This window comes from Emys orbicularis, chromosome 4 (genome assembly GCF_028017835.1).
Source record: "Emys orbicularis isolate rEmyOrb1 chromosome 4, rEmyOrb1.hap1, whole genome shotgun sequence".
NCBI classification, from domain to species: domain Eukaryota; kingdom Metazoa; phylum Chordata; order Testudines; family Emydidae; genus Emys; species Emys orbicularis.
Window position 1 is genome coordinate 152,735,518 of NC_088686.1, and position 140,768 is coordinate 152,876,285.

Below are 140,768 nucleotides of genomic sequence, written 5' to 3' on the forward strand. Positions count from 1 at the left end.
CCCAGGAGATGCTTTTTAACCTTTTGGCACCCACTGGGCAGACATGCAAAGTACAGAAGGAAACTGAGGCATACAGGCATCAAAACTAATACAGAAAATTCTCTCTTTGTCCCACCCCCCGAGAGGAAGGGGATGCGTGTCCGTGGGGCCTGGAAGGAGCCGGAGTGCCCCACCCCCTCTCCACACGGCTACTGACCTACCAGCAAGGGGGAGGAGAACCTTCCATGTCTGCTGTGGGGGGGGGGGTCCCCTACCCCCAACCCCACAGCTCACTGGGGCTGCAGCTGGGCCCAGCTACATAGGGAGGAGCAGCCTGTGCACTGGGGCTGGCAGGGGGCAGGTCAGTCCCAAGTCGCCTGCCCAGGGCCGAGGACGTCCATTCTGGGGGGCAGGGAGAAGAGTGGATGCTCCTCCCTGTGTTCGGGCCCAGCAGGGCTCTATGATGGGGTCCTATGGCCGCTCCCCTCCCGCGTGTAGTGCACCATCATCAACACAAGCCCTGGCCTGGCTTTCCAGCTGGCTGCTGACCCTGGAGCAACCGTGCAAGGCCAGCACCTGCCCCCTATCACCACAGGGGAGGTAAGGGGTGGGCCACAGCTGGGACCTGTGGTCGGAGCCCAAAGGAGCTTGCACCAAAGCTCTGGCAAGACCAGGCGCAGCTCCTGGAAAGGGGACCCCCCACCACCACAGCCCCAGCCGAGCAACAAACTGCCTGGGGAAGGGAGTGGGAGAGCACCCCCTGCTGAGCCCGCAGCACAGGGCACGGGGGCAGCACTGTGAGTGGGGAGCGCCCCCTGCTGAGCCCTCACCCTGCTCTCTTTGGGGCCAGCACTGACTGCCGGGGGAGAGCATCCCCTACTGAGCCTCTGCCCTGCTCCAGGGGATAATGGAGCATGAGCTAGTCTCCTCTACCAGGCCCTGGCTTCCCAAGGGCTGACAGCTGAGCTCCCTGGTGGCTGGTCAATGTGTCCCCTTCTCTGGGGTGGAAGGTCCCTGGGCATGGCTGGGCTGTGTCCCTGTCTCCTCCCCTCCCCGAGGGATACGTGCTGGCAGACCGTGGCTGTCCCCAAGAGCTGTGCACAGGGCCCTAGGCCATGTCCCCTTCTCCTCCTCTCCCCTCCCCCCGTGCTATGTGCTATGTGTGTGTGGCCGTTCCCCAGAGCTTGGCGCAGGATCCTGGGCCGAGGCCAGGGCACTGGCTGACTGGGACTGGGTGAACCCAGGCCTCACCATCAGCTGGTAGAGCACCCCAGGCAGGATGCGGAAGCCGAGGCATTGCAGGGTGTGCAGCGAAGACTCGTTGTGGGGCAGCACCCCAGTGTATACAGGGAAGCCGCGGGCATGCAACTGTGCCGCCAGCGTCCCCACCACGGGCCTCATGTGGTGCTGGCCGCGATGCTCCGGGAGGGTGTAACCGTGCGTCAGGGCAGCCAGCGGGTTGGTGAGGGACCAGGAGATGGGGGTCCCCTCAGGGGCCAGCAGGCAGGCGTTGGGGAAGTGGCGGATCAGGAGGCACAGGTACCTCAGGCTCCGGCTGTTCCCCCCAAAGTTCCAGGTGTCTCTGAGCAGCATGGCGTGGGCGGGGGACACGGGGGCCAGCCTGAGCCCCTTGTCAGGCCTGCAAGACAGGGCAGGGGGGAGAGAGACACAGGACGGGGTGGGGTGAGCACAGAGGGGGTTGACCTGGCAAGGGGAGGATGTCAGCATGTGGGGGGCAGGGGGACTAGAACCAGCACGAGAAGGGGTAAGTCTAGGGGAGGGGAGCGGGGAGCAACCAAACATGGGAGGTGTGAACATAGGGGGATATTGACCCAGCTTCGGGCTTGGGGTGCAGTGAGCCCGGGGCTGGGAGGGTCGAACTGGTATAAGGGAATGAGCCCGGGGAGCAGAAATTGAGCTGGTATAACATGGCATAGGAGAGGAGCAGTGTCCGGCGGCGCCATCCTCTTCCCAGTTGTGGGGCTGAGATGGGCTGGACAGAAAAATGGAGGGGATGGGGGGTTGCCGAATCTCAAACTGGGGGGCATGGAATGTATCCTGTGGGGGAGGGGTGTGCCACCCAGCTCGGAAGGCAGCGCCATCGCCAGCAGCAGCCGAGACCGACTGGTGGCGTGGTATGGCATTGCCATCCTTACTGCTGCGTAACGTTGGGCCTTACCACTGGGAGGGGAGGCTATGGCAAATTCTGGGGTGCCTATAGCCCCCATATCGCTCCTCCCAGTGTCCCCCATGGAGGGGAGGGAGGCTGGAGGGGGAGTGACCTGGCACAGGGAGAATGGGGGGAGGCTGAGAGAGGATAGACCTGGTGTGGGGGAGAAGGGGGAGCCCTGGGGGGACGGGATTAAGTCAGGCCCTGGCACCTGCGGGGAGGGGATCGACACACTCCCGCAGCCTCAGCACAGGGGCTGTCTGACAAGGCCCAGTCTAGCCCCAGCAGAGTCATCGGTGCCAATGGGCCTTGGCTAAGCTCAGCTCCCTGAGATGAAAGCACCAGGGCTCAGTGGGCAGCGAACACCCTTCCCGGAGACCTACCCGCTGACAGGAAAGGAGGGACCAGGGGACTCTGTGCTTGGAGCCCCCTCCCCTCAGAGGGGACGGCTCTGGGGTCAAGGACCCCTGGCTGTCCATCCCAGGATATTGAAGGGTTACAGACTGCCCCTCCCCCTGCTCTCCCCATCCTGGGACCAAAGAGGTTCCTTGGCCAGGCTGGGCTGCCCCTGCCCCCTGGCGAAGCTCTAGGGCTGACTCAGCCCTGCCCCGGAGCAGGATGGGAAATCCTTGGCAGCATGTGCCCAAGGCCTGGGGCTATGTGTGGGGCTGTGGTGATGCCCTCACTCTGCCAGCACCGTTAGCCTGTGGAACTCATTGCCACCAGATCTAGGGCGCAATGGAGGCCTCTGGCCTGGCACCCCGGGGTCCTTCCCTTCCCCCAACCCCGCTCCCCCCTCCAGCTAGCACAGGCTGGTTGTGTACATTGCCCCATTCTCTCACACACACCGCATATCTGGGGGGCACCTACCGGTACTGGGGCATGGCAGGTGGGTCTGGGTGCAGCAGCGGCCGGTACGGATACGTCTCCATCTCAAGCCCTCTGGCCCTGGCGATGTCCCTGATGGTCTCGTATACCCCGTCCTGCAGCCCTGCAGGGACAGCCGTGCGCTGTCAGCAGGGGCCCCTGAAAGGTGCCCATGGACGTGGGGGGCCCAGCCCGGTGCGGGAGAGCAGCAGGGAGGGGCCAAGGGCCACTGTGAGCCAGCATGCCCAACTGGGGGTTCCCAAGCTTGGCTCATTCAGGATTCCGGGTCTGGATGGAGAAGGGGCTCAGGTGAGCTCCTCGGGGCTATTGGCCCGTGGGGGGGAGGGGCCCAGGCAGGCTCCTCGGTTCTATTGGCTTGTGGGGGGGGTAAGGGGCCCAGGCAGGCTCCTCAGGACTATTGGCCTGTGGGAGGGGGAGCGGTCCTGCCTCCCATGTGGCAGGTGCTGGACAGAGCGGGGCTGGAGGGAGTCACCCTGTATCTGGAAGGTCTGGCCCCAGTCCACGGTGCAGCTGTTCTCCAGCAGGGCCCGGCAGGCGCCCTCGTCCCGGTAGAAGGTCGTGTACAAGTTGGTGAAATAATCGCTTGGGTCTCGCGCCACCTGCAGGGGGGACACTGTCTGTGGGCGAGTGCAGCCTCTGCCCTCCCCCCATGACCCTCAGGGACGGCATCGGGGAAGCAGGGCACAGCGAGCCCCAAGTAAGAGTTTGCGGAGGGGGAAGGGATCCTGTGAACGGCGCAGGGAGGGGAACAGGGCAGAGATGGCATCAGGCGGGGGAGGGGAGCGGGGCAGAGATGGCATCAGGCGGGGGAGGGGAGTGGGGGAGTGATGGCGTTGGGGGGGGAGGGGAGCGGGGCAGAGATGGGGTCAGGCGGGGGAGTGATGGCGTCAGTCGGGGGAGGGGAGCGGGGCAGCGATGGGGTCAGGCGGGGGAGGGGAGCGCGGCCGATGGGAGGGGCCCAGCAAAGGCCGCACTTCTCTGCGTGGCCGGGTCAGGACCATTTTGAACTCTGGCCATGAATCCACCAGCACCTCCTGGCCAGCCGGGTTCCCGCGGTTCACATGCATCACAGCGCCGTAGACCTGCCAAGACACAGGGGTCAGAGTCCGGGGATGTCCCGGATACCCAGGATCGGTGGTGGGCCCCAGCTTTTACTCTGCCCCTTGGAGGAGCCCTCAAAGTGCCACCCCCCAGGGGCCCCACTCTTCCTGCAGGGCAAGCCACCGCCTCTGAGATGGAGCCTCTGGGCTTCAGCCCTCCTGTTCCACCCCGCAAGCTCTGCCCGGTGCCTCCCACTGAGCCAGACCCCGGGAGAGACCTGGCCGCTCTTGGGGGCTCCCACACCCCAGCCTGTGTTTGCAGTGACACCCGGCAGCATTGTCAAGCCAGGCTGGTTTATGAGTCACGGAGCAGTCTTAGGTCAGCAGAGAGAACTGGGGGTAAAGCAGTGTCCATTGCGGTCAGCCAGGGCCCAGCCAAGCTGGAGTGAAAGTCCCTTTCCAGGCTGTCTCTGTCTCCGTCTGACCTCCTTGGCCAGCTCCAGGTGAGAGCCTCCATCTTTGTCCAGCACCCCCCACCTCCCAGTCCTGTGCTCTCGAGCTGGGGTCTCTGCTCAGCCTCCCGGCTGAGAGGCGGGGAAATCCAGGAGTCAGCAGCGCTTGCCTTGTCTCTCTGGCCCCCTTGGGGATCTGGGTTGAGTTCAACAAGTTCCTTAAGGACCCTTTATTCCACCCTCACAGGGAGGTGACACCCACCCCATGTCTCTTAGCCTGCCCTGAGCGTAAACTTAATCCTCACCCTCACCCCCGCAACTGGGTAGCCATGCAACACATAGGGGGAAACTGAGGCACACATAGTGTTGTAAAAATATTACAGAAAAATCCTACTTTATTTCATCTCTTCACTGGGCAGGGTCACTGTAACCAGTGACCGTCCTGGTGAAGTTTGAACCCACAAATGCTATCCATAGAAGCCACAGCATCTTCCCCATCCCTGTCCTACCAGGCACGGTCAGCATGCTCACAGCTGGCTCGAATCAAACTCACCCTTTCCAATACCCAGCTCAGAGCAGTCTCACATCCACCGTTAGGGCAGGTCTGTTCACTGATACTAGCAGGGGGCAGGGGGGAGTTTTCATGCAGCCTCAGCACCCTTTTGCTCCCCCCCCCCGAAACCTTTGGGTTTGAAACTGGGATGGGATCCAGCCACTGCATTTCCCCACCCCCATCTGCCAGGGAGGGAGGAGGGTCGTGACCCCCTCTTCCTCCATGTGTCGGCCATCTTGGCTGCACCCTGGGGTGTCCTGACCCCTCGGCTGGGGTAGGAAGTGACCCCTTGAGCATTTCGGGGATCAGTGTAGGTGTGTCCCCCTGCGAGGCTGGTCTTAGCCCAGCCATGTCTCTGGGGTGCTGGTGTCCCAGGGTCTGGTGATGCAGGGGGCTCCCCTACGCTGGTTGTCCCAACCCCAGAGCTGTGTGTATGCCAGGAATCCATTTCCCCTCCTGGGGTTAACCTGTTGCCCTCACCCCAGGCCAGGACCCCTCTGCTGGCGATTCCGGGTCTTAACCTTGGCCATGCCCTGCCCGTGTCTGCCCATGCTCAGCTGGGGGCTCAGCTCCCACCAGGTTCAGCTCTGACTCTGTTTCCCCAGGGAGAGCAGGCTGTGAGCTGGCTCCCTTGGCCACAGCCTCAGGGAACTTCTGCCGGAGCCCGTGTGACTCACATGTTCCGTGTGGAGATTGGGGGGGGGCGGTTCCCCTGCCCCACTCAAATACAGGGGTCAACTTCCAGCCAGATAGGTGTCCTGAGCTCAACAGCCTTTCCTTAGTGTTACAGGCAAGGGGGGAAAACCCTGCTCCCTGACGGCCGAGCTATTCGCCTTTTCACTGACACCTCCAGTCTGAACCTCTGGCTCCTGGGGTTCAAACCCTTGCCTGGGGCAGGATCAGGGACTGGATTTTTTCTTAATGTAAGGGGACTGTTGCCCCCTTACTAACATTCAGTGCGGGTGTTTTGATTCACTAGCTCCCAGCACTAAAAGGGGAAGGGTCGATGGGAAATCAGGAGCCTGAGACTGACAGTCCCCAGGAACAATGGGGAGAGGCCAATGCTCCAGATCAGCCTGATTGACAGGGCGGGCAGGCTTATCAGGGAGTCAGGAGGCCAGGGGAGTCCCGTCCTCCGTATGTGAGCTGGAATGGCCTGAGTCAGACAGAGTGGGGCAGAGCTAAGGAGAGAGCAGGGGCCCAAGCTAAGCTGCTGGAAGCAGAGCTGCAGCCGTCAGAGTAATGAACCACTCCTGTGTTTTGCAAAGGCTGCCGGGGTCTCTGCCAACACACACCGCAGGGGCCCGGTCCAAGCCTCCCGCAGGCATCTCACTCGGCTGCATTCGCTGCAGGGAGCCACGGAGAGAGATGGGAGGGCTGGTGTCAAAGGCCCAGTGGTGGAGGTCACGGGCCTGCCCCTGTGGAGCTGTGTGCAGCCTCGGGCCCCGGCCCACTACAGGGGTCACTCCCAGGGGACTGGTGACAGGCTGGGGTACAGCACATCCCCTGTGGATCTATAAGAGCCTGCCCGGCCCCTGAACTGCTGCCCCCCGACCTGGAGAAAGGGTCTGCCCCCCAAACTGCTACCCCCTGACCAGGTGGAGGGGCCAGCCCTCCATGTAAGCCCAACCCAGGGGATTGCACCCCAGCCCAATATGTGCCCCATCACCCAGGGGGCTCTGAGGGACTTTCCCCTGCTCTCTGCCCAGCCCGAGGGTGGGAGCGTTTGGCCCTGCGGGGGCGGGCGAGTCCTGATCACCGGCAGCGTGTCAGGCAGGCCCCTCCGTAGCATCCCCTCCAGCAGCCGCAGCTTGGAGGAACAGCTCAGGATCAGCATCGCTGACCGGGATGGGCCTTCACAGCTTCCAGCGGGACCATGTGAGGGATGCCTGCGGGGACAGGAGACCCATCAGTTCCCTGTGACTGTCTCCCAAGCCCAGAGACAAGCTGCCAGCTCCCAGCCCTGCCAAAATAGCAAACACTGTGTAGACCCCACAAGAGTTCACCAGTCTATGCACAGCCCCCTGTGTGTTCACCAGAGACCTTACATTAACTAACCAGTCTATATGCAGTGCCCTGTGCTCCCCAGACACCCTACAGTATCTCACCAGTCTGTGCACGGCCCCCGTGCTCACCAGAGACACTACCATAACTCATCAGTCTGTCAGCAGCCCCTGTGCTCCCCAGAGACCCTACAATAACTCACCAATCTGTGCATGGTTCCCACGCTCATCAGAGACCGTACAATAACTCACCCGTCTGTGTACAGCCCCTGTGCTCACCAGATACCCCACAAGAAGAAGGCTGCTGTAAGGCCAAGTGATGCCAGGGCTGTCCGTACAGGGCTGGGGCTCCCACTCACCTGGGGTCACTCTATGCCAGGGGAAGGAGCAGTTCCTGGGTGTCTGTGGAGCTGCAAGGTCCCTGTCTGTCTCTCCTTCAGGGGCTGCTCCAGCCTCTTATCCCCCAGCGAATGAACCATTAACAGAGTCTGCCAGTCCTGGAGCCCAGAGGCGGTGACATCCCTGCAGCCGCATGGCACAGTTGATTGGGATTTTGCTCTGGGCAGAGGTCGAGGGGCCTCCAGAGAAATGCAAGTGCACCCAGAATGGACCAGGGCCAGGGGCAGAGTGAGAGCAGGGGCTGCCTTCCCCCCTTCCCCACCGATGCGCCTCAATCCCTACCTGCAGCCCCCTGCTATGCCGGCCTGGTCTTGGTCACTGTGTGTCTGTGCCGTACCCAGCACAATGGGGTGCCAATGACCCTGAGTGTGAGCGCCCCACAGCAGGAAATGTATTTCCTATAACATACCAGGATTCATCTTGGGCCTTCTCAGCACATTTGAAAGCCCCAGCGTCCTGGAAACAGTACCATGGTGAATAGAGCCACTTTGGGTCAGATCAGCCAGGTGGGGCGAAAAAACCAACAATACCAGGGGATTGGTCCCTGTGACAAAGTGGGAATTTGTTGTAGTATTTTATGACCCCCATATGTGCCTCAGTTTCCCCTCTGTGTTGCAGTGTTACCCTGGGGGGAGAAAAGGGAGCAAGTTTGCTCTCAGGGCAGGCTACGAAGCATAGGTGGGTGTCACCTCCCTGCCTGGGTGGAGGAGGGAGTCATTAAGGAACTAGTTGAAATTGACCCACATCAACAAAGGGGCCAGAGAGACAAAGCAAGTCCCCATGTTTTATGGACTTCAGGGAAGCTGAGCAAAGACCCCATCACGAGAACAAAGGACTGAAGGGGGAAGGTAGGGGAGTGTGACAGAATGTACCCTTGTGTCCACAGCGTACCCACTGTTGTAATAATCTTTGTACAACCTTGCAAGGTATTATTTGTAAATGTATAATTTGCCGATCAGTATTGCCCTGATAAAATATGTGTGTGGCAACATTGTACGTGAAGTGATAAGATTCCCCTTTATGGTGTTAACACGTGCTCTAACCTGAGGTTGGCAAACAAGCCTGTCTCAACAAAGGAATGGGTGCTCTACTTAATTTGCATTTAAGCAACAAGCAGAGTCATCAAGCAGGAAGGGAAACAAAAGAAACTCCAACAGGGGAGGAAAAAGCAGCAGGAAGCATCCTTCCCTACAGATTCCCTCTCCTGAATCTCAGCTGCAAATCTTTTCCAAGTGTTTCCACCCTCTGTGGAGAAAGAAGTGGTTCAGAACTGTTCAGAAAAGCTGGACGAGCACAAGTCCATGGGGCCGCATGCACTGCAGCTGAGATTGCTAAAGGAGTTGGGAGATGTGCTTGCAGAGCCAGCGGCCATTATGGGGGGAGGGATAGCTCAGAGGTTTGAGCATTGGCGTGCTAAACCCAGGGTTGTGAGTTCAATGCTTGAGGGGGCCACTTAGGGATCTGGGGCAAAAATCACTACTTGGTTCTACTAGTGAAGGCAGGGGGCTAGATTCAATGACCTTTCAAGGTCCCTTCCAGCTCTAGGAGATACAATATCTCCATTAATTTATCTTTGAAAACTCATGGCGATTGGGGGGAGGTCCCGGATGACTGGAAAAAGGCTAATGTAGTGCCCATCTTTAAAAAAGGGAAGAAGGAGGATTCAGGGAATTACAGGCCATCAGCCTTACCTCAGTCCCTGGAAAAATCATGGAGCAGGTCCTTAAGGAATCAATTTTGAAGCACTTTGAGGAGAAGAAAGTGATCAGGAACAGTCAGCATGGATTCACCAAGGGCAAGTCATGCCTGACTAACCTAATTGCCTTCTATGACGAGATAACCAGCTCTGCAGATGAGGGGAAAGCAGTGGACAGTCTCCCACAGTATTCTTGCCAGCAAGTTAAAGTAGTATGGGCTGGATGAATGGACTATAAGGTGGATAGAAATCTGTCTAGATCATCAGGCTCAACGGGTAGTGATCAATGGCTCCATGTCTAGTTGGCAGACAGTATCAAGCGGAGTGCCCCAAGGGTTGGTCCTGGGGATGGTTTTGTTCAATATCTTCATTAATGATCTGGAGGATGGCGTGGATTGTACTCTCAGCAAGTTTGCAGATGACACTAAACTGGGAGGAATGGTAGATACGCTGGAAGGTAGGGATAGGTTACAGAGGGACCTACACAAATTAGAGGATTGGGCCAAAAGAAATCTAATGAGGTTCAACAAGGACAAGTACAGAGTCCTGCACTTAGGATGGAAGAATCCCATACACTGCTACAGACTAGGGACCGAGTGGCTAGGCAGCAGTTCTGCAGAAAAGGACCTAGGGGCTACAGTGGATGGGAAGCTGGATATGAGTCAACAGTGTGCCCTTGTTGCCAAGAAGGCTAACGGCATTTTGGGCTGTATAAGTAGGAGCATGGCCAGCATATTGAGGGATGTGATCGTTGCTGTAGGAAGCACGTGAGGCAGATTTGGTAAACATAGTGTGAAGGGGCTATTCAAGTAATTGGGAGTACTTAACTAAAAATGGACTTTGAGAGACGCCAATCCTCATCTGACCTTTCCTGGGAATGTTCAAACTAACATGTAAACAATGGTGTCGGCCTGCAAAAAGCTGAATCATTCATAGACAGGTGACTTGCCCAGGTGGCTAGAGACCCCATTCTGTGGCTGTGATGTGGCACAAGAGAAAGACTATATAAGGCCCTGGAAGCCCCTCCATTTTGTCTTCAGCTGGCTCAAGAGGTAGCCTCTCCACCCCAAAGAGATGCCTGAAAGAAACTGGGAAAAAATGACAGTAACTATGGGGCTGGGAGTGATTGTTGGACCCAGACTAGGAAGGAGTCTAGTCTGTCAAAGAAGCTTATTGGAACATCTCTGAGGGTGAGATTTACCTGCATTTAGTTTCCTACTGCATTAGGCTTGGATCTCTGTGCTTTGTTTTATTTTGCTAGGTAACTTACTTCGTTCTGTCTGTTATTGCTTGGAACCACTTAAATCCTACTTTCTGTATTTAATAAAATCACTTTTTACTTATTAAGTAATCCAGAGCAAGTAATTAATTCCTGGGGAGCAAACAGCTGTGCATATCTTTCTATCAGTGTTATAGAGGGCAGACAATTTATGAGTTTACCCTATATAAGCTTTATACAGAGTAAAACGGATTCATTTGGAGTTTGGATCCCATGGGGAACTGGGTGTCTGGGTGCTAGAGACAGGAACACTTCTTAAGCTCTTTTCAGTTAAGTCTGCAGCTTTGGGGCATGTGGTTCAGACCCTGGGTTTGTGTTGGAGCAGACTGGCATGTCTGGCTCAACAAGACAGGATTCTGGAGTCCCAAGCTGGCAGGGAAAACGGGCTCAGAGGTAGTCTCAGCACATCAGGTGGCAGTCCCAAGGGCGTCTCTGTGACTGAACCCGTCACAGTTCATCTAGGATTGCCAACCCTCCAGGAATTAAAGATTAATCTTTTATGTCATGTGATGAAACTTCCAGGAATACGTCCAACCACAACTGGCAAATCTAGGCCCAGCTCTGAAAGATTGCTCAAGTTTCTAGTCCAAGTTTAATATTAAATTCTTGTTTCAGTGTTGTTTGCGCTCCCAATCTCCATTTTGAATTCCAGGTGGTGCCAGCAACCTGCCATTACTGGCTACATGCGGCTGCCTGCAGCTTGCAATACATTCTGCTTTGGGTAATAAATTGGAAATCCCTCCCATTCCTAGATTAATAACAGATGTGCCGCCAGAAACTGACCAGGCTCAGGGGCGACCTCTGCCTCTTGTGTTTCTGATGCTGGTTCTGCGGTGGGCAGCCCCTGGGGGGGGGGCATCAGAAAACCCCTCCGAGTAGAGACCCAGGATGTGCTGCAGCTGCTCCGGCAGCAAAGCTGCCTTGGAGACCACAGTGAGCCCGAGAATCACTTTGGCCGCCTCATCCAGCGCTTGCTGTCTCCCCACTGGCCCTGTGCTTGGTTCAGGGGTGAGAAGGTCGCTGTCCAGGCTGGCGCAGCTGTTGTGAAGCGCTGGGGGTGCAGCACAGCCAGTAGTGTAGCTAGTGGGGTGCAGGGGAAGCAGCCGCTTCCCCTCAGCACATTTCCCAAAAGCGGCGCCTGCTGGGCCGACGCTGGGGGCAGCACGGCCGGAGGAGCCATGGGGCGGGGGGCGGCAGGCGCGGCCGGAGGAGCGAGGGGGATGGCTCCTCGGCCATCGCGCCCCACACGGCCCCAACATCGCCGCAGGCACAGCCACCTCCTGCGGCAGCTCAGGGCTCGGCAGCCAAGCGCTCCCCGCCCCAAGCCGGAGCCGGAGCCGGAGCCGGGATCCGCCCGCGGCGTGGGGCCGGGATCGGCCAGGGACAGGCGGCGGCGCAGGACAGCCGGGCCGGCGCTGGGGGCAGCACGGCTGGAGGAGCCATGGTGGGTGGCGGCAGACGCGGCCGGAGGAGCGAGGGGGCCGGCTCGGCCATCACGCCCCACGCGGCCCCAACATCGCCGCAGGTGCAGCCACCTCTTGCGGCGGCTCAGGGCTCGGCAGCCAAGCGCTCCCCGCCCCAAGCCGGAGCCGGAGCCGGGATCCGCCCGCAGCGCGGGGCCGGGATCGGCCGGGGACAGGCGGCGGCGCAGGACAGAAGGTGAGCGGCGGGGGTCTGGTGCCTTGCACTAGGGGGTCCCTTCCGGGCAAGGGGCTCCCCGGGGCCGGGGCCGGGCCCGCAGCGCAGGGGCGCAGGCCGCACTGTCTGGACGGGGGGCTCTGGCGCGGCGCAGGAGCCTGGAGCCCAGGCCGGGGGGACAGGACCCCGCAGGTGGGGCCGGGGGCGCAGCTCGGCGGGGGACACCTGCAGAGCGGGCTGGGCAGGAGAGACTCTCCCGGGACCGCGGGAGGATGGGGGTATCCACACCCCCGGGAAGCCCGCAGGAGTCCTGAGCCGAGCCCCGGGGTTAATCTGGGGGGGAAATGGGAGGAGCCAAGGGGGGGGCATGGCCAGAGGTGGAGCCAAGGGGGGGGTTGCCTTTTTTATGTTTGCTCCCCCTACACTTAGACCCTGGCTACTCCACTGAGCACAGCACCCAGCACCTGGTCAAACTCCTCGTAAAAAGGGGCAAGCTCCGAGCGGGGTGGTTCCCATCCCTGGCTTTCTGGCATCTGCTCCCTGCGATGATCACCGGTCTCCACTTGGCCCAGACAGTAAACAAAGTGCTGCCTCCAGGGATGTTCAGGATTTTCAATATTGATTGAGTTAGCTCTGAGACCCACCTCGCCTCAAGTGGCATGTCTCCCTTCAACAGTTGTTCAACCCAGTATTCTACATAGCTTGTAAACTGTTTCCCGTACAAACATCTTGCAATAACCATAATGGTCAGCGAGCTTGAAATCTAGTTCTTAGCTCTTGGCAGACCATTGTGACACACTGTACCCCAATGTTCACCACTTTTACAAGACTATGATAAATTTTGTACAAAGTATGCGTTGTGAGGTATCATAGGAAAACTCATAATTTGCTGATAATTATTGTCACGGTAAAATATGTGTGGCAACATTGTAGGTAAAGTTATAAGATTCTGCTGTATGATGTTTGTGATGTTATCTGATTAAAATATGACCATATAGATCATTGTTGCAACCACTGTTACATATTTGCAACAAATCTTGTACAAAATGTGGCATGTAAGATGTCTATGAAAAGGTTATGATTTGCTGAATATGATTATGCTATCTGTATGCACGTATCATTTTGTATTTGAAGTTATGAGTATTGGCTCTATACCTGGATTTCAACTGTTTGCTCCTGGGGTAACACCCACATGGTATTTAGCCTGCACATCCTGGAGGGACTATTCAAATTAAGGTTTCAGAGTAGCAGCCGTGTTAGTCTGTATCCGCAAAAAGAACAGGAGTCCTTGTGGCACCTTAGAGACTAACAAATTTATTTGAGCATAAGCTTTCGTGGGCTACAGTCCACGTCATCAGATGCATAGAATGGAACATATAGTAAGAAAATATATATACATACAGAGAACATGAAAAAGTGGAAGTAGCCATACCAACTGTAAGAGGCTAATTAATTAAGATGAGCTATTTGTAATGATTATCAAGATGGCCCATTTTAGACAGTTGACAAGACGGTGTGAGGATACTTAACATGGGGAAATAGATTCAGTATGTGTAATGACCCATATTAAGTGGCTCATCAAGAAACACTTAAATGACAATGGACCATGGGAGACCATGTACACTGAATGGACTGTCCTGCAAAGGTGCTGTCTGGGGTATAGGTAATGATTTCCTGCTGTGACTAAGCAAAATTATGCCTGGACACGTGACTTGCCCATGTGATCCCAAACCCCATCTTTTACCTGTAATTTTCTACTAGCTGTGCTGAGGGCTTTGTTTGAAACAATGGGTTTCCCTCCACATGGCAGAAGCTATAAAAGGCCCTGGAAACACCTCCATTTTGCCTCTTTCCAGCTCAAACCTCTGGACTAAGGACTTGTACTAATGGAACATTCTAACCAAGGGACTGAGGTCCTTCCAATGATTTGGAAGTAACCAGAGACTTATCTAGCCAGCAGTTTATTCCATCACTGCTACAAGCCTGAACCAAGAACTTTGCAGTTATTGTACTTATTTGATTCCTTGAACCAATTTTAACTCTCACCTTTTTCTTTCTTTCTTTCTTTCAATATACCTTTAGATTTCAGATACTAAAGGACTGGCAACACTGTGATTTTTGAGTAAGATCTGAGTTGTATATTGACCTGGGCATGGTCCTTTGGATCAGAAGAACCTGTTATTAGATTAAATTGGCCTTAAAGAACCACTCATCTATAAGTCTAGTGTTTTTGGTGGCGATACAAGGACTGGAATGCTTAAGGAAACTGCTGTTCTGACTGCTTGTTAGCCAGTGTGGTGAAATAGCAATTTACTTTTGTTGCTGGTTTGGTATATCTCATGAGAGAATAGCCACCAGCTTTGGGGCATATCAGCTCTATTTTTCAGCAGTTGGTCCTGAATTTGGTATTCTCAGTTGTGACCCACGAAGGCTCAGTTACCATGTTGCTAAGGCATATTTCAAATCTGGGGAAGCAGCCCAAATCAACTCCTCAGAGCAAACAGGGAAATTGACATGTCAGTCAGGTGTCAACAAAATCAACTGGACTATATCACTTAGTTAAGCGGCCATTCTTTGACAGGAAGAAGGATGTGAGCGAGAAATTTACATCTTGGCAAACAGACTCGCTGTTGCCTGAACCCCAGCTAGAGGTGATTCTCAAAGAGGAGCTAAAGGTGTAAAAATGAGGAACAGATGCCCCAAATCACCTCTCTCTCTCTCCTCATCTCTACTCACGGCATCAATAACGTTTGAAAGACAAAGGAAGCATCACTGAACTGGGGGAGTCGTCCTGGCTGAAAGAATCCAGCCAGACAGTCGTGAATACACGGCGAGAGAAATCCATTTGCTTTAAGTTCACTTAGCTTGTAAAGTTAGGTATTAGTTTGCATTGTATCTTTTATTTCTTTGTAACCGATTCTGACTTTTATGCCTCATTACTTGTAATCACTTAAAATCTCTCTCTCTCTCTGTGTAGTTAATAAACTTGTTTTGTTGTTTTATCTAAGCCAGTGTGTTTGGATTGAAGTGTTTGGGACCCTCCACTTGAGATAACAAGATTTGTGCATGTCATTTTCTAGTAATGAAATGATGGACTTTCTATGAGCTTGTATTGTCCAGAAGGAGAGAGCTGGGCAATACAAAATGCATATTTCTGGAGACAAGTCTAGGACTGGGAATTTGCTAGTGTCACTCTGCAATATAATTCAGGAGTGGCTGGCTAGAAGCACTCATATATTCAGCTGGGAGTGATTTTGCATGCGAGAAGCCGTGTGTGAACAGGCCAGGAGTGGCTGCTCTCACAATGAAGCAATGTAAAAGGCTCCCCAAATTGGAGAGCTGAGGGGACACAGCTGTCCATCGGTCCAGATTGTACCCTGAGGAATGTACCAATCACACACGACCCCATCAGTGTAATAGTGAGAAAATGGTTGTTGGACATGTAACGTACCTGCCTGGGCGTGTTTGGGCACATCTGTGTCCTGTCGCCTCCTGACATTGACGCCCTAGGCCTAGCCACTGGCTATTACGAATGCATCTGCTCTGGGCCCTCTTGCCTGGGTAGCGCGTCTGCCCCCGTGACATGTTGAGTCTCCATCTCATGCCTTTGGAGGGCTGTACTCCAGCGTACCAACCAAGAGTTGGTGCCTTTGGTTCTGTGTAGCCACGCTAAAGGGGGGCTGTCAGTCAGTACCCAGCGCCTCCGGTTGAACAGGTAGGATCTTAGCTGTCGGACAACCCACAGTTGCCGAGCATTCATGTTCTATAACGACGTCATTCCATTCACTTGGAGTCCATTTTCTGCTCAGAAAGGGATGGGATGCTGCTCGGTGCCCTCCCCTGCTGGCATCATCAGCGCTCCCAAGCCTGTGTTGGATGCGTCAGTGCACAATTCACTGGCCAGAGTCCGGCTTCGCCTTTCCTGACAGAATTTGTTTTACATCTTCAATGCCCCATCCTGCACTTTGACACCTTTACACTTAGACCTGCACCTTTGAGTCTCTTCAGCACCATTCCCATGTGATCCTTATGCTCTGGCAAGGAATTGCTGAAGACTGCAATATCCTCAATGTAGACACGAGCAAAGTCCTGTCACCCAGCCACTTGATTCGCAAGCCTTTGAAAGGTGGATCCTGCACTCATTAACCCAAATGGTAACACTTTAAGCTCAGAAAGTCCCAAATTGGTTAGGAAGGCAGATTTTTTTCTGTTTATCACTATCCTAAGGCGATGTGCCCGTATCTCTTTGCTAAATCCAGGCTGTTCGGGTCTCTGTCAGAGCCCCACCTCCTCCTGCACTGTGATTCAAGGTCTCTTGATTGAGATAACCCACCACATCTGTAGCCACCCTCTGGCAAGGGTATTCTTTGTTACGTACCTACAGGGTCTGGTCTATGCTCCAGCCTGTAACCAGTCCCCTGGGAGCAACCCCTTTGGCATATGTGCTGAGCCACAGGGACCCACACAGTTCCACAGGGGCAGGCCTGTGGCTTCCGCAACTCTGAAACTGGGCCTTCAGCACCAGCGACCCCGTCTCCCTGCAGCAAATCCAGCCAAAGCCAGACTCCTGCAGGAGACTTGTACTGGGCCCCTTCACCTGGCTGCAGGAGGTGAGCATCCTTACGTCAGTGCAGAGAGACAGGGGCTCGGCCAGCATTCAGTCCCCCCGGTGTGAGGGGTCCACCCAGCCGAGCTGCTGTGTCCATCTGTCAGTCCCAGAGCAGAGCTGCTGTGTCTCTGTGAGCCACGGTCTTATCACTCCTCTTGTCTCCTCTCGGTCCGTTGTCCTCCCCCAGCAAATACATGCTGGGTTCACATGGTCAGCCTGCTGGTGCTTCCGCTTCGTCTTGATTGGTCAGTCCTTGGGGTTCCCATTGTCCTCTCGGCTCCTCCATTGATGTGGGTCAGTTTCCGCCAGTCTGGTAACGCCCATGCACACCTCCCCAGACCGGTCCGTGACACACACAGCTCATGTCTCCTGCTCTGCCCCAGGAGCAGCATTTGAACCCTTCTGCAGCCACTGGGGAGCGGCACCAAAGTGGTAAGTACCGAGTCATGCACACAGTTCATTAAATTATTACAGTTTCCACTTGTCAGCCCCCGATACATGACCAAGGAGTGGGAGACCCGGGGCCATGGGTGCTGCAGCATTTGGCTGCTCAGGGAACTAGGATGTGGCTTTGCTTATTAGGGGCTGGGCTTGTACCACCCCTCCCAACCTTGGGCCATAGAGGAGCTGTCACCAGGCAGGGACGGGCACCATGCAGGATTCTGCTGCCTCTCTGAACTGTACAAACAAGGTTGTTAGAGGGCTTCTTTTTTTACTCACTTACTTCCCTGGTTCTTCTCGCATGAACAGAGAGCAATAATACCCGAAGTTTGAAGGTGCAAACAATTCAGTGTTTATTGGGGTGAACTTTTAGCTAGAAATGATTTTAATTTTTTTCTCAGTGTCCCCCTTCCCAGCTCTGACGCCACAGAGCCTTGCCTGTGGCCCTGTTCCCATTCCCTATTCCCATTCCCTCCCTTAGCAAAACATTATTCCAATTCCCCCCCATTCTCTGTTTCTATCCCCCCCCTTACTTCCTGATTGACTGCAGAATATAAAAACTTGAGTTCTGCTTAGCCATACCGTAACCAATTATTTTAATGAAATTTAACTGACCAATTTTAACATATTGTAACATGATTATTTAACCAATGTGACAAAGTTCGTCCTCTATCTTGGTGGGTCCTGCGCTTATTGGCAGATTTTCTTGCCTCAGAGATTCACCATGTGGGTTGGGGAACAGCCTAGAGACCTTCCCCTCTGGAAGAACCCACAGTCCAGGTCAATTGGGAGGTTTCGGGGGGAACCCGGGCCCACCCTCTACTCCGGGTTCCAGCCCAGGGCCCTGTGGACTGCAGCTGTCTAAAGTGCTTCCTGTAACAGCTGCATGACAGCTACAACTCCCTGGGCTACTTCCCCATGGCCTCCTCCAAACACCTTCCTTAGTCTTACCACAGGACCTTCCTCCTGGTGTCTGATAACGCTTGTGCTCCTCAGACCTCCAGCAGCACACCCTCTCACTCTCAGCTCCTTGCACCTCTTGCTCCCAGCTCCTCACACTCACACCACAAACTGAAGTGAGCTCCTTTTAAAACCCAGGTGCCCTGATTAGCCTGCCTTAATTGATTCTAGAAGCTTCTTCTTAATTGGCTCCAGGTGTCCTAATTAGCCTGCCTGCCTTAACTGGTTCTAGCAGGTTCCTGATTACTCTAGTGCAGCCCCTTCTCTGGTCACTCAGGGAACAGAAAACTACTCATCCAGTGACCAGTATATTTGCCCTCTACCAGACTCCTGTACCCCACTGGTCTGGGTCTGTCACACCAGTTATATCCCACCACCTTAATTGGTTTACACCCAACAAAATTAATTATACAGAAGACAGAAACAATCACAGAACCAAACAGAGATTACACAGACAAATAATAGGGAAGTGATAGAACAACACAGAAATGAGGATTTCACACCCCAGCTATTGATGAGTTCTTGTCAGACAGGACGCTATCAAACTAAGTGTTTTTTAAATCTTCTAGGCTCTTCCCTTTCTCTGGAGGTGAAAAATTGGATCACCTTTTTAACAGCCCAAAACTGCCTTATTTCAGTGTGACTGGTGAGGACGTGACCGTTTGCTTCCCAGCTTATGGCTGCCTTTGCTGTTTAGCCAAAGGCCTTAGCCTAAGAACAGGGCCTCAGACTGTCATGGTGAGAGAAGGCCCAGACACAGGCAGACTGTGATTTTGATTCTTGTTTTGTTCCTCTATAACTAGCTAAGTGATAAGAATACACCTACATTCTTAAAGTCTAGGCCTTTGCTTACAGGCCTGAATATCTATATCCTAATACTCCACCCCTTTTTTCTTTTTTTTCTTTTTCTTTTTCTTTTGGGATCCTTCTGCCCAGGTATCCCTGGAAAAGCATAGGACATATGGCAACACATTTTTTGTTAGGGCCAGGCATTAAGGTGGAAGGTGTTGATATTTTATTTGTTTTACTGCCTCTTTGTGTAGTATAGTGCCCTGCACCTTCTGTCCTACGGGCGTACCACATCTGTTTTAATTAGTGTTTCAGACTTCCCATTATAGCGGGCCCGAGAAGGTTGGATTCCGATTGCTTGTCCCGGCCGGGGAGCCTGTCCTAGCAGCGGCCGCAACCCGCGTGGGGACAGTTTGGGTTTCAGGCCCTGGCAGAGCCCAGCGTGCAGACCCGGTGCGGGGAATCGGGGCAGAGGCAGCCCCCTGTGTCTGGGGATGGAGGGGCCGGGCTGTGGCAGGGTGCGGGGTCTCCTTGTTCAATGCGTTTCCCTCCCTCTCTAGGTCTCCACCATGAGCGAGATGAAGAGCTACTCACAGGCTGTCACTGGAGTGCGTGTGTAACCCCTACTCTCCTCTCAGGTCTGGGGGGGGGGTAGCCCCACAGAACTGCTCTGGGATGGGAGTGGCCAGTTTGAGGGAACCATGGGGTGTGAGGTTGGTGCGCTTACATGAGTCTAAATCACTAGCTGGTGCTGCATGGTGGGTGAGCTCTCCACCCTCTCGTGCACCTTGGCCTGGCCCCGCCCCGCCCCTGGTGCTCTGCCCAGCTGGCCCCCTCCCCTTGGGCATGTTGTGCCCACTGCCCTACCCATCCAGCCCGTATCTGTCCTGAGCCTGGTCTCTCTGGTGACCTGGGAAGGGAAGGACAAAGACCTCCTTGCCCAGGAGAAAGTCAGTGAGTGCCAGTGAGATCCCTCTCTGGGCAGGGCCTCGCTGAGACACCCTCCCTCTCCATTCCTTGTGCTCCTGCGGCTGGGGGGCTCCGTGCGGGGCTGCGGAGCCAGCGCCCCGCCCTGCTAACTGTGGCCCATCTCTCGTGCCTGCAGTTCTTTGCCAGTATGCTGACGTACCTCTTTGTGTTCGTCTCCAACTGTGGGTGAGTGCCCCGCACGCCGTCCCGAGCCAGCTGCAGCCTCCCCCTGCAACGCAAGGGCGTCTGCCTCACCTCTGAGGAGCAGGGGATGCAGCGGCTCCTGTTCAGGAAGCAGGGAGATGCAGCATCTCCCCCCCACATCCTATAGGGTTTGCTCTGGGATGACGATGTTCCGGCCTCTAAGGGGTTAGGTAGAAACCCTTCAGAGGGGGAGCGGACCTGCTGTCATTGGCTGCTGATGTGGAATGTGAACAGCTGGCACCGGCAGGCGAGAGCGCTCTGCCCTGCCCAGACATGGCACCGGGTGGGCGGCCGGGGACGCTGAAGGCTGGCACATTCAGATAAAAGGAGGTGGCTTTTCCCCCAATGTGTGAGGGGCCTGTGGAACTCACTGCCACAGGAGGGAGCTGAGGGGGGTTCAAAGAGGGACTGGACCGTTTGAGGGAGAGCACGGTTAGCCAGAGTTGAGGGGTGCTGAACCTGCTTTGGGCTAGAGCCCGTCCCCCAGGGCTCGTCTACACAGGGAAGCTAAGCTGGAGCGGTGAGTGAAAGTGGCAAAAGCCCCCATGTGGCCACGGTCAGACTGGGATATCGCCGCATACACGGGTCTGGGAAGGGAAAGGAGCCGAGCCAGGGAGAGGCACCGTCCCCCAGGGTAGCTGCAGCCCTGCTGGGGCTGGCGCTGGGAACAAATCACCCCCCACCCGCAGTCACCCCCGGTGAAACACCTCTGGGGCTAGCGACTGGGCGGCAGGGTGGGATGGGGGGGACAGATCATCCCCTCCCTGCTGCAGCTGGCAGAGCCGCGATCCTGGGCTCCGGCCCCATCTGTCCCCCCTCCCAGCCTGACATGGAGCTAGTCCTGGCTGTGCTCGCAGCTCGCCCCCTGCCCCTCGCGCAGGCTCCTGTGGCTCCCCTCTTCCCCAGACGCTTGGCAGCCTCTTGGGCTCCCTGGCCCTGCAGTGCCTCCCGTCCCATGTCACGCTTGGCAGGAGCAAAATCACAGGTTGCAGCCTCCCAGAATAGACCCGGGCCTGTTCGGGTGTGACAGCCGGTCCCTGCCCGCCCTGCAGTACAGCTGGGACTTAGTGGGGTGGGGGGGGGGAGTTCTGCCCTCCTTAATCAGCCCTCCCCACCCCCTCGGGAGTATTGCCCTTGGCCATCTTACTAGGGAGCATCAGCTCTGTCCCCAGGAGAAAGGCTGCTCCCCTGGTGCCCGACTGCCCCGCTGTAGTGTTGGGGGTAGGGGCAGGAAGCTCTTGCCATGGGGGAAAGGACAGGGGGCAGCTGGGGATCCTGGGACCTGACTGAGCTGCCTGGCTCAGGCCCGTTAAAGCGACGTAGCCCAGAAGGGCTCAGACAGGAAGTGGTGCTGGGGAGGCCAGGGAGGTTCTGGGAACAGGCTACGGTGGCCGGCTCACTGCTACTTCCTCCCCCCTCTCCTCTCTTGCAGGCTGGCTGGTGGCCTCCCCCCCTACGCACCCAACTACTCCTCTTGGTTAGACTGCTGGAGCCAGCTGCTCAAGGAGGTGGTCAAAAAAGCAAACAGGATGTTAGGAATCATTAAAAAGAGAATAAGACGGAGAATATATTATTGCCCTTATATAAATCGATGGTACGTCCACATCTTGAATACTGCGTACAGATGTGGTCTCCCCATCTCAAAAAAGATATACAGGCACTAGAAAAGGGTTTAAAAGAGAACTGGATAAGTTCATGGAGGTTAAGTCCATTAATGGCTATTGGCCAGGATGGGTAAGGAATGGTGTGCCTAGACTCTGTTTGTCAGAGGGTGGAGATGGATGGCAGGAGAGAGATCACTTGATCATTACCTGTTAGGTTCACTCCCTCTGGGGCACCTGGCATTGGCCACTGTCGGTAGACAGGATACTGGGCTAGATGGACCTTTGGTCTGACCCAGTACGGCCATTCTTATGTTCTTATGAGTAACATGCCAGCCTCGCCCCAGCCCCATAGCTCAGCGACGCCGTGTGTGGGGCAGTCGTGCCTGGCACTCATCTCAGGGTGGGGGTTATAAAAGGGCTGGGAAGCGCTGGCCCTGTGTGTGGGTAGGAGGCTGGTGGTGCGGAAGGGCTAGGCAGACTGGGGCCTGGGTGACAGGCAGAGGGAAGCTGCCCAGGGCAGGGTAGGGCAGGGCAGGGCACCCTGAAAGCCGTCTCCTCTCCTCTCCGTGCAGGGGAACATGAGCCGAGGCAAGAGCCTGTTTTTCCGGAAGGTGCCTGCGGGGAAGCTGTACGTGTGGGAGGAGAAGCGGTTCCGCTGAGGCCGGAGCTGGGCGAGGGGCCCGGGGCCGGGCCAGAGGCTGGGCCAGATGCACGGAATGATGGGAGAGTGGTGATTTCTATACAGTTTTTAAAATAATGATTCAATCTTGGGAAACGGAGACTGTGTGCAAGTCTGAGAGTCAAAGTTATGGGGCAACGCAGGCCGGCCGGCTGGGGGTGGGGGCACTGCTCTGGGGGGCCAGTTCTCTGGCCGGCGGGGAGGGTGCTGTGCCCTGGTGGGACTGTGCCCTGGCTGGGGGCAGGGCTGGCTCTACCCCGGGTCTGCCTGCAGATGTGCCCCCCCTTCTCTGCTGTCGGTTCTGGCTGTGAAGGAGACACCCCACACTGGCTGGTTGCCCCCGGCTGGGACCCACAGCGCTGCTCCCGGTCGTGGCTCCCCAGGATCAGTGCTAAGCCCCAGCTTTTAAACCACTCCTTCGAGGAACCCTGTGACGTGCCAGCCCCCCAAGGGGTCTCTCTTCCTCCAGGGCCGAGCACACGGCTCCAGCCCTCCTGCTTCACCACGTCCCACTGAGCCAGACCCCTGGAGAGACCTGGCTGCTCTTTGGGGACCAGTGTCCCCAGCCAGTGTTTGCAGTGACATCCCAAAGCCTTTTCCACACAGCACACGGTTTATTGGTCCCCGGGAACCCGGCCTGGGAGGTCCCTGGGGCAGCAGAGAGAAGTGAAGGTGAAGACACAGGCCAGGGCCCCACCCAGTCAAGCTGCTGAAGAGCCAAACATGGATCCTGTCTCTCCATCTCTTTCAGTCCTAGCTGGGAGCTCCTGAGTCCCACCAAACGCCAGCTCCTCTTCTTTGTGGAGCCTCCGTTGATCTGGGTTGGTTTTGATCCTGAACGCCCAATTCCTGACCCCCAGCCATGTGACACTCCCCCTCCTGTCCCTGCTCTGCCCCAGGAGAGGCTTTTTAACTCTTTGGCACCCACTGGGCAGACATGAATAGTACAGTGGGAAACTGAGGCACACAGGCATCAAAACTATTACAGAAAATTCACTCTTTGTCCCACCCCCTGATGCATGTCCCTGGGGCCTGCAAGGAGCCAGAGTGCCCCACCCCCTCTCCACACTGCTACTGACCTACCAGCAAGGGGGAGGAGAACCTGCCATGTCTGCTGCGTGTGGGGGGTCCTCTCCCCCAACCCAATGGCTCACTGGCTCTGCACCTGGGCCCAGCTACACGGGGAGGAGCAGCCTGTGCACTGAGCCTGGCAGGGGGCAAGTCAGTCCCAAGTCACCTGCCCAGGGCCGAGGACGTCCATTCTGGGGGGAAGGGAGAAGAGCGCATGCTCCTTTCTGTGTTCCGGCACAGCAGGGCTCTACGATGGTGTCCTATGGCCACTCCCCTCCCACGTGTAGTGCACCATCATCAACACAAGCCCTGGACTGGCTTTCCAGCTGCCTGCTGACCCTGGAGCAGCCGTGCAAGGCCAGCACCTGTCCCCTATCACCACAGGGGAGGTAAGGGGTGGGCCACAGCTGGGACATGTGGTTGGAGCCCAAGGGAGCTTGCACCAAAGCTCTGGCAAGACCAGGTGCAGCTCCTGGAAAGGGGACCCCCCACCACCACAGCCCCAGCCGAGCAACAAACTGCCTGGGGAAGGGAGCGGGAGAGCGCCCCCTGCTGAGCCCACAGCACAGGGCACGGGGGCAGGACTGTGAGCAGAGAGCGCCCCCTGTTGAGCCCTCACCCTGCTCTCTTTGGGGCCAGCACTGACTGCCGGGGAGAGCGCCCCCTACTGAGCCTCTGCCCTGCTCCAGGGGATAATGGAGCATGAGATAATCTCCTCTACTAGGCCCCGGCTTCCCAAGGGCTGACAGCTGAGCTCCCTTGGTGGCTGGTCAATGTGTATCCTTTTCGGGGGGGGCAGGTCCCTGGTCATGGCTGGGCTGTGTCCCCATCTCCTCCCCTCCCCCAGGGCTATGTACTGCTGGAGCGTGGCTGTCCCCCAGAGCTGGGTGCAGGGCCCTAGGCCGTGTCCCCTTCTCCTCCTCTCCTCTTCCCCCATGCTATGTGCTATTGGGCGTGTCGCCGTTCCCCAGAGCTTGGCGCAGGGTCCTGGGCCGAGTCCCGGGCACTGGCTGGCTGGGACTGGGTGAACCCAGGCCTCACCACCAGCCGGGAGAACACCCCAGGCAGGATGTGGAAGCCGAGGCGTTGCAGGGTGTGCAGTGAAGGCTCGTTGTGGGGCAGCACTCGGGTGTATACAGGGAAGCCGCGGGCATGCAACTGTGCCGCCAGCATCCCCACCACGAGCTTCATGTGGTGCTGGCCGCGATGCTCCGGGAGGGTGTAACCGTGTGTCAGGGCAGCCAGCTGGTCAGTGAGGGACCAGGAGATGGGGGTCCCCTCAGGGGCCAGCAGGCAGGCGTTGGGGAAGTGGCGGATCAGGAGGCACAGGTAGCGCAGGCTCCGGCTGTTCCCCCCAAAGTTCCAGGTGTCTCTGAGCAGCATGGCGTGGGCGGGGGACACGGGGGCCAGCCTGAGCCCCTTGTCAGGCCTGCAAGACAGGGCAGGGGGGAGAGAGACACAGGACGGGGTGGGGTGAGCACAGAGGGGGTTCACCTGGCAAGGGGAGGATGTCAGCATGTGGGGGGCAGGGGGAATAGAACCAGCAGGAGAAGGGGTAAGTCTAGGGGAGGGGAGCGGGGAGCAACCAAACATGGGAGGTGTGAACATAGGGGGATATTGACCCAGCTTGGGGCGTGGGGTGCAGTGAGCTGGGGGTACAAGGGAATGAGCCCGGGGAGCAGAATTTGAGCTGGTATGACATGGCATAAGAGAGGAGCAGTGTCCAGTGATGCCATCCTCTTCCCAGTTGTGGGGCTGAGATGGGCTGGACAGAAAAATGGAGGGGATGGGGGGTTGCCGAATCTCAAACTGGGGGGCATGGAATGTATCCTGAGGGGGAGGGGTGTGCCACCCAGCTCGGAAGGTAGCGCCATCGTCAGAAGCAGCCGAGACCGACGGGTGGCATGGTATGGCATTGCCATCCTTACTGCTGCGTAACGTTGGGCCTTTGCACTGGGAGGGGAGGCTATGGCAAATTCTGGGGTGGCTATAGCCCCCATATCGCTCCTCCCAGTGTCCCCCATGGAGGGGAGGGAGGCTGGAGGGGGAGTGACCTGGCACAGGGAGAATGGGGGGAGGCTGAGAGAGGATAGACCTGGCGTGGGGGAGAAGGGGGAGCCCTGGGGGAACGGGATCAAGTCAGGCCCTGGCACATGCGGGGAGGGGATCGACACACTCCCGTGGCCTCAGCACAGGGGCTGTCTGACAAGGCCCAGTCCAGCCCCAGCAGAGTCATCGGTGCCAATGGGCCTTGGCTAAGCTCAGCTCCCTGAGATGAAAGCACCAGGGCTCAGTGGGCAGCAAACCCCCTGCCTGGAGACCTACCCACTGACAGGAAAGGAGGGACCAGGGGACTCTGTGCTTGGAGCCCCCTCCCCTCAGAGGGGACGGCTCTGGGGTCAAGGACCCCTGGCTGCCCGTCCCAGGATACTGAAGGGTTACAGGCTGCCCCTCCCCCTGCTCTCCCCATCCTGGGACCAAGGAGGTTCCTTGGCCAGGCTGGGCTGCCCCTGCCCCCTGGCGAAGCTCTAGGGCTGACTCAGCCCTGCCCCGGAGCAGGATGGGAAATCCTTGGCAGCATGTGCCCAAGGCCTGGGGCTGTGTGTGGGGCCGTGGTGATGCCCTCACTCTGCCAGCACCGTTAGCCTGGGGAACTCATTGCCACCAGATCTAGGGCACAATGGAGGGCTCTGGCCTGGCACCCCGGGGTCCTTCCCTTCCCCCAGCCCCGCTCCCCCCTCCAGCTAGCAGAGGCTGGTTGTGTACATTGCCCCATTCTCTCTCACACATCCCATATCTCGGGGGCACCTACCGGTACTGGGGCATGGCAGGTGGGTCTGGGTGCAACAGCAGCCGGTGCGGATACGTCTCCATCTCAAGCCCCCTGGCCCTGGTGATGTCCCTGATGGTCTCGTATACCCCATCCTGCAGCCCTGCAGGGACAGCCATGCGCTGTCAGCAGGGGCCCCTGAAAGGTGCCCATGGACGTGGGGGGCCCAGCCCGGTAGGGGAGAGCAGCAGGGAGGGGCCAAGGGCTACTGTGAGCCGGCATGACCCAACCGGGGGTTCCCAAGCTTGGCGGATTCAGGATCCCAGGTCTGGATGGAGAAGGGGCCCAGGTGAGCTCCTCGGGGCTATTGCCGCGTGGGGGGGAGGGGCCCAGGCAGGCTCCTCGGGGCTATTGGCCTGTGGGGGGGGGGTAAGGGGCCCAGGCAGGCTCCTCAGGACTATTGGCCTGTGGGATGGGGAGCGGTCCTGCCCCCCATGTGGCAGGTGCTGGACAGAGTGGGGCTGGAGGGGGTCACCCTGTATCTGGAAGGCCTGGCCCCAGTCCACAGCGCGGCTGTTCTCCAGCAGGGCCCGGCAGGCGCCCTCGTCCCGGTAGAAGGTCGTGTACAAGTTGGTGAAATAATCGCTTGGGTCTCGCGCCACCTGCAGGGGGGACACTGTCTGTGGGTGAGCGCAGCCTCTGCCCTCCCCCCATGACCCTCAGGGAAGGCATCGGGGAAGCAGGGCACAGCGAGCCCCAAGTAAGAGTTTGAGGAGGGGGGAAGGGGCCCTGTGAACGGAGCCAGGGGGCTTAGGGGAGAATGGGAAAGGGGCTCTGGGAAGCAGAAAGGGGAAAGAGGCTGTGGGGAGGTGGGGCAGACAGAAGGGGGAGGGGTAGAGATGACACCAAGCAGGGAAAGGGGCAAGGAAGTCGGGGAGGGGCAGTGATGGCATGAGGTGGGGGAGGGGAGCAGGGCAGTGATGGCGTCGGGGGGAGGAGGGGAGCATCCAGCAGCATGATGTCGTTATTATGGGACTTCTTGTCATAATCCTGGTGGGGGTACTGGCATCTCACAGGGATCACTTGTCGGCTCTGTTCCTGTTTGGTAATATCATGGACTCCCAGGACGACAATGATCTTGCTGCAAAAGCCGAGATCCACATGTGGGTTGTAGGGGCTAGAACATGTATATGGTATGGGATGCGCACATGTGGGTCTGACACAGGAATATGGCTACTTATGGGGACAGGGAAGCCTGGGGTTTAAAGAAGTGATTTCGGACTCAGCTCCCAGCCAGTAAAAATGTAAAATATCCATTGACACATTGCTGTGTCTGATCCAGACCCAGGACTGGAGACTGGCTGTCTGGGGGGCTGGGGAATGGGAGATGAGGCCTTTTCCCTCTAGCAGAGCTGGCTCCGTTACATCAGAGGGAGTGGTGATGAAATGGCTAGGTTCATGGGGTGGTTTAACTTCCCATACCTGCCGGTGGATAACCCAGTCCCAGAGACAATTCGCCCAGGGTTTTGGCACAAGTAAGTGCACTGGAGCCCAGGTGCCATTTACCGGTTCCGAAGCTTGGAAGGTACATGCAACAGAGTCACAGTTTTATTTTGACAATGTTCACGTATTTCTCCACTTCCACAGCTTGGGTGGCACTCCCACAGTAGTGGTAAGGGTTTTAGGCCACCGCTGATTTAAAACATTGGTTTGCATTTTTTTTCTAAGGGACCGTTAAAGAAATCCTGCATTTGACTACAAGCTGAATCCCAGACAGTGTTCTTTCCTGCTAAGGCAAGGGTGTTTAGTTAACCCTGCCTCAGTAAGGAGGCCTGATGCTTTTTCCAAATTTTCCAGGCGTTTTTTATGGTTTTGGGCTTTGTCTATTGTTCAAATAGCGGCTACTGTAGTTAGGTCATGTAAGATTCCTTCTACTACACCTCCCTTTCCCCAATAAAAACTTTCCCACTGCACAAGCTGGGCCAGTTGAATGGCCGCTTTCTGAAAACAATTAGGGTACTAGGTAGTTATTTGGAAAGCAGAGAGGGAAATGAGAAAGTGGTGGTTCTTATAGTAGCATTTAGCACAATTCACCACTGTAAACAACAATTCCATCGGTAGGATGTGCTATACCACATTTGTTGTTCCGAGACTTGAATTTCCCTGAGGCTACGGCCAGACAGATTTGTATGGGAATTGGAGAAGATATGAGGGGGAGTAGCTGGGGAGCGGGGACTACAACAATGGGCAACCATATAGAGCCGGAATACACTGCAATACGACACAGGCCAAACTGGAGGCTACTGATTGGCCAAGATTACTTTTTCCCTCCCCACCCCAAGTTCGTTAAGGAGGAGAGGCTGAGAAATATTAAAAGTTTCATCTTCAGGTAGTTTTGGCTAGCTTCCGCAAGCTATTCTTTAAGATTTCGTAGTCTTAGTTCACTTAGCTGTCCGGCAATGAGGCTGCAAGGGAGGGGTTACCAGCACAATCACCTTGCTTGGTTGGAGGCTTTATTGTGGCCTCAGGTGGAGAAGTTGTTTTCTTAGCAAGGTCCGAAGGCTTAATGGATTTGTCAGCGGACAAGAGTCCCTCAGCATGGGGCGAGGGCAGTTCTTTGCTGATGGACCCTTATGCAAACCCAGTGCCAGGTTTCAGCGAGTGGCAGGACTGCTGTATATAAAAAGACCTAACACATTTCGTTAGTATCTGACTATTGTGTAATTTATTAAATGACTGTTTATTTGAGCTAGGCCAGCAGGGCACTGTTGGTAGCTGCATTGGGTGCCCTGGTAAAAAATTTTTATGAGGGCTGAATCTGGTCCTCTGATTGGGAGTGGCCTTTAAAGGGCATTTGGCCATACTGGATCTGTGAAGCTGCACACATACTGGATCTGTGAAGCTGCACACATACTGGATCTGTGAAGCTGCACACATACTGGATCTGTGAAGCCGCACACATACTGGATCTGTGAAGCTGCACACATACTGGATCTGTGAAGCCGCACACATACTGGATCTGTGAAGCTGCACATAGCTCTTTTATAATTAGTTCAGATATGCCAGATTGTGATACAAACTCCTTAAGCAAAAACCCCATAACAGCCCCCGCATGACATATTTTACCAATGCAAAACTGTTGCAAAACCTCCGTCCAAGATCCTGCATTTGCCCTTCCTCCATAAGAAAACACACCACCAAAACTAACACATAGTAATGTATCTTCCCGTAAAAAAGGCAAATGCCTGCAACACTCAAACACCTGAACAAATTAATCCAAATATTTAGAAAGAGTTCTTAAAGAGGGACTAACACATACTTACAATTATAACATGTAAACATTTGAATAAAATTAATTCAAATATCTAGAAAAAGTTTTTAAAGAGGGAAAAGTGCTGTCTGCCCAATCATCACGTCACTGGCAGTAGTGCTGGGCCACAGAGGAAAAGTTTTACTTAACTGCAGCAATCAACGGTGCACAGTCATCCGGTGATGCACGCGAGCAAATAGGGCCAGAGCACCTGAGGCGCAACCGTCCAGGGAGTGCCAAAGGTGTACAGGGTACAAGGTGTACCCAGCAACACTTCCAGATTTCTATTTGTGGCTTTTTAGTTGATATTAGCCTTTACTTGCTATTTGTTACCAAAACAGATTTAAAATTTTCCATTCTTTTGGCTTTGACTATTTTGCTGCAGCCACAACTTTGGTCTTTATTTTAAACACTTTAAATTTTGTAAAGCATTAAGTTACTTTAAGGATCAAATGCTAAATACCAAAATCAAACAACACTAGAAAACATCTTAAACTTATAAACAAAAAATTATACACACCAGGAGCGTTTCTTAACAAATTTAACTAACTTTTTTTATATAGTCAAATGATTTTACCTTAATCATTTGATTAATATCCTTTTGCCTGGATTACCTTACAGACACTCCCAAAGGAATGGCTGCAAAGAAACCAAGAATTTCTTTTTTTAACATTTATTCATAGTTTTACCGCTTATGCCATTTGTGATGGGTTGGATTACAGAAACCCCCCTTGGGAGCTGCCACCCAATGTACCAAGACTACTTCTGCTCCTGTTTTCCCTGCCAGCTCAGGACTCCAGCACCCCGTCTTGCTGAGCCAGACACTCCAGTCTGCTCTAACACAGACCCAGGGTCTGAATCACTTGTCCCAAAGCTGCAAGTTTACCTGAAAACAGCTCACAGTAGTGTGCTTGTCTCTAGCACTCAGATGCCCAAATCCCAATGGGGCCTAAACCCAAATAAATCCGTTTTACCCTGCACAAGCCCATGCAGGGCAAACTCATAAATTGTCTGCCCTCTATAACACTGATAGAGAGATACATTTTATATTTCTAGTTTTAGATACAAGAGTGGTACAAATCAGATGACTATACTCAGTAGATTATAAACTCTGTAATGATACCTTACAAGAGACCTTTTGCATAAAGCATATCCCAGTCACGTTATATTCACTTATTACCATATTTTTTCCCTAAAACTATTCCAGTTACATTATATTGACTTATTATTAAGTTTTTATAAAATCATATAGACTGCACAACGTCACATCATTATTTAAGCAATTACTATTATGAAAGGAAAAAAGCAAGAAGCCAACCCTGCAATTACTTAATTTCCACCAGCAACTACAGAGTTAACCCCTCAACCCCCCCCCCCTTAACTTCCTCAAACTGCGGTTGCCTGCCGGTTTGGGCCCAATCCTTTTTTCTTATGGGCACAGGCATTGTTTTACTATCAATTCAGCAGGGAGGGTGGGCTGTTTTTACCAACCCTCCTTGTAGAAGAGGATAAAATATTTAACAAAGCAATTACTATTATACTTAAAGAGTGGTTAAACAACACAACAACACTAAAACACTTGCTATCATGCTGGAAGAATAGTTAAACAACACTAAAATCTATATTACACAAATTAGAACACTGCAATAAGCTCTGCTCTCTCTTCCGGGGGAGAGCAATCCTTCCCTCTTGCTCCTTTTTAAACCTGGGTGTAGCCTCACCCCTTTCAACATTCACACCACTGGGGAGGATTTATAAGGAAGGTCCTCGCATGCACCCTGTCCGGCAATGAGTTACCAATTCGCCCTTTAGGGGAACGGGGTAGGATGCCCGATTGCCCCAGGTTTTGGCAAACGATTTCCAGGGGCTCCCCTTCAAACACAGCAAGGGGAGGGAGCTCACTCCATACGCGAGTCCTTGCTCCAGAGGAAGATTTGGGGAAGGGTTTTGGTCGTAGGCCAATCACACAAAAGTTTAGGAAAGCTTTGGTCCCCGTACACCCCTCCCCCAGCAGAGAGCACCGGCCCACCTTCAAGAGAACGGGATGGGATACTCTGCTACCTAGGAGTACGCGGACGGATTCCTTGGGGCCTCCCCACTCTCCGAGTGAGAAGGGACACAATTGTCACTTAACGGGTAAGAAAAGGGTGGGGACCTACTAGAGCGGGGGTCTCCGATTCACGGTCCCTTACCCCGCCCGCAGCTGGTCCCGGAGTCACCTTGCGACCTACAATCACACCACACCTAAACCGGGATCTTTGCTATAACAGTCCTTTCCAGCCCCCAGCCTATTGCTAGTGGGAGTCCTGTCAATCCCCGGGCCGCAGGTCTCATCAGTTCACACAGCCTATTGCTAGTGTGGTCCACCAGCCTCTTGCTAGTGGGAGCTACTCCGGCCCCTTCGGCTGCACCGGGACTTCCTGGATTACGCCCTAACTCCTGTTAGAGTCCAGGCAGTGGATTCCGCCCCCCTTCTACTCGACTCAGGGGATTATATCCCACCTCGCTTAAGGGGTCCACCCGCGTCCTACAGGTTCGGTGGATTACGCCCCTACTCACTATGGGGTCCACTTTCCCGGGGTGCTCCTGCAGCCGGTCCCTCACCTCCCTCTGAGATCACCACTGCCCAGAGGGATATGGCCACAAAGCTAAGCAAGCAACAATATAGAAAGCTTAAAAAGGCAAAGCATAGGAGTTTGGCGTACTTCTTGTTCTTATTAAGATTAGAAACCCTCTCAGTTGTTTACCTCTAGTCCTCGGGCCACTCAGTTCTTGAGTCAGTGGTGGTTTCCTTTATATCCCAGAGAGATCACCTAGCCTATTCAGCCTCTGTTCCTGCCTGAAGAATCTCCTGTCATCCGAAACTTGTTTTTATTCTGGGCTGGCACTCTAAAAGTGTTTAAAAACTGCCAGACGGATGTCCCAGTAATTTCACCGAGGCTGTTCCAAGGAAACCGTTGGGTCTAAGACCTCATGTACACACCACAAAACAGACAGTCCCCTACGCCCCCCCCAGCTTATAGCCTAAGGAAACAATGATAGAGAGAGCGCAGCATGATGCAAGAATTTAAACAGACAAGTTACAGAACGGACACACACAAAACAAACAGGCGTCAGGCAAATGAGTCTAACCTTAAAAGGTTCGGATCACAGCGCGTTCTCACCTGAACCTAGAGCCTATGGGCAGCTCCTTACCGAATCCCAAATAGAGACAAGGGTCTCTTACTTGGCGCCTGGGATCAGTGTGGGAGCGGTCCACGGTCCTCCGGTCCGGTGGGACGTCGAGTGATCCCGGACGAGCCCCCAAATTGTCGTGGAAAGAATCACCCACGCAGTGATTTTAGTTCACAGACTCAGAGCCTGAGGCCTTTATTGCAATACATACCAACGCGTTGGGGTGCAGTTTTTCAAACTGGCACCCCTAGTAAGAGCTCACAGGCTACTTTTATTCCATTAAACCACAAGCAGGGTACAAACAATATGTCATGAATTAAATCATTGGGGGCAAATCACAAGCTGAGCAAGGGTTGAGCACGAGCTTTGGGGACAAATCACAAGCTGGGCAAGGGTTGAGCATGAGCTGATCACGAGCTAGGAAGCAGGGGTTGGGGTCAATCTTCTCACCCCCCTCCCTACCCTCTGACTTAATTTCCGAGGAGTGGGTGTTTGTTTGGGTAGAAGGGCGCTTGGTGGTTTCCGCAGGGGTGGTGCTCGGCCCTAGCTTGGGTACATTTCTCAAGACTTGGACTATGTCATTTTCCGGGGGATTTCAGCAAAGGCTTAACGGGGAGGGGTTTCCAGGGGAGCTTAAAGGAGAGCTATCATTGGTTAAATTGCAGATAGCTGGACTTGGAAAATATTGCAAATAGTTATAGCAGCAAGGATGATTAACTCTCTGCAAAACAATTTACAAATCACAAGCATCTTACGTTATTTCCGTAGCTTCTTACATTATTTCCGTAGCTTGCGGTTATCATATTTAATCAGTTATGAACATATTTCATTAGTACTGCTGCGGGGGGGGGGTTTATTCTCCCATTCCCTCCTCTGGACATGACCCTTGACCGAGTTTGGCAGAAAACTGTGCAGTTTAGTCTAGTTTAAGTTTTAGGCCTGCCCTACTCTGTGCAAAGGCCATCAGCATAACAGATCTCTGTTGGAGGGTTTATTTTGGGGCCTTCAGATTCAAAGCTCTGGCTATCAAAAAGAAAGGCCCCCCCCCTCTATTTCCCCACACGTTCCGCGAGCACCTTGAAGAGACTGGAGTTGGTCCCTATCAGCACAGACACATCAGAGGTCCCTTTAGGGTCAGGGCATATTAATGCAGCTGTGTCCACCTCTTCTCTTACCCCAGCAACCTCCTCTGGGAATTCCAGGTGCACTATGACATACCCTTGGTAGGGGTATTCATCCATGCTGAGGCCACACAGACCAACGCCAGTCAGTGGCTGTATAGGCAGGTGCCTAAGCATCTGTTGGTAGAATGACTGAAATATAATAGTCACTTGAGATCCAGTGTCAAGCACGGCTTTACACTCCGCCCCTTCAATCTTCACCATGACCTCTGCTCGAGGCCCTATCAGTCCTGCGGGGATCCCAGCTGGACGGTCGCTTCTGGGGGAATCTTCAAATCCTGCAGGCCTGGGTGGTCCCCGTCCCCGGACTCTCTGGCAGCTACCGGATCTCTCCCAACTGATCCTCAGCTTTCCATACACTAAGGAGGGGTTTTCTTCATTATGGCACTTGCCAGCACTGTGTCCATCCTGACCACATCGGTAGCAGAAGAATTGTCCTTTCCCCCTTCGCCCAGGTGGGATGGTGGCTCTAAATGCTGACTTCTCCATCGCCACAGTCAGAGGCGCCTTATTCCTGGAAGTCTTAGCTCAGTCAATGGTGCTTTGCAGTTCAGCTATCCGTTCTGTCAGGGCCTGCATTTGTTGGGCAAGTTCCTCTGTGGTGCTCACCATCAGTACACTGGCCGTTTGCAGTGGTGTTGTGCCGGCTGGCTCCAATGTTTGGGCTTCCCAAAACTCGCTGGCAGCCTGCCTTTCTTCCTCTTCTCTGACCTCCTTTATCAGCTGGGAATAACTTGGGGGATGCTCCCGTCGTTCTCTTAGCCGGAGATGGAGTAGAATCGGGTTCTGATACTGAGCTCCTCTTACAATTTGAGCCAGTCTGGTCTGATCCATCTGTTCAGCAGTCACTGCTCCCCTCATGACAGCTCTCTGAAGCAGTCTCTCCAGCCTCTGTATATAGGCTGAAATCTTCTCGCCAATTTGCTGTCGGGAATTAAGGAACTTACAGTAACTGTCTTCAGGGCCCTCTACGCTCCCAAAGGTATGATCAAGGGCCTCTAGGCAGTCCTTCACACTGACCCCAGGGTCAATGAGCTTCAGGGTGCGAATCACATCTAATGCTGGGCCACTAAGGCTCTCTATTAGACATCTTGGCTTTTCTGCATCAGGTACGGCCCACTCCTGCAGCATTTCAGTGGTATGCTCCAACCAGGGTTCAAACTCCTCTGCCCCAGCAAATAATCTTAACTCACGACAAGAGTTTAACATAGCCTGGGACAGCACAACCTTTTCCAATATTTGCCCCAGTGCTTTTGCCCAATCATTGGCTGAGGCTGTGGCCCCTGAGCTAGAGGCTGCAGGGCCGGGGCCCAACAAACCTGACATATTAGCCATTATACAAACAGTCATTTCCTCAAAATATAACCACAATTGTTTCCCAATGCAGTGGAACACTCAACAGGTGCTTGCGAGGGGTACTGACCCAGGGAATCCCGGACGAGCCCCCAAAAGTAACCACACCAGCCAAAGTAACCACTTTCAGTTGCTGTTGTTCCATGCCAGGCGAGTTGGTTTGCCTATGCAAACAAGATCAGCCCCTGGAGTTCTTTTCCACACTCGCCATAATTCACCACCAGATGTCAGGGTAGAGTTCATCCTGACTCTGCTTACACAGATATATGTTGGGGAAATAATACAGCGGGGCACAGACTATCCAATAAGTTCTTGGACTGCATTGCAGACAACTTTTTATTTCAGAAGGTTGAAAAAGTTACTAGGGGGGAAGCTGTTCTAGACTTGATTTTAACAATAGGGAGGAACTCGTTGAGAATTTGAAAGTAGAAGGTAGCTTGGGTGAAAGTGATCATGAAATCATAGAGTTTGCAATTCTAAGGAAGGGTAGAAGGGAGTACAGCAAAATAGAGACAATGGATTTCAGGAAGGCGGATTTTGGTCAGCTCAGAGAGCTGATAGGTAAGGTCCCATGGGAATCAAGTCTGAGGGGAAAAACAACTGAGGAGAGTTGGCAGTTTTTCAAAGGGACACTATTAAGGACCCAAAAGCAAGCTATTCCGCTGGGTAGGAAAGATAGAAAATGTGGCAAAAGACCACCTTGGCTTAACCACGAGATTTTGCATGATCTAAAAAATAAAAAGGAGTCATATAAAAAATGGAAAGTAGGACAGATTACAAAGGATTAATATAGACAACACAGGAATGCAGGGGCAAGATTAGAAAGGCAAAGGCACAAAATGAGCTCAAACTAGCTACAGGAATAAAGGAAAACAAGAAGACTTTTTATCAATACATTAGAAGCAAGAGGAAGACCAAGGACAGGGTAGGCCCACTGCTCAGTGAGGAGGGAGAAACAGTAACAGGAAACTTGGAAATGGCAGAGATGTTTAATGACTTCTTTGTTTCGGTCTTCATGGAGAAGTCTGAAGGAATGCCTAATGTAGTGAATGCTAATGGGAAGGGGGTAGGTTTAGAAGATAAAATAAAAAAAGAACAAGTTAAAAATCACTTAGAAAAGTTAGATGCCTGCAAGTCAGCAGGGCCTGATGAAATGCATCCTAGAATACTCAAGGAGCTAATAGAAGAGGTATCTGAGCTTCTAGCTATTATCTTTGGAAAATCATGGGAGACAGGAGAGATTCCAGAAGACTGGAAAAGGGCAAATATAGTGCCCATCTATAAAAAGGGAAATAAAAACAACCCAGGAAACTACAGACCAGTTAGTTTAACTTCTGTGCCAGGGAAGATAATGGAGCAAGTAATTAAGGAAATCATCTGCAAACACTTGGAAGGTGGTCAGGTGATAGGGAATAACCAGCATGGATTTGTAAAGAACAAATCATGTCAAACCAATCTGATCGCTTTCTTTGATAGGATAACGAGTCTTGTGGATAAGGGAGAAGCGGTGGATGTGGTATACCTAGACTTTAGTAAGGCATTTGATATGGTCTCGCATGATATTCTTATCAATAAACTAGGCAAATACAACTTAGATGGGGCTACTGTGAGGTGGGTGCATAAGTGGTTGGAAAACTGTTCCCAGAGAGTAATTATCAGTGGTTCACAGTCATGCTGGAAGGGCATAACAAGTGGGGTGCCGCAGGGATCTGTTCTGGGTCCGGTTCTGTTCAGTATCGTCAATGATTTAGATAATGGTATAGAGTGCAAATATTTAGATAAGAATGTGCGAGTTTCTAGTCCAAGTTTAATGTTAAATGCTTGTTTCAGTGTTGTTTGCGCTCCCAATCTCCATTTTGAATTTCACGTAGTGCCAGCAACCTGCCATTACTGGCTACATGCGGCTGCCTGCGGCTTGCAATACATTTTGCTTTGGGTAATAAATTGGAAATCCCTCCCATTCCTAGATTAATAACAGATGTGCCGCCAGAAACTGACCAGGCTCAGGGGCGACCTCTGCCTCTTGTGTTTCTGATGCTGGTTCCGTGGTGGGCAGCCCCTCTGGGGGGGGGCATCAGAAAGCCCCTCCGAGTAGGGAACCTGGATGTGCCACCTCATCCAGCACGTGAGGGGCACGTTATAGGTAACGTTATAAGATTCTGCTGTATGATGTTTGTGATGTTATCTGATTAAAATATAACCATATAGATCATTGTTGCAACCACTGTTATATATTTGCAAAAAATCTTGTACAAAATGTGGCATGTAAGATGTCTATGAAAAGGTTATGATTTGCTGAATATGATTATGCTATCTGTATGCACGTATCATTTTTGTATTTGAAGTTATGAGTATTGGCTCTATACCTGGATTTCAACTGTTTGCTCCTGGGGTAACACCCACAAGGTATTTAGTCTGCACATCTTGGAGGGACTATTCAAATTAAGGTTTCAGAGTAGCAGCCGTGTTAGTCTGTATCCACAAAAAGAACAGGAGTCCTTGTGGCATCTTAGAACCTAACAAATTTATTTGAGCATAAGCTTTCGTGGGCTACAGCCCGCTTCATCAGATGCATAGAATGGAACATATAGTAAGAAGATATATATACATACAGAGAACATGAAAAAGTGGAAGTAGCCATACCAACTGTAAGAGGCTAATTAATTAAGATGAGCTATTATCAGCAGGAGAAAAAAATCTTTTGTAGTGATAAACAAGACGGTCCTTTTTAGACAGTTGACAAGACGGTGTGAGGATACTTAGCATGGGGAAATAGATTCAATATGTGTAATGACCCATATTAAGTGGCTCATCAAGAAACACTTAACCGACAGTTGACCATGGGAGACCATGTACACTGAATGGACTGTCCTGCAGATGTGCTGTCTGGGGTACAGTCAGGTGTCAACAAAATCAACTGGACTATATCACTTAGTTAAGCAGCCATTCTTTGACAGGAAGAAGGATGTGAGCGAGAAATTTACATCTTGGCAAACAGACTCGCTGTTGCCTGAACCCCAGCTAGAGGTGATTCTCAAAGAGGAGCTAAAGGTGTAAAAATGAGGAACAGATGCCCCAAATCACCTCTCTCTCTCTCCTCATCTCTACTCACGGCATCAATAAGGTTTGAAAGACAAAGGAAGCATCACTGAACTGGGGGAGTCGTCCTGGCTGAAAGAATCCAGCCAGACAGTCGTGAATACACGGCGAGAGAAATCCATTTGCTTTAAGTTCACTTAGCTTGTAAAGTTAGGTATTAGTTTGCATTTTATCTTTTATTTCTTTGTAACCGATTCTGACTTTTATGCCTCATTACTTGTAATCACTTAAAATCTCTCTCTCTCTCTCTCTCTGTGTAGTTAATAAACTTGTTTTGTTGTTTTATCTAAGCCAGTGTGTTTGGATTGAAGTGTTTGGGACCCTCCACTTGAGATAACAAGATTTGTACATGTCATTTTCTAGTAATGAAATGATGGACTTTCTATGAGCTTGTATTGTCCAGAAGGAGAGAGCTGGGCAGTACAAGATGCATATTTCTGGAGACAAATCTAGGACTGGGAATTTGCTAGTGTCACTCTGCAATATAATTCAGGAGTAGCTGGCTAGAAGCACTCATATATTCAGCTGGGAGTGATTTTGCATGCGAGAAGCCGTGTGTGAACAGGCCAGGAGTGGCTGCTCTCACAATGAAGCAATGTAAAAGGCTCCCCAAATTGGAGAGCTGAGGGGACACAGCTGTCCATCGGTCCAGATTGTACCCTGAGGAATGTACCAATCACACACGACCCCATCAGTGTAATAGTGAGAAAATGGTTGTTGGACATGTAACGTACCTGCCTGGGCGCGTTTGGGCACATCAGTGTCCCGTCGCCTCCTGATATTGATGCCCTAGGCCTAGCCACTGGCTATTCCGAATGCATCTGCTTTGGGCCCTCTTGCCTGGATAGCGCGTCTGCCCCCATGACATGTTGAGTCTCCATCTCATGCCTTTGGAGGGCTGTACTCCAGCGTACCAACCAAGAGTTGGTGCCTTTGGTTCTGTGTAGCCACGCTAAAGGGGGGCAGTCAGTCAGTACCCAGCGCCTCCGGTTGAATGGGTAGGGTCCTAGCTCTCGGACAACCCACAGTTGCTGAGCATTCATGTTCTATAACGGCATCATTCCATTCACTTGGAGTCCGTTTTCTGCTCAGAAAGGCATGGGATGCTGCTCGGTACCCTCCCCTGCTGGCATCATCAGCGCTCCCAAGCCTGTGTTGGATGCGTCAGTGCACAATTCAAACACCTGGCCAGAGTCCGGCTTCGCCTTCCCTGACAGAATTTGTTTTACATCTTCTATGCCCCATCCTGCACTTTGACACCTTTACACTTAGACCTGCATTCTACCTCTTCCACACCATTCCCATGTGATCCTTATGCTCTGGCAAGGAATTGCTGAAGACTGCAGTATCCTCCATGTAGGCACGAGCTAGGTCCTGTCACCCAGCCACTTGATTCGCAAGCGTTTGAAAGGTGGCTCCAGCATTCATTAGCCCAAATGGTAATACTTTAAGCTCAGAAAGTCCCAAATTGGTTAGGAAGGCACATTTTTTTCTGCATATCACTGTTCTAAGACGATGTGCCAGTATCTCTTTGCTAAATCCAGGCTGTTCGAGTCTCTGTCAGAGCCCCACCTCCTCCTGCACTGTGATTCAGGGTCTCTTGATTGAGATAACCCACCACGTCTGTAGCCACCCTCTGGCAAGGGCACTCCTTGTCACGGACCTACAGGGTCTGGTCTATGCTCCAGCCTGTAATCAGTCCCCTGGGAGCAACCTCTTTAGCGTGTGTGCTGAGCTGCAGAGACCCACACAGTCCCACAGGGGCAGACCTGTGGCTTCCGCAACTCTGAAACTGGGCCTTCGGCACCAGTGACCCCTGTCTCCCTGCAGCAAATCCAGCCAAAGCCAGACTCCTGCAGGAGACTTGTACTGGGCCCCTTCACCTGGCTGCAGGAGGTGAGCATCCTTACGTCAGTGCAGAGAGACAGGGGCTCGGCCAGCATTCAGTCCCCCCGGTGTGAGGGGTCCACCCAGCCGAGCTGCTGTGTCCATCTGTCAGTCCCAGAGCAGAGCTGCTGTGTCTCTGTGAGCCACGGTCTTATCACCCCTCTTGTCACCTCTCGGTCCGTTGTCCTCCCCCAGCAAATACATGCTGGGTTCACACGGTCAGCCTGCTGGTGCTTCCGCTTCGTCTTGATTGGTCAGTCCTTGGGGTTCCCATTGTCCTCTCGGCTCCTCCATTGATGTGGGTCAGTTTCCGCCAGTCTGGTAACGCCCATGCACACCTCCCCAGACCGGTCCGTGACACACACAGCTCATGTCTCCTGCTCTGCCCCAGGAGCAGCATTTGAACCCTTCTGCAGCCACTGGGGAGCGGCACCAAAGTTGTAAGTACCGAGTCATGCACACAGTTCATTAAACTATTACAGTTTCCACTGTCAGCCCCCGATACATGACCAAGGAGTGGGAGACCCGGGGCCATGGGTGCTGCAGCATTTGGCTGCTCAGGGAACTAGGATGTGGCTTTGCTTATTAGGGGCTGGGCTTGTACCACCCCTCCCAACCTTGGGCCATAGAGGAGCTGTCACCAGGCAGGGACCGGCACCATGCAGGAGCTGTCACCAGGCAGGGACGGGCACCATGCAGGATTCTGCTGCCTCTCTGAACTGTACAAACAAGGTTGTTAGAGGGCTTCTTTTTTTACTCACTTACTTCCCTGGTTCTTCTCGCATGAACAGAGAGCAATAATACCCGAAGTCTGAAGGTGCAAACAATTCAATGTTTATTGGGGTGAACTTTTAGCTAGAAATGATTTTAATTTTTTTCTCAGTGTCCCCCTTCCCAGCTCTGACGCCACAGAGCCTTGCCTGTGGCCCTGTTCCCATTCCCTATTCCCATTCCCTCCCTTAGCAAAACATTATTCCAATTCCCCCCCATTCTCTGTTTCTATCCCCCCCTTACTTCCTGATTGACTGCAGAATATAAAAACTTGAGTTCTGCTTAGCCATACCGTAACCAATTATTTTAATGAAATTTAACTGACCAATTTTAACATATTGTAACATGATTATTTAACCAATGTGACAAAGTTCCTCCTCTATCTTGGTGGGTCCTGCGCTTATTGGCAGATTTTCTTGCCTCAGAGATTCACCATGTGGGTTGGGGAACAGCCCAGAGACCTTCCCCTCTGGAAGAACCCACAGTCCAGGTCAATTGGGAGGTTTCGGGGGGAACCCGGGCCCACCCTCTACTCCGGGTTCCAGCCCAGGGCCCTGTGGACAGCAGCTGTCTAAAGTGCCTCCTGTAACAGCTGCATGACAGCTACAACTCCCTGGGCTACTTCCCCATGGCCTCCTCCAAACACCTTCCTTAGTCTTACCACAGGACCTTCCTCCTGGTGTCTGATAACGCTTGTGCTCTTCAGTCCTCCAGCAGCACACCCTCTCACTCTCAGCTCCTTGCGCCTCTTGCTCCCAGCTCCTCACACTCGCACCACAAACTGGAGTGAGCTCCTTTTAAAACCCAGGTGCCCTGATTAGCCTGCCTTAATTGATTCTAGAAGCTTCTTCTTAATTGGCTCCAGGTGTCCTAATTAGCCTGCCTGCCTTAACCGGTTCTAGCAGGTTCCTGATTACTCTAGTGCAGCCCCTTCTCTGGTCACTCAGGGAACAGAAAACTACTCATCCAGTGACCAGTATATTTGCCCTCTACCAGACTCCTGTACCCCACTGGTCTGGGTCTGTCACACCAGTTATATCCCACCACCTTAATTGGTTTACACCCAACAAAATTAATTATACAGAAGACAGAAACAATCACAAAACCAAACAGAGATTACACAGACAAATAATAGGGAAGTGATAGAACAACACAGAAATGAGGATTTCACACCCCAGCTATTGATGAGTTCTTGTCAGACAGGATGCTTTCAAACTAAGTGTTTTTTAAATCTTCTGGGCTCTTCCCTTTCTCTGGAGGTGAAAAATTGGATCACCTTTTTAACAGCCCAAAACTGCCTTATTTCAGTGTGACTGGTGAGGACGTGACCGTTTGCTTCCCAGCTTATGGCTGCCTTTGCTGTTTAGCCAAAGGCCTTAGCCTAAGAACAGGGCCTCAGACTGTCATGGTGAGAGAAGGCCCAGACACAGGCAGACTGTGATTTTGATTCTTGTTTTGTTCCTCTATAACTAGCTAAGTGATAAGAATACACCTGTACAAACAAGGTTGTTAGAGGGCTTCTTTTTTTACTCACTTACTTCCCTGGTTCTTCTCGCATGAACAGAGAGCAATGGAGTGCGTGTGTAACCCCTACTCTCCTCTCAGGTCTGGGGGGGGGGTAGCCCCACAGAACTGCTCTGGGATGGGAGTGGCCAGTTTGAGGGAACCATGGGGTGTGAGGTTGGTGCGCTTACATGAGTCTAAATCACTAGCTGGTGCTGCATGGTGGGTGAGCTCTCCACCCTCTCGTGCACCTTGGCCTGGCCCCGCCCCGCCCCTGGTGCTCTGCCCAGCTGGCCCCCTCCCCTTGGGCATGTTGTGCCCACTGCCCTACCCATCCAGCCCGTATCTGTCCTGAGCCTGGTCTCTCTGGTGACCTGGGAAGGGAAGGACAAAGACCTCCTTGCCCAGGAGAAAGTCAGTGAGTGCCAGTGAGATCCCTCTCTGGGCAGGGCCTCGCTGAGACACCCTCCCTCTCCATTCCTTGTGCTCCTGCGGCTGGGGGGCTCCGTGCGGGGCTGCGGAGCCAGCGCCCCGCCCTGCTAACTGTGGCCCATCTCTCGTGCCTGCAGTTCTTTGCCAGTATGCTGACGTACCTCTTTGTGTTCGTCTCCAACTGTGGGTGAGTGCCCCGCACGCCGTCCCGAGCCAGCTGCAGCCTCCCCCTGCAACGCAAGGGCGTCTGCCTCACCTCTGAGGAGCAGGGGATGCAGCGGCTCCTGTTCAGGAAGCAGGGAGATGCAGCATCTCCCCCCCACATCCTATAGGGTTTGCTCTGGGATGACGATGTTCCGGCCTCTAAGGGGTTAGGTAGAAACCCTTCAGAGGGGGAGCGGAGCTGCTGTCATTGGCTGCTGATGTGGAATGTGAACAGCTGGCACCGGCAGGCGAGAGCGCTCTGCCGTGCCCAGACATGGCACCGGGTGGGCGGCCGGGGACACTGAAGGCTGGCACATTCAGATAAAAGGAGGTGGCTTTTCCCCCAATGTGTGAGGGGCCTGTGGAACTCACTGCCACAGGAGGGAGCTGAGGGGGGTTCAAAGAGGGACTGGACCGTTTGAGGGAGAGCACGGTTAGCCAGAGTTGAGGGGTGCTGAACCTGCTTTGGGCTAGAGCCCGTCCCCCAGGGCTCGTCTACACAGGGAAGCTAAGCTGGAGCGGTGAGTGAAAGTGGCAAAAGCCCCCATGTGGCCACGGTCAGACTGGGATATCGCCGCATACACGGGTCTGGGAAGGGAAAGGAGCCGAGCCAGGGAGAGGCACCGTCCCCCAGGGTAGCTGCAGCCCTGCTGGGGCTGGCGCTGGGAACAAATCACCCCCCACCCGCAGTCACCCCCGGTGAAACACCTCTGGGGCTAGCGACTGGGCGGCAGGGTGGGATGGGGGGGACAGATCATCCCCTCCCTGCTGCAGCTGGCAGAGCCGCGATCCTGGGCTCCGGCCCCATCTGTCCCCCCTCCCAGCCTGACATGGAGCTAGTCCTGGCTGTGCTCGCAGCTCGCCCCCTGCCCCTCGCGCAGGCTCCTGTGGCTCCCCTCTTCCCCAGACGCTTGGCAGCCTCTTGGGCTCCCTGGCCCTGCAGTGCCTCCCGTCCCATGTCACGCTTGGCAGGAGCAAAATCACAGGTTGCAGCCTCCCAGAATAGACCCGGGCCTGTTCGGGTGTGACAGCCGGTCCCTGCCCGCCCTGAGGTACAGCTGGGACTTAGTGGGGTGGGGGGGGGAGTTCTGCCCTCCTTAATCAGCCCTCCCCACCCCCTCGGGAGTATTGCCCTTGGCCATCTTACTAGGGAGCATCAGCTCTGTCCCCAGGAGAAAGGCTGCTCCCCTGGTGCCCGACTGCCCCGCTGTAGTGTTGGGGGTAGGGGCAGGAAGCTCTTGCCATGGGGGAAAGGACAGGGGGCAGCTGGGGATCCTGGGACCTGACTGAGCTGCCTGGCTCAGGCCCGTTAAAGCGACGTAGCCCAGAAGGGCTCAGACAGGAAGTGGTGCTGGGGAGGCCAGGGAGGTTCTGGGAACAGGCTACGGTGGCCGGCTCACTGCTACTTCCTCCCCCCTCTCCTCTCTTGCAGGCTGGCTGGTGGCCTCCCCCCCTACGCACCCAACTACTCCTCTTGGTTAGACTGCTGGAGCCAGCTGCTCAAGGAGGTGGTCAAAAAAGCAAACAGGATGTTAGGAATCATTAAAAAGAGAATAAGACGGAGAATATATTATTGCCCTTATATAAATCGATGGTACGTCCACATCTTGAATACTGCATACTGATGTGGTCTCCCCATCTCAAAAAAGATATACAGGCACTAGAAAAGGGTTTAAAAGAGAACTGGATAAGTTCATGGAGGTTAAGTCCATTAATGGCTATTGGCCAGGATGGGTAAGGAATGGTGTGCCTAGACTCTGTTTGTCAGAGGGTGGAGATGGATGGCAGGAGAGAGATCACTTGATCATTACCTGTTAGGTTCACTCCCTCTGGGGCACCTGGCATTGGCCACTGTCGGTAGACAGGATACTGGGCTAGATGGACCTTTGGTCTGACCCAGTACGGCCATTCTTATGTTCTTATGAGTAACATGCCAGCCTCGCCCCAGCCCCATAGCGCAGCGACGCCGTGTGTGGGGCAGTCGTGCCTGGCACTCATCTCAGGGTGGGGGTTATAAAAGGGCTGGGAAGCGCTGGCCCTGTGTGTGGGTAGGAGGCTGGTGGTGCGGAAGGGCTAGGCAGACTGGGGCCTGGGTGACAGGCAGAGGGAAGCTGCCCAGGGCAGGGTAGGGCAGGGCAGGGCACCCTGAAAGCCGTCTCCTCTCCTCTCCGTGCAGGGGAACATGAGCCGAGGCAAGAGCCTGTTTTTCCGGAAGGTGCCTGCGGGGAAGCTGTACGTGTGGGAGGAGAAGCGGTTCCGCTGAGGCCGGAGCTGGGCGAGGGGCCCGGGGCCGGGCCAGAGGCTGGGCCAGATGCACGGAATGATGGGAGAGTGGTGATTTCTATACAGTTTTTAAAATAATGATTCAATCTTGGGAAACGGAGACTGTGTGCAAGTCTGAGAGTCAAAGTTATGGGGCAACGCAGGCCGGCCGGCTGGGGGTGGGGGCACTGCTCTGGGGGGCCAGTTCTCTGGCCGGCGGGGAGGGTGCTGTGCCCTGGTGGGACTGTGCCCTGGCTGGGGGCAGGGCTGGCTCTACCCCGGGTCTGCCTGCAGATGTGCCCCCCCTTCTCTGCTGTCGGTTCTGGCTGTGAAGGAGACACCCCACACTGGCCGGGTGCCCCCGGCTGGGACCCACAGCGCTGCTCCCGGTCGTGGCTCCCCAGGATCAGTGCTAAGCCCCAGCTTTTAAACCACTCCTTCGAGGAACCCTGTGACGTGCCAGCCCCCCAAGGGGTCTCTCTTCCTCCAGGGCCGAGCACACGGCTCCAGCCCTCCTGCTTCACCACGTCCCACTGAGCCAGACCCCTGGAGAGACCTGGCTGCTCTTTGGGGACCAGTGTCCCCAGCCAGTGTTTGCAGTGACATCCCAAAGCCTTTTCCACACAGCACACGGTTTATTGGTCCCCGGGAACCCGGCCTGGGAGGTCCCTGGGGCAGCAGAGAGAAGTGAAGGTGAAGACACAGGCCAGGGCCCCACCCAGTCAAGCTGCTGAAGAGCCAAACATGGATCCTGTCTCTCCATCTCTTTCAGTCCTAGCTGGGAGCTCCTGAGTCCCACCAAACGCCAGCTCCTCTTCTTTGTGGAGCCTCCGTTGATCTGGGTTGGTTTTGATCCTGAACGCCCAATTCCTGACCCCCAGCCATGTGACACTCCCCCTCCTGTCCCTGCTCTGCCCCAGGAGAGGCTTTTTAACTCTTTGGCACCCACTGGGCAGACATGAATAGTACAGTGGGAAACTGAGGCACACAGGCATCAAAACTATTACAGAAAATTCACTCTTTGTCCCACCCCCTGATGCATGTCCCTGGGGCCTGCAAGGAGCCAGAGTGCCCCACCCCCTCTCCACACTGCTACTGACCTACCAGCAAGGGGGAGGAGAACCTGCCATGTCTGCTGCGTGTGGGGGGTCCTCTCCCCCAACCCAATGGCTCACTGGCTCTGCACCTGGGCCCAGCTACACGGGGAGGAGCAGCCTGTGCACTGAGCCTGGCAGGGGGCAAGTCAGTCCCAAGTCACCTGCCCAGGGCCGAGGACGTCCATTCTGGGGGGAAGGGAGAAGAGCGCATGCTCCTTTCTGTGTTCCGGCACAGCAGGGCTCTACGATGGTGTCCTATGGCCACTCCCCTCCCACGTGTAGTGCACCATCATCAACACAAGCCCTGGACTGGCTTTCCAGCTGCCTGCTGACCCTGGAGCAGCCGTGCAAGGCCAGCACCTGTCCCCTATCACCACAGGGGAGGTAAGGGGTGGGCCACAGCTGGGACATGTGGTTGGAGCCCAAGGGAGCTTGCACCAAAGCTCTGGCAAGACCAGGTGCAGCTCCTGGAAAGGGGACCCCCCACCACCACAGCCCCAGCCGAGCAACAAACTGCCTGGGGAAGGGAGCGGGAGAGCGCCCCCTGCTGAGCCCACAGCACAGGGCACGGGGGCAGGACTGTGAGCAGAGAGCGCCCCCTGCTGAGCCCTCACCCTGCTCTCTTTGGGGCCAGCACTGACTGCCGGGGAGAGCGCCCCCTACTGAGCCTCTGCCCTGCTCCAGGGGATAATGGAGCATGAGATAATCTCCTCTACTAGGCCCCGGCTTCCCAAGGGCTGACAGCTGAGCTCCCTTGGTGGCTGGTCAATGTGTATCCTTTTCGGGGGGGGCAGGTCCCTGGTCATGGCTGGGCTGTGTCCCCATCTCCTCCCCTCCCCCAGGGCTATGTACTGCTGGAGCGTGGCTGTCCCCCAGAGCTGGGTGCAGGGCCCTAGGCCGTGTCCCCTTCTCCTCCTCTCCTCTTCCCCCATGCTATGTGCTATTGGGCGTGTCGCCGTTCCCCAGAGCTTGGCGCAGGGTCCTGGGCCGAGTCCCGGGCACTCGCTGGCTGGGACTGGGTGAACCCAGGCCTCACCACCAGCCGGGAGAACACCCCAGGCAGGATGTGGAAGCCGAGGCGTTGCAGGGTGTGCAGTGAAGGCTCGTTGTGGGGCAGCACTCGGGTGTATACAGGGAAGCCGCGGGCATGCAACTGTGCCGCCAGCATCCCCACCACGAGCTTCATGTGGTGCTGGCCGCGATGCTCCGGGAGGGTGTAACCGTGTGTCAGGGCAGCCAGCTGGTCGGTGAGGGACCAGGAGATGGGGGTCCCCTCAGGGGCCAGCAGGCAGGCGTTGGGGAAGTGGCGGATCAGGAGGCACAGGTAGCGCAGGCTCCGGCTGTTCCCCCCAAAGTTCCAGGTGTCTCTGAGCAGCATGGCGTGGGCGGGGGACACGGGGGCCAGCCTGAGCCCCTTGTCAGGCCTGCAAGACAGGGCAGGGGGGAGAGAGACACAGGACGGGGTGGGGTGAGCACAGAGGGGGTTCACCTGGCAAGGGGAGGATGTCAGCATGTGGGGGGCAGGGGGAATAGAACCAGCAGGAGAAGGGGTAAGTCTAGGGGAGGGGAGCGGGGAGCAACCAAACATGGGAGGTGTGAACATAGGGGGATATTGACCCAGCTTGGGGCGTGGGGTGCAGTGAGCTGGGGGTACAAGGGAATGAGCCCGGGGAGCAGAATTTGAGCTGGTATGACATGGCATAAGAGAGGAGCAGTGTCCAGTGATGCCATCCTCTTCCCAGTTGTGGGGCTGAGATGGGCTGGACAGAAAAATGGAGGGGATGGGGGGTTGCCGAATCTCAAACTGGGGGGCATGGAATGTATCCTGAGGGGGAGGGGTGTGCCACCCAGCTCGGAAGGTAGCGCCATCGTCAGAAGCAGCCGAGACCGACGGGTGGCATGGTATGGCATTGCCATCCTTACTGCTGCGTAACGTTGGGCCTTTGCACTGGGAGGGGAGGCTATGGCAAATTCTGGGGTGGCTATAGCCCCCATATCGCTCCTCCCAGTGTCCCCCATGGAGGGGAGGGAGGCTGGAGGGGGAGTGACCTGGCACAGGGAGAATGGGGGGAGGCTGAGAGAGGATAGACCTGGCGTGGGGGAGAAGGGGGAGCCCTGGGGGAACGGGATCAAGTCAGGCCCTGGCACATGCGGGGAGGGGATCGACACACTCCCGTGGCCTCAGCACAGGGGCTGTCTGACAAGGCCCAGTCCAGCCCCAGCAGAGTCATCGGTGCCAATGGGCCTTGGCTAAGCTCAGCTCCCTGAGATGAAAGCACCAGGGCTCAGTGGGCAGCAAACCCCCTGCCTGGAGACCTACCCACTGACAGGAAAGGAGGGACCAGGGGACTCTGTGCTTGGAGCCCCCTCCCCTCAGAGGGGACGGCTCTGGGGTCAAGGACCCCTGGCTGCCCGTCCCAGGATACTGAAGGGTTACAGGCTGCCCCTCCCCCTGCTCTCCCCATCCTGGGACCAAGGAGGTTCCTTGGCCAGGCTGGGCTGCCCCTGCCCCCTGGCGAAGCTCTAGGGCTGACTCAGCCCTGCCCCGGAGCAGGATGGGAAATCCTTGGCAGCATGTGCCCAAGGCCTGGGGCTGTGTGTGGGGCCGTGGTGATGCCCTCACTCTGCCAGCACCGTTAGCCTGGGGAACTCATTGCCACCAGATCTAGGGCACAATGGAGGGCTCTGGCCTGGCACCCCGGGGTCCTTCCCTTCCCCCAGCCCCGCTCCCCCCTCCAGCTAGCAGAGGCTGGTTGTGTACATTGCCCCATTCTCTCTCACACATCCCATATCTCGGGGGCACCTACCGGTACTGGGGCATGGCAGGTGGGTCTGGGTGCAACAGCAGCCGGTGCGGATACGTCTCCATCTCAAGCCCCCTGGCCCTGGTGATGTCCCTGATGGTCTCGTATACCCCATCCTGCAGCCCTGCAGGGACAGCCATGCGCTGTCAGCAGGGGCCCCTGAAAGGTGCCCATGGACGTGGGGGGCCCAGCCCGGTAGGGGAGAGCAGCAGGGAGGGGCCAAGGGCTACTGTGAGCCGGCATGACCCAACCGGGGGTTCCCAAGCTTGGCGCATTCAGGATCCCAGGTCTGGATGGAGAAGGGGCCCAGGTGAGCTCCTCGGGGCTATTGCCGCGTGGGGGGGAGGGGCCCAGGCAGGCTCCTCGGGGCTATTGGCCTGTGGGGGGGGGGGTAAGGGGCCCAGGCAGGCTCCTCAGGACTATTGGCCTGTGGGAGGGGGAGCGGTCCTGCCCCCCATGTGGCAGGTGCTGGACAGAGTGGGGCTGGAGGGGGTCACCCTGTATCTGGAAGGCCTGGCCCCAGTCCACAGCGCGGCTGTTCTCCAGCAGGGCCCGGCAGGCGCCCTCGTCCCGGTAGAAGGTCGTGTACAAGTTGGTGAAATAATCGCTTGGGTCTCGCGCCACCTGCAGGGGGGACACTGTCTGTGGGTGAGCGCAGCCTCTGCCCTCCCCCCATGACCCTCAGGGAAGGCATCGGGGAAGCAGGGCACAGCGAGCCCCAAGTAAGAGTTTGAGGAGGGGGGAAGGGGCCCTGTGAACGGAGCCAGGGGGCTTAGGGGAGAATGGGAAAGGGGCTCTGGGAAGCAGAAAGGGGAAAGAGGCTGTGGGGAGGTGGGGCAGACAGAAGGGGGAGGGGTAGAGATGACACCAAGCAGGGAAAGGGGCAAGGAAGTCGGGGAGGGGCAGTGATGGCATGAGGTGGGGGAGGGGAGCAGGGCAGTGATGGCGTCGGGGGGGGAGGGGAGCATCCAGCAGCATGATGTCGTTATTATGGGACTTCTTGTCATAATCCTGGTGGGGGTACTGGCATCTCACAGGGATCACTTGTCGGCTCTGTTCCTGTTTGGTAATATCATGGACTCCCAGGACGACAATGATCTTGCTGCAAAAGCCGAGATCCACATGTGGGTTGTAGGGGCTAGAACATGTATATGGTATGGGATGCGCACATGTGGGTCTGACACAGGAATATGGCTACTTATGGGGACAGGGAAGCCTGGGGTTTAAAGAAGTGATTTCGGACTCAGCTCCCAGCCAGTAAAAATGTAAAATATCCATTGACACATTGCTGTGTCTGATCCAGACCCAGGACTGGAGACTGGCTGTCTGGGGGGCTGGGGAATGGGAGATGAGGCCTTTTCCCTCTAGCAGAGCTGGCTCCGTTACATCAGAGGGAGTGGTGATGAAATGGCTAGGTTCATGGGGTGGTTTAACTTCCCATACCTGCCGGTGGATAACCCAGTCCCAGAGACAATTCGCCCAGGGTTTTGGCACAAGTAAGTGCACTGGAGCCCAGGTGCCATTTACCGGTTCCGAAGCTTGGAAGGTACATGCAACAGAGTCACAGTTTTATTTTGACAATGTTCACGTATTTCTCCACTTCCACAGCTTGGGTGGCACTCCCACAGTAGTGGTAAGGGTTTTAGGCCACCGCTGATTTAAAACATTGGTTTGCATTTTTTTTCTAAGGGACCGTTAAAGAAATCCTGCATTTGACTACAAGCTGAATCCCAGACAGTGTTCTTTCCTGCTAAGGCAAGGGTGTTTAGTTAACCCTGCCTCAGTAAGGAGGCCTGATGCTTTTTCCAAATTTTCCAGGCGTTTTTTATGGTTTTGGGCTTTGTCTATTGTTCAAATAGCGGCTACTGTAGTTAGGTCATGTAAGATTCCTTCTACTACACCTCCCTTTCCCCAATAAAAACTTTCCCACTGCACAAGCTGGGCCAGTTGAATGGCCGCTTTCTGAAAACAATTAGGGTACTAGGTAGTTATTTGGAAAGCAGAGAGGGAAATGAGAAAGTGGTGGTTCTTATAGTAGCATTTAGCACAATTCACCACTGTAAACAACAATTCCATCGGTAGGATGTGCTATACCACATTTGTTGTTCCGAGACTTGAATTTCCCTGAGGCTACGGCCAGACAGATTTGTATGGGAATTGGAGAAGATATGAGGGGGAGTAGCTGGGGAGCGGGGACTACAACAATGGGCAACCATATAGAGCCGGAATACACTGCAATACGACACAGGCCAAACTGGAGGCTACTGATTGGCCAAGATTACTTTTTCCCTCCCCACCCCAAGTTCGTTAAGGAGGAGAGGCTGAGAAATATTAAAAGTTTCATCTTCAGGTAGTTTTGGCTAGCTTCCGCAAGCTATTCTTTAAGATTTCGTAGTCTTAGTTCACTTAGCTGTCCGGCAATGAGGCTGCAAGGGAGGGGTTACCAGCACAATCACCTTGCTTGGTTGGAGGCTTTATTGTGGCCTCAGGTGGAGAAGTTGTTTTCTTAGCAAGGTCCGAAGGCTTAATGGATTTGTCAGCGGACAAGAGTCCCTCAGCATGGGGCGAGGGCAGTTCTTTGCTGATGGACCCTTATGCAAACCCAGTGCCAGGTTTCAGCGAGTGGCAGGACTGCTGTATATAAAAAGACCTAACACATTTCGTTAGTATCTGACTATTGTGTAATTTATTAAATGACTGTTTATTTGAGCTAGGCCAGCAGGGCACTGTTGGTAGCTGCATTGGGTGCCCTGGTAAAATTTTTTTATGAGGGCTGAATCTGGTCCTCTGATTGGGAGTGGCCTTTAAAGGGCATTTGGCCATACTGGATCTGTGAAGCTGCACACATACTGGATCTGTGAAGCTGCACACATACTGGATCTGTGAAGCTGCACACATTCTGGATCTGTGAAGCCGCACACATACTGGATCTGTGAAGCTGCACACATACTGGATCTGTGAAGCCGCACACATACTGGATCTGTGAAGCTGCACATAGCTCTTTTATAATTAGTTCAGATATGCCAGATTGTGATACAAACTCCTTAAGCAAAAACCCCATAACAGCCCCCGCATGACATATTTTACCAATGCAAAACTGTTGCAAAACCTCCGTCCAAGATCCTGCATTTGCCCTTCCTCCATAAGAAAACACACCACCAAAACTAACACATAGTAATGTATCTTCCCGTAAAAAAGGCAAATGCCTGCAACACTCAAACACCTGAACAAATTAATCCAAATATTTAGAAAGAGTTCTTAAAGAGGGACTAACACATACTTACAATTATAACATGTAAACATTTGAATAAAATTAATTCAAATATCTAGAAAAAGTTTTTAAAGAGGGAAAAGTGCTGTCTGCCCAATCATCACGTCACTGGCAGTAGTGCTGGGCCACAGAGGAAAAGTTTTACTTAACTGCAGCAATCAACGGTGCACAGTCATCCGGTGATGCACGCGAGCAAATAGGGCCAGAGCACCTGAGGCGCAACCGTCCAGGGAGTGCCAAAGGTGTACAGGGTACAAGGTGTACCCAGCAACACTTCCAGATTTCTATTTGTGGCTTTTTAGTTGATATTAGCCTTTACTTGCTATTTGTTACCAAAACAGATTTAAAATTTTCCATTCTTTTGGCTTTGACTATTTTGCTGCAGCCACAACTTTGGTCTTTATTTTAAACACTTTAAATTTTGTAAAGCATTAAGTTACTTTAAGGATCAAATGCTAAATACCAAAATCAAACAACACTAGAAAACATCTTAAACTTATAAACAAAAAATTATACACACCAGGAGCGTTTCTTAACAAATTTAACTAACTTTTTTTATATAGTCAAATGATTTTACCTTAATCATTTGATTAATATCCTTTTGCCTGGATTACCTTACAGACACTCCCAAAGGAATGGCTGCAAAGAAACCAAGAATTTCTTTTTTTAACATTTATTCATAGTTTTACCGCTTATGCCATTTGTGATGGGTTGGATTACAGAAACCCCCCTTGGGAGCTGCCACCCAATGTACCAAGACTACTTCTGCTCCTGTTTTCCCTGCCAGCTCAGGACTCCAGCACCCCGTCTTGCTGAGCCAGACACTCCAGTCTGCTCTAACACAGACCCAGGGTCTGAATCACTTGTCCCAAAGCTGCAAGTTTACCTGAAAACAGCTCACAGTAGTGTGCTTGTCTCTAGCACTCAGATGCCCAAATCCCAATGGGGCCTAAACCCAAATAAATCCGTTTTACCCTGCACAAGCCCATGCAGGGCAAACTCATAAATTGTCTGCCCTCTATAACACTGATAGAGAGATACATTTTATATTTCTAGTTTTAGATACAAGAGTGGTACAAATCAGATGACTATACTCAGTAGATTATAAACTCTGTAATGATACCTTACAAGAGACCTTTTGCATAAAGCATATCCCAGTCACGTTATATTCACTTATTACCATATTTTTTCCCTAAAACTATTCCAGTTACATTATATTGACTTATTATTAAGTTTTTATAAAATCATATAGACTGCACAACGTCACATCATTATTTAAGCAATTACTATTATGAAAGGAAAAAAGCAAGAAGCCAACCCTGCGATTACTTAATTTCCACCAGCAACTACAGAGTTAACCCCTCAACCCCCCCCCCCCTTAACTTCCTCAAACTGCGGTTGCCTGCCGGTTTGGGCCCAATCCTTTTTTCTTATGGGCACAGGCATTGTTTTACTATCAATTCAGCAGGGAGGGTGGGCTGTTTTTACCAACCCTCCTTGTAGAAGAGGATTAAATATTTAACAAAGCAATTACTATTATACTTAAAGAGTGGTTAAACAACACAACAACACTAAAACACTTGCTATCATGCTGGAAGAATAGTTAAACAACACTAAAATCTATATTACACAAATTAGAACACTGCAATAAGCTCTGCTCTCTCTTCCGGGGGAGAGCAATCCTTCCCTCTTGCTCCTTTTTAAACCTGGGTGTAGCCTCACCCCTTTCAACATTCACACCACTGGGGAGGATTTATAAGGAAGGTCCTCGCATGCACCCTGTCCGGCAATGAGTTACCAATTCGCCCTTTAGGGGAACGGGGTAGGATGCCCGATTGCCCCAGGTTTTGGCAAACGATTTCCAGGGGCTCCCCTTCAAACACAGCAAGGGGAGGGAGCTCACTCCATACGCGAGTCCTTGCTCCAGAGGAAGATTTGGGGAAGGGTTTTGGTCGTAGGCCAATCACACAAAAGTTTAGGAAAGCTTTGGTCCCCGTACACCCCTCCCCCAGCAGAGAGCACCGGCCCGCCTTCAAGAGAACGGGATGGGATACTCTGCTACCTAGGAGTACGCGGACGGATTCCTTGGGGCCTCCCCACTCTCCGAGTGAGAAGGGACACAATTGTCACTTAACGGGTAAGAAAAGGGTGGGGACCTACTAGAGCGGGGGTCTCCGATTCACGGTCCCTTACCCCGCCCGCAGCTGGTCCCGGAGTCACCTTGCGACCTACAATCACACCACACCTAAACCGGGATCTTTGCTATAACAGTCCTTTCCAGCCCCCAGCCTATTGCTAGTGGGAGTCCTGTCAATCCCCGGGCCGCAGGTCTCATCAGTTCACACAGCCTATTGCTAGTGTGGTCCACCAGCCTCTTGCTAGTGGGAGCTACTCCGGCCCCTTCGGCTGCACCGGGACTTCCTGGATTACGCCCTAACTCCTGTTAGAGTCCAGGCAGTGGATTCCGCCCCCCTTCTACTCGACTCAGGGGATTATATCCCACCTCGCTTAAGGGGTCCACCCGCGTCCTACAGGTTCGGTGGATTACGCCCCTACTCACTATGGGGTCCACTTTCCCGGGGTGCTCCTGCAGCCGGTCCCTCACCTCCCTCTGAGATCACCACTGCCCAGAGGGATGTGGCCACAAAGCTAAGCAAGCAACAATATAGAAAGCTTAAAAAGGCAAAGCATAGGAGTTTGGCGTACTTCTTGTTCTTATTAAGATTAGAAACCCTCTCAGTTGTTTACCTCTAGTCCTCGGGCCACTCAGTTCTTGAGTCAGTGGTGGTTTCCTTTATATCCCAGAGAGATCACCTAGCCTATTCAGCCTCTGTTCCTGCCTGAAGAATCTCCTGTCATCCGAAACTTGTTTTTATTCTGGGCTGGCACTCTAAAAGTGTTTAAAAACTGCCAGACGGATGTCCCAGTAATTTCACCGAGGCTGTTCCAAGGAAACCGTTGGGTCTAAGACCTCATGTACACACCACAAAACAGACAGTCCCCTACGCCCCCCCCAGCTTATAGCCTAAGGAAACAATGATAGAGAGAGCGCAGCATGATGCAAGAATTTAAACAGACAAGTTACAGAACGGACACACACAAAACAAACAGGCGTCAGGCAAATGAGTCTAACCTTAAAAGGTTCGGATCACAGCGCGTTCTCACCTGAACCTAGAGCCTATGGGCAGCTCCTTACCGAATCCCAAATAGAGACAAGGGTCTCTTACTTGGCGCCTGGGATCAGTGTGGGAGCGGTCCATGGTCCTCCGGTCCGGTGGGACGTCGAGTGATCCCGGACGAGCCCCCAAATTGTCGTGGAAAGAATCACCCACGCAGTGATTTTAGTTCACAGACTCAGAGCCTGAGGCCTTTATTGCAATACATACCAACGCGTTGGGGTGCAGTTTTTCAAACTGGCACCCCTAGTAAGAGCTCACAGGCTACTTTTATTCCATTAAACCACAAGCAGGGTACAAACAATATGTCATGAATTAAATCATTGGGGGCAAATCACAAGCTGAGCAAGGGTTGAGCACGAGCTTTGGGGACAAATCACAAGCTGGGCAAGGGTTGAGCATGAGCTGATCACGAGCTAGGAAGCAGGGGTTGGGGTCAATCTTCTCACCCCCCTCCCTACCCTCTGACTTAATTTCCGAGGAGTGGGTGTTTGTTTGGGTAGAAGGGCGCTTGGTGGTTTCCGCAGGGGTGGTGCTCGGCCCTAGCTTGGGTACATTTCTCAAGACTTGGACTATGTCATTTTCCGGGGGATTTCAGCAAAGGCTTAACGGGGAGGGGTTTCCAGGGGAGCTTAAAGGAGAGCTATCATTGGTTAAATTGCAGATAGCTGGACTTGGAAAATATTGCAAATAGTTATAGCAGCAAGGATGATTAACTCTCTGCAAAACAATTTACAAATCACAAGCATCTTACGTTATTTCCGTAGCTTCTTACATTATTTCCGTAGCTTGCGGTTATCATATTTAATCAGTTATGAACATATTTCATTAGTACTGCTGCAGGGGGGGGGGTTTATTCTCCCATTCCCTCCTCTGGACATGACCCTTGACCGAGTTTGGCAGAAAACTGTGCAGTTTAGTCTAGTTTAAGTTTTAGGCCTGCCCTACTCTGTGCAAAGGCCATCAGCATAACAGATCTCTGTTGGAGGGTTTATTTTGGGGCCTTCAGATTCAAAGCTCTGGCTATCAAAAAGAAAGGCCCCCCCCCTCTATTTCCCCACACGTTCCGCGAGCACCTTGAAGAGACTGGAGTTGGTCCCTATCAGCACAGACACATCAGAGGTCCCTTTAGGGTCAGGGCATATTAATGCAGCTGTGTCCACCTCTTCTCTTACCCCAGCAACCTCCTCTGGGAATTCCAGGTGCACTATGACATACCCTTGGTAGGGGTATTCATCCATGCTGAGGCCACACAGACCAACGCCAGTCAGTGGCTGTATAGGCAGGTGCCTAAGCATCTGTTGGTAGAATGACTGAAATATAATAGTCACTTGAGATCCAGTGTCAAGCACGGCTTTACACTCCGCCCCTTCAATCTTCACCATGACCTCTGCTCGAGGCCCTATCAGTCCTGCGGGGATCCCAGCTGGACGGTCGCTTCTGGGGGAATCTTCAAATCCTGCAGGCCTGGGTGGTCCCCGTCCCCGGACTCTCTGGCAGCTACCGGATCTCTCCCAACTGATCCTCAGCTTTCCATACACTAAGGAGGGGTTTTCTTCATTATGGCACTTGCCAGCACTGTGTCCATCCTGACCACATCGGTAGCAGAAGAATTGTCCTTTCCCCCTTCGCCCAGGTGGGATGGTGGCTCTAAATGCTGACTTCTCCATCGCCACAGTCAGAGGCGCCTTATTCCTGGAAGTCTTAGCTCAGTCAATGGTGCTTTGCAGTTCAGCTATCCGTTCTGTCAGGGCCTGCATTTGTTGGGCAAGTTCCTCTGTGGTGCTCACCATCAGTACACTGGCCGTTTGCAGTGGTGTTGTGCCGGCTGGCTCCAATGTTTGGGCTTCCCAAAACTCGCTGGCAGCCTGCCTTTCTTCCTCTTCTCTGACCTCCTTTATCAGCTGGGAATAACTTGGGGGATGTTCCCGTCGTTCTCTTAGCCGGAGATGGAGTAGAATCGGGTTCTGATACTGAGCTCCTCTTACAATTTGAGCCAGTCTGGTCTGATCCATCTGTTCAGCAGTCACTGCTCCCCTCATGACAGCTCTCTGAAGCAGTCTCTCCAGCCTCTGTATATAGGCTGAAATCTTCTCGCCAATTTGCTGTCGGGAATTAAGGAACTTACAGTAACTGTCTTCAGGGCCCTCTACGCTCCCAAAGGTATGATCAAGGGCCTCTAGGCAGTCCTTCACACTGACCCCAGGGTCAATGAGCTTCAGGGTGCGAATCACATCTAATGCTGGGCCACTAAGGCTCTCTATTAGACATCTTGGCTTTTCTGCATCAGGTACGGCCCACTCCTGCAGCATTTCAGTGGTATGCTCCAACCAGGGTTCAAACTCCTCTGCCCCAGCAAATAATCTTAACTCACGACAAGAGTTTAACATAGCCTGGGACAGCACAACCTTTTCCAATATTTGCCCCAGTGCTTTTGCCCAATCATTGGCTGAGGCTGTGGCCCCTGAGCTAGAGGCTGCAGGGCCGGGGCCCAACAAACCTGACATATTAGCCATTATACAAACAGTCATTTCCTCAAAATATAACCACAATTGTTTCCCAATGCAGTGGAACACTCAACAGGTGCTTGCGAGGGGTACTGACCCAGGGAATCCCGGACGAGCCCCCAAAAGTAACCACACCAGCCAAAGTAACCACTTTCAGTTGCTGTTGTTCCATGCCAGGCGAGTTGGTTTGCCTATGCAAACAAGATCAGCCCCTGGAGTTCTTTTCCACACTCGCCATAATTCACCACCAGATGTCAGGGTAGAGTTCATCCTGACTCTGCTTACACAGATATATGTTGGGGAAATAATACAGCGGGGCACAGACTATCCAATAAGTTCTTGGACTGCATTGCAGACAACTTTTTATTTCAGAAGGTTGAAAAAGTTACTAGGGGGGAAGCTGTTCTAGACTTGATTTTAACAATAGGGAGGAACTCGTTGAGAATTTGAAAGTAGAAGGTAGCTTGGGTGAAAGTGATCATGAAATCATAGAGTTTGCAATTCTAAGGAAGGGTAGAAGGGAGTACAGCAAAATAGAGACAATGGATTTCAGGAAGGCGGATTTTGGTCAGCTCAGAGAGCTGATAGGTAAGGTCCCATGGGAATCAAGTCTGAGGGGAAAAACAACTGAGGAGAGTTGGCAGTTTTTCAAAGGGACACTATTAAGGACCCAAAAGCAAGCTATTCCGCTGGGTAGGAAAGATAGAAAATGTGGCAAAAGACCACCTTGGCTTAACCACGAGATTTTGCATGATCTAAAAAATAAAAAGGAGTCATATAAAAAATGGAAAGTAGGACAGATTACAAAGGATTAATATAGACAACACAGGAATGCAGGGGCAAGATTAGAAAGGCAAAGGCACAAAATGAGCTCAAACTAGCTACAGGAATAAAGGAAAACAAGAAGACTTTTTATCAATACATTAGAAGCAAGAGGAAGACCAAGGACAGGGTAGGCCCACTGCTCAGTGAGGAGGGAGAAACAGTAACAGGAAACTTGGAAATGGCAGAGATGTTTAATGACTTCTTTGTTTCGGTCTTCATGGAGAAGTCTGAAGGAATGCCTAATGTAGTGAATGCTAATGGGAAGGGGGTAGGTTTAGAAGATAAAATAAAAAAAGAACAAGTTAAAAATCACTTAGAAAAGTTAGATGCCTGCAAGTCAGCAGGGCCTGATGAAATGCATCCTAGAATACTCAAGGAGCTAATAGAAGAGGTATCTGAGCTTCTAGCTATTATCTTTGGAAAATCATGGGAGACAGGAGAGATTCCAGAAGACTGGAAAAGGGCAAATATAGTGCCCATCTATAAAAAGGGAAATAAAAACAACCCAGGAAACTACAGACCAGTTAGTTTAACTTCTGTGCCAGGGAAGATAATGGAGCAAGTAATTAAGGAAATCATCTGCAAACACTTGGAAGGTGGTCAGGTGATAGGGAATAACCAGCATGGATTTGTAAAGAACAAATCATGTCAAACCAATCTGATCGCTTTCTTTGATAGGATAACGAGTCTTGTGGATAAGGGAGAAGCGGTGGATGTGGTATACCTAGACTTTAGTAAGGCATTTGATATGGTCTCGCATGATATTCTTATCAATAAACTAGGCAAATACAACTTAGATGGGGCTACTGTGAGGTGGGTGCATAAGTGGTTGGAAAACTGTTCCCAGAGAGTAATTATCAGTGGTTCACAGTCATGCTGGAAGGGCATAACAAGTGGGGTGCCGCAGGGATCTGTTCTGGGTCCGGTTCTGTTCAGTATCGTCAATGATTTAGATAATGGTATAGAGTGCAAATATTTAGATAAGAATGTGCGAGTTTCTAGTCCAAGTTTAATGTTAAATGCTTGTTTCAGTGTTGTTTGCGCTCCCAATCTCCATTTTGAATTTCACGTAGTGCCAGCAACCTGCCATTACTGGCTACATGCGGCTGCCTGCGGCTTGCAATACATTTTGCTTTGGGTAATAAATTGGAAATCCCTCCCATTCCTAGATTAATAACAGATGTGCCGCCAGAAACTGACCAGGCTCAGGGGCGACCTCTGCCTCTTGTGTTTCTGATGCTGGTTCCGTGGTGGGCAGCCCCTCTGGGGGGGGGCATCAGAAAGCCCCTCCGAGTAGGGAACCTGGATGTGCCACCTCATCCAGCACGTGAGGGGCACGTTATAGGTAACGTTATAAGATTCTGCTGTATGATGTTTGTGATGTTATCTGATTAAAATATAACCATATAGATCATTGTTGCAACCACTGTTATATATTTGCAAAAAATCTTGTACAAAATGTGGCATGTAAGATGTCTATGAAAAGGTTATGATTTGCTGAATATGATTATGCTATCTGTATGCACGTATCATTTTTGTATTTGAAGTTATGAGTATTGGCTCTATACCTGGATTTCAACTGTTTGCTCCTGGGGTAACACCCACAAGGTATTTAGTCTGCACATCTTGGAGGGACTATTCAAATTAAGGTTTCAGAGTAGCAGCCGTGTTAGTCTGTATCCACAAAAAGAACAGGAGTCCTTGTGGCATCTTAGAACCTAACAAATTTATTTGAGCATAAGCTTTCGTGGGCTACAGCCCGCTTCATCAGATGCATAGAATGGAACATATAGTAAGAAGATATATATACATACAGAGAACATGAAAAAGTGGAAGTAGCCATACCAACTGTAAGAGGCTAATTAATTAAGATGAGCTATTATCAGCAGGAGAAAAAAATCTTTTGTAGTGATAAACAAGACGGTCCTTTTTAGACAGTTGACAAGACGGTGTGAGGATACTTAGCATGGGGAAATAGATTCAATATGTGTAATGACCCATATTAAGTGGCTCATCAAGAAACACTTAACCGACAGTTGACCATGGGAGACCATGTACACTGAATGGACTGTCCTGCAGATGTGCTGTCTGGGGTACAGTCAGGTGTCAACAAAATCAACTGGACTATATCACTTAGTTAAGCAGCCATTCTTTGACAGGAAGAAGGATGTGAGCGAGAAATTTACATCTTGGCAAACAGACTCGCTGTTGCCTGAACCCCAGCTAGAGGTGATTCTCAAAGAGGAGCTAAAGGTGTAAAAATGAGGAACAGATGCCCCAAATCACCTCTCTCTCTCTCCTCATCTCTACTCACGGCATCAATAAGGTTTGAAAGACAAAGGAAGCATCACTGAACTGGGGGAGTCGTCCTGGCTGAAATAATCCAGCCAGACAGTCGTGAATACACGGCGAGAGAAATCCATTTGCTTTAAGTTCACTTAGCTTGTAAAGTTAGGTATTAGTTTGCATTTTATCTTTTATTTCTTTGTAACCGATTCTGACTTTTATGCCTCATTACTTGTAATCACTTAAAATCTCTCTCTCTCTCTCTCTCTGTGTAGTTAATAAACTTGTTTTGTTGTTTTATCTAAGCCAGTGTGTTTGGATTGAAGTGTTTGGGACCCTCCACTTGAGATAACAAGATTTGTACATGTCATTTTCTAGTAATGAAATGATGGACTTTCTATGAGCTTGTATTGTCCAGAAGGAGAGAGCTGGGCAGTACAAGATGCATATTTCTGGAGACAAATCTAGGACTGGGAATTTGCTAGTGTCACTCTGCAATATAATTCAGGAGTAGCTGGCTAGAAGCACTCATATATTCAGCTGGGAGTGATTTTGCATGCGAGAAGCCGTGTGTGAACAGGCCAGGAGTGGCTGCTCTCACAATGAAGCAATGTAAAAGGCTCCCCAAATTGGAGAGCTGAGGGGACACAGCTGTCCATCGGTCCAGATTGTACCCTGAGGAATGTACCAATCACACACGACCCCATCAGTGTAATAGTGAGAAAATGGTTGTTGGACATGTAACGTACCTGCCTGGGCGCGTTTGGGCACATCAGTGTCCCGTCGCCTCCTGATATTGATGCCCTAGGCCTAGCCACTGGCTATTCCGAATGCATCTGCTTTGGGCCCTCTTGCCTGGATAGCGCGTCTGCCCCCATGACATGTTGAGTCTCCATCTCATGCCTTTGGAGGGCTGTACTCCAGCGTACCAACCAAGAGTTGGTGCCTTTGGTTCTGTGTAGCCACGCTAAAGGGGGGCAGTCAGTCAGTACCCAGCGCCTCCGGTTGAATGGGTAGGGTCCTAGCTCTCGGACAACCCACAGTTGCTGAGCATTCATGTTCTATAACGGCATCATTCCATTCACTTGGAGTCCGTTTTCTGCTCAGAAAGGCATGGGATGCTGCTCGGTACCCTCCCCTGCTGGCATCATCAGCGCTCCCAAGCCTGTGTTGGATGCGTCAGTGCACAATTCAAACACCTGGCCAGAGTCCGGCTTCGCCTTCCCTGACAGAATTTGTTTTACATCTTCTATGCCCCATCCTGCACTTTGACACCTTTACACTTAGACCTGCATTCTACCTCTTCCACACCATTCCCATGTGATCCTTATGCTCTGGCAAGGAATTGCTGAAGACTGCAGTATCCTCCATGTAGGCACGAGCTAAGTCCTGTCACCCAGCCACTTGATTCGCAAGCGTTTGAAAGGTGGCTCCAGCATTCATTAGCCCAAATGGTAATACTTTAAGCTCAGAAAGTCCCAAATTGGTTAGGAAGGCACATTTTTTTCTGCATATCACTGTTCTAAGACGATGTGCCAGTATCTCTTTGCTAAATCCAGGCTGTTCGAGTCTCTGTCAGAGCCCCACCTCCTCCTGCACTGTGATTCAGGGTCTCTTGATTGAGATAACCCACCACGTCTGTAGCCACCCTCTGGCAAGGGCACTCCTTGTCACGGACCTACAGGGTCTGGTCTATGCTCCAGCCTGTAATCAGTCCCCTGGGAGCAACCTCTTTAGCGTGTGTGCTGAGCTGCAGAGACCCACACAGTCCCACAGGGGCAGACCTGTGGCTTCCGCAACTCTGAAACTGGGCCTTCGGCACCAGTGACCCCTGTCTCCCTGCAGCAAATCCAGCCAAAGCCAGACTCCTGCAGGAGACTTGTACTGGGCCCCTTCACCTGGCTGCAGGAGGTGAGCATCCTTACGTCAGTGCAGAGAGACAGGGGCTCGGCCAGCATTCAGTCCCCCCGGTGTGAGGGGTCCACCCAGCCGAGCTGCTGTGTCCATCTGTCAGTCCCAGAGCAGAGCTGCTGTGTCTCTGTGAGCCACGGTCTTATCACCCCTCTTGTCTCCTCTCGGTCCGTTGTCCTCCCCCAGCAAATACATGCTGGGTTCACACGGTCAGCCTGCTGGTGCTTCCGCTTCGTCTTGATTGGTCAGTCCTTGGGGTTCCCATTGTCCTCTCGGCTCCTCCATTGATGTGGGTCAGTTTCCGCCAGTCTGGTAACGCCCATGCACACCTCCCCAGACCGGTCCGTGACACACACAGCTCATGTCTCCTGCTCTGCCCCAGGAGCAGCATTTGAACCCTTCTGCAGCCACTGGGGAGCGGCACCAAAGTGGTAAGTACCGAGTCATGCACACAGTTCATTAAACTATTACAGTTTCCACTGTCAGCCCCCGATACATGACCAAGGAGTGGGAGACCCGGGGCCATGGGTGCTGCAGCATTTGGCTGCTCAGGGAACTAGGATGTGGCTTTGCTTATTAGGGGCTGGGCTTGTACCACCCCTCCCAACCTTGGGCCATAGAGGAGCTGTCACCAGGCAGGGACCGGCACCATGCAGGAGCTGTCACCAGGCAGGGACGGGCACCATGCAGGATTCTGCTGCCTCTCTGAACTGTACAAACAAGGTTGTTAGAGGGCTTCTTTTTTTACTCACTTACTTCCCTGGTTCTTCTCGCATGAACAGAGAGCAATAATACCCGAAGTCTGAAGGTGCAAACAATTCAATGTTTATTGGGGTGAACTTTTAGCTAGAAATGATTTTAATTTTTTTCTCAGTGTCCCCCTTCCCAGCTCTGACGCCACAGAGCCTTGCCTGTGGCCCTGTTCCCATTCCCTATTCCCATTCCCTCCCTTAGCAAAACATTATTCCAATTCCCCCCCATTCTCTGTTTCTATCCCCCCCTTACTTCCTGATTGACTGCAGAATATAAAAACTTGAGTTCTGCTTAGCCATACCGTAACCAATTATTTTAATGAAATTTAACTGACCAATTTTAACATATTGTAACATGATTATTTAACCAATGTGACAAAGTTCCTCCTCTATCTTGGTGGGTCCTGCGCTTATTGGCAGATTTTCTTGCCTCAGAGATTCACCATGTGGGTTGGGGAACAGCCCAGAGACCTTCCCCTCTGGAAGAACCCACAGTCCAGGTCAATTGGGAGGTTTCGGGGGGAACCCGGGCCCACCCTCTACTCCGGGTTCCAGCCCAGGGCCCTGTGGACAGCAGCTGTCTAAAGTGCCTCCTGTAACAGCTGCATGACAGCTACAACTCCCTGGGCTACTTCCCCATGGCCTCCTCCAAACACCTTCCTTAGTCTTACCACAGGACCTTCCTCCTGGTGTCTGATAACGCTTGTGCTCTTCAGTCCTCCAGCAGCACACCCTCTCACTCTCAGCTCCTTGCGCCTCTTGCTCCCAGCTCCTCACACTCGCACCACAAACTGAAGTGAGCTCCTTTTAAAACCCAGGTGCCCTGATTAGCCTGCCTTAATTGATTCTAGAAGCTTCTTCTTAATTGGCTCCAGGTGTCCTAATTAGCCTGCCTGCCTTAACTGGTTCTAGCAGGTTCCTGATTACTCTAGTGCAGCCCCTTCTCTGGTCACTCAGGGAACAGAAAACTACTCATCCAGTGACCAGTATATTTGCCCTCTACCAGACTCCTGTACCCCACTGGTCTGGGTCTGTCACACCAGTTATATCCCACCACCTTAATTGGTTTACACCCAACAAAATTAATTATACAGAAGACAGAAACAATCACAAAACCAAACAGAGATTACACAGACAAATAATAGGGAAGTGATAGAACAACACAGAAATGAGGATTTCACACCCCAGCTATTGATGAGTTCTTGTCAGACAGGATGCTTTCAAACTAAGTGTTTTTTAAATCTTCTGGGCTCTTCCCTTTCTCTGGAGGTGAAAAATTGGATCACCTTTTTAACAGCCCAAAACTGCCTTATTTCAGTGTGACTGGTGAGGACGTGACCGTTTGCTTCCCAGCTTATGGCTGCCTTTGCTGTTTAGCCAAAGGCCTTAGCCTAAGAACAGGGCCTCAGACTGTCATGGTGAGAGAAGGCCCAGACACAGGCAGACTGTGATTTTGATTCTTGTTTTGTTCCTCTATAACTAGCTAAGTGATAAGAATACACCTACATTCTTAAAGTCTAGGCCTTTGCTTACAGGCCTGAATATCTATATCCTAATACTCCACCCCTTTTTTTTTCTTTTTCTTTTTCTTTTTCTTTTGGGATCCTTCTGCCCAGGTATCCCTGGAAAAGCATAGGACATATGGCAACACATTTTTTGTTAGGGCCAGGCATTAAGGTGGAAGGTGTTGATATTTTATTTGTTTTACTGCCTCTTTGTGTAGTATAGTGCCCTGCACCTTCTCTCCTACGGGCGTACCACATCTGTTTTAATTAGTGTTTCAGACTTCCCATTATAGCGGGCCCCAGAAGGTTGGATTCCGATTGCTTGTCCCGGCCGGGGAGCCTGTCCTAGCAGCGGCCGCAACCCGCGTGGGGACAGTTTGGGTTTCAGGCCCTGGCAGAGCCCAGCGTGCAGACTCGGTGCGGGGAATCGGGGCAGAGGCAGCCCCCTGTGTCTGGGGATGGAGGGGCCGGGCTGTGGCAGGGTGCGGGGTCTCCTTGTTCAATGCGTTTCCCTCCCTCTCTAGGTCTCCACCATGAGCGAGATGAAGAGCTACTCACAGGCTGTCACTGGAGTGCGTGTGTAACCCCTACTCTCCTCTCAGGTCTGGGGGGGGGGTAGCCCCACAGAACTGCTCTGGGATGGGAGTGGCCAGTTTGAGGGAACCATGGGGTGTGAGGTTGGTGCGCTTACGTGAGTCTAAATCACTAGCTGGTGCTGCATGGTGGGTGAGCTCTCCACCCTCTCGTGCACCTTGGCCTGGCCCCGCCCCGCCCCTGGTGCTCTGCCCAGCTGGCCCCCTCCCCTTGGGCATGTTGTGCCCACTGCCCTACCCGTCCAGCCCATATCTGTCCTGAGCCTGGTCTCTCTGGTGACCTGGGAAGGGAAGGACAAAGACCTCCTTGCCCAGGAGAAAGTCAGTGAGTGCCAGTGAGATCCCTCTCTGGGCAGGGCCTCGCTGAGACACCCTCCCTCTCCATTCCTTGTGCTCCTGCGGCTGGGGGGCTCCGTGCGGGGCTGCGGAGCCAGCGCCCCGCCCTGCTAACTGTGGCCCATCTCTCGTGCCTGCAGTTCTTTGCCAGTATGCTGACGTACCCCTTTGTGTTCGTCTCCAACTGTGGGTAAGTGCCCCGCACGCCGTCCCGAGCCAGCTGCAGCCTCCCCCTGCAACGCAAGGGCGTCTGCCCCACCTCTGCGGAGCAGGGGACGCAGCGGCTCCTGTTCAGGAAGCAGGGAGATACAGCATCTCCCACCCACATCCTATAGGGTTTGCTCTGGGATGACGATGTTCCGGCCTCTAAGGGGCTAGGTAGAAACCCTTCAGAGGGGGAGCGGAGCTGCTGTCATTGGCTGCTGATGTGGAATGTGAACAGCTGGCACCGTCAGGCGAGAGCGCTCTGCCCTGCCCAGACATGGCACCGGGTGGGCGGCCGGGGACGCTGAAGGCTGGCACATTCAGATAAAAGGAGGTGGCTTTTTGAGGGAGAGCACGGTTAGCCAGAGTTGAGGGGTGCTGAACCTGCTTTGGGCTAGAGCCCGTCCCCCAGGGCTCGTCTACACAGGGAAGCTAAGCTGGAGCGGTGAGTGAAAGTGGCAAAAGCCCCCATGTGGCCACGGTCAGACTGGGATATCGCCGCATACACGGGTCTGGGAAGGGAAAGGAGCCGAGCCAGGGAGAGGCACCGTCCCCCAGGGTAGCTGCAGCCCTGCTGGGGCTGGCGCTGGGAACAAATCACCCCCCACCCGCAGTCACCCCCGGTGAAACACCTCTGGGGCTAGCGACTGGGCGGCAGGGTGGGATGGGGGGGACAGATCATCCCCTCCCTGCTGCAGCTGGCAGAGTCGCGATCCTGGGCTCCGGCCCCATCTGTCCCCCCTTCCAGCCTGACATGGAGCTAGTCCTGGCTGTGCTCGCAGCTCGCCCCCTGCCCCTCGCGCAGGCTCCTGTGGCTCCCCTCTTCCCCAGACGCTTGGCAGCCTCTTGGGCTCCCTGGCCCTGCATTGCCTCCCGTCCCATGTCACGCTTGGCAGGAGCAAAATCACAGGTTGCAGCCTCCCAGAATAGACCCGGGCCTGTTCGGGTGTGACAGCCGGTCCCTGCCCGCCCTGCAGTACAGCTGGGACTTGGTGGGGTGGGGGGGGAGTTCTGCCCTCCTTAATCAGCCCCCACCCCCTCGGGAGTATTGCCCTTGGCCATCTTACTAGGGAGCATCAGCTCTGTCCCCAGGAGAAAGGCTGCTCCCCTGGTGCCCGACTGCCCCGCTGTAGTGTTGGGGGCAGGGGCAGGAAGCTCTGGCCATGGGGAAAAGGACAGGGGGCAGCTGGGGATCCTGGGACCTGACTGAGCTGCCTGGCTCAGGCCCCGTTAAAGCGACGTAGCCCAGAAGGGCTCAGACAGGAAGTGGTGCTGGGGAGGCCAGGGAGGTTCTGGGAACAGGCTACGGTGGCCGGCTCACTGCTACTTCCTCCCCCCTCTCCTCTCTTGCAGGCTGGCTGGTGGCCTCCCCCCCTACGCACCCAACTACTCCTCTTGGTTAGACTGCTGGAGCCAGCTGCTCAAGGAGGTGGTCAAAAAAGCAAACAGGATGTTAGGAATCATTAAAAAGAGAATAAGACGGAGAATATATTATTGCCCTTATATAAATCGATGGTACGTCCACATCTTGAATACTGCGTACAGATGTGGTCTCCCCATCTCAAAAAAGATATACAGGCACTAGAAAAGGGTTTAAAAGAGAACTGGATAAGTTCATGGAGGTTAAGTCCATTAATGGCTATTGGCCAGGATGGGTAAGGAATGGTGTGCCTAGACTCTGTTTGTCAGAGGGTGGAGATGGATGGCAGGAGAGAGATCACTTGATCATTACCTGTTAGGTTCACTCCCTCTGGGGCACCTGGCATTGGCCACTGTCGGTAGACAGGATACTGGGCTAGATGGACCTTTGGTCTGACCCAGTACGGCCATTCTTATGTTCTTATGAGTAACATGCCAGCCTCGCCCCAGCCCCATAGCGCAGCGACGCCGTGTGTGGGGCAGTCGTGCCTGGCACTCATCTCAGGGTGGGGGTTATAAAAGGGCTGGGAAGCGCTGGCCCTGTGTGTGGGTAGGAGGCTGGTGGTGCGGAAGGGCTAGGCAGACTGGGGCCTGGGTGACAGGCAGAGGGAAGCTGCCCAGGGCAGGGTAGGGCAGGGCAGGGCACCCTGAAAGCCGTCTCCTCTCCTCTCCGTGCAGGGGAACATGAGCCGAGGCAAGAGCCTGTTTTTCCGGAAGGTGCCTGCGGGGAAGCTGTACGTGTGGGAGGAGAAGCGGTTCCGCTGAGGCCGGAGCTGGGCGAGGGGCCCGGGTCCGGGCCAGAGGCTGGGCCAGATGCACGGAATGATGGGAGAGTGGTGATTTCTATACAGTTTTTAAAATAATGATTCAATCTTGGGAAACGGAGACTGTGTGCAAGTCTGAGAGTCAAAGTTATGGGGCAACGCAGGCCGCCCGGCTGGGGGTGGGGGCACTGCTCTGGGGGGCCAGTTCTCTGGCCGGCGGGGAGGGTGCTGTGCCCTGGTGGGACTGTGCCCTGGCTGGGGGCAGGGCTGGCTCTACCCCGGGTCTGCCTGCAGATGTGCCCCCCCTTCTCTGCTGTCGGTTCTGGCTGTGAAGGAGACACCCCACACTGGCCGGGTGCCCCCGGCTGGGACCCACAGCGCTGCTCCCGGTCGTGGCTCCCCAGGATCAGTGCTAAGCCCCAGCTTTTAAACCACTCCTTCGAGGAACCCTGTGACGTGCCAGCCCCCCAAGGGGTCTCTCTTCCTCCAGGGCCGAGCACACGGCTCCAGCCCTCCTGCTTCACCACGTCCCACTGAGCCAGACCCCTGGAGAGACCTGGCTGCTCTTTGGGGACCAGTGTCCCCAGCCAGTGTTTGCAGTGACATCCCAAAGCCTTTTCCACACAGCACACGGTTTATTGGTCCCCGGGAACCCGGCCTGGGAGGTCCCTGGGGCAGCAGAGAGAAGTGAAGGTGAAGACACAGGCCAGGGCCCCACCCAGTCAAGCTGCTGAAGAGCCAAACATGGATCCTGTCTCTCCATCTCTTTCAGTCCTAGCTGGGAGCTCCTGAGTCCCACCAAACGCCAGCTCCTCTTCTTTGTGGAGCCTCCGTTGATCTGGGTTGGTTTTGATCCTGAACGCCCAATTCCTGACCCCCAGCCATGTGACACTCCCCCTCCTGTCCCTGCTCTGCCCCAGGAGAGGCTTTTTAACTCTTTGGCACCCACTGGGCAGACATGAATAGTACAGTGGGAAACTGAGGCACACAGGCATCAAAACTATTACAGAAAATTCACTCTTTGTCCCACCCCCTGATGCATGTCCCTGGGGCCTGCAAGGAGCCAGAGTGCCCCACCCCCTCTCCACACTGCTACTGACCTACCAGCAAGGGGGAGGAGAACCTGCCATGTCTGCTGCGTGTGGGGGGTCCTCTCCCCCAACCCAATGGCTCACTGGCTCTGCACCTGGGCCCAGCTACACGGGGAGGAGCAGCCTGTGCACTGAGCCTGGCAGGGGGCAAGTCAGTCCCAAGTCACCTGCCCAGGGCCGAGGACGTCCATTCTGGGGGGAAGGGAGAAGAGCGCATGCTCCTTTCTGTGTTCCGGCACAGCAGGGCTCTACGATGGTGTCCTATGGCCACTCCCCTCCCACGTGTAGTGCACCATCATCAACACAAGCCCTGGACTGGCTTTCCAGCTGCCTGCTGACCCTGGAGCAGCCGTGCAAGGCCAGCACCTGTCCCCTATCACCACAGGGGAGGTAAGGGGTGGGCCACAGCTGGGACATGTGGTTGGAGCCCAAGGGAGCTTGCACCAAAGCTCTGGCAAGACCAGGTGCAGCTCCTGGAAAGGGGACCCCCCACCACCACAGCCCCAGCCGAGCAACAAACTGCCTGGGGAAGGGAGCGGGAGAGCGCCCCCTGCTGAGCCCACAGCACAGGGCACGGGGGCAGGACTGTGAGCAGAGAGCGCCCCCTGCTGAGCCCTCACCCTGCTCTCTTTGGGGCCAGCACTGACTGCCGGGGAGAGCGCCCCCTACTGAGCCTCTGCCCTGCTCCAGGGGATAATGGAGCATGAGATAATCTCCTCTACTAGGCCCCGGCTTCCCAAGGGCTGACAGCTGAGCTCCCTTGGTGGCTGGTCAATGTGTATCCTTTTCGGGGGGGGCAGGTCCCTGGTCATGGCTGGGCTGTGTCCCCATCTCCTCCCCTCCCCCAGGGCTATGTACTGCTGGAGCGTGGCTGTCCCCCAGAGCTGGGTGCAGGGCCCTAGGCCGTGTCCCCTTCTCCTCCTCTCCTCTTCCCCCATGCTATGTGCTATTGGGCGTGTCGCCGTTCCCCAGAGCTTGGCGCAGGGTCCTGGGCCGAGTCCCGGGCACTGGCTGGCTGGGACTGGGTGAACCCAGGCCTCACCACCAGCCGGGAGAACACCCCAGGCAGGATGTGGAAGCCGAGGCGTTGCAGGGTGTGCAGTGAAGGCTCGTTGTGGGGCAGCACTCGGGTGTATACAGGGAAGCCGCGGGCATGCAACTGTGCCGCCAGCATCCCCACCATGAGCTTCATGTGGTGCTGGCCGCGATGCTCCGGGAGGGTGTAACCGTGTGTCAGGGCAGCCAGCTGGTCGGTGAGGGACCAGGAGATGGGGGTCCCCTCAGGGGCCAGCAGGCAGGCGTTGGGGAAGTGGCGGATCAGGAGGCACAGGTAGCGCAGGCTCCGGCTGTTCCCCCCAAAGTTCCAGGTGTCTCTGAGCAGCATGGCGTGGGCGGGGGACACGGGGGCCAGCCTGAGCCCCTTGTCAGGCCTGCAAGACAGGGCAGGGGGGAGAGAGACACAGGACGGGGTGGGGTGAGCACAGAGGGGGTTGACCTGGCAAGGGGAGGATGTCAGCATGTGGGGGGCAGGGGGAATAGAACCAGCAGGAGAAGGGGTAAGTCTAGGGGAGGGGAGCGGGGAGCAACCAAACATGGGAGGTGTGAACATAGGGGGATATTGACCCAGCTTGGGGCGTGGGGTGCAGTGAGCTGGGGGTACAAGGGAATGAGCCCGGGGAGCAGAATTTGAGCTGGTATGACATGGCATAAGAGAGGAGCAGTGTCCAGTGATGCCATCCTCTTCCCAGTTGTGGGGCTGAGATGGGCTGGACAGAAAAATGGAGGGGATGGGGGGTTGCCGAATCTCAAACTGGGGGGCATGGAATGTATCCTGAGGGGGAGGGGTGTGCCACCCAGCTCGGAAGGTAGCGCCATCGTCAGAAGCAGCCGAGACCGACGGGTGGCATGGTATGGCATTGTCATCCTTACTGCTGCGTAACGTTGGGCCTTTGCACTGGGAGGGGAGGCTATGGCAAATTCTGGGGTGGCTATAGCCCCCATATCGCTCCTCCCAGTGTCCCCCATGGAGGGGAGGGAGGCTGGAGGGGGAGTGACCTGGCACAGGGAGAATGGGGGGAGGCTGAGAGAGGATAGACCTGGCGTGGGGGAGAAGGGGGAGCCCTGGGGGAACGGGATCAAGTCAGGCCCTGGCACATGCGGGGAGGGGATCGACACACTCCCGTGGCCTCAGCACAGGGGCTGTCTGACAAGGCCCAGTCCAGCCCCAGCAGAGTCATCGGTGCCAATGGGCCTTGGCTAAGCTCAGCTCCCTGAGATGAAAGCACCAGGGCTCAGTGGGCAGCAAACCCCCTGCCTGGAGACATACCCACTGACAGGAAAGGAGGGACCAGGGGACTCTGTGCTTGGAGCCCCCTCCCCTCAGAGGGGACGGCTCTGGGGTCAAGGACCCCTGGCTGCCCGTCCCAGGATACTGAAGGGTTACAGGCTGCCCCTCCCCCTGCTCTCCCCATCCTGGGACCAAGGAGGTTCCTTGGCCAGGCTGGGCTGCCCCTGCCCCCTGGCGAAGCTCTAGGGCTGACTCAGCCCTGCCCCGGAGCAGGATGGGAAATCCTTGGCAGCATGTGCCCAAGGCCTGGGGCTGTGTGTGGGGCCGTGGTGATGCCCTCACTCTGCCAGCACCGTTAGCCTGGGGAACTCATTGCCACCAGATCTAGGGCACAATGGAGGGCTCTGGCCTGGCACCCCGGGGTCCTTCCCTTCCCCCAGCCCCGCTCCCCCCTCCAGCTAGCAGAGGCTGGTTGTGTACATTGCCCCATTCTCTCTCACACATCCCATATCTCGGGGGCACCTACCGGTACTGGGGCATGGCAGGTGGGTCTGGGTGCAACAGCAGCCGGTGCGGATACGTCTCCATCTCAAGCCCCCTGGCCCTGGTGATGTCCCTGATGGTCTCGTATACCCCATCCTGCAGCCCTGCAGGGACAGCCATGCGCTGTCAGCAGGGGCCCCTGAAAGGTGCCCATGGACGTGGGGGGCCCAGCCCGGTAGGGGAGAGCAGCAGGGAGGGGCCAAGGGCTACTGTGAGCCGGCATGACCCAACCGGGGGTTCCCAAGCTTGGCGCATTCAGGATCCCAGGTCTGGATGGAGAAGGGGCCCAGGTGAGCTCCTCGGGGCTATTGCCGCGTGGGGGGGAGGGGCCCAGGCAGGCTCCTCGGGGCTATTGGCCTGTGGGGGGGGGGTAAGGGGCCGAGGCAGGCTCCTCAGGACTATTGGCCTGTGGGAGGGGGAGCGGTCCTGCCCCCCATGTGGCAGGTGCTGGACAGAGTGGGGCTGGAGGGGGTCACCCTGTATCTGGAAGGCCTGGCCCCAGTCCACAGCGCGGCTGTTCTCCAGCAGGGCCCGGCAGGCGCCCTCGTCCCGGTAGAAGGTCGTGTACAAGTTGGTAAAATAATCGCTTGGGTCTCGCGCCACCTGCAGGGGGGACACTGTCTGTGGGTGAGCGCAGCCTCTGCCCTCCCCCCATGACCCTCAGGGAAGGCATCGGGGAAGCAGGGCACAGCGAGCCCCAAGTAAGAGTTTGAGGAGGGGGGAAGGGGCCCTGTGAACGGAGCCAGGGGGCTTAGGGGAGAATGGGAAAGGGGCTCTGGGAAGCAGAAAGGGGAAAGAGGCTGTGGGGAGGTGGGGCAGACAGAAGGGGGAGGGGTAGAGATGACACCAAGCAGGGAAAGGGGCAAGGAAGTCGGGGAGGGGCAGTGATGGCATGAGGTGGGGGAGGGGAGCAGGGCAGTGATGGCGTCGGGGGGGGGGAGGGGAGCATCCAGCAGCATGATGTCGTTATTATGGGACTTCTTGTCATAATCCTGGTGGGGGTACTGGCATCTCACAGGGATCACTTGTCGGCTCTGTTCCTGTTTGGTAATATCATGGACTCCCAGGACGACAATGATCTTGCTGCAAAAGCCGAGATCCACATGTGGGTTGTAGGGGCTAGAACATGTATATGGTATGGGATGCGCACATGTGGGTCTGACACAGGAATATGGCTACTTATGGGGACAGGGAAGCCTGGGGTTTAAAGAAGTGATTTCGGACTCAGCTCCCAGCCAGTAAAAATGTAAAATATCCATTGACACATTGCTGTGTCTGATCCAGACCCAGGACTGGAGACTGGCTGTCTGGGGGGCTGGGGAATGGGAGATGAGGCCTTTTCCCTCTAGCAGAGCTGGCTCCGTTACATCAGAGGGAGTGGTGATGAAATGGCTAGGTTCATGGGGTGGTTTAACTTCCCATACCTGCCGGTGGATAACCCAGTCCCAGAGACAATTCGCCCAGGGTTTTGGCACAAGTAAGTGCACTGGAGCCCAGGTGCCATTTACCGGTTCCGAAGCTTGGAAGGTACATGCAACAGAGTCACAGTTTTATTTTGACAATGTTCACGTATTTCTCCACTTCCACAGCTTGGGTGGCACTCCCACAGTAGTGGTAAGGGTTTTAGGCCACCGCTGATTTAAAACATTGGTTTGCATTTTTTTTCTAAGGGACCGTTAAAGAAATCCTGCATTTGACTACAAGCTGAATCCCAGACAGTGTTCTTTCCTGCTAAGGCAAGGGTGTTTAGTTAACCCTGCCTCAGTAAGGAGGCCTGATGCTTTTTCCAAATTTTCCAGGCGTTTTTTATGGTTTTGGGCTTTGTCTATTGTTCAAATAGCGGCTACTGTAGTTAGGTCATGTAAGATTCCTTCTACTACACCTCCCTTTCCCCAATAAAAACTTTCCCACTGCACAAGCTGGGCCAGTTGAATGGCCGCTTTCTGAAAACAATTAGGGTACTAGGTAGTTATTTGGAAAGCAGAGAGGGAAATGAGAAAGTGGTGGTTCTTATAGTAGCATTTAGCACAATTCACCACTGTAAACAACAATTCCATCGGTAGGATGTGCTATACCACATTTGTTGTTCCGAGACTTGAATTTCCCTGAGGCTACGGCCAGACAGATTTGTATGGGAATTGGAGAAGATATGAGGGGGAGTAGCTGGGGAGCGGGGACTACAACAATGGGCAACCATATAGAGCCGGAATACACTGCAATACGACACAGGCCAAACTGGAGGCTACTGATTGGCCAAGATTACTTTTTCCCTCCCCACCCCAAGTTCGTTAAGGAGGAGAGGCTGAGAAATATTAAAAGTTTCATCTTCAGGTAGTTTTGGCTAGCTTCCGCAAGCTATTCTTTAAGATTTCGTAGTCTTAGTTCACTTAGCTGTCCGGCAATGAGGCTGCAAGGGAGGGGTTACCAGCACAATCACCTTGCTTGGTTGGAGGCTTTATTGTGGCCTCAGGTGGAGAAGTTGTTTTCTTAGCAAGGTCCGAAGGCTTAATGGATTTGTCAGCGGACAAGAGTCCCTCAGCATGGGGCGAGGGCAGTTCTTTGCTGATGGACCCTTATGCAAACCCAGTGCCAGGTTTCAGCGAGTGGCAGGACTGCTGTATATAAAAAGACCTAACACATTTCGTTAGTATCTGACTATTGTGTAATTTATTAAATGACTGTTTATTTGAGCTAGGCCAGCAGGGCACTGTTGGTAGCTGCATTGGGTGCCCTGGTAAAAATTTTTTATGAGGGCTGAATCTGGTCCTCTGATTGGGAGTGGCCTTTAAAGGGCATTTGGCCATACTGGATCTGTGAAGCTGCACACATACTGGATCTGTGAAGCTGCACACATACTGGATCTGTGAAGCCGCACACATACTGGATCTGTGAAGCTGCACACATACTGGATCTGTGAAGCCGCACACATACTGGATCTGTGAAGCTGCACATAGCTCTTTTATAATTAGTTCAGATATGCCAGATTGTGATACAAACTCCTTAAGCAAAAACCCCATAACAGCCCCCGCATGACATATTTTACCAATGCAAAACTGTTGCAAAACCTCCGTCCAAGATCCTGCATTTGCCCTTCCTCCATAAGAAAACACACCACCAAAACTAACACATAGTAATGTATCTTCCCGTAAAAAAGGCAAATGCCTGCAACACTCAAACACCTGAACAAATTAATCCAAATATTTAGAAAGAGTTCTTAAAGAGGGACTAACACATACTTACAATTATAACATGTAAACATTTGAATAAAATTAATTCAAATATCTAGAAAAAGTTTTTAAAGAGGGAAAAGTGCTGTCTGCCCAATCATCACGTCACTGGCAGTAGTGCTGGGCCACAGAGGAAAAGTTTTACTTAACTGCAGCAATCAACGGTGCACAGTCATCCGGTGATGCACGCGAGCAAATAGGGCCAGAGCACCTGAGGCGCAACCGTCCAGGGAGTGCCAAAGGTGTACAGGGTACAAGGTGTACCCAGCAACACTTCCAGATTTCTATTTGTGGCTTTTTAGTTGATATTAGCCTTTACTTGCTATTTGTTACCAAAACAGATTTAAAATTTTCCATTCTTTTGGCTTTGACTATTTTGCTGCAGCCACAACTTTGGTCTTTATTTTAAACACTTTAAATTTTGTAAAGCATTAAGTTACTTTAAGGATCAAATGCTAAATACCAAAATCAAACAACACTAGAAAACATCTTAAACTTATAAACAAAAAATTATACACACCAGGAGCGTTTCTTAACAAATTTAACTAACTTTTTTTATATAGTCAAATGATTTTACCTTAATCATTTGATTAATATCCTTTTGCCTGGATTACCTTACAGACACTCCCAAAGGAATGGCTGCAAAGAAACCAAGAATTTCTTTTTTTAACATTTATTCATAGTTTTACCGCTTATGCCATTTGTGATGGGTTGGATTACAGAAACCCCCCTTGGGAGCTGCCACCCAATGTACCAAGACTACTTCTGCTCCTGTTTTCCCTGCCAGCTCAGGACTCCAGCACCCCGTCTTGCTGAGCCAGACACTCCAGTCTGCTCTAACACAGACCCAGGGTCTGAATCACTTGTCCCAAAGCTGCAAGTTTACCTGAAAACAGCTCACAGTAGTGTGCTTGTCTCTAGCACTCAGATGCCCAAATCCCAATGGGGCCTAAACCCAAATAAATCCGTTTTACCCTGCACAAGCCCATGCAGGGCAAACTCATAAATTGTCTGCCCTCTATAACACTGATAGAGAGATACATTTTATATTTCTAGTTTTAGATACAAGAGTGGTACAAATCAGATGACTATACTCAGTAGATTATAAACTCTGTAATGATACCTTACAAGAGACCTTTTGCATAAAGCATATCCCAGTCACGTTATATTCACTTATTACCATATTTTTTCCCTAAAACTATTCCAGTTACATTATATTGACTTATTATTAAGTTTTTATAAAATCATATAGACTGCACAACGTCACATCATTATTTAAGCAATTACTATTATGAAAGGAAAAAAGCAAGAAGCCAACCCTGCAATTACTTAATTTCCACCAGCAACTACAGAGTTAACCCCTCAACCCCCCCCCCTTAACTTCCTCAAACTGCGGTTGCCTGCCGGTTTGGGCCCAATCCTTTTTTCTTATGGGCACAGGCATTGTTTTACTATCAATTCAGCAGGGAGGGTGGGCTGTTTTTACCAACCCTCCTTGTAGAAGAGGATTAAATATTTAACAAAGCAATTACTATTATACTTAAAGAGTGGTTAAACAACACAACAACACTAAAACACTTGCTATCATGCTGGAAGAATAGTTAAACAACACTAAAATCTATATTACACAAATTAGAACACTGCAATAAGCTCTGCTCTCTCTTCCGGGGGAGAGCAATCCTTCCCTCTTGCTCCTTTTTAAACCTGGGTGTAGCCTCACCCCTTTCAACATTCACACCACTGGGGAGGATTTATAAGGAAGGTCCTCGCATGCACCCTGTCCGGCAATGAGTTACCAATTCGCCCTTTAGGGGAACGGGGTAGGATGCCCGATTGCCCCAGGTTTTGGCAAACGATTTCCAGGGGCTCCCCTTCAAACACAGCAAGGGGAGGGAGCTCACTCCATACGCGAGTCCTTGCTCCAGAGGAAGATTTGGGGAAGGGTTTTGGTCGTAGGCCAATCACACAAAAGTTTAGGAAAGCTTTGGTCCCCGTACACCCCTCCCCCAGCAGAGAGCACCGGCCCGCCTTCAAGAGAATGGGATGGGATACTCTGCTACCTAGGAGTACGCGGACGGATTCCTTGGGGCCTCCCCACTCTCCGAGTGAGAAGGGACACAATTGTCACTTAACGGGTAAGAAAAGGGTGGGGACCTACTAGAGCGGGGGTCTCCGATTCACGGTCCCTTACCCCGCCCGCAGCTGGTCCCGGAGTCACCTTGCGACCTACAATCACACCACACCTAAACCGGGATCTTTGCTATAACAGTCCTTTCCAGCCCACAGCCTATTGCTAGTGGGAGTCCTGTCAATCCCCGGGCCGCAGGTCTCATCAGTTCACACAGCCTATTGCTAGTGTGGTCCACCAGCCTCTTGCTAGTGGGAGCTACTCCGGCCCCTTCGGCTGCACCGGGACTTCCTGGATTACGCCCTAACTCCTGTTAGAGTCCAGGCAGTGGATTCCGCCCCCCTTCTACTCGACTCAGGGGATTATATCCCACCTCGCTTAAGGGGTCCACCCGCGTCCTACAGGTTCGGTGGATTATGCCCCTACTCACTATGGGGTCCACTTTCCCGGGGTGCTCCTGCAGCCGGTCCCTCACCTCCCTCTGAGATCACCACTGCCCAGAGGGATATGGCCACAAAGCTAAGCAAGCAACAATATAGAAAGCTTAAAAAGGCAAAGCATAGGAGTTTGGCGTACTTCTTGTTCTTATTAAGATTAGAAACCCTCTCAGTTGTTTACCTCTAGTCCTCGGGCCACTCAGTTCTTGAGTCAGTGGTGGTTTCCTTTATATCCCAGAGAGATCACCTAGCCTATTCAGCCTCTGTTCCTGCCTGAAGAATCTCCTGTCATCCGAAACTTGTTTTTATTCTGGGCTGGCACTCTAAAAGTGTTTAAAAACTGCCAGACGGATGTCCCAGTAATTTCACCGAGGCTGTTCCAAGGAAACCGTTGGGTCTAAGACCTCATGTACACACCACAAAACAGACAGTCCCCTACGCCCCCCCCCAGCTTATAGCCTAAGGAAACAATGATAGAGAGAGCGCAGCATGATGCAAGAATTTAAACAGACAAGTTACAGAACGGACACACACAAAACAAACAGGCGTCAGGCAAATGAGTCTAACCTTAAAAGGTTCGGATCACAGCGCGTTCTCACCTGAACCTAGAGCCTATGGGCAGCTCCTTACCGAATCCCAAATAGAGACAAGGGTCTCTTACTTGGCGCCTGGGATCAGTGTGGGAGCGGTCCACGGTCCTCCGGTCCGGTGGGACGTCGAGTGATCCCGGACGAGCCCCCAAATTGTCGTGGAAAGAATCACCCACGCAGTGATTTTAGTTCACAGACTCAGAGCCTGAGGCCTTTATTGCAATACATACCAACGCGTTGGGGTGCAGTTTTTCAAACTGGCACCCCTAGTAAGAGCTCACAGGCTACTTTTATTCCATTAAACCACAAGCAGGGTACAAACAATATGTCATGAATTAAATCATTGGGGGCAAATCACAAGCTGAGCAAGGGTTGAGCACGAGCTTTGGGGACAAATCACAAGCTGGGCAAGGGTTGAGCATGAGCTGATCACGAGCTAGGAAGCAGGGGTTGGGGTCAATCTTCTCACCCCCCTCCCTACCCTCTGACTTAATTTCCGAGGAGTGGGTGTTTGTTTGGGTAGAAGGGCGCTTGGTGGTTTCCGCAGGGGTGGTGCTCGGCCCTAGCTTGGGTACATTTCTCAAGACTTGGACTATGTCATTTTCCGGGGGATTTCAGCAAAGGCTTAACGGGGAGGGGTTTCCAGGGGAGCTTAAAGGAGAGCTATCATTGGTTAAATTGCAGATAGCTGGACTTGGAAAATATTGCAAATAGTTATAGCAGCAAGGATGATTAACTCTCTGCAAAACAATTTACAAATCACAAGCATCTTACGTTATTTCCGTAGCTTCTTACATTATTTCCGTAGCTTGCGGTTATCATATTTAATCAGTTATGAACATATTTCATTAGTACTGCTGCAGGGGGGGGGGGGTTTATTCTCCCATTCCCTCCTCTGGACATGACCCTTGACCGAGTTTGGCAGAAAACTGTGCAGTTTAGTCTAGTTTAAGTTTTAGGCCTGCCCTACTCTGTGCAAAGGCCATCAGCATAACAGATCTCTGTTGGAGGGTTTATTTTGGGGCCTTCAGATTCAAAGCTCTGGCTATCAAAAAGAAAGGCCCCCCCCCTCTATTTCCCCACACGTTCCGCGAGCACCTTGAAGAGACTGGAGTTGGTCCCTATCAGCACAGACACATCAGAGGTCCCTTTAGGGTCAGGGCATATTAATGCAGCTGTGTCCACCTCTTCTCTTACCCCAGCAACCTCCTCTGGGAATTCCAGGTGCACTATGACATACCCTTGGTAGGGGTATTCATCCATGCTGAGGCCACACAGACCAACGCCAGTCAGTGGCTGTATAGGCAGGTGCCTAAGCATCTGTTGGTAGAATGACTGAAATATAATAGTCACTTGAGATCCAGTGTCAAGCACGGCTTTACACTCCGCCCCTTCAATCTTCACCATGACCTCTGCTCGAGGCCCTATCAGTCCTGCGGGGATCCCAGCTGGACGGTCGCTTCTGGGGGAATCTTCAAATCCTGCAGGCCTGGGTGGTCCCCGTCCCCGGACTCTCTGGCAGCTACCGGATCTCTCCCAACTGATCCTCAGCTTTCCATACACTAAGGAGGGGTTTTCTTCATTATGGCACTTGCCAGCACTGTGTCCATCCTGACCACATCGGTAGCAGAAGAATTGTCCTTTCCCCCTTCGCCCAGGTGGGATGGTGGCTCTAAATGCTGACTTCTCCATCGCCACAGTCAGAGGCGCCTTATTCCTGGAAGTCTTAGCTCAGTCAATGGTGCTTTGCAGTTCAGCTATCCGTTCTGTCAGGGCCTGCATTTGTTGGGCAAGTTCCTCTGTGGTGCTCACCATCAGTACACTGGCCGTTTGCAGTGGTGTTGTGCCGGCTGGCTCCAATGTTTGGGCTTCCCAAAACTCGCTGGCAGCCTGCCTTTCTTCCTCTTCTCTGACCTCCTTTATCAGCTGGGAATAACTTGGGGGATGTTCCCGTCGTTCTCTTAGCCGGAGATGGAGTAGAATCGGGTTCTGATACTGAGCTCCTCTTACAATTTGAGCCAGTCTGGTCTGATCCATCTGTTCAGCAGTCACTGCTCCCCTCATGACAGCTCTCTGAAGCAGTCTCTCCAGCCTCTGTATATAGGCTGAAATCTTCTCGCCAATTTGCTGTCGGGAATTAAGGAACTTACAGTAACTGTCTTCAGGGCCCTCTACGCTCCCAAAGGTATGATCAAGGGCCTCTAGGCAGTCCTTCACACTGACCCCAGGGTCAATGAGCTTCAGGGTGCGAATCACATCTAATGCTGGGCCACTAAGGCTCTCTATTAGACATCTTGGCTTTTCTGCATCAGGTACGGCCCACTCCTGCAGCATTTCAGTGGTATGCTCCAACCAGGGTTCAAACTCCTCTGCCCCAGCAAATAATCTTAACTCACGACAAGAGTTTAACATAGCCTGGGACAGCACAACCTTTTCCAATATTTGCCCCAGTGCTTTTGCCCAATCATTGGCTGAGGCTGTGGCCCCTGAGCTAGAGGCTGCAGGGCCGGGGCCCAACAAACCTGACATATTAGCCATTATACAAACAGTCATTTCCTCAAAATATAACCACAATTGTTTCCCAATGCAGTGGAACACTCAACAGGTGCTTGCGAGGGGTACTGACCCAGGGAATCCCGGACGAGCCCCCAAAAGTAACCACACCAGCCAAAGTAACCACTTTCAGTTGCTGTTGTTCCATGCCAGGCGAGTTGGTTTGCCTATGCAAACAAGATCAGCCCCTGGAGTTCTTTTCCACACTCGCCATAATTCACCACCAGATGTCAGGGTAGAGTTCATCCTGACTCTGCTTACACAGATATATGTTGGGGAAATAATACAGCGGGGCACAGACTATCCAATAAGTTCTTGGACTGCATTGCAGACAACTTTTTATTTCAGAAGGTTGAAAAAGTTACTAGGGGGGAAGCTGTTCTAGACTTGATTTTAACAATAGGGAGGAACTCGTTGAGAATTTGAAAGTAGAAGGTAGCTTGGGTGAAAGTGATCATGAAATCATAGAGTTTGCAATTCTAAGGAAGGGTAGAAGGGAGTACAGCAAAATAGAGACAATGGATTTCAGGAAGGCGGATTTTGGTCAGCTCAGAGAGCTGATAGGTAAGGTCCCATGGGAATCAAGTCTGAGGGGAAAAACAACTGAGGAGAGTTGGCAGTTTTTCAAAGGGACACTATTAAGGACCCAAAAGCAAGCTATTCCGCTGGGTAGGAAAGATAGAAAATGTGGCAAAAGACCACCTTGGCTTAACCACGAGATTTTGCATGATCTAAAAAATAAAAAGGAGTCATATAAAAAATGGAAAGTAGGACAGATTACAAAGGATTAATATAGACAACACAGGAATGCAGGGGCAAGATTAGAAAGGCAAAGGCACAAAATGAGCTCAAACTAGCTACAGGAATAAAGGAAAACAAGAAGACTTTTTATCAATACATTAGAAGCAAGAGGAAGACCAAGGACAGGGTAGGCCCACTGCTCAGTGAGGAGGGAGAAACAGTAACAGGAAACTTGGAAATGGCAGAGATGTTTAATGACTTCTTTGTTTCGGTCTTCATGGAGAAGTCTGAAGGAATGCCTAATGTAGTGAATGCTAATGGGAAGGGGGTAGGTTTAGAAGATAAAATAAAAAAAGAACAAGTTAAAAATCACTTAGAAAAGTTAGATGCCTGCAAGTCAGCAGGGCCTGATGAAATGCATCCTAGAATACTCAAGGAGCTAATAGAAGAGGTATCTGAGCTTCTAGCTATTATCTTTGGAAAATCATGGGAGACAGGAGAGATTCCAGAAGACTGGAAAAGGGCAAATATAGTGCCCATCTATAAAAAGGGAAATAAAAACAACCCAGGAAACTACAGACCAGTTAGTTTAACTTCTGTGCCAGGGAAGATAATGGAGCAAGTAATTAAGGAAATCATCTGCAAACACTTGGAAGGTGGTCAGGTGATAGGGAATAACCAGCATGGATTTGTAAAGAACAAATCATGTCAAACCAATCTGATCGCTTTCTTTGATAGGATAACGAGTCTTGTGGATAAGGGAGAAGCGGTGGATGTGGTATACCTAGACTTTAGTAAGGCATTTGATATGGTCTCGCATGATATTCTTATCAATAAACTAGGCAAATACAACTTAGATGGGGCTACTGTGAGGTGGGTGCATAAGTGGTTGGAAAACTGTTCCCAGAGAGTAATTATCAGTGGTTCACAGTCATGCTGGAAGGGCATAACAAGTGGGGTGCCGCAGGGATCTGTTCTGGGTCCGGTTCTGTTCAGTATCGTCAATGATTTAGATAATGGTATAGAGTGCAAATATTTAGATAAGAATGTGCGAGTTTCTAGTCCAAGTTTAATGTTAAATGCTTGTTTCAGTGTTGTTTGCGCTCCCAATCTCCATTTTGAATTTCACGTAGTGCCAGCAACCTGCCATTACTGGCTACATGCGGCTGCCTGCGGCTTGCAATACATTTTGCTTTGGGTAATAAATTGGAAATCCCTCCCATTCCTAGATTAATAACAGATGTGCCGCCAGAAACTGACCAGGCTCAGGGGCGACCTCTGCCTCTTGTGTTTCTGATGCTGGTTCCGTGGTGGGCAGCCCCTCTGGGGGGGGGCATCAGAAAGCCCCTCCGAGTAGGGAACCTGGATGTGCCACCTCATCCAGCACGTGAGGGGCACGTTATAGGTAACGTTATAAGATTCTGCTGTATGATGTTTGTGATGTTATCTGATTAAAATATAACCATATAGATCATTGTTGCAACCACTGTTATATATTTGCAAAAAATCTTGTACAAAATGTGGCATGTAAGGTGTCTATGAAAAGGTTATGATTTGCTGAATATGATTATGCTATCTGTATGCACGTATCATTTTTGTATTTGAAGTTATGAGTATTGGCTCTATACCTGGATTTCAACTGTTTGCTCCTGGGGTAACACCCACAAGGTATTTAGTCTGCACATCTTGGAGGGACTATTCAAATTAAGGTTTCAGAGTAGCAGCCGTGTTAGTCTGTATCCACAAAAAGAACAGGAGTCCTTGTGGCATCTTAGAACCTAACAAATTTATTTGAGCATAAGCTTTCGTGGGCTACAGCCCGCTTCATCAGATGCATAGAATGGAACATATAGTAAGAAGATATATATACATACAGAGAACATGAAAAAGTGGAAGTAGCCATACCAACTGTAAGAGGCTAATTAATTAAGATGAGCTATTATCAGCAGGAGAAAAAAATCTTTTGTAGTGATAAACAAGACGGTCCTTTTTAGACAGTTGACAAGACGGTGTGAGGATACTTAGCATGGGGAAATAGATTCAATATGTGTAATGACCCATATTAAGTGGCTCATCAAGAAACACTTAACCGACAGTTGACCATGGGAGACCATGTACACTGAATGGACTGTCCTGCAGATGTGCTGTCTGGGGTACAGTCAGGTGTCAACAAAATCAACTGGACTATATCACTTAGTTAAGCAGCCATTCTTTGACAGGAAGAAGGATGTGAGCGAGAAATTTACATCTTGGCAAACAGACTCGCTGTTGCCTGAACCCCAGCTAGAGGTGATTCTCAAAGAGGAGCTAAAGGTGTAAAAATGAGGAACAGATGCCCCAAATCACCTCTCTCTCTCTCCTCATCTCTACTCACGGCATCAATAAGGTTTGAAAGACAAAGGAAGCATCACTGAACTGGGGGAGTCGTCCTGGCTGAAAGAATCCAGCCAGACAGTCGTGAATACACGGCGAGAGAAATCCATTTGCTTTAAGTTCACTTAGCTTGTAAAGTTAGGTATTAGTTTGCATTTTATCTTTTATTTCTTTGTAACCGATTCTGACTTTTATGCCTCATTACTTGTAATCACTTAAAATCTCTCTCTCTCTGTGTAGTTAATAAACTTGTTTTGTTGTTTTATCTAAGCCAGTGTGTTTGGATTGAAGTGTTTGGGACCCTCCACTTGAGATAACAAGATTTGTACATGTCATTTTCTAGTAATGAAATGATGGACTTTCTATGAGCTTGTATTGTCCAGAAGGAGAGAGCTGGGCAGTACAAAATGCATATTTCTGGAGACAAATCTAGGACTGGGAATTTGCTAGTGTCACTCTGCAATATAATTCAGGAGTAGCTGGCTAGAAGCACTCATATATTCAGCTGGGAGTGATTTTGCATGCGAGAAGCCGTGTGTGAACAGGCCAGGAGTGGCTGCTCTCACAATGAAGCAATGTAAAAGGCTCCCCAAATTGGAGAGCTGAGGGGACACAGCTGTCCATCGGTCCAGATTGTACCCTGAGGAATGTACCAATCACACACGACCCCATCAGTGTAATAGTGAGAAAATGGTTGTTGGACATGTAACGTACCTGCCTGGGCGCGTTTGGGCACATCAGTGTCCCGTCGCCTCCTGATATTGATGCCCTAGGCCTAGCCACTGGCTATTCCGAATGCATCTGCTTTGGGCCCTCTTGCCTGGATAGCGCGTCTGCCCCCATGACATGTTGAGTCTCCATCTCATGCCTTTGGAGGGCTGTACTCCAGCGTACCAACCAAGAGTTGGTGCCTTTGGTTCTGTGTAGCCACGCTAAAGGGGGGCAGTCAGTCAGTACCCAGCGCCTCCGGTTGAATGGGTAGGGTCCTAGCTCTCGGACAACCCACAGTTGCTGAGCATTCATGTTCTATAACGGCATCATTCCATTCACTTGGAGTCCGTTTTCTGCTCAGAAAGGCATGGGATGCTGCTCGGTACCCTCCCCTGCTGGCATCATCAGCGCTCCCAAGCCTGTGTTGGATGCGTCAGTGCACAATTCAAACACCTGGCCAGAGTCCGGCTTCGCCTTCCCTGACAGAATTTGTTTTACATCTTCTATGCCCCATCCTGCACTTTGACACCTTTACACTTAGACCTGCATTCTACCTCTTCCACACCATTCCCATGTGATCCTTATGCTCTGGCAAGGAATTGCTGAAGACTGCAGTATCCTCCATGTAGGCACGAGCTAAGTCCTGTCACCCAGCCACTTGATTCGCAAGCGTTTGAAAGGTGGCTCCAGCATTCATTAGCCCAAATGGTAATACTTTAAGCTCAGAAAGTCCCAAATTGGTTAGGAAGGCACATTTTTTTCTGCATATCACTGTTCTAAGACGATGTGCCAGTATCTCTTTGCTAAATCCAGGCTGTTCGAGTCTCTGTCAGAGCCCCACCTCCTCCTGCACTGTGATTCAGGGTCTCTTGATTGAGATAACCCACCACGTCTGTAGCCACCCTCTGGCAAGGGCACTCCTTGTCACGGACCTACAGGGTCTGGTCTATGCTCCAGCCTGTAATCAGTCCCCTGGGAGCAACCTCTTTAGCGTGTGTGCTGAGCTGCAGAGACCCACACAGTCCCACAGGGGCAGACCTGTGGCTTCCGCAACTCTGAAACTGGGCCTTCGGCACCAGTGACCCCTGTCTCCCTGCAGCAAATCCAGCCAAAGCCAGACTCCTGCAGGAGACTTGTACTGGGCCCCTTCACCTGGCTGCAGGAGGTGAGCATCCTTACGTCAGTGCAGAGAGACAGGGGCTCGGCCAGCATTCAGTCCCCCCGGTGTGAGGGGTCCACCCAGCCGAGCTGCTGTGTCCATCTGTCAGTCCCAGAGCAGAGCTGCTGTGTCTCTGTGAGCCACGGTCTTATCACCCCTCTTGTCTCCTCTCGGTCCGTTGTCCTCCCCCAGCAAATACATGCTGGGTTCACACGGTCAGCCTGCTGGTGCTTCCGCTTCGTCTTGATTGGTCAGTCCTTGGGGTTCCCATTGTCCTCTCGGCTCCTCCATTGATGTGGGTCAGTTTCCGCCAGTCTGGTAACGCCCATGCACACCTCCCCAGACCGGTCCGTGACACACACAGCTCATGTCTCCTGCTCTGCCCCAGGAGCAGCATTTGAACCCTTCTGCAGCCACTGGGGAGCGGCACCAAAGTGGTAAGTACCGAGTCATGCACACAGTTCATTAAACTATTACAGTTTCCACTGTCAGCCCCCGATACATGACCAAGGAGCGGGAGACCCGGGGCCATGGGTGCTGCAGCATTTGGCTGCTCAGGGAACTAGGATGTGGCTTTGCTTATTAGGGGCTGGGCTTGTACCACCCCTCCCAACCTTGGGCCATAGAGGAGCTGTCACCAGGCAGGGACCGGCACCATGCAGGAGCTGTCACCAGGCAGGGACGGGCACCATGCAGGATTCTGCTGCCTCTCTGAACTGTACAAACAAGGTTGTTAGAGGGCTTCTTTTTTTACTCACTTACTTCCCTGGTTCTTCTCGCATGAACAGAGAGCAATAATACCCGAAGTCTGAAGGTGCAAACAATTCAATGTTTATTGGGGTGAACTTTTAGCTAGAAATGATTTTAATTTTTTTCTCAGTGTCCCCCTTCCCAGCTCTGACGCCACAGAGCCTTGCCTGTGGCCCTGTTCCCATTCCCTATTCCCATTCCCTCCCTTAGCAAAACATTATTCCAATTCCCCCCCATTCTCTGTTTCTATCCCCCCCTTACTTCCTGATTGACTGCAGAATATAAAAACTTGAGTTCTGCTTAGCCATACCGTAACCAATTATTTTAATGAAATTTAACTGACCAATTTTAACATATTGTAACATGATTATTTAACCAATGTGACAAAGTTCCTCCTCTATCTTGGTGGGTCCTGCGCTTATTGGCAGATTTTCTTGCCTCAGAGATTCACCATGTGGGTTGGGGAACAGCCCAGAGACCTTCCCCTCTGGAAGAACCCACAGTCCAGGTCAATTGGGAGGTTTCGGGGGGAACCCGGGCCCACCCTCTACTCCGGGTTCCAGCCCAGGGCCCTGTGGACAGCAGCTGTCTAAAGTGCCTCCTGTAACAGCTGCATGACAGCTACAACTCCCTGGGCTACTTCCCCATGGCCTCCTCCAAACACCTTCCTTAGTCTTACCACAGGACCTTCCTCCTGGTGTCTGATAACGCTTGTGCTCTTCAGTCCTCCAGCAGCACACCCTCTCACTCTCAGCTCCTTGCGCCTCTTGCTCCCAGCTCCTCACACTCGCACCACAAACTGAAGTGAGCTCCTTTTAAAACCCAGGTGCCCTGATTAGCCTGCCTTAATTGATTCTAGAAGCTTCTTCTTAATTGGCTCCAGGTGTCCTAATTAGCCTGCCTGCCTTAACTGGTTCTAGCAGGTTCCTGATTACTCTAGTGCAGCCCCTTCTCTGGTCACTCAGGGAACAGAAAACTACTCATCCAGTGACCAGTATATTTGCCCTCTACCAGACTCCTGTACCCCACTGGTCTGGGTCTGTCACACCAGTTATATCCCACCACCTTAATTGGTTTACACCCAACAAAATTAATTATACAGAAGACAGAAACAATCACAAAACCAAACAGAGATTACACAGACAAATAATAGGGAAGTGATAGAACAACACAGAAATGAGGATTTCACACCCCAGCTATTGATGAGTTCTTGTCAGACAGGATGCTTTCAAACTAAGTGTTTTTTAAATCTTCTGGGCTCTTCCCTTTCTCTGGAGGTGAAAAATTGGATCACCTTTTTAACAGCCCAAAACTGCCTTATTTCAGTGTGACTGGTGAGGACGTGACCGTTTGCTTCCCAGCTTATGGCTGCCTTTGCTGTTTAGCCAAAGGCCTTAGCCTAAGAACAGGGCCTCAGACTGTCATGGTGAGAGAAGGCCCAGACACAGGCAGACTGTGATTTTGATTCTTGTTTTGTTCCTCTATAACTAGCTAAGTGATAAGAATACACCTACATTCTTAAAGTCTAGGCCTTTGCTTACAGGCCTGAATATCTATATCCTAATACTCCACCCCTTTTTTTTTCTTTTTCTTTTTCTTTTTCTTTTGGGATCCTTCTGCCCAGGTATCCCTGGAAAAGCATAGGACATATGGCAACACATTTTTTGTTAGGGCCAGGCATTAAGGTGGAAGGTGTTGATATTTTATTTGTTTTACTGCCTCTTTGTGTAGTATAGTGCCCTGCACCTTCTCTCCTACGGGCGTACCACATCTGTTTTAATTAGTGTTTCAGACTTCCCATTATAGCGGGCCCAAGAAGGTTGGATTCCGATTGCTTGTCCCGGCCGGGGAGCCTGTCCTAGCAGCGGCCGCAACCCGCGTGGGGACAGTTTGGGTTTCAGGCCCTGGCGGAGCCCAGCGTGCAGACTCGGTGCGGGGAATCGGGGCAGAGGCAGCCCCCTGTGTCTGGGGATGGAGGGGCCGGGCTGTGGCAGGGTGCGGGGTCTCCTTGTTCAATGCGTTTCCCTCCCTCTCTAGGTCTCCACCATGAGCGAGATGAAGAGCTACTCACAGGCTGTCACTGGAGTGCGTGTGTAACCCCTACTCTCCTCTCAGGTCTGGGGGGGGGGTAGCCCCACAGAACTGCTCTGGGATGGGAGTGGCCAGTTTGAGGGAACCATGGGGTGTGAGGTTGGTGCGCTTACGTGAGTCTAAATCACTAGCTGGTGCTGCATGGTGGGTGAGCTCTCCACCCTCTCGTGCACCTTGGCCTGGCCCCGCCCCGCCCCTGCTGCTCTGCCCAGCTGGCCCCCTCCCCTTGGGCATGTTGTGCCCACTGCCCTACCCGTCCAGCCCATATCTGTCCTGAGCCTGGTCTCTCTGGTGACCTGGGAAGGGAAGGACAAAGACCTCCTTGCCCAGGAGAAAGTCAGTGAGTGCCAGTGAGATCCCTCTCTGGGCAGGGCCTCGCTGAGACACCCTCCCTCTCCATTCCTTGTGCTCCTGCGGCTGGGGGGCTCCGTGCGGGGCTGCGGAGCCAGCGCCCCGCCCTGCTAACTGTGGCCCATCTCTCGTGCCTGCAGTTCTTTGCCAGTATGCTGACGTACCCCTTTGTGTTCGTCTCCAACTGTGGGTAAGTGCCCCGCACGCCGTCCCGAGCCAGCTGCAGCCTCCCCCTGCAACGCAAGGGCGTCTGCCCCACCTCTGCGGAGCAGGGGACGCAGCGGCTCCTGTTCAGGAAGCAGGGAGATACAGCATCTCCCACCCACATCCTATAGGGTTTGCTCTGGGATGACGATGTTCCGGCCTCTAAGGGGCTAGGTAGAAACCCTTCAGAGGGGGAGCGGAGCTGCTGTCATTGGCTGCTGATGTGGAATGTGAACAGCTGGCACCGTCAGGCGAGAGCGCTCTGCCCTGCCCAGACATGGCACCGGGTGGGCGGCCGGGGACGCTGAAGGCTGGCACATTCAGATAAAAGGAGGTGGCTTTTTGAGGGAGAGCACGGTTAGCCAGAGTTGAGGGGTGCTGAACCTGCTTTGGGCTAGAGCCCGTCCCCCAGGGCTCGTCTACACAGGGAAGCTAAACTGGAGCGGTGAGTGAAAGTGGCAAAAGCCCCCATGTGGCCACGGTCAGACTGGGATATCGCCGCATACACGGGTCTGGGAAGGGAAAGGAGCCGAGCCAGGGAGAGGCACCGTCCCCCAGGGTAGCTGCAGCCCTGCTGGGGCTGGCGCTGGGAACAAATCACCCCCCACCCGCAGTCACCCCCGGTGAAACACCTCTGGGGCTAGCGACTGGGCGGCAGGGTGGGATGGGGGGGACAGATCATCCCCTCCCTGCTGCAGCTGGCAGAGTCGCGATCCTGGGCTCCGGCCCCATCTGTCCCCCCTTCCAGCCTGACATGGAGCTAGTCCTGGCTGTGCTCGCAGCTCGCCCCCTGCCCCTCGCGCAGGCTCCTGTGGCTCCCCTCTTCCCCAGACGCTTGGCAGCCTCTTGGGCTCCCTGGCCCTGCATTGCCTCCCGTCCCATGTCACGCTTGGCAGGAGCAAAATCACAGGTTGCAGCCTCCCAGAATAGACCCGGGCCTGTTCGGGTGTGACAGCCGGTCCCTGCCCGCCCTGCAGTACAGCTGGGACTTGGTGGGGTGGGGGGGGGGAGTTCTGCCCTCCTTAATCAGCCCCCACCCCCTCGGGAGTATTGCCCTTGGCCATCTTACTAGGGAGCATCAGCTCTGTCCCCAGGAGAAAGGCTGCTCCCCTGGTGCCCGACTGCCCCGCTGTAGTGTTGGGGGCAGGGGCAGGAAGCTCTGGCCATGGGGAAAAGGACAGGGGGCAGCTGGGGATCCTGGGACCTGACTGAGCTGCCTGGCTCAGGCCCCGTTAAAGCGACGTAGCCCAGAAGGGCTCAGACAGGAAGTGGTGCTGGGGAGGCCAGGGAGGTTCTGGGAACAGGCTACGGTGGCCGGCTCACTGCTACTTCCTCCCCCCTCTCCTCTCTTGCAGGCTGGCTGGTGGCCTCCCCCCCTACGCACCCAACTACTCCTCTTGGTTAGACTGCTGGAGCCAGCTGCTCAAGGAGGTGGTCAAAAAAGCAAACAGGATGTTAGGAATCATTAAAAAGAGAATAAGACGGAGAATATATTATTGCCCTTATATAAATCGATGGTACGTCCACATCTTGAATACTGTGTACAGATGTGGTCTCCCCATCTCAAAAAAGATATACAGGCACTAGAAAAGGGTTTAAAAGAGAACTGGATAAGTTCATGGAGGTTAAGTCCATTAATGGCTATTGGCCAGGATGGGTAAGGAATGGTGTGCCTAGACTCTGTTTGTCAGAGGGTGGAGATGGATGGCAGGAGAGAGATCACTTGATCATTACCTGTTAGGTTCACTCCCTCTGGGGCACCTGGCATTGGCCACTGTCGGTAGACAGGATACTGGGCTAGATGGACCTTTGGTCTGACCCAGTACGGCCATTCTTATGTTCTTATGAGTAACATGCCAGCCTCGCCCCAGCCCCATAGCGCAGCGACTCCGTGTGTGGGGCAGTCGTGCCTGGCACTCATCTCAGGGTGGGGGTTATAAAAGGGCTGGGAAGCGCTGGCCCTGTGTGTGGGTAGGAGGCTGATGGTGCGGAAGGGCTAGGCAGACTGGGGCCTGGGTGACAGGCAGAGGGAAGCTGCCCCGGGGCAGGGCAGGGCACCCTGAAAGCCGTCTCCTCTCCTCTCCGTGCAGGGGAACATGAGCCGAGGCAAGAGCCTGTTTTTCCGGAAGATGCCTTTTGCGGAAGCTGTACGTGTGGGAGGAGAAGTGGTTCCGCTGAGGCCGGAGCTGGGCCAGAGGCTGGGCCAGATGCACGGAATGATGGGAGAGTGGTGATTTCTATACAGTTTTTAAAATAATGATTCAATCTTGGGAAACGGAGACTGTGTGCAAGTCTGAGAGTCAAAGTCATGGGGCAACGCAGGCCGGCCGGCTGGGGGTGGGGGCACTGCTCTGGGGGGCCAGTTCTCTGGCCGGCAGGGGGGCGCTGTGCCCTGGTGGGACTGTGCCCTGGCTGGGGGCAGGGCTGGCTCTACCCCGGGTCTGCCTGCAGATGTGCCCCCCCTTCTCTGCTGTCGGTTCTGGCTGTGAAGGAGACACCCCACACTGGCCGGGTGCCCCCGGCTGGGACCCACAGCGCTGCTCCCGATCGTGGCTCCCCAGGATCAGTGCTAGGCCCCAGCTTTTAAACCACTCCTTGGAGGAACCCTGTGACGTGCCAGCCCCCCAAGGGGTCTCTCTTCCTCCAGAGCCGAGCACACGGCTCCAGCCCCCCTGCTTCACCCCACGAGCTCTGCCCGGCACGTCCCACTGAGCCAGTCCCCTGGAGAGACCTGGCTGCTCTTTGGGGACCAGTGTCCCCAGCCAGTGTTTGCAGTGACATCCCAAAGCCTTTTCCACACAGCACACGGTTTATTGGTCCCCGGGAACCCGGCCTGGGAGGTCCCTGGGGCAGCAGAGAGAAGTGAAGGTGAAGACAAAGGCCAGGGCCCCACCCAGTCAAGCTGCTGAAGAGCCAAACATGGATCCTGTCTCCATCTCTTTCAGTCCTAGCTGGGAGCTCCTGAGTCCCACCGAACGCCAGCTCCTCTTCTTTGTGGAGCCTCCGTTGATCTGGGTTGGTTTTGATCCTGAACGCCCAGTTCCTGCTCCCCAGCCATGTGACACTCCCCCTCCTGTCCCTGCTCTGCCCCAGGAGAGGCTTTTTAACTCTTTGGCACCCACAGGGCAGACATGAATAGTACAGTGGGAAACCGAGGCACACATGCATCAAAACTAATACAGAAAATTCTCTCTTTTTCCCACCCCCCGAGAGGAAGGGGATGCGTGTCCCTGGGGCCTGCAAGGAGCCGGAGTGCCCCACCCCCTCTCCACACGGCTACTGACCTACCAGCAAGGGGGAGGAGAACCTTCCATGTCTGCTGTGGGGGGGGGGAGTCCCCTACCCCCAACCCCACAGCTCACTGGGGCTGCAGCTGGGCCCAGCTACATAGGGAGGAGCAGCCTGTGCACTGGGGCTGGCAGGGGGCAGGTCAGTCCCAAGTCACCTGCCCAGGGCCGAGGACGTCCATTCTGGGGGGCAGGGAGAAGAGCGGATGCTCCTCCCTGTGTTCGGGCCCATCAGGGCTCTATGATGGGGTCCTATGGCCGCTCCCCTCCCGCGTGTAGTGCACCATCATCAACACAAGCCCTGGCCTGGCTTTCCAGCTGGCTGCTGGCCCTGGAGCAACCGTGCAAGGCCAGCACCTGCCCCCTATCACCACAGGGGAGGTAAGGGGTGGGCCACAGCTGGGACCTGTGGTCGGAGCCCAAAGGAGCTTGCACCAAAGCTCTGGCAAGACCAGGCGCAGCTCCTGGAAAGGGGACCCCCCACCACCACAGCCCCAGCCGAGCAACAAACTGCCTGGGGAAGGGAGTGGGAGAGCGCCCCGTGCTGAGCCCACAGCACAGGGCACGGGGGCAGCACTGTGAGTGGGGAGCGCCCCCTGCTGAGCCCTCACCCTGCTCTCTTTGGGGCCAGCACTGACTGCCGGGGAGAGCATCCCCTACTGAGCCTCTGCCCTGCTCCAGGGGATAATGGAGCATGAGCTAGTCTCCTCTACCAGGCCCTGGCTTCCCAAGGGCTGACAGCTGAGCTCCCTGGTGGCTGGTCAATGTGTCCCCTTCTCGGGGGTGGAAGGTCCCTGGGCATGGCTGGGCTGTGTCCCTGTCTCATCCCCTCCCCGAGGGCTACGTGCTGGCAGACCGTGGCTGTCCCCAAGAGCTGTGCGCAGGGCCCTAGGCCATGTCCCCTTCTCCTCCTCTCCCCTCCCCCCGTGCTATGTGCTATGTGTGTGTGGCCGTTCCCCAGAGCTGGGCGCAGGATCCTGGGCCGAGGCCAGGGCACTGGCTGACTGGGACTGGGTGAACCCAGGCCTCACCATCAGCTGGTAGAACACCCCAGGCAGGATGCGGAAGCCGAGGCGTTGCAGGATGTGCAGCGAAGACTCGTTGTGGGGCAGCACCCCGGTGTATACAGGGAAGCCGCGGGCATGCAACTGTGCCGCCAGCGTCCCCACCACGGGCCTCGCGTGGTGCTGGCCGCGATGCTCCGGGAGGGTGTAACTGTGCGTCAGGGCAGCCAGCGGGTCGGTGAGGCACCAGGAGATGGGGGTCCCCTCAGGGGCCAGCAGGCAGGCGTTGGGGAAGTGGCGGATCAGGAGGCACAGGTACCGCAGGCTCCAGCTGTTCCCCCCAAAGTTCCAGGTGTCTCTGAGCAGCATGGCGTGGGTGGGGGACACGGGGGCCAGCCTGAGCCCCTTGTCAGGCCTGCAAGACAGGGCAGGGGGGAGAGAGACACAGGACGGGGTGGGGTGAGCACAGAGGGGGTTGACCTGGCAAGGGGAGGATGTCAGCATGTGGGGGGCAGGGGGACTAGAACCAGCAGGAGAAGGGGTAAGTCTAGGGGAGGGGAGCGGGGAGCAACCAAACATGGGAGGTGTGAACATCTGGGGATATTGACCCAGCTTCGGGCTTGGGGTGCAGTGAGCCCGGGGCTGGGAGGGTCGAACTGGTATAAGGGAATGAGCCCGGGGAGCAGAAATTGAGCGGGTATGACATGGCATAGGAGAGGAGCAGTGTCCGGCGGCGCCATCCTCTTCCCACTTGTGGGGCTGAGATGGGCTGGACAGAAAAATGGAGGGGATGGGGGGTTGCCGAATCTCAAACTGGGGGGCATGGAATGTATCCTGTGGGGGAGGGGTGTGCCACCCAGCTCGGAAGGCAGCGCCATCGCCAGCAGCAGCCGAGACCGACGGGTGGCAAGGTATGGCATTGCCATCCTTACTGCTGCGTAACGTTGGGCCTTTGCACTGGGAGGGGAGGCTATGGAAAATTCTGGGGTGGCTATAGCCCCCATATCGCTCCTCCCAGTGTCCCCCATGGAGGGGAGGGAGGCTGGAGGGGGAGTGACCTGGCACAGGGAGAATGGGGGGAGGCTGAGAGAGGATAGACCTGGTGTGGGGGAGAAGGGGGAGCCCTGGGGGGACGGGATCAAGTCAGGCCCTGGCACATGCGGGGAGGGGATCGACACACTCCCGCAGCCTCAGCACAGGGGCTGTCTGACAAGGTCCAGTCCAGCCCCAGCAAAGTCATCAGTGCCAATGGGCCTTGGCTAAGCTCAGCTCCCTGAGATGAAAGCACCAGGGCTCAGTGGGCAGCGAACACCCTTCCCGGAGACCTACCCGCTGACAGGAAAGGAGGGACCAGGGGGCTCTGTGCTTGGAGCCCCCTCCCCTCAGAGGGGACGGCTCTGGGGTCAAGGACCCCTGGCTGTCCATCCCAGGATACTGAAGGGTTACAGACTGCCCCTCCCCCTGCTCTCCCCATCCTGGGACCAAGGAGGTTCCTCGGCCAGGCTGCGTTGCCCCTGCCCCCGGCGAAGCTCTAGGGCTGACTCAGCCCTGCCCCGGAGCAGGATGGGAAATCCTTGGCAGCATGTGCCCAAGGCCTGGGGCTGTGTGTGTGGCCGTGGTGATGCCCTCACTCTGCCAGCACCGTTAGCCTGGGGAACTCATTGCCACCAGATCAAGGACGCAATGGAGGCCTCTGGCCTGGCACCCCGGGGTCCTTCCCTTCCCCCAACCCCGCTCCCCCCTCCAGCTAGCACAGGCTTGTTGTGTACATTGCCCCATTCTCTCACACACACCCCATATCTGGGGGGCACCTACCGGTACTGGGGCATGGCAGGTGGGTCTGGGTGCAGCAGCGGCCGGTACGGATACGTCTCCATCTCAAGCCCTCTGGCCCTGGCGATGTCCCTGATGGTCTCGTATACCCCGTCCTGCAGCCCTGCAGGGACAGCCGTGCGCTGTCAGCAGGGGCCCCTGAAAGGTGCCCATGGACGTGGGGGTCCCAGCCCGGTGCGGGATAGCAGCAGGGAGGGGCCAAGGGCCACTGTGAGCCAGCATGCCCAACTGGGGGTTCCCAAGCTTGGCTCATTCAGGATCCTGGGTCTGGATGGAGAAGGGGCTCAGGTGAGCTCCTCGGGGCTATTGGCCCGTGGGGGGGAGGGGCCCAGGCAGGCTCCTCAGGGCTATTGGCCTGGGGGGGGGGGTAGGGGCCCAGGCAGGCTCCTCAGGGCTATTGGCCCATGGGAGGGGGGAGTGGTCCTGCCCCCCATGTGGCAGGTGCTGGATGGAGCAGGGCTGGAGGGGCTCACCCTGTATCTGGAAGGCCTGGCCCCAGTCCACAGCGCGGCTGTTCTCCAGCAGGGCCCGGCAGGCGCCCTCGTCCCGGTAGAAGGTCGTGTACAAGTTGGTGAAATAATCGCTTGGGTCTCGCGCCACCTGCAGGGGGGACACTGTCTGTGGGTGAGCGCAGCCTCTGCCCTCCCCCCATTACCCTCAGGGACGGCATCGGGGAAGCAGGGCACAGCGAGCCCCAAGTAAGAGTTTGAGGAGGGGGAAGGGATCCTGTGAACGGCGCAGGGAGGGGAACAGGGCAGAGATGGCATCAGGCGGGGGAGGGGAGCGGGGCAGATATGGCATCAGGCGGGGGAGGGGAGTGGGGGAGTGGTGGCGTCAGTCGGGGGAGGGGAGCGGGGCAGCGATGGGGTCAGGCGGGGGAGGGGAGCGCGGCCAATGGGAGGGGCCCAGCAAAGGCCGCACTTCTCTGCGTGGCCGGGTCAGGACCATTTTGAACTCTGGCCATGAATCCACCAGCACCTCCTGGCCAGCCGGGTTCCCGCGGTTCACATGCATCACAGTGCCGTAGACCTGCCAAGACACAGGGGTCAGAGTCCGGGGATGTCCCAGATTCCCAGGATTGGTGCTGGGCCCCAGCTTTTACTCTGCCCCTTGGATCAGCCCTCAAAGTGCCACCCCCCAGGGAGCCCCACTCTTCCTGCAGGGCAGGCCACCGCCTCTGAGATGGAGCCTCTGGGCTCCAGCCCTCCTGCTCCACCCCACGAGCTCTGCCCGGTGCCTCCCACTGAGCCAGACCCCTGGAGAGACCTGGCCGCTCTTCGGGGCTCCCACACCCCAGCCTGTGTTTGCAGTGACACCCGGCAGCATTGTCAAGCCAGGCCAGTTTATGAGTCACGGAGCGGCCTTAGGTCAGCAGAGAGAACTGGGGGTAAAGCAGTGTCCATTGCGGTCAGCCAGGACCCAGCCAAGCTGGACTGAAAGTCCCTTTCCAGGCTGTCTCTGTCTCCGTCTGACCTCCTTGGCCAGCTCCAGGTGAGAGCCTCCATCTTTGTCCAGTACCCCCCACCTCCCAGTCCTGTGCTCTCGAGCTGGGGTCTCTGCTCAGCCTCCCGGCTGAGAGGCGGGGAAATCCAGGAGTCAGCAGCGCTTGCCTTGTCTCTCTGGGTCACTTAAACTAGTGACTGTCCCGGTGAAGTTCGAACCCCCAAATGCTGTCCATAGAAGCCACAGCATCTTCCCCATCCCTGTCCTTCCAGGCACGGTCAGCATGCTCACAGCTGGCTCGACTCAAACTCACCCTTTCCAATACCCAGCTCAGAGCAGTCTCACATCCACCCTTAGGGCAAGTCTGTTCACTGATACTAGCAGGGGGCAGGGGGGAGTTTTCATGCAGCCTCAGCACATTTTGCCACCCCAAAACCTTTGGGTTTGAAACTGGGATGGGATCCAGCCACTGCACCCCCCCATCTGCCAGGGAGTGAAGAGTGTCATGGCCCCCCCCTCCTCCATGTGTCGGCCATCTTGGCTGCTCCCTGGGGTGTCCTGACCCCTTGAGCATTTGGGGGATCAGTGTAGGTGTGTCCCCCTGCGAGGCTGGTCTTAGCCCAGCCATGTCTCTGGGGTTCTGGTGTCCCAGGGTCTGGTGATGCAGGGGGCTCCCCTACGCTGGTTGTGTCCCAACCCCAGGGCTGTGTGTATGCCAGGAATCCATTTCCCCTCCTGGGGTTAACCTGTTGCCCTCACCCCAGGCCAGGACCCCCCTGCTGGCGATTCCGGGTCTTAACCTTGGCCATGCACTGCCCGTGTCTGCCCATACTCAGCTGGGGGCTCAGCTCCCACCAGGTTCCGCTCTGACTCTGTTTCCCTAGGGAGAGCAGGCTGTGAGCTGGCTCCCTTGGCCACAGCCTCAGGGAAGTTCTGCCGGAGCCCGTGTGACTCACATGTTCCGTGTGGAGATTGGGGGGGGGCGGTTCCCCTGCCCCACTCAAATACAGGGGGTCAACTTCCAGCCAGACAGGTGTCCTGAGCTCAACAGCCTTTCCTTAGTGTTACAGGCAAGGGGGGAAAACCCTGCTACATGCCGGCCGAGCTATTCGCCTTTTCACTGATACCTCCAGTCTGAGCCTCTGGCTCCTGGGGTTCAAACCCTTGGCTGGGGCAGGATCAGGGACTGGATTTTGTCTTAAGGTGATACAGAAAATCTCAGCAGGAGGTCAAAGCCGATGTCCAGGAGAACCATGACTACCAGCCCCCCCCCACCCTGAGTCCTCTGTCTGCACTGGGATCCGAGCTGTCGGGAGGGCTTCTCCCAGTCGGCAGGTGGCTTCCATTTAGGTCCCACCCTGGGTCTTTTGCACACCCCAAAACCTTTTCATATAAGCCTCAGGTGTCAGGTCAAACATAAGCAGTGGAGCCTTTTTGAACAGTTCCCAGTCCCCAGTATTAACGCCGTCCATCTGGCTGTATGTCTCTATGGCTTGGGGGGCCGAGTATGGGGGTGAGACAGCAGAGCCGGTGCGAAGGGTAAACCAGGATCAAATCACAACCCTTCTCAAAGGCATTGAGGTTGGTGTCTACAGCCCCTCCTCCTCCTTAAACGGACAATTTAGTATCCAGCTCCCTGCGGAATTCAGCATCCCTGGGGCCTTTGCCCACTTACCCTTTGCTGTATTTCTTCACATTTTTGCTGCTTCTCACAGCCAGCTGGTACCCTCTCACGGTTTGCTTCCCGCACTGGGTAGCCAGGGGAAACTGAGGCACACATAGGATTCATACAAATATATAAAAGGCCCATTTTGTCAATGGTTTAGCTGGGTGTGGTCAGAGCCACCCATGGTGAGGACCAGGAGGAAATTTAGAGCCAGGGGGGTGGGGGTGGTCAGAGCCATGATTGGTTAGCACCCAGCTGTCCCACACTGTGATTGGCTGCCATGGAGCCGCCCACATGTTCATTGGCTTACGCAAACCCTGACCATACTGAGATTGACTGGCACAGAGCCCGCTTGTGCTCTGATTGGATGGGCAGGTCCTGGCGGTTACGCTGGGTGAGCAGTAGGCATTGGTGCTGGATTTGGACTTTGGGAGGCAGGGGGGTGAGTGAGGAGAAGGCCCAGGGGAGGGCTCCTCCACCACTACCTCTAACCTGGGGAAGGGGCCTGCCCTCCTGCTGCTACCCCTAACCCAGGGCAGGGGGCCTGTGTGATGAAGTAGAAGCTTTCTGTAGTATCTTTCTGATTCAAATAAATAACAGGAGTACTTGTGGCACCTTAGAGACTAACAAATTTATTAGAGACTAATAAATTTGTTAGTCTCTAAGGTGCCACAAGTACTCCTGTTATTTTTGCGGATACAGACTAACACGGCTGCTACTCTGAAATCTGATTCAAATGTGTGTCTCAGTTTCCCTCTGCGTCCTGTACTGCTCTGCGCAGCATGTGAAGGGAAGGGACGGGTTGTGACTCATGTAACAGCCCGGCTGGAGACCAGCCTCATTAACCAAGGGAATAAAGTCAACACACACGCAAGGAGGATCTGGAGAGACCATGGAAACCCCAATGGCTGGGGTGGATGTTCACACCGAGCGAGTGAGATTCCCCCTCACGGCTCTGCAGCAGAGAGGCCCCCAGCTGAAGAACAGCGGCCGCGAGGGGTCAGGATACGGGGCTAAGAGCCGGCTTTTGGGGGGTCTCAGCATCTTTCACCTTGGCCTAAGAACAAAGGGACAGAGACAGAGCGAGCCATGGGGCCCATGACGTCTTGGCTGGCTCATTGCCCAGGCTTGGCCAGGCTGGGCTGTGGCTTAACCTTTGATTCCCTGTGCTAACCTGAGGAGTCTAGCCAGGTGACTAATGAACCGCTACTGTGTTTTGCAAAGGCTGCCGGGGTCTCTGCCAACACACACCGCAGGGGCCTGGTCCAAGCCTCCCGCAGGCATCTGGTTCTGCTGCATTCGCTGCAGGGAGCCACGGAGAGAGATGGGAGGGCTGATGTCAAAGGCCCAGTGGTGGAGGTCACAGGCCTGCCCCTGTGGAGCTGTGTGGAGCCTCGGGCCCTGGCTCACTACCGGGGTCGCTCCTAGGGGACTGGTGACAAGCTGGGGTACGGCACATCCCCTGTGAATCTATGAGAGCCTGCCCGGCCCCTGAACTGCTGCCCCCTGACCTGGAGAAAGGGTCTGCCCCCCCAAACTGCTACCCCCTGACCAGGTGGAAGGGCCAGCCCTGCATGTACCCCAACCCAGGGGATTGCACCCCAGTCCAATATGTGCCCCATCACCCAGGTGTCTATCAGGGACTTTGCCCTGCTCTCTGCCCAGCCCAAGGGTGGGAGGGTTCGGCCCTGCGGGGGCAGGCGAGTCCTGGTCACCGGCAGCGTGTCAGGCAGGCCCCGCTGTAGCATCCCCTCCAGCAGCCGCAGCTTGGAGGAACAGCTCAGGATCAGCATCGCTGGCCGGGATGGGCCTTCACAGCTTCCAGCAGGACAGTGCGAGGGACACCTGCGGGGACAGGAGACCCATCAGTTTAATGTGACTGTCTACCAAGCCCAGAGACAAGCTGCCAGCTCCCAGCCCTGCCAAAATAGCAAACACTATGTGTAGAGCCCACAATAGCTCACCAGTCTGTGCGCAGCCCCCAGTGTGTTCACCAGAGACCCTACAATAACTCACCAGTCTTCTGTGCATGACCCCTGTGTTCACCAGAGACCCTACAATAACTCACCAGTCTGTGTGCCGCCCCCGCGCTCATCAGAGACCCTACAATAATTCACCAGTCTTCTGTGCATGACCCCTGTGTTCACCAGAGACCCTACAATAACTCACCAGTCTGTGCCCAGCCCCTGTGCTCCCCAGAGACCCTACAATAACTCACCAGTCTGTGCATGGCCCCCGTGTTCACCCTAGACCCTACAATAACTCACCGGTCTGTGCCCAGCCCCTGTGCTCCCCAGAGACCCTAAAATAACTCACCAGTCTGTGCATGGCCCCCGTGTTCACCCTAGACCCTACAATAACCCACCATTCTGTGCCCAGCCCCTGTGCTCCCCAGAAATGCTACAAAAACACCCCAGTATGTGCCCAGCCCCATGCTCCCCAGAGACCCTACAATAACTCACCAGTCTGTGCATGGCCCCCGTGATCACCAGAGACCCTACAATAACTCATCAGTCTGTGCATGGCCCCCGTGCTCACCAGAGACCCTACAATAACTCATCAGTCTGTGCATGGCCCCCGTACACACCAGAGACCCTACAATAACTCACCAGTCTGTGTGCAGCCCCTGTGCTCACCAGAGACCCTACAATAACACACCAGTCTGTGCATGGCCCCCGTGCTCACCAGAGACCCTACGATAACTCACCAGTCTGTGTGCAGCCTCTGTGCTCACCAGAGACCCTACAATAACTCACCAGTCTGTGCATGGCCCCCGTGATCACCAGAGACCCTACAATAACTCATCAGTCTGTGCATGGCCCCCGTGCTCACCAGAGACCCTACAATAACTCATCAGTCTGTGCATGGCCCCCGTACACACCAGAGACCCTACAATAACTCACCAGTCTGTGTGCAGCCCCTGTGCTCACCAGAGACCCTACAATAACACACCAGTCTGTGCATGGCCCCCGTGCTCACCAGAGACCCTACGATAACTCACCAGTCTGTGTGCAGCCTCTGTGCTCACCAGAGACCCTACAATAACTCACCAGTCTGTGTTCAGCCCCTGTGCGCACCAGAGACCCTACAATAACACCCCAGTCTGTGTGCAGCCCCTGTGCTCACCAGATACCCCAAAAGAAGAAGGCTGCTGTAAGGCCATGTGATGCCAGGGCTGTCCATACAGGGCTGGGGCTCCCACTCACCTGGGGTGACTCCGTGCCAGGGGAAGGAGCAGTTCCTGGGTGTCTGTGGAGCTGCGAGGTCCCTGTCTGTCTCTCCTTCAGGGGCTGCTCCAGCCTCTTATTCCCCAGCGAATGAACCATTAACAGAGTCTGCCAGTCCTGGAGCCCAGAGGCGGTGACATCCCTGCACCCGCTTGGCACAGTTGATTGGGATTTTGCTCTGGGCAGAGGTGGAGGGGCCTCCGGGGAAATGCAAATGCACCCAGAATGCACCAGGTCCAGGGGCAGAGGGAGAGCAGGGGCTGCCTGACCCCCTTCTCCACCGGTGCCCCTCAATCCCGACCTGCAGCCCCCTGCTATGCCGGCCTGGTCTTGGTCACTGTGTGTCCACGCCGCACCCAGCACAATGGGGTGCCAATGACCCTGAGTGTGAGCGCCCCACAGCAGGAAATGCATTTCCTATAACATACCAGGATTCATCTTGGGCCTTCTCAGCACATTTGAAAGCCCCAGCGTCCTGGAAACAGTACCATGGTGAATAGAGCCACTTTGGGTCAGATCAGCCAGGTGGGGTGAAAAAACCAACAATACCAGGGGATTGGTCCCTGTGACAAAGTGGGAATTTGTTGTAGTATTTTATGACCCCCATATGTGCCTCAGTTTCCCCTCTGTGTTGCAGTGTTACCCTGGGGGGAGAAAAAATAGGAGCAAGTTTGCTCTCAGGACAGGTTCCGAGCCATAGGTGGGCGTCACCTCCCTGTCTGGGTGGAGGAGGGAGTCATTAAGGAACTAGTTGAAATTGACCCACATCAAGAAAGGGGTCAGAGAGACAATGCAAGCCCCAATGGTTTATGGATTTCCCCGCCTCTCAGCAGGGAAGCTGAGCAAAGACCCCACCTCGAGAACAAAGGACTGAGAGGGGGAAGGTAGGGGAGTGTGACAGAATGTACCCTTGTGCCCACACCGTACCCACTGTTGTAATAATCTTTGTACAATCTTGCAATGTGTTATTTGTAAATGTATAATTTGCCGGTCAGTATTGCCCTGATCTAATATGTGTGTGGCAACATTGTACGTGAAGTGATAAGATTCTCCTTTATGGTGTTAACACGTGCTCTAACCTGAGGTTGGCAAACAGGCCTGTCTCAACAAAGGAATGGGTGCTCTGTTTAATTTGCATTTAAGCAACAAACAGAGTCATCAAGCAGGAAGGGAAACAAAAGAAACTCCAACAGGGGAGGAAAAAGCAGCAGGGAGCATCCTTCCCTACAGACTCTCTCTCCTGAATCTCAGCTGCAAATGTTTTCCAAGTGTTTCCGGCCCTCTGTGGAGAAAGAAGTCATTCAGGACTATTTAGAAAAGATGGACGAGCACAAGTCCATGGGGCTGGATGCATTGCATCCGAGGTTGCTAAAGGAGTTGGGAGATGTGATTGCAGAGCCACTGGCCTTTATCTTTGAAAACTCATGGCAAGTGGGGGAGGTCCCTGATGACTGGAAAAAGGCTAATGTAGTGCCCTGGAAAAATCATGGAGCAGGTCCTCAAGTAATCAGTTTTGAAGCACTTTGAGGAGAAGAAAGTGATAAGGAACAGTCAGCATGGATTCCCCAAGGGCAAGTCATGCCTGACTAACCTAATTGCCTTCTATAATGAGATAACTGGCTCTGCGGATGAGGGGAAAGCAGTGGACGGTCTCCCACAGTATTCTTGCCAGCAAGTTAAAGAAGTATAGGCTGGATGAATGGACAATAAGGTGGATAGAAAGCTGGCTAGATCATCAGGCTCAACGGGGAGTGATCAATGGCTCCATGTCTAGTTGGCAGCCGGTATCAAGCAGAGTGTCCCAGGGGTTGGTCCTGAGGACGGTTTTGTTCAATATCTTCATTAATGATCTGGAGGATGATGTGGACTGCACTCTCAGCAAGTTTGCAGATGACACTAAACTGGGAGGAGTGGTAGATATGCTGGAGGGTAGGGATAGGATACTGAGGGACTTAGACAATTAGAGGAAAGTCATTGAACAAAACGCAGGGGCCAGGAAAAGGAGTGAAACGGTGAAGGTCAGCCAGGAACAAACAGAACTGTCTCATGGCCCTGAATCCGGTGTGTTTTGGGGAAAGTTGAAGAGACCACAGAAAGCCAGTTTGTTAAGTGGGGAACATGGAGACCTGGGAGATGGGTCGGAAATAGGAGGGAGCGTGGGCTATAATGGCAGAGAGAAAGGAGGGTCAGGGCAAAACTGGGAGGCAAAATCAAATCAGTATTTTAGATGCCTATATACAAACGCGAGAAGTATGGGTACTGGTGAGTTATTGTAGGGTCTAAGCAGGAAGAACTGGAAGTGCTAATAAATAAATACAACTATGACATTGTTGGCATCACCGAAACTTGGTGGGATAATACACATGATTGGAATGTTGGTGTGGATGGGTACAGCTTGCTCAGGAAGGATAGACAGGGGGAAAAGGGAGGAGGTGTTGCCTTATATATTAAAAATGTACACACTTGGACTGAGGTGGAGATGGACATAGGAGACGGAAGTGTTAAGAGTCTCTGGGTTAGGCTAAAAGGGGTAAAAAACAAGGGTATGTCATGCTAGGAGTACACTACAGGCCACCTAACCAGGTGGAAGAGGTGGATGAGGCTTTTTTTAAACAACTAACAAAATCATCCAAAGCCTAAGATTTGGTGGTGATGGGGGACTTCAACTATCCAGATATATGTTGGGGAAATAATACAGCGGGGCACAGACTATCCAATAAGTTCTTGGACTGCATTGCAGACAACTTTTTATTTCAGAAGGTTGAAAAAGTTACTAGGGGGGAAGCTGTTCTAGACTTGATTTTAACAATAGGGAGGAACTCGTTGAGAATTTGAAAGTAGAAGGTAGCTTGGGTGAAAGTGATCATGAAATCATAGAGTTTGCAATTCTAAGGAAGGGTAGAAGGGAGTACAGCAAAATAGAGACAATGGATTTCAGGAAGGCGGATTTTGGTCAGCTCAGAGAGCTGATAGGTAAGGTCCCATGGGAATCAAGACTGAGGGGAAAAACAACTGAGGAGAGTTGGCAGTTTTTCAAAGGGACACTATTAAGGACCCAAAAGCAAGCTATTCCGCTGGGTAGGAAAGATAGAAAATGTGGCAAAAGACCACCTTGGCTTAACCACGAGATTTTGCATGATCTAAAAAATAAAAAGGAGTCATATAAAAAATGGAAAGTAGGACAGATTACAAAGGATTAATATAGACAACACAGGAATGCAGGGGCAAGATTAGAAAGGCAAAGGCACAAAATGAGCTCAAACTAGCTACAGGAATAAAGGAAAACAAGAAGACTTTTTATCAATACATTAGAAGCAAGAGGAAGACCAAGGACAGGGTAGGCCCACTGCTCAGTGAGGAGGGAGAAACAGTAACAGGAAACTTGGAAATGGCAGAGATGTTTAATGACTTCTTTGTTTCGGTCTTCATGGAGAAGTCTGAAGGAATGCCTAATGTAGTGAATGCTAATGGGAAGGGGGTAGGTTTAGAAGATAAAATAAAAAAAGAACAAGTTAAAAATCACTTAGAAAAGTTAGATGCCTGCAAGTCAGCAGGGCCTGATGAAATGCATCCTAGAATACTCAAGGAGCTAATAGAAGAGGTATCTGAGCTTCTAGCTATTATCTTTAGAAAATCATGGGAGACAGGAGAGATTCCAGAAGACTGGAAAAGGGCAAATATAGTGCCCATCTATAAAAAGGGAAATAAAAACAACCCAGGAAACTACAGACCAGTTAGTTTAACTTCTGTGCCAGGGAAGATAATGGAGCAAGTAATTAAGGAAATCATCTGCAAACACTTGGAAGGTGGTCAGGTGATAGGGAATAACCAGCATGGATTTGTAAAGAACAAATCATGTCAAACCAATCTGATCGCTTTCTTTGATAGGATAACGAGTCTTGTGGATAAGGGAGAAGCGGTGGATGTGGTATACCTAGACTTTAGTAAGGCATTTGATATGGTCTCGCATGATATTCTTATCAATAAACTAGGCAAATACAACTTAGATGGGGCTACTATGAGGTGGGTGCATAAGTGGTTGGAAAACTGTTCCCAGAGAGTAATTATCAGTGATTCACAGTCATGCTGGAAGGGCATAACAAGTGGGGTGCCGCAGGGATCTGTTCTGGGTCCGGTTCTGTTCAGTATCGTCAATGATTTAGATAATGGTATAGAGTGCAAATATTTAGATAAGAATGTGCGAGTTTCTAGTCCAAGTTTAATGTTAAATGCTTGTTTCAGTGTTGTTTGCGCTCCCAATCTCCATTTTGAATTTCACGTGGTGCCAGCAACCTGCCATTACTGGCTACATGCGGCTGCCTGCAGCTTGCAATACATTTTGCTTTGGGTAATAAATTGGAAATCCCTCCCATTCCTAGATTAATAACAGATGTGCCGCCAGAAACTGACCAGGCTCAGGGGCGACCTCTGCCTCTTGTGTTTCTGATGCTGGTTCCGCGGTGGGCAGCCCCTCTGGAGGGGGGCATCAGAAAGCCCCTCCGAGTAGGGAACCAGGATGTGCCACCTCATCCAGCACTTGAGGGGCACATTATAGGTAACGTTATAAGATTCTGCTGTATGATGTTTGTGATGTTATCTGATTAAAATATAACCATATAGATCATTGTTGCAACCACTGTTATATATTTGCAAAAAATCTTGTACAAAATGTGGCATGTAAGATGTCTATGAAAAGGTTATGATTTGCTGAATATGATTATGCTATCTGTATGCACGTATCATTTTTGTATTTGAAGTTATGAGTATTGGCTCTATACCTGGATTTCAACTGTTTGCTCCTGGGGTAACACCCACAAGGTATTTAGTCTGCACATCTTGGAGGGACTATTCAAATTAAGGTTTCAGAGTAGCAGCCGTGTTAGTCTGTATCCACAAAAAGAACAGGAGTCCTTGTGGCATCTTAGAACCTAACAAATTTATTTGAGCATAAGCTTTCGTGGGCTACAGCCCGCTTCATCAGATGCATAGAATGGAACGTATAGTAAGAAGATATATATACATACAGAGAACATGAAAAAGTGGAAGTAGCCATACCAACTGTAAGAGGCTAATTAATTAAGATGAGCTATTATCAGCAGGAGAAAAAAAACCTTTTGTAGTGATAAACAAGACGGTCCTTTTTAGACAGTTGACAAGACGGTGTGAGGATAGTTAGCATGGGGAAATAGATTCAATATGTGTAATGACCCATATTAAGTGGCTCATCAAGAAACACTTAACCGACAGTTGACCATGGGAGACCATGTACACTGAATGGACTGTCCTGCAGATGTGCTGTCTGGGGTATAGGTAATGATTTCCTGCTGTGCCTAATCAACATTCTGCCTAGACATGTGACTTGCCCATATCATTCCATACCCCATCTTTTACCTGTAATTTTCTACTAGCTGTGCTGAGGGCTTTGTTTCAAACAATGTTCCACATGGCAGAAGCTATAAAAGGCCCTGGAAACACCTCCATTTTGCCTCTTTCCAGCTCAAACCTCTGGACTAAGGACTTGTACTAATGGAACATTCTAACCAAGGGACTGAGGTCCTTCCAATGATTTGGAAGTAACCAGAGACTTATCAAGCCAGCAGTTTATTCCATCACTGCTACAAGCCTGAACCAAGAACTTTGCAGTTATTGTACTTATTTGATTCCTTGAACCAATTTTAACTCTCACCTTTTTCTTTCTTTCTTTCTTTCTTTCTTTCTTTCTTTCTTTCTTTCTTTCTTTGAATATACCTTTAGATTTCAGATACTAAAGGACTGGCAACACTGTGATTTTTGAGTAAGATCTGAGTTGTATATTGACGTGGGCATGGTCCTTTGGATCAGAAGAACCTGTTATTAGATTAAATTGGCTTTAAAGAACCACTCATCTATAAGTCTAGTGTTTTTGGTGGCGATACAAGAACTGGAATGCTTAAGGAAACTGCTGTTCAGACTGCTTGTTAGCCAGTGTGGTGAAATAGCAATTTACTTTTGTTGCTGGTTTGGTATATCTCATGAGAGAATAGCCACCAGCTTTGGGGCATATCAGCTCTATTTTTCAGCAGTTGGTCCTGAATTTGGTATTCTCAGTTGTGACCCACAAAGGCTCAGTTACCATGTTGCTAAGGCATATTTCAAATCTGGGGAAGCAGCCCAAATCAGTTCCTCAGAGCAAACAGGGAAATTGACATGTCAGTCAGGTGTCAACAAAATCAACTGGACTATATCACTTAGTTAAGCGGCCATTCTTTAACAGGAAGAAGGATGTGAGCGAGAAATTTACATCTTGGCAAACAGACTCGCTGTTGCCTGAACCCCAGCTAGAGGTGATTCTCAAAGAGGAGCTAAAGGTGTAAAAATGAGGAACAGATGCCCCAAATCACCTCTCTCTCTCTCCTCATCTCTACTCACGGCATCAATAACGTTTGAAAGACAAAGGAAGCATCAATGAACTGGGGGAGTCATCCTGGCTGAAAGAATCCAGCCAGACAGTCGTGAATACACGGCGAGAGAAATCCATTTGCTTTAAGTTCACTTAGCTTGTAAAGTTAGGTATTAGTTTGCATTTTATCTTTTATTTCTTTGTAACCGATTCTGACTTTTATGCCTCATTACTTGTAATCACTTAAAATCTCTCTCTCTCTCTCTCTCTGTAGTTAATAAACTTGTTTTGTTGTTTTATCTAAGCCAGTGTGTTTGGATTGAAGTGTTTGGGACCCTCCACTTGAGATAACAAGATTTGTGCATGTCATTTTCTAGTAATGAAATGATGGACTTTCTATGAGCTTGTATTGTCCAGAAGGAGAGAGCTGGGCAATACAAAATGCATATTTCTGGAGACAAGTCTAGGACTGGGAATTTGCTAGTGTCACTCTGCAATATAATTCAGGAGTGGCTGGCTAGAAGCGCTCATATATTCAGCTGGGAGTGATTTTGCATGCGAGAAGCCGTGTGTGAACAGGCCAGGAGTGGCTGCTCTCACAATGAAGCAATGTAAAAGGCTCCCCAAATTGGAGAGCTGAGGGGACACAGCTGTCCATCGGTCCAGATTGTACCCTGAGGAATGTACCAATCACACACGACCCCATCAGTGTAATAGTGAGAAAATGGTTGTTGGACATGTAACGTACCTGCCTGGGCGCGTTTGGGCACATCAGTGTCCCGTCGCCTCCTGATATTGATGCCCTAGGCCTAGCCACTGGCTATTCCGAATGCATCTGCTTTGGGCCCTCTTGCCTGGATAGCGCGTCTGCCCCCATGACATGTTGAGTCTCCATCTCATGCCTTTGGAGGGCTGTACTCCCACGTACCAACCAAGAGTTGGTGCCTTTGGTTCTGTGTAGCCACGCTAAAGGGGGGCAGTCAGTCAGTACCCAGCGCCTCTGGTTGAATGGGTAGGGTCCTAGCTCTCGGACAACCCACAGTTGCTGAGCATTCATGTTCTATAACGGCATCATTCCATTCACTTGGAGTCTGTTTTCTGCTCAGAAAGGCATGGGATGCTGCTCGGTGCCCTCCCCTGCTGGCATCATCAGCGCTCCCAAGCCTGTGTTGGATGCGTCAGTGCACAATTCAAACACCTGGCCAGAGTCCGGCTTCGCCTTCCCTGACAGAATTTGTTTTACATCTTCAATGCCCCATCCTGCACTTTGACACCTTTACACTTAGACCTGCATTCTACCTCTTCCACACCATTCCCATGTGATCCTTATGCTCTGGCAAGGAATTGCTGAAGACTGCAATATCCTCCATGTAGGCACGAGCTAAGTCCTGTCACCCAGCCACTTGATTCGCAAGCGTTTGAAAGGTGGCTCCAGCATTCATTAGCCCAAATGGTAATACTTTAAGCTCAGAAAGTCCCAAATTGGTTAGGAAGGCACATATTTTTCTGCATATCACTGTTCTAAGACGATGTGCCAGTATCTCTTTGCTAAATCCAGGCTGTTCGAGTCTCTGTCAGAGCCCCACCTCCTCCTGCACTGTGATTCAGGGTCTCTTGATTGAGATAATCATAACCCACCACGTCTGTAGCCACCCTCTGGCAAGGGCACTCTTTGTCACGGACCTACAGGGTCTGGTCTATGCTCCAGCCTGTAATCAGTCCCCTGGGAGCAACCTCTTTAGCGTGTGTGCTGAGCCGCAGAGACCCACACAGTCCCACAGGGGCAGACCTGTGGCCTCGTCAACTCTGAAACTGGGCCTTCGGCACCAGCGACCCCTGTCTCCCTGCAGCAAATCCAGCCAAAGCCAGACTCCTGCAGGAGACTTGTACTGGGCCCCTTCAGGCCGTGATGCTCCCAGTGAGGATCTGCAGCTGTAGGGATATAAAAGAAGGTACTAACAGTGAGTCCCCCAAGTGACAGTGACCCCCTCATAATTTTTCCCCCACACTTTAAAATCCAACAGTTTCACCGAGTACAAAAATCTCTTGTGTCTTCTGTTAAAACTTGTAAGCTGCTGTCTGTAGAAACCATTGATTATATCTATCCTGTGAAAGATACTTTATTACTATGTAAAACTTACAAACAAGTTAATTGACTTTGTTCTTGAAGTAATTGATAAATGTAAACAAACACTATAAGCTGTTAAGTGACTTTCACTTCATTCAACGGCTCCTAGGACAGACCCCCACCCTCTGTGATTAAAGGGCCGGGAGTCTCAAATGAGTAAGCACACACCCCGAAAGTGGTGGAGACAGTAAATTAAAATATGGTTAAGATAGGGAATGTATGTTGATGAATGCTTGATGTACATAAATGGTTAGGGAGGTGCTAGCCTAGAAAGGGAGTATCCATCGGCCAAAGAATGTGTCAAGTAGGACCACCAGACAACCCCCTGAGGGTAAACTGGGATCCACCCCATCGCCTGGAAGGATGAGAAACACAAACTTTGGACAGTGTGGAGCCACCAGGAATGTGCCACTTTGGACAGGAATGTGCCATCTGCTGATTGAGTCAGCAACAGCAGGATGAAACAGCTCCCATAGACTAACATAGGAATTAATTCCTATAAGAATGGACTCTAAAGTCTGATGACTTTGAGTCTCTGGTTCTGCTGCCAACCTCCAGGAGCATCAGGTGCACCTGACACAGACTCGGCTCCATCCTCATGACCAAGATACCTGGCCAGTAACTTGGCATGAGCAACTTCTAGGCTGGTAACTATAACACCTATACAGAACTTGAGTGAATGATTGTGTGAATGAACCTCTCTCTCTCTCTCTCTCTCTCTCTCTCTCTCTCTCTCTCTCTCTCTCTCTCTCTATATATATATATATATATATATATATATATATATATTTGTGTGTGTGTGTGTGTATAAGAAATAAGTAGTCAAACAACGTTGTTTACTTTTATCTTTTGCTTTATCAGTATATTTACAATAAATGTGGCATCTTTGCCTTATCCCTCTTAATAAGATCCTGCTGGTTTTTATTCTATTGGTATAACACAGCGACAGCGGGCAGCCTGTGCAAAACAAGGCTGAGTCACCTGGCTGCAGGAGGTGAGCATCCTTACGTCAGTGCAGAGAGACAGGGGCTCGGCCAGCATTCAGTCCCCCCGGTGTGAGGGGTCCACCCAGCCGAGCTGCTGTCTCCATCTGTCAGTCCCAGAGCAGAGCTGCTGTGTCTCTGTGAGCCACGGTCTTATCACCCCTCTTGTCTCCTCTCGGTCCGTTGTCCTACCCCAGCAAATACATGCTGGGTTCACACGGTCAGCCTGCTGGTGCTTCCGCTTCGTCTTGATTGGTCAGTCCTTGGGGTTCCCATTGTCCTCTCGGCTCCTCCATTGATGTGGGTCAGTTTCCGCCAGTCTGGTAACGCCCATGCACACCTCCCCAGACCAGTCCGTGACACACACAGCTCATGTCTCCTGCTCAGCCCCAGGAGCAGCATTTGAACCCTTCTGCAGCCACTGGGGAGCGGCACCAAAGTGGTAAGTACCGAGTCATGCACACAGTTCATTAAACTATTACAGTTTCCACTGTCAGCCCCCGATACATGACCAAGGAGTGGGAGACCCGGGGCCATGGATGCTGCAGCATTTGGCTGCTCAGGGAACTAGGATGTGGCTTTGCTTATTAGGGGCTGGGCTTGTACCACCCCTCCCAACCTTGGGCCATAGAGGAGCTGTCACCAGGCAGGGACCGGCACCATGCAGGAGCTGTCACCAGGCAGGGACGGGCACCATGCAGGATTCTGCTGCCTCTCTGAACTGTACAAACAAGGTTGTTAGAGGGCTTCTTTTTTTACTCACTTACTTCCCTGGTTCTTCTCGCATGAACAGAGAGCAATAATACCCGAAGTTTGAAGGTGCAAACAATTCAATGTTTATTGGGGTGAACTTTTAGCTAGAAATTATTTTAATTTTTTTCTCAGTGTCCCCCTTCCCAGCTCTGACACCACAGAGCCTTGCCTGTGGCCCTGTTCCCATTCCCTATTCCCATTCCCTCCCTTAGCAAAACATTATTCCAAGTCCCCCCCATTCTCTGTTTCTATCCCCCCCTTACTTCCTGATTGACTGCAGAATATAAAAACTTGAGTTCTGCTTAGCCATACCTTAACCAATTATTTTAATGAAATTTAACTGACCAATTTTAACATATTGTAACATGATTATTTAACCAATGTGACAAAGTTCCTCCTCTATCTTGGTGGGTCCTGCGCTTATTGGCAGATTTTCTTGCCTCAGAGATTCACCATGTGGGTTGGGGAACAGCCCAGAGACCTTCCCCTCTGGAAGAACCCACAGTCCAGGTCAATTGGGAGGTTTCGGGGGGAACCCGGGCCCACCCTCTACTCTGGGTTCCAGCCCAGGGCCCTGTGGACTGCAGCTGTCTAAAGTGCCTCCTGTAACAGCTGCATGACAGCTACAACTCCCTGGGCTACTTCCCCATGGCCTCCTCCAAACACCTTCCTTAGGGTATGTCTACACTACGAGAGTACTTCGATTTTAGTTAATTCGACTATGTGGAATCGATAATACAAAGTCGAACGTGTGTGTCCACACTAAGGACAGTAATTCGACTTTGTGAGACTTTGTGAGTCCACACTAACGGGGCAAGCGTCGACATTGGAAGCGGTGCACTGTGGGCAGCTATCCCACAGTTCCCGCAGTCCCCGCTGCCCATTGGAATTCTGGGTCGAGCCCCAAATGCCTTCTGGGTAAAAAAATGTGTCGAGGGTGCTTTTGGGCGCCTGTCGTCATCCGTCCGTCACTCCCACCCTCCCTCCCTCCCTGAAAGCGCCGGCGGGAAATCAGTTCGCGCACTTTTCTGATTACTGACAGCGCGGACGCCACAGCAGTGCGAGCATGGATCCCGCTGCGACCATCACTGCAGTTGTGGCAGTTCTCAACGCCTCGCAGCTTCTCATCCACCTTTACCAGAGGCAGCTGCAGATAAATCATGAGAGGAGGCTATGGCACCACCGTGACGACATGAAGTCGGACACTAGCTCCGACCTCTCAGAAAACATGAGACCCAGCGCCCAGGACATCTCGCTGTCACTGGGTCTTGTGGATACTGTTGAACGGCGATTCTGGGCCCGTGAAACAAGCATGGACTGGTGGGACCGCATAGTGCTGCAGGTCTGGGATGAATCCCAGTGGCTGCGCAACTTTCGCATGCGGAAGGGGACTTTCCTCGAACTGTGTGAGTTGCTGTCCCCTGCCCTGAAGCGAAAGGACACCCGGATGCGGGCAGCCCTGACTGTCCAGAAGCGAGTGGCCATAGCCCTCTGGAAGCTTGCAACGCCAGACAGCTACCGGTCCGTCGCTAACCACTTTGGTGTGGGCAAGTCTACCGTGGGGGTTGCTGTCATGCAAGTAGCCAAGGCAATCGTCAAGCTACTGCTATCAAAGGTAGTGACCCTGGGAAACGTGGAGCTCATCATAGATGGCTTTGCCGAGATGGGATTCCCAAACTGCGGTGGGGCTATAGATGGGACTCACATCCCTATCCTGGGACCGGACCACCAGGCCAGCCAGTACATCAACCGAAAGGGATACTTTTCCATGGTGCTGCAAGCACTGGTGGACCATCGGGGACGTTTTACTAATATCAACGTTGGATGGCCTGGCAAGGTTCATGACGCTCGGGTTTTCAGGAACTCTGGTCTGTTTAGACGGCTGCAGGAAGGTCTTTACTTCCCGGACCACAAAGTAACTGTTGGGGATGTGGAGATGCCTACAGTCATCCTCGGGGACCCTGCATACCCGCTAATGCCCTGGCTCATGAAGCCCTACACTGGCGCATTGGACTCAGGGAAAGAACTATTCAACTACCGGCTCAGCAAGTGCAGAATGGTGGTGGAGTGTGCTTTTGGCCGTCTCAAGGGGAGATGGAGAAGCTTACTCACTCGCTGTGATCTCAGCGAGACCAATATCCCCATTGTGATAGCTGCTTGCTGTGTGCTCCACAATCTGTGTGAGAGCAAGGGGGAGACCTTTATGGCGGGGTGGGAGGTTGAGGCAAATAGCCTGGCTTCTGATTACGCCCAGCCAGACAGCCGGGCGATTAGAAGATCCCAGCGGGACGCGCTGTGCATCAGGGAGGCTTTGAAAGCCAGGTTCCTGACTGAGCAGGGTCTCCAGTGACTGTTAATTTGTGGACACAGATGCTGAACCTGCCCCCGTTTCTTTACCCAGTTACTGTTGACTATCCTTCCAAGTTACATACCCCCTTCACCACCTTCCCAACAAATAAAATCTGTTCCGTTTTGTTAATGAACAAGGTTCTCTTTCTTACTGTTTTCGCGGGAATGTTTTAAACCGGGGACGCAGACTGTGGCGGGGGGCGGGTTTAGTGTTCTGATGCAAATGATGATTCTAAACTCCGGGAATGTCAGGCTCCGCAGTGCTGGATTGGTTGTTTCAACGCAGCCTGCCAGCAGTCCTGGGCGGGACTGCGTGTATGTGTCGGCCAAGTGACTTTCTGGCAGGGGGCGGAGGGTAACAGACCCCCTGCTGCGTGGCTCTGTGATCCAGGATAAGGACCGCGGCATAAGATCTCTAACTGCCCTCCCCCACCACAAAGTCACAGATCAACCCCCTCGCACCCCAGAACATGAAAACCGCCTCCCAGACTGACCAGGGTAACTGGTGACTGCACTGTGTATGTGTCCGGATGCTGGACCTGCCCCCGCCTCTGTAGTCTGCTAAAGGTGACTGTCCAGTCCAAGTAACAAACCCCTTCCCCCCCTTCAGACAGAATCCCCTCTAAAAGACACTCTCGGAAACAGTACTTAACAGAAACAGATGTTTTATTATGAACCGCACATGAAAAGGGGGGGGAGGAAACTTGTACGTGGGCTAGTGTGAGATGGGTAGGAAAGGACTTTTCAAACTTTGTGGAACGAGAGCCTTCCATTGCTGCAGCAGTGTGCAGGGGCTGACTGAAAGTTTTAACTGCCCTTGCCACCCCTCCTTCTTTGGACTTTTGGTGAGGGGGGTGTGGGACTTGGTGGCGGGGGAGGGCGGTTAGAGATAGACAGCAGCAGGGCTCTGTCCTCCTGCCTCCGGTCTTGCAGAACATCCACTAGGCGCCGGAGCGTCTCCGTTTGCTCCCTCATTAGTCCAAGCAGGGTTTGAGTAGCCTGCTGGTCCTCCTGGCGCCACCTCTCCTCCCGTTCCATGACTGCTCTGTGCATTTGTGACAAGTTCTCCCTCCACTGTGTCGTCTGGGCTGCCTGCTCTCGTGAGCAGTCCATGAGTTCATAAAACATGTCTTCACGCGTCTTCCTCTTCCTTCTCCTAATCTGCACTAGCCTCTGGGAGTGTGATGCCAGGCTGGGTTGGGAGACAGTCGCAGATGTGTCTGTTGGAATTGGAAAAAGGGAGTGAATTCCTGAGACAGATAAATGAAGTTGCTAACAAAGAACATAGTCTTTCTCTGTGAACAACACCATGCACTGCACCTTTCACATGCGCACTCAGGACAAGGTCGAATTTTCGGCCCTCGCCTTCAGTGCCTGGGGTCTTGCAGTTGCGATCAGAGAAGCATTGCAGGACATCTCTACTTTTGTTGCAGGAAAACATGGTAAGCCGTAGACTTGTGGCAGCTTAAAAATGTAATAGTAGCACTGGGCTCCTTTCGCACTGAATGCAAGGCCACTCTCTGCTGGCAGCAATCAGTGAAGCATGAGCTCTGCCCCTGTCCCACCACCTCGCGGCAGTCCCTGGGAAAGATCCCTGTATGCTGCCCCTCTGCCGCCTCCACCGCGTGGCTGTACAGCAGTCCCAATACTAACATTCCCCTCCCTAATTTAAAGCAGGGCGTCATGTGCGATATAACTCTGATGAGGATCTCGGAGAGCGAGAGGGGAAGGATGCTTCGGGAGACCATGCAGAGGCCAGGGCCGTATGCCGCCATGCTGTGCCGTGCCATGATCCCGGACTACTTAATGGACTCATGGCGTGGGAACGTGTGTTACCACGGTGGACCGAACAAGATCGCCCTGCCCCGGAACCTGATGCGCATGCTTGAGCGGTACCTCCAGGAGAGCTATGCTGAGCTATCCCAGGAGGACTCTCTGTCCATTCCCGGGCACATTGACCGTCTTTTCCTTTAAGTGCAGTAGAAGGGACTACAGAGTGGAGCGTCTGTGGTGGCCTAATCATGAATATCCGGACATTATTTGATTTATTATAAATAGTTAGGACTAAATAGTTGACTAAGCCAAAGAAATCATGAACACCAAATTGCTGATCTAGTTAATATTCCTGTTTTGTTATAAATAAAAGTTTCTATGTTTAAATGAGTGAATGAAAAGCCCATTCTTAACAATATAAATATTCCAGTTATGTTAAAATGAAATGTTTAGATGTTTAAAGCACTCACTGCTTGATCCTTCCCCTGATTCGGTGTCCGGGGTAACGGCTGTGGACGGTTGGTAGGGGATCTCGGTAAGGGTGATGAAGAGCTCCTGGCTGTCGGGGAAATCAGCGGTGCAAGCGCTGTTGACTGCCTCGTCCTCCTCATCTCCTTCCTCATCTTCCCCGTCCGCTAACATTTCCGACGAGGAACCGGCCGTGGACAATATCCCATCCTCAGAGTCCACGGTCAGTGGTGGGGTAGTGGTGGTGGCCGCACCTAGGATGGAATGCAGTGCCTCGTAGAAACGTGATGTGTGGGGCTGGGATCCGGAGCATCGGTTTGCCTCTTTGGTTTTTTGGTAGCCTTGTCTCAGCTCCTTGATTTTCACGCGGCACTGCGTTGCATCCCGGCTGTATCCTCTCTCTGCCATGGCTTTAGAGATCTTCTCGTAGATCTTTGCATTCCTTCTTTTGGAGCGCAGCTCTGAAAGCACGGACTCATCGCCCCACACAGCGATGAGATCCAAGACTTCCCGATCAGTCCATGCTGGGGCCCTCTTTCTATTAGATTGCACGGCCATCTCTGGTGGAGAGCTCTGCATCGTTGCCAGTGCTGCTGAGCTCTCCATGCTGTCCAAACAGAAAATGAGATTCAAACTGCCCAGACAGGAAAAGGAATTCAAATTTTCCCGGGGCTTTTCCTGTGTGGCTGGTCAGAGCATCCGAGCTCGAAGTGCTGTCCAGAGCGTCAACAGAGTGGTGCACTGTGGGATAGCTCCCGGAGCTATTACCGTCGATTCCCATCCACACCTAGCCTAATTCGATATTGCCATTTCGAATTTAGCGCTACTCCTCTCGTTTTCGAGGAGTACAGAAGTCGAATTTAAGAGAGCTCTATGTCGAACTAAATAGCTTCGTGGTGTGGACGGGTGCAGGGTTAATTCGATGTAACGGCGCTAAATTCGACATAAACTCCTAGTGTAGACCAGGCCTGAGTCTTACCACAGGACCTTCCTCCTGGTGTCTGATAACGCTTGTGCTCCTCGGTCCTCCAGCAGCACACCCTCTCACTCTCAGCTCCTTGCACCTCTTGCTCCCAGCTCCTCACACTCGCACCACAAACTGAAGTGAGCTCCTTTTAAAACCCAGGTGCCCTGATTAGCCTGCCTTAATTGATTCTAGAAGCTTCTTCTTAATTGGCTCCAGGTGTCCTAATTAGCCTGCCTGCCTTAACTGGTTCTAGCAGGTTCCTGATTACTCTAGTGCAGCCCCTTCTCTGGTCACTCAGGGAACAGAAAACTACTCATCCAGTGACCAGTATATTTGCCCTCTACCAGACTCCTGTACCCCACTGGTCTGGGTCTGTCACACCAGTTATATCCCACCACCTTAATTGGTTTACACCCAACAAAATTAATTATACAGAAGACAGAAACAATCACAGAACCAAACGGAGATTACACAGACAAATAATAGGGAAGTGATAGAACAACACAGAAATGAGGATTTCACACCCCAGCTATTGATGAGTTCTTGTCAGACAGGATGCTATCAAACTAAGTGTTTTTTAAATCTTCTAGGCTCTTCCCTTTCTCTGGAGGTGAAAAATTGGATCACCTTTTTAACAGCCCAAAACTGCCTTATTTCAGTGTGACTGGTGAGGACGTGACCGTTTGCTTCCCAGCTTATGGCTGCCTTTGCTGTTTAGCCAAAGGCCTTAGCCTAAGAACAGGACCTCAGACTGTCATGGTGAGAGAAGGCCCAGACACAGGCAGACTGTGATTTTGATTCTTGTTTTGTTCCTCTATAACTAGCTAAGTGATAAGAATACACCTACATTCTTAAAGTCTAGGCCTTTGCTTACAGGCCTGAATATCTATATCCTAATACTCCACCCCTTTTTTTTTCTTTTTCTTTTGGGATCCTTCTGCCCAGGTATCCCTGGAAAAGCATAGGACATATGGCAACACATTTTTTGTTAGGGCCAGGCATTAAGGTGGAAGGTGTTGATATTTTATTTGTTTTACTGCCTCTTTGTGTAGTATAGTGCCCTGCACCTTCTGTCCTACGGGCGTACCACATCCGTTTTAATTAGTGTTTCAGACTTCCCATTATAGCGGGCCCGAGAAGGTTGGATTCCGATTGCTTGTCCCGGCCGGGGAGCCTGTCCTAGCAGCGGCCGCAACCCACGTGGGGACAGTTTGGGTTTCAGGCCCTGTCGGAGCCCAGCGTGCAGACTCGGTGCGGGGAATCGGGGCAGAGGCAGCCCCCTGTGTCTGGGGATGGAGGGGCCGGGCTGTGGCAGGGTGCGGGGTCTCCTTGTTCAATGCGTTTCCCTCCCTCTCTAGGTCTCCACCATGAGCGAGATGAAGAGCTACTCACAGGCTGTCACTGGAGTGCGTGTGTAACCCCTACTCTCCTCTCAGGTCTGGGGGGGGGTAGCCCCACAGAACTGCTCTGGGATGGGAGTGGCCAGTTTGAGGGAACCATGGGGTGTGAGGTTGGTGCGCTTACATGAGTCTAAATCACTAGCTGGTGCTGCATGGTGGGTGAGCTCTCCACCCTCTCGTGCACCTTGGCCTGGCCCCGCCCCGCCCCTGGTGCTCTGCCCAGCTGGCCTCCTCCCCTTGGGCATGTTGTGCCCACTGCCCTACCCGTCCAGCCCATATCTGTCCTGAGCCTGATCTCTCTGGTGACCTGGGAAGAGAAGGACAAAGACCTCCTTGCCCAGGAGAAAGTCAGTGAGTGCCAGTGAGATCCCTCTCTGGGCAGGGCCCCGCTGAGACACCCTCCCTCTCCATTCCCTGTGCTCCTGCGGCTGGGGGGCTCCGTGCGGGGCTGCGGAGCCAGCGCCCCGCCCTGCTAACTGTGGCCCATCTCTCGTGCCTGCAGTTCTTTGCCAGTATGCTGACGTACCCCTTTGTGTTCGTCTCCAACTGTGGGTGAGTGCCCCGCACGCCGTCCCGAGCCAGCTGCAGCCTCCCCCTGCAACGCAAGGGCGTCTGCCCCACCTCTGAGGAGCAGGGGACGCAGCGGCTCCTGTTCAGGAAGCAGGGAGATGCAGCATCTCCCCCCCACATCCTATAGGGTTTGCTCTGGGATGACGATGTTCCGGCCTCTAAGGGGCTAGGTAGAAACCCTTCAGAGGGGGAGCGGAGCTGCTGTCATTGGCTGCTGATGTGGAATGTGAACAGCTGGCACCGTCAGGCGAGAGCGCTCTGCCCTGCCCAGACATGGCACCGGGTGGGCGGCCGGGGACGCTGAAGGCTGGCACATTCAGATAAAAGGAGGTGGCTTTTCCCCCAATGTGTGAGGGGCCTGTGGAACTCACTGCCACAGGAGGGAGCTGAGGGGGGTTCAAAGAGGGACTGGACCGTTTGAGGGAGAGCACTGTTAGCCAGAGTTGAGGGGTGCTGAACCTGTTTTGGGCTAGAGCCCGTCCCCCAGGGCTCGTCTACACAGGGAAGCTAAGCTGGAGCGGTGAGTGAAAGTGGCAAAAGCCCCCATGTGGCCACAGTCAGACTGGGATATCGGCGCATACACGGGTCTGGGAAGGGAAAGGAGCCGAGCCAGGGAGAGGCACCGTCCCCCAGGGTAGCTGCAGCCCTGCTGGGGCTGGCGCTGGGAACAAATCACCCCCCACCCGCAGTCACCCCCGGTGAAACACCTCTGGGGCTAGCGACTGGGCGGCAGGGTGGGATGGGGGGGACAGATCATCCCCTCCCTGCTGCAGCTGGCAGAGCCGCGATCCTGGGCTCCGGCCCCATCTGTCCCCCCTCCCAGCCTGACATGGAGCTAGTCCTGGCTGTGCTCGCAGCTCGCCCCCTGCACCCTCGCGCAGGCTCCTGTGGCTCCCCTCTTCCTCAGACGCTTGGCAGCCTCTTGGGCTCCCTGGCCCTGCAGTGCCTCCCGTCCCATGTCACGCTTGGCAGGAGCAAAATCACAGGTTGCAGCCTCCCAGAATAGACCCGGGCCTGTTCGGGTGTGACAGCCGGTCCCTGCCCGCCCTGCAGTACAGCTGGGACTTAGTGGGGTGGGGGGGGAGTTCTGCCCTCCTGAATCAGCCCTCCCCACCCCTTCGGGAGTATTGCCCTTGGCCATCTCACTAGGGAGCATCAGCTCTGTCCCCAGGAGAAAGGCTGCTCCCCTGGTGCCCGACTGCCCCGCTGTAGTGTTGGGGGCAGGGGCAGGAAGTTCTGGCCATGGGGGAAAGGACAGGGGGCAGCTGGGGATCCTGGGACCTGACTGAGCTGCCTGGCTCAGGCCCCGTTAAAGCGACGTAGCCCAGAAGGGCTCAGACAGGAAGTGGTGCTGGGGAGGCCAGGGAGGTTCTGGGAACAGGCTACGGTGGCCGGCTCACTGCTACTTCCTCCCCCCTCTCCTCTCTTGCAGGCTGGCTGGTGGCCTCCCCCCCTACGCACCCAACTACTCCTCTTGGTTAGACTGCTGGAGCCAGCTGCTCAAGGAGGTGGTCAAAAAAGCAAACAGGATGTTAGGAATCATTAAAAAGAGAATAAGATGGAGAATATATTATTGCCCTTATATAAGTCGATGGTACATCCACATCTTGAATACTGCATACAGATGTGGTCTCCCCATCTCAAAAAAGATATACAGGCACTAGAAAAGGGTTTAAAAGAGAACTGGATAAGTTCATGGAGGTTAAGTCCATTAATGGCTATTGGCCAGGATGGGTAAGGAATGGTGTGCCTAGACTCTGTTTGTCAGAGGGTGGAGATGGATGGCAGGAGAGAGATCACTTGATCATTACCTGTTAGGTTCACTCCCTCTGGGGCACCTGGCATTGGCCACTGTCGGTAGACAGGATACTGGGCTAGATGGACCTTTGGTCTGACCCAGTACGGCCATTCTTATGTTCTTATGAGTAACATGCCAGCCTCGCCCCAGCCCCATAGCGCAGCGACGCCGTGTGTGGGGCAGTCGTGCCTGGCACTCATCTCAGGGTGGGGGTTATAAAAGGGCTGGGAAGCGCTGGCCCTGTGTGTGGGTAGGAGGCTGGTGGTGCGGAAGGGCTAGGCAGACTGGGGCCTGGGTGACAGGCAGAGGGAAGCTGCCCAGGGCAGGGTAGGGCAGGGCAGGGCACCCTGAAAGCCGTCTCCTCTCCTCTCCGTGCAGGGGAACATGAGCCGAGGCAAGAGCCTGTTTTTCCGGAAGGTGCCTGCGGGGAAGCTGTACGTGTGGGAGGAGAAGCGGTTCCGCTGAGGCCGGAGCTGGGCCAGAGGCTGGGCCAGATGCACGGAATGATGGGAGAGTGGTGATTTCTATACAGTTTTTAAAATAATGATTCAATCTTGGGAAATGGAGACTGTGTGCAAGTCTGAGAGTCAAAGTTATGGGGCAACGCAGGCTGGCTGGCTGGGGGTTGGGGCACTGCTCTGGGGGGAGAGCTCCCTGTCCGGCGGGGGAGGGGCGCTGTGCCCTGGTGGGGCTGCACCCTGGCTGGGGGCAGAGCTGGCTCTACCCCGGGTCTGCCTGCAGATGTGCCCCCCCTTCTCTGCTGTCGGTTCTGGCTGTGAAGGAGACACCCCACACTGGCCAGGTGCCCCCGGCTGGGACTCACAGCGCTGCTCCCGGTCGTGGCTCCCCAGGATCAGTGCTAGGCCCCAGCTTTTAAACCACTCCTTGGAGGAACCCTGTGACGTGCCAGCCCCCCAAGGGGTCTCTCTTCCTCCAGGGTCGAGCACACGGCTCCAGCCCCCCTGCTTCACCACATGTCACACTGAGCCAGACCCCTGGAGAGACCTGGCTGCTCTTTGGGGACCAGTGTCCCCAGCCAGTGTTTGCAGTGACATCCTAAAGCCTTTTCCACACAGCACTCGGTTTATTGGTCCCCGGGATCCCTGCCTGGGAGGTCCCTGGGGCAGCAGAGAGAAGTGAAGGTGAAGACACAGGCCAGGGCCCCGCCCAGTCAAGCTGCTGAAGAGCCAAACATGGATCCTGTCTCTCCATCTCTTTCAGTCCTAGCTGGGAGCTCCTGAGTCCCACCAAACGCCAGCTCCTCTTCTTTCTGGAGCCTCCGTTGATCTGGGTTGGTTTTGATCCTGAACACCCAGTTCCTGCCCCTCAGCCATGTGACACTCCCCCTCCTGTCCCTGCTCTGCCCCAGGAGAGGCTTTTTAACCTTTTGGCACCCACTGGGCAGACATGCAAAGTACAGAAGGAAACGGAGGCACACAGGCATCAAAACTAATACAGAAAATTCTCTCTTTGTCCCACCCCCTGAGAGGAAGGGGATGCGTGTCCCTGGGGCCTGCAAGGAGCCGGAGTGCCCCACCCCCTCTCCACACGGCTACTGACCTACCAGCAAGTGGGAGGAGAACCTTCCATGTCTGCTGTGGGGGGGGTCCCCTCCCCCCAACCCCACAGCTCCCTGGGGCTGCAGCTGGGCCCAGCTACATGGGGAGGAGCAGCCTGTGCACTGGGGCTGGCAGGGGGCAGGTCAGTCCCAAGTCGCCTGCCCAGGGCCGAGGACGTCCATTCTGGGGGGCAGGGAGAAGAGCAGATGCTCCTCCCTGTGTTCGGGTCCAGCAGGGTTCTATGATGGGGTCCTATGGCCGCTCCCCTCCCGCGTGTAGTGCACCATCATCAACACAAGCCCTGGCCTGGCTTTCCAGCTGGCTGCTGGCCCTGGAGCAACCGTGCAAGGCCAGCACCTGCCCCCTAACACCACAGGGGAGATAAGGGGTGGGCCACAGCTGGGACCTGTGGTCGGAGCCCAAAGGAGCTTGCACCAAAGCTCTGGCAAGACCAGGCGCAGCTCCTGGAAACGGGACCCCCCCACCACAGCCCCAGCCGAGCAACAAACTGCCTGAGGAAGGGAGTGGGAGAGCGCCCCTTGCTGAGCCCACAGCACAGGGCACGGGGGCAGCACTGTGAGTGGGGAGCGCCCCCTGCTGAGCCCTCACCCTGCTCTCTTTGGGGCCAGCACTGTCTGCCGGGGAGAGCATCCCCTACTGAGCCTCTGCCCTGCTCCAGGGGATAATGGAGCATGAGCTAGTCTCCTCTACCAGGCCCTGGCTTCCCAAGGGCTGACAGCTGAGCTCCCTGGTGGCTGGTCAATGTGTCCCCTTCTCGGGGGTGGAAGGTCCCAGGGCATGGCTGGGCTGTGTCCCTGTCTCATCCCCTCCCCGAGGGCTACGTGCTGGCAGACCGTGGCTGTCCCCAAGAGCTGTGCGCAGGGCCCTAGGCCATGTCCCCTTCTCCTCCTCTCCCCTCCCCCCGTACTATGTGCTATGTGTGTGTGGCCGTTCCCCAGAGCTGGGCGCAGGATCCTGGGCCGAGGCCAGGGCACTGGCTGACTGGGACTGGGTGAACCCAGGCCTCACCATCAGCTGGTAGAACACCCCAGGCAGGATGCGGAAGCCGAGGCGTTGCAGGATGTGCAGCGAAGGCTCGTTGTGGGGCAGCACTCGGGTGTATACAGGGAAGCCGCGGGCATGCAACTGTGCCGCCAGCGTCCCCACCACGGGCCTCATGTGGTGCTGGCCGCGATGCTCCGGGAGGGTGTAACCGTGTGTCAGGGCAGCCAGCTGGTCGGTGAGGCACCAGGAGATGGGGGTCCCCTCAGGGGCCAGCAGGCAGGCATTGGGGAAGTGGCGGATCAGGAGGCACAGGTAGTGTATAATGCTCTCCCCAGTGCTCCCCATGGAGGGGAGGGAGGCGGAGTGGGACTGACCTGTCACAGGGAGAAGGGGGAGTCCTGGGGGGAGGGGATCAAGAGAGGCCCCAGGACATGGCGGAAGGTGACCCCTTGGGGGTAGGGGATTGAGCAAGGCCCCGGCACATGGGGGGAGGGGATCGAAACACTCCCGTGGCCTCAGCACAGGGGCTGTCTGACAAGGCCCAGTCCAGCCCCAGCAGAGTCATCGCTGTTGATGGGCCTTGGCTAAGCTCTGCCGGGAGACCTACCCGCTGACAGGAAAGGAGGGACCAGGGGGCTCTGTGCTTGGAGCCCCCCTCCCCTCAGAGGGGACGGCTCTGGGGTCAAGGACCCCTGGCTGCCCGTCCCAGGATACTGAAGGGTTACAGGCTGCCCCTCCCCCTGCTCTCCCCATTCTGGGGCCAAAGAGGTTCCTTGGCCCAGTTGGGTTGCCCCTGCCCCCCAGCAAAGCTCTAGGGCTGACTCTGAGCAGGATGGGCCCTGAGCAGGATGGGAAATCCTTGGCAGCATGTGTCCAAGGCCTGGGGCTATGTGTGGGGCTGTGGTGATGCCCTCACTCTGCCAGCACCGTTAGCCTGGGGAACTCATTGCCACCAGATCTAGGGTGCAATGGAGGCCTCTGGCCTGGCACCCCGGGGTCCTTCCCTTCCCCCAGCCCCGCTCCCCCCTCCATGACCCTCAGGGACGGCATCGGAGGAGCGGGGCACAGTGGGCCCCAAGTAAGAGATTGAGGAGGGGGGATGGGGCCCTGTGAACGGAGCCAGGGGGCTTAGGGGAGAATGGGAAAGGGGCTCTGGGCAGCAGAAAGGGGAAACAGGCTGTGGGGAGGTGGGGCAGACAGAAGGGGGAGGGGTAGAGATGACACCAAGCAGGGAAAGGGGCAAGGAAGTCGGGGAGGGGCAGTGATGGCATGAGGTGGGGGAGGGGAGTGGGGGAGTGATGGCGTCAGTCAGGGGAGGAGAGCGGGGCAGCGATGGGGTCAGGCGGGGGAGGGGAGCGCGGGCGATGGGAGGGGCCCAGCAAAGGCCGCACTTCTCTGCATGGCCGGGTGAGGACCGTTTTGAACGCTGGCCATGAATCCACCAGCACCTCCTGGCCAGCCGGGTTCCCGCGGTTCACATGCATCACAGCGCCGTAGACCTGCCAAGACACAGGGGTCAGAGTCCGGGGATGTCCCGGATTCCCAGGATCGGTGCTGGGCCCCAGCTTTTACTCTGCCCCTTGGAGGAGCCCTCAAAGTGCCACCCCCCAGGGGCCCCACTCTTCCTGCAGGGCAGGCCACCGCCTCTGAGATGGAGCCTCTGGGCTCCAGCCCTCCTGCTCCACCCCGCGAGCTCTGCCCGGTGCCTCCCACTGAGCCAGACCCCGGGAGAGACCTGGCCGCTCTTGGGGGCTCTAACACCCCAGCCTGTGTTTGCAGTGACACCCGGCAGCATTGTCAAGCCAGGCTGGTTTATGAGTCACGGAGCGGTCTTAGGTCAGCAGAGAGAACTGAGGGTAAAGCAGTGTCCATTGCGGTCAGCCAGGGCCCAGCCAAGCTGGAGTGAAAGTCCCTTTCCAGGCTGTCTCTGTCTCCGTCTGACCTCCTTGGCCAGCTCCAGGTGAGAGCCTCCATCTTTGTCCAGCACCCCCCACCTCCCAGTCCTGTGCTCTCGAGCTGGGGTCTCTGCTCAGCCTCCCGGCTGAGAGGCGGGGAAATCCAGGAGTCAGCAGCGCTTGCCTTGTCTCTCTGGCCCCCTTGGGGATCTGGGTTGAGTTCAACAAGTTCCTTAAGGACCCTTTATTCCACCCTCACAGGGAGGTGACACCCACCCCATGTCTCTTAGCCTGCCCTGAGCGTAAACTTAATCCTCACCCTCGCCCCCGCAACTGGGTAGCCATGCAACACATAGGGGGAAACTGAGGCACACATAGTGTTGTAAAAATATTACAGAAAAATCCTACTTTATTTCATCTCTTCACTGGGCAGGGTCACTGTAACCAGTGACCGTCCTGGTGAAGTTTGAACCCACAAATGCTATCCATAGAAGCCACAGCATCTTCCCCATCCCTGTCCTACCAGGCACGGTCAGCATGCTCACAGCTGGCTCGACTCAAACTCACCCTTTCCAATACCCAGCTCAGAGCAGTCTCACATCCACCCTTAGGGCAAGTCTGTTCACTGATACTAGCAGGGGGCAGGGGGGAGTTTTCATGCAGCCTCAGCACCCTTTTGCCACCGCAAAACCTTTGGGTTTGAAACTGGGATGGGATCCAGCCACTGCACCCCCCCCCCCATCTGCCAGGGAGTGAGAAGGGTCGTGACCCCCCCCTTCCTTCATGTGTCGGCCATCTTGGCTGCACCCTGAGGTGTCCTGACCCCTAGGCTGGGGTAGGGAGTGACCCCTTGAGCTTTGGGGGATTGGTGTGGGTGTGTCCCCCTGCAAGGCTGGTCTTAGCCCAGCCGTGTCTCTGGGGCGCTGGTGTCCCAGGGTCTGGTGATGCAGGGGGCTCCCCTACTCTGGTTGTGTTCTAACCCCAGGGCTGAGTGTATGCCAGGAATCCATTTCCCCTCCTGGGGTTAACCTCTTGCCCTCACCCCAGGGCAGAGCCCCTCTGATGGCGATTCCAGGTCTTAACCTTGGCCATGCCCTGCCCCTGTCTGCCCATACTCAGCTGGGGGCTCAGCTCCCACCAGGTTCAGCTCTGACTCTGTTTCCCCAGGGAGAGCAGGCTGCCAGCTGGCTCCCTTGGCCACAGCCTCAGGGAAGTTCTGCCGGAGCCCGTGTGACTCACATGTCCCGTGTGGAGTTTGGGGGGGGGCGTTCCCCTGCCCCACTCAAATACAGGGGTCAACTTCCAGACAGACAGGTGTCCTGAGCTCAACAGCCTTTCCTTAGTGTTACAGGCAAGGGGGGGAGGGGAAACCCTGCTCCCTGCCGGCCGAGCTATTCGCCTTTTCACTGACACCTCCAGTCTGAACCTCTGGCTCCTGGGGTTCAAACCCTTGCCTGGGGCAGGATCAGGGGACTGGATTTTGTCTTAAGGTGATACAGAAAGTCTCAGCAGGAGGTCAAAGCCGATGTCCAGGAGAACCATGACTACCAGCCCCCCACCCCGAGACCTGTGTCTGCACTGGGATCCGAGCCGTCAGGAGGGCTTCTCCCAGTCGGCAGGTGGCTTCCATTTAGGTCCCACCCTGGGTCTTTTGCACACCCCAAAACCCTTTTATATAAGCCTCAGGTGTCAGGGCAAATATAAGCAGTGGAGCCTTTTTGAACAGTTCCCAGTCCCCAATATTAACGCCGTCCATCTGGCTGTACGTCTCTATGGCTTTGGGGGACCGAGTATGGGGGTGAGACAGCAGAGCCGGTCCGCATGGTCAACCAGGTTCAAATCACAACCCTTCACAAAGGCAGTGAGGTGGGTGTCTACAGCCCCTCCTCCTCCTTAAACGGACAATTTGGTATCCAGCTCCCTGTGGAATCCAGCATCCCTGGGGCCTTTGCCCACTTACCCCTTGATGGGTTCTCTCGCCCCTCCACATCTCCAGATCAAGCTTTTGCTGCATTTGTTCATGTTTTTGCTGCTGCTCACAGCCAGCTGGTTCCCTCTCACGGTCTGCTACCGCCTTTGCTTTCCACGCTAACTCCTGCCGCTTCAAATCTATTGGAGGGGAACCAGGTCGTGAGGACACCCTGCTGCTGCTTCTGTCACTCTTGGACCCTCATCAAACCCTGCCTGGGTCTGGAACCTGCTGCTGAGTCCCATCACCCTTCTCCAGCCTCCAACAGCTTCACCTTGTTGAACTTCCCAAAGCTTCACCCTTTCTCCTTGCACAGGTGTGCAATGTGCTTCTTAGGATGGTGGTTATACACCATTTGCTTGCTGTTTCCTTTGATGGAGTGTGCTTTGCTACTGGCGCATTCAGTATCCCACCGCGAGCACTAACTGAAAGCAAACTGCCTGTGTCGCTTAGCACTGCGAGCAAACTTAATCTGCTTCCCCCACTGGGTAGCCAGGGGAAACTGAGGCACACACAGGGTTCATAAAAATATTACAAAAATGCCAATTTTGTCAAGGGTGTAGCTGGGCGGGGGGAAGGAGGGAGTCAGAGCCATGGCGAGGACTAGGAGGAAATTCAGAGCCGGGGGGTGGGTGGGAGGTGGTGATGGTCAGAGCCGTGATTGGCAGGCTCCCAGCTGTCCCACACTGTGATTGGCTGTCATGGAGCTGCCCACATGTTCATTGGCTTACGCAAAGCCATCCCATGCTGAGATTGGCTGGCACAGAGCCCGCTTGTGCTCTGATTGGATGGGCAGGTCCTGGCAGCTAAAGTGGGTAAGCAGCAGGCATTGGTGCTGGATTTGGACTTTAGGAGAAAGGGGGAAAGTGAGGAGGAGGCTCAGGGGGAGGTCCCCCGCTACATGTAACCTCGGGGAGGGGCCTGCCCTCCTGCTGCTACCACTAACCCAGGGCGGGGGCTTGTGTGGTGAAGTAGAAGCTTTCTGTAGTATCTTTCTGAGTCCTATGTGTGCCTCAGTTTCCCTCTGTGTCCTGTAGTGCTCTGCGCAGCGTGTGAAGGGAAGGGACGGGTTGTGACTCACATAACAGCCCGGCTGGAGACCAGCCTCATTAACCAAGGGAATAAAGGCTACACACCCGCAAGGAGGTTCTGGAGAGACCATGGAAACCCCAATGGCTGGGGTGGACATTCACACTGAGCAAGTGAGATTCCCCCCTCACGGCTCTGCAGCGGAGAGGCCCCAGCTGAAGAACAGCGACCGCGAGGGGTCAGGCTATGGAGCTAAGAGCCGGCTTTTGGGGGGGTCTCAGCAGCTATCACCTTGGCCTAAGAACAAAGGGACAGAGCGAGAGCCAGCCATGGGGCCCATGACTTCTTGGCTGGCTCATTGCCCAGGCTGGGCTGTGGCTTAACCTTTGATTCCCTGTGCTAACCTGAGGAGTCTGTAGCCAGGTGACTAATGAACCGCTACTGTGTTTTGCAAAGGCTGCCGGGGTCTCTGCCAACACACACCGCAGGGACCCGGTCCAAGCCTCCCGCGGGCATCTGGCTCGGCTGCATTCGCTGCAGGGAGCCATGGAGAGAGATGGGAGGGCTGGTGTCAAAGGCCCAGTGGTGGAGGTCATGGGTCTGCCCCTGTGGAGCTGTGTGCAGCCTCAGGCCCTGGCTCACTACCGGGGTCGCTCCTAGGGGACTGGTGACAAGCTGGGGTACAGGACATCCCCTGTGGATCTATAAGAGCCTGCCTGGCCCCTGAACTGCTGCCCCCCACCTGGAGAAAAGATCTGCCCCCCAAACTGCTACCCCCTGACCAGGTGGAGGGTCAGCCCTCCATGTACCCCAACCCAGGGGATTGCACCCCAGCCCAATATGTGCCCCATCACCCAGGGACTCCGAGGGACTTTCCCCTGCTCTCTGCCCGAGGGTGGGAGGGTTCGGCCCTGTGGGGGCGGGCGAGTCCTGGTCACCGGCAGCGTGTCAGGCAGGCCCCGCCGTAGCATCCCCTCCAGCAGCCGCAGCTTGGAGGAACAGCTCAGGATCAGCATCGCTGGCCGGGATGGGCCTTCACAGCTTCCAGCGGGACAGTGCGAGGGACACCTGCGGGGAAGGAGACCCATCAGTTCCCTGTGACTGTCTCCCAACCCCAGGGACAAGCTGCCAGCTCCCAGCCCTGCCAAAATAGCAAACATTATGTGTAGACCCCACAAGAGCTCACCAGTCTGTGCGCAGCCACCCGTGTGTTCACCAGAGACCTTACAGTAACCTACTGGTTTTTGCCCAGCGCCTGTGCTCACCAGAGACCCTACAATAACTAACCAGTCTGTGCGTGGCCCCTCGTGTGTTCACCAGAGACCCTACAATAACTCATCCCCCATGCTCATCAGAGACTGTATAACTCACCAGTATGTGTGCGGCCCTCGTGCTCATCAGAGACCCTACAATAACTAACCAGTCTGTGCCAGGGCCAGAGGCAATGAAGCATGACGTGGTGGTGGTGGAGTCAGTCCCAAGAGGAAGGGGACAGCCAGGGGCATAAAGAGGAAGAATCCCATGCACTGCTACAGACTAAGGACCGAGTGGATAGGCAGCAGTTCTGCAGAAAAAGACCTAGGGGTTACAGCGGATGAGAAGCTGGATATGAGTCAACAGTGTGCCCTTGTTACCAAGAAGTCTAATGGCATTTTGGGTTGTATAAGTAGGAGCATTGCCAGCAGATCGAGGGACGTGATCCTTCCCCTCTATTTGGCATTAGCGAGGCCTCTTCTGGAGTACTGTGTCCAGTTTTGGGCCCCACACTACAAGAAGGATGTGGAAATATTGGAAAGAGTCCAGCGGAGGGCAACAAAAATGATTAGGGGTCTGGAGCACATGACTTATGAGGAGAGGCTGAGGGATCGGGGATTATTTAGTCTGCAGAAGAGAAGAGAAGTGAAAGGAGGGAGGGGAGGGATAGCTCAGTGGTTTGAGCATTAGCCTACTAAACCCAGGGTTGTGAATTCAATCCTTGAGGAGACCACTTAGGGGTCTAGGGCAAAATCAGTACTTGGTCCTGCTAGTGAAGGCAGGGGGCTGGACTCGATGACCTTTCAGGGTCCCTTCCAGCTCTATGAGATAGGTATATCTCCATATTTATTTATAAGAATGAGGGGGGATTTGATAGCTGCTTTCAACTACCTGAAAAGGGGTTCCAAAGAGGATGGCTCTAGACTGTTCTCAGTGGTAGCAGATGACAGAACAGGGAGTAATGGTCTCAAGTTGCAGTGGGGGAGGTTTAGGTTGGATATTAGGAAACACTATTTCACTAGGAGGGTGGTGAAGCAGTGGAATGGGTTACCTAGGGAGGTGGTGGAATCTCCTTTCTTAGAGGTTTTTAAGGTCAGGCTTGACAAAGCCCTGGTTGGGATGATTTAGTTGGTGTTGGTCCTGCTTTGAGGAGGCGGTTGGACTAGATGACCTCCTGAGGTCCCTTCCAACCCTGATATTCTATGATTCTAAGTGTGGGACTGACACTATAAAAAGGAGGGACAAACACCCCAATCCCCTGTCGTCAGATGTTGATGGATGTTTGGCTTCCTGTGAGTGTTCTCCCAGTATGCCGTCCCAGCTCTGCGCAGACAGCTGGCACAGCGACCTCGAGTGAACTACCCAATGACCACAAGATCCATCAAGATGCGAAGGCACTTGGTCAGGTTTATTGGCAGCAAAGCATGTGTGACAGGTTGGGTCACAGAAACCCCCTTGGGACTGCCACCTGATGTGCGGAGACTACCTCTAAGCCCGTTTTCCCTGCAGCTTGGGAGGAGGGTTGGATGAGTTGGGAGTTCTCGGGGGGTTGTCAGGGGGCGGGAGGAGGGTTGGATGAGTTGGGAGTTCTGGGGGGGCTGTCAGGGGGCGGGGGGAGGGTTGGATGAGTTGGGAGTTCTGGGGGGGGGCTGTCAGGGGGCGGGAGGAGGGTTGGATGAGTTGGGAATTCTGGGGGGTGCTGTCAGGGGCAGGAGGAGGGTTGGATGAGTTGGGAGTTCTGGGGGGGGCTGTCAGGGGGCGGGAGGAGGGTTGGATGAGTTGGGAGTTCTGGGGGGGCTGTCAGGGGGCGGGGGGAGGGTTGGATGAGTTGGGAGTTCTAGGGGGGCTATCAGGGGGCGGGAGGAGGGTTGGATGAGTTGGGAGTTCTGGGGGGTGCTGTCAGGGGGCGGGGGGAGGGTTGGATGAGTTGGGAGTTCTGGGGGGGGCTGTCAGGGGGCGGGAGGAGGGTTGGATGAGTTGGGAGTTCTGGGGGGGCTGTCAGGGAGCGGGAGGAGGGTTGGATGAGTTGGGAGTTGTGGGGGGGGGCTGTCAGGGGGTGGGAGGAGGGTTGGATGAGTTGGGAGTTCTGGGGGGGCTGTCAGGGGGCGGGGGGAGGGTTGGTTGAGTTGGGAATTCTGGGGGGGCTGTCTGGGGCGGGGGGAGGGTTGGATGAGTTGGGAGTTCGGGGGGGCTGTCAGGGGCGGAGGAGGGTTGGTTGAGTTGGGAGTTCGGGGGGGCTGTCAGGGAGCAGGGGGAGGGTTGGATGAGTTGGGAGTTCTGCGGGGGCCCTCAGGGGGCAGAGGTGGAGAGAGGGATCGGAGCAGTCAGGTAGCAGGGGGAGGGTTGGATGGGTCGGGAGTTCTGGGGGTCCTGTCAGGGGGCAGGGTTGTAGATAAGGGTTGGGGCAGCCAGAGGACAGGTAGGGGGTAGGGTCCTAGAGGAGCAGTTAAGGTGGGGGGGTCTCAGGAGGGGGCAGTTAGGGTGGGGGGGTCTCAGGAGGGGACAGTCAGGGGACAAGGAGCAGGGAGGCTTAGGTAGGGGGTGGGGTCCCAGGAGGGGGCAGTCAGGGACAAGGAGTGGGGGGTTGGGGGTTCAGAGGGAGGCGGGAAGTGGGAGTGAGTGGATGGGGGTGGGACTCAGGTGGGGCTCTACCCCCTCATCCTCTTTTTTGATTCTTGAAATATGGTAACCCTAAAAAAGCAGTGTCCTGGCTTTGCAAGGAGGAGCCGCCTTCCAGAGGCACTGGAGAGCCAGAGCGTCGGCTTGTGGGGGTGGCGAGCCCCAGCCATGGAGGAGCCGGTGCGGTACAGGGGGGCAGCAGCCCTACAAAGGTGGTGGCATGGCTAGCGGGGAGCAGCCGCGCCCCCTGCCCCTCCTGCCCAGGGTGCGGCCTGGCACCCCCCTGGGGCTCCTGCAGGCTGCAGCAGATGCATGCGCCCCCCAGCTCTCGTGCGCCCCCCGGCTTCCCCCTCACCACGCTCGGACTCTGCGGCTCCCAGGCATGTGAGTCACCGGGGCGCAGGGTCCTGAGCCTGCTCTGGGAGGGGCAGCGGCAGTGGTGGTTCACACACCTGGGAGCCGCAGAGCCTGAGCACAGTGAGGGGGCAGCCGGCGGGTGCATGGGGGGCCGGCGCCCGCATGCATCCGCTGCAGCCTGCGGGAGCCCCCTGGAGGGAGCACCAGGAGGAGGGGTAGGGGGCACGGCTGCTCCCCGCTAGCCGCGCCACTGCCTTTGCAGGGCTGCTGCCCCCCTGCACCGTGCCGGCTCCTCCATGGCTGGGGCTCGCCGCTGCTGCCGCAAGCAGGACGCTCTGGTTCTCCGGTGCCTCCAGAAGGCGGCTCCTTCCTGCCGAGCTGCTGCAGCGGCCTAAGCCTGGCAAACCCAGTGAGTGGACGTGGGGCGGGGGCCGCTGGGGTGGGGTGGGCTGGGGGGGGGCTGTGCACCCTCCAGGGGAGTTCAGGGAGCGGGGAGTGGGAACCTGGTCTGGGGAGCAGCCCCTGGGCACGGCTGGCCCCTGGGGTCTATAAAGGCTTGTTGGGATTTTCCCCTCAATGAACGGATGTGCGCGGGGGAGCCGGGGGGGCGGGGGCAGTGCAAGGTGGAAGTTTCACCTAGGGCGCAAAATATCCTTGCACCAGCACACAAAAATGCAGGATTCACATGAACAGCACAGAGTGACCATCATACCACGGCACTATTTTCAGAATTCATCTTCGCATAATGTCATCATTACACCAAGGAAGTAGCACTACCAGCACAATGAGATAAATACAGAGTGGCGTGCTGTGCTCTGTAAGCCCCATAGTCATCATTTGTGTATATTCTTTATATTTCATATAAAGCATGCCATGTAGGGTATCATGGGAAGGTGATGATTTGCTGAAACCCACTGTTCTGTCAGAATCTGTATATCATTAAAGTGTATAAAGTGATGAGATTGGGCTGTATGGTGTTATGAAATATGCTGCAAATTTGGGAGTAGCCCAGAAGGCAACTCCCCAGAAACAACAGGGCACTTGACCAAATGGCTGGGTGGATGTTACACAACCATCACCAGCCATTGTGCAGCAAGTGAATGACAATTAGCAATTCAATACCCATCACCAGAGAATTACTCAACCCTGGGACTCAGCAATGCTCCCCCCCTCCAAACATGATGCTTGGACTTGTGTTTGCCAGAGCACATGGACTAAACAGGAGATTGTTCCAGCCCAGGTTGTACCCCAGGGGTCACACTAGCCCTTCCTTTGGGAGACTATTCCATACACAACCCAAGGCAGAGATTGCTCTGCTTGGAAGGTTTCCCCTGATAGCTTGAGTTTCCCTTTCTCCCCCGCCCTGTCATATCCCTTCCCCACTGCCTCTTCCCTTGCAGCCCCTGCATCTCGGTAAGAAGCAGTCACCCAGATGCCAGGGAGGGGGACCAAGTGCACTGCATGGACAGGTGGGCACTGTCTCCGAGAGGCAGGCGTCTCTGCCTGAGCAGGGAGGGCAAGCAGGGGGGCACCGCACCCCACAGGAACCCAAGAGCTGTTCCCCCCACCATGCCCGTCCCGGTCCAGCTGCTCGGCGGGGCCTGGTACTATCAGTCTCTCTGTTCTGCGGAGGTCCGGGGGATGCTTTTGGAGATGCTCTGACTGATCCCCCTGCCAGATGCAGAGAGCTGGGCAGCAGCCGATGCTCCACAGCCACCATGCAGACAGCCACCTTGCCAGCAGACAGGTGCCGGCTCTCAGCACAGCCACCTGGGAAGGGGTTTCAGTCCCCCTGAAGCCACCCTCACTCCAAGAAGACCCCCTTTGAAATATACTTACCAGCTGCTGCTGCTGCTACTGCCTTTTGTTGGGTGAGAGTGTTGGGATTTTGTGGTTCCCAAATGAGTCAGATGCCAGGCAGAATCAAAGGTCTTCTGTTCAATTCAATTCAATTTGATTTGATTCAGTTCAGTTCAATTCAATTCAACTCAACTCAACAAGAGTTTATTCAATGTGCACAGAGGGAGAGCCCCTGGTACAAAAATCAGCCAGAGTCCCTCCAGCAAGGAGCCCCTCCCATTGTTATTTTATAGCACATGGCAGTTACATAACAGGTTATATAACAGGTTACATGACACAAACCTCTAACCAGTCATATTTAACCTTTCCATATATGGATTTGTTCATCACATGCTTATACTTCTCCACTCCACATGTTGAGCTCACCCCCCTCCCCCGGCCTTCTCTAGAATGTTCCTAGGGTGGTGAGCCACAGCATGCTTCTTTATGCATAAGTACCTTGGAAATCACATTTTGTTTAAAATGAACGCAAGCATACCCTTCAGCTCCCCCATTTGGTTTTGGGGCTAAGAACAATTCTTAGACCCCACTAACACCACTTCCTTGTATTTATTAGGAGCAATGATTAACTTTATCAACACTTAATTAACTACAGTTTTCATAACAGAATTAAATAGTACATAATAATATTTACAACAATAATAATAATAATAAGTCCCCATACCCATTGCGAGAACACAACCCAAATCCATCCCCATGGAATCTTTGTTCCCGCAATAGCAAACCCTTCTGTCCACTGAATCACTGTAATTGCCTTACCACTTCTTTTAATATTTTCTAAAAGGCTTAACACAATAGAAAGAACGAGATTTTTAAGCAAGACTTGCCTGCCAAAGTTAATCACCCAAATCCACACAAGATAGTGGAGTCCTTCCTCATTGCTATATCATCCATTAAATCAAACATTACATGCACTATTAAGTCAGGTCCCCACATTTGAGATAAGGCTTGTCCTGACTTCAGGTTTCCCATACACAAAACCCATCCTTCCAGGATGGAACATTGGTCCCATGGGAAAGCTATATAGTTATCTCCAGCCCTTATTCTACACGGGTGTCTGTGACATGAGAATGGGAATGGGTGGATGGGCTGAGCCTCCAATTCAGGAGCCCAACCCACAGGAATTAACACCCCTCCAAGGATGGAATGACCATCCCAACATGCCCCTGTTATCAATAGGGACCACTCCCCTGCCACCATCCAAGGTGAAAACATTCAGACTTTGAGAATTGCAGCTCTCACCCAATAGGGCACCTGTGACATGAGCAAGTCTCCTATCAGGGCTGCAACTTTCATGCCGAGATGATAACACAATTCTTCCACACGCCTAGACCAATGCTTGCTCATACATTTTAGTCATTTTTAATAGATGGCTGAGTACAACAGTGAGGACCTGACCAATTGTGTTGCTGAGTTAAGGTAATATCTAACTTGATTAGGCATGAGCCCTACTCTCACCACAATAAACTGTCATCCCTGCTACTAACAAATTTTTAACCCAGTCCCTATTATTAGATTTGATAGCTTGAGTAATGGCATTTACAACTGATCCAGTGGCTCCTCCCCAGGTGATTACATAATAAAACACTGAAAGCCACTGCAACATTATTAAGATGAGACCTTTAAAAAACTCTTAAGTCTCAGAAATCACTCAAAACAATTCATAAACCACAAAAATTCCTACATTAATTTTAAACCGTGAATATCAAATTAAGAATGGCTCTCCAGGAGTCCATAGAGCGAACAGGGATTATTGTGAATTCCAGTGACCTGGACTGCTGAAGGAGTTACCAGAGAACCGTGTGAGGCCCAGTCCAGGCTGGTTCAAAGGTTCGTTTTCTATAGGCTTTCACCATCACCTGATCACCAGGCTGCACCTCACATGTGTCCTCTTCAAAGGCCTTTGGGTCTGGTTCAGTTCGGGGGTCCTGTGAGACACACTGAGATAACAATTTGCAATATTCAACAAGCTGGTCATCCATGACATACAATTTCCCTCCTCTAATGCACAGATTTCCTGGCGTCCTCATCACCCGCCCTGTCAGCATTTCAAAAGGAGATAAGGGATGTGGATTAGTAGGACTGGCTCTCATAGACACGAGAACCACTTATAGGTTGGTGACCCAGTCTTTCCCTGTGAAATGGGTACCTTGGTCACTATCAATGAAGCATGGAAGTCCCCATCAGGGAATTATTTCGGTCATCAATATTTTAGCTACATCAGTCGCAGTGGCCTTGGCCACTGGGAAAGCTTCTACCCACTTAGTAAAGTGATCCATGATCACCAGAACATATTCTTTCCCTCTGCACCTTGGCAGGGGCCCAATGAAATCTATTTGTAACTGCGTGAAGGGCTGTGTTGGTCTTGGCTGATGTCGCATTCTCATTTTCACTCTGGGAGCAGAATTATATTAAGCACACATTACACACCTCCTCATATAATCATGCACGTTTGCATTAAGCTTAGGATGCCACCAGGTGTCCGACATCTGGTGGATCACCCTCCGTGCTCCATCATGTCCCAACATGTGATACACTTGTATCATAGTATCAGAGGGGTAGCCGTGTTAGTCTGAATCTGTAAAAAGCAACAGAGGGTCCTGTGGCACCTTTAAGACTAACAGAAGTATTGGGAGCATAAGCTTTCGTGGGTAAGAACCTCACTTCTTCAGATGCAAGAAGTGAGGTTCTTACCCACGAAAGCTTATGCTCCCAATACTTCTGTTAGTCTTAAAGGTGCCACAGGACCCTCTGTTGCTTTTTACTTGTATCATAGTTCCCATCAGCACACTTGGTAACACTGTGTTCCCTGGACCTCTCCAAGTGTTATCATCACACAGTTTGTCCCCATTATCCATCCATAACCACTTTTCTGCCCTTGGTGCAGCGTGTTGGATGTCCTGTAATTCAAAAAAGTTTGGGGTTTTTATAAGAGGCTGTGTTGCAGCAATCATCTGCGTCTCTTTACCTTCCGCTGCTGCTTGTTTAGCTAGTTTGCCTGCCCTTCAGTGCCCCTTGCTATGAGGGTCTGTCCCTTTTGTGTGGGCCTTCACTTTTATCACTGCTACTTCGGAAGGTTTCTGCATGGCTGCATGAAGTTTCTTCACTATCCCCCCATTTTGTATTGGGGATCCTGTACTTGTTAGGAATCCCCGATTTACCCACAAGTTAATATAATCATGTACAACCCCAAACGCGTATCTAGAGTCAGTATATATGTTTACAGCATGACCTTCCACAGCTTCACATGCTGCAACTAAAGCCTGTAGTTCTGCTATTTGTGCCAATGCCCCAGGTAAACTGCCATGCGCCACCAGCTGCCCATCTTGAGTACAAATGGCCCATCCTGTGTGTCGCTTGCCATCCACATAGAAGAAAGATCCATCCACGTATAGACAAGAGGCACCAGGTATTTCAGTTTCTTTTACCAATGGAAGGTCCATGGGCTCTTCCTCAAGGCAACAATGATGCGGGTGTCCCTCATCTGGGGTAGGCACGAGGGTGGCAGGGTTTAGCGATGATGCTCGTTGCAGATGTACTGAAGGCATTAGCAAGCTCCTTTCCCATCGAGTCCATCTTGCCACATGGACTGCCGAAGATTTCTTTCCTGAAAAAATAGCAAGGACAGTGTGAGGCACGACAATATTTACATCCTGCGCACCAATAAATGGTGAGGCCTGACTCAGGGCCATAGAAGCTCCTTCCACTGCCTGGAGGCATGGTGGCATTGCTAGAGCGACAAGATCTAGTTTAGAAGAGTAGTATACTACTGGGCACTGTTTGTCTCCATGTTTTTGCGTTAACACTGCTGCCATATGTCCCTCACTGACATGTGTGTACAATGTAAAAGGCATTAATGGATTAGGAAGTCCCAACCCTGGGGCAGTACTTAGCCTCTGTTTCAATGTGGTAAATGCCTGTTCACATTCAAGTGTCCATTCAGTTGCATCATGTGGTCCACCAGCACCCTTCAAGAGTTTATTAAGGGGCTGTACAATCCTTAAATAATTTGGGATTTGAGTTTGGCAGAAATTGAATAGCCCCAACACTTTCCTAACTCCCCTGACCATAATTGGTCGTGGGCATGCATTAATAGCCTCAATGCGGTCAACAGTTAAACGCTTGTACCCCTTGGACATTAGATACCCCAGATATGATACTTCCTCCTTTGCGATCTGAGCCTTTCTAGCATTACATTTTACCCCACTATCTGCCAAGTGCCGCAGGATCACTTCTAAGTCTTTCATGTGCGTTTGGCGATCTGGTGAGGAGATAAGAAGATCATCAACATACTGTACAACACAAGAAGCCATGTCTGGCAGCTTTGCCAGCACATCAGCTAACACACTATGAAACAAAGTAGGTGAGTTATAAAAACCCTGACTTAGGTGAATAAAGGTATATTGCTTCCCTTTAACAGTAAATGCAAACCAAAATTGACTGTCAGTGTGCACAGGAACAGACCAAAAGCCATTGCTAATGTCCAAGGCTGAAAACACTATGAGTAGTATACGGCTCGATAGCATTCATCACGATGCATTTTTGACAGGTTTCCAGGCCCCGTTTAGGGCTTATATCCTGCCTTCCCACCCCGTTTCCATTGGTGCCGAAGTTTGGCGCCGTTGGCCATTTTGAAAATGTGTGTGTGTGTGTGTTTGACTAGGGGAAGTGTGTGTGTTTGTGCTTGGGTACATTGAGAGAAAAAGGTTGAAAGAAGAGAGTGAGAGAGTGTAAAGATGAAAAAAAGAAAGTTTGAGTAAGGTTTAGAGAAAAAAAGGAAAGAAAGGTTATTGGATGTGGTTGAGTCGGGAGAGAGGCTTTTTAAAGGGTAGGTTATTCAAGAATAGAAAGAGAGGAAAAATAAAGCAGTAAGAGAGTCGGTGTTACTGAACACATGCAGAGCGAAACATCCTATCCCAGCGACTGTCGGTAGTGAAATGATAGCTGTTCTGGGTGGCGAGCCTGTGGAGCTAGCACCTCCTTTCGGTGGACCAATCAGAGGTTGTTTTACAGCTAGGTCACAGAATGCACTTGTTAAACCAATCCTATAGTCCCAAGATTTTAAACAAGAGCCTTTTAGAAATAAACTATTGCATGGTGTGTTATTTGAAAAACTCTAACCAATGAGCATTTGGCCA

General features: G+C 53.4%; 4 protein-coding genes and 1 pseudogene across 4 annotated transcripts; all 5 read right to left on the reverse strand.

Annotated features, from left to right (window-relative positions):
• Positions 1-1,128: 1,128 nt before the first annotated feature.
• On the reverse strand, positions 1,129-15,700 carry LOC135878782 (glycine N-acyltransferase-like protein 3). Its single transcript, XM_065404530.1, has 6 exons — positions 15,549-15,700; positions 6,842-6,971; positions 4,012-4,119; positions 3,510-3,636; positions 3,020-3,140; positions 1,129-1,618 (listed from the first exon to the last, which is right to left on the reverse strand). The coding sequence occupies exons 1-6, from the start codon at positions 15,698-15,700 to the stop codon at positions 1,129-1,131; spliced, it is 1,128 nt and encodes a 375-aa protein (XP_065260602.1).
• Positions 15,701-24,368: 8,668 nt separating this feature from the next.
• Positions 24,369-39,666, reverse strand: LOC135877927 (glycine N-acyltransferase-like protein 3). The gene is made up of 5 exons (XM_065403449.1): positions 39,596-39,666; positions 27,268-27,334; positions 26,729-26,855; positions 26,236-26,356; positions 24,369-24,852 (listed from the first exon to the last, which is right to left on the reverse strand). The coding sequence occupies exons 1-5, from the start codon at positions 39,664-39,666 to the stop codon at positions 24,369-24,371; spliced, it is 870 nt and encodes a 289-aa protein (XP_065259521.1).
• A 7,740-nt stretch (positions 39,667-47,406) lies between these two features.
• On the reverse strand, positions 47,407-55,801 carry LOC135877928 (glycine N-acyltransferase-like protein 3). Its single transcript, XM_065403450.1, has 4 exons — positions 55,769-55,801; positions 49,768-49,894; positions 49,274-49,394; positions 47,407-47,890 (listed from the first exon to the last, which is right to left on the reverse strand). Exons 1-4 carry the CDS (start codon positions 55,799-55,801, stop codon positions 47,407-47,409), a joined length of 765 nt encoding a protein of 254 aa, XP_065259522.1.
• Positions 55,802-70,856: 15,055 nt separating this feature from the next.
• Positions 70,857-86,125, reverse strand: LOC135877929 (glycine N-acyltransferase-like protein 3). Its single transcript, XM_065403451.1, has 5 exons — positions 86,055-86,125; positions 73,757-73,823; positions 73,217-73,343; positions 72,724-72,844; positions 70,857-71,340 (listed from the first exon to the last, which is right to left on the reverse strand). The coding sequence occupies exons 1-5, from the start codon at positions 86,123-86,125 to the stop codon at positions 70,857-70,859; spliced, it is 870 nt and encodes a 289-aa protein (XP_065259523.1).
• Positions 86,126-94,271: 8,146 nt separating this feature from the next.
• On the reverse strand, positions 94,272-109,794 carry LOC135876973 (glycine N-acyltransferase-like protein 3; annotated as a pseudogene).
• Between the last annotated feature and the right edge of the window lie 30,974 nt (positions 109,795-140,768).

Excerpts from the sequence above, each read along its gene's own strand:
- LOC135877927 (XM_065403449.1), bottom strand. The coding sequence starts at position 39,666 with ATGGAGGATACTGCAGTCTTCAGCAATTCCTTGCCAGAGCATAAGGAT. Across the intron at positions 27,335-39,595 it reads ATGGGAATGGTGTGGAAGAG|CAAGATCATTGTCGTCCTGG; the intron begins GTAGAATGCAGG and ends CGGCTTTTGCAG. Across the intron at positions 26,856-27,267 it reads AGAGCCGACAAGTGATCCCT|GTGGCGCGAGACCCAAGCGA; the intron begins GTGAGATGCCAG and ends TCCCCCCTGCAG.
- LOC135877929 (XM_065403451.1), bottom strand. The coding sequence starts at position 86,125 with ATGGAGGATACTGCAGTCTTCAGCAATTCCTTGCCAGAGCATAAGGAT. Across the intron at positions 73,344-73,756 it reads AGAGCCGACAAGTGATCCCT|GTGGCGCGAGACCCAAGCGA; the intron begins GTGAGATGCCAG and ends TCCCCCCTGCAG. Across the intron at positions 72,845-73,216 it reads CCAGGCCTTCCAGATACAGG|GGCTGCAGGATGGGGTATAC; the intron begins GTGACCCCCTCC and ends CTGTCCCTGCAG.
- LOC135878782 (XM_065404530.1), bottom strand. The coding sequence starts at position 15,700 with ATGAGATGGAGACTCAACATGTCACGGGGGCAGACGCGCTACCCAGGC. Across the intron at positions 6,972-15,548 it reads GCCCAAACACGCCCAGGCAG|GCATCCCTCACATGGTCCCG; the intron begins GTACGTTACATG and ends CTGTCCCCGCAG. Across the intron at positions 3,637-4,011 it reads TGACCCGGCCACGCAGAGAA|GTGGCGCGAGACCCAAGCGA; the intron begins GTGCGGCCTTTG and ends TCCCCCCTGCAG.
- LOC135877928 (XM_065403450.1), bottom strand. The coding sequence starts at position 55,801 with ATGGACCGCTCCCACACTGATCCCAGGCGCCAA. Across the intron at positions 49,895-55,768 it reads ACACTGATCCCAGGCGCCAA|GTGGCGCGAGACCCAAGCGA; the intron begins GTAAGAGACCCT and ends TCCCCCCTGCAG. Across the intron at positions 47,891-49,273 it reads CCTGCCATGCCCCAGTACCG|GCCTGACAAGGGGCTCAGGC; the intron begins GTAGGTGCCCCC and ends CCTGTCTTGCAG.